The sequence below is a fragment of the Manis pentadactyla genome, chromosome X, assembly GCF_030020395.1.
Source record: "Manis pentadactyla isolate mManPen7 chromosome X, mManPen7.hap1, whole genome shotgun sequence".
NCBI lineage: Eukaryota > Metazoa > Chordata > Mammalia > Pholidota > Manidae > Manis > Manis pentadactyla.
In genome coordinates this window covers 116448286-116592464 of record NC_080038.1, presented here as the reverse complement: position 1 = coordinate 116592464, position 144179 = coordinate 116448286, and the positions used below count along the sequence as shown (strand labels likewise).

General features: G+C 37.5%; 1 protein-coding gene across 1 annotated transcript; it reads right to left on the bottom strand.

Moving 5' to 3' along the window:
- Nucleotides 1–26552: 26552 nt before the first annotated feature.
- On the bottom strand, nt 26553–113473 carry LOC130682052 (kelch-like protein 4). Its single transcript, XM_057496185.1, has 11 exons — nt 113419–113473; nt 59006–59173; nt 58501–58637; nt 55383–55579; nt 51188–51400; nt 44654–44840; nt 41345–41569; nt 39691–39853; nt 31248–31460; nt 27443–27614; nt 26553–26785 (listed from the first exon to the last, which is right to left on the bottom strand). The coding sequence occupies exons 2-11, from the start codon at nt 59146–59148 to the stop codon at nt 26726–26728; spliced, it is 1710 nt and encodes a 569-aa protein (XP_057352168.1). The 5' UTR covers nt 59149–59173; nt 113419–113473; the 3' UTR covers nt 26553–26725.
- Nucleotides 113474–144179: the final 30706 nt, after the last annotated feature.

Here is a 144179-nt window from a genome sequence, read left to right as displayed (position 1 = left end):
TCCCAAATTCTACTACTTAAAAAAAAATTTTTTTTTTACTTCATCTTTGCTTAACCACAAAGCTAAAATAGGTAGTTTTGCCAATCAAAGGGCAATTTTCTCTTAAAGTTGAACTCACAGCTTCATCTCTAATAGAAGTTTCAGATTTTTACTCCCACCCTGTCAAAGACTATGGCGGGTCCAGTCTCAGGTACAGCATCCTGTAAAAGGAGTCATAGGCAATATATTGTTGAAATTACAATAGATGTTGTCATTTCCATTGTTAAAAGAAAACAAAAAGCAGTTGATCCTATCAAATTTTCTAAAAAAGAACAAATACTGATGAGTGTATTTTTCCCAGGATCTTCCTTTCTGGAAAGAAAACTTCTGTGGGAGATCCCTTGAAACAGAACAATGTTTGATTCCTGATGTTATTATGGAATTGTATCAATATGTTAATAAATAATTCAAGAACATAAAGGCACTTCTATTTTTTTCCTAGTGGAAAAATGGAAGCCTACTTTCAATTATTTTTAAACACACAGTGGAAGGTCCTCAGTGCTCCTGCCCACACAGCAGAGGAACTGGGGTTCAGCTGTGTCGCCTCAGTGAAATAGGCATCACTCAAAGCCAAGTTCCCTTGTTTAAAAATTGCCACCTCAAAGCCTTCTTTTGTGACCCATCATCTTCTGACCCCTCTATTAGCCAGAAACCTTTACACTATTAAGTGATTATCTCTGTGCCTCACATTTCTTTTACTTCTTTATGAAATGAGCTTGGAGCTAGGTTTTGCCAATTTCATTCAACATGGCAGTTTATTAAAATGGCCTCTTTGCCGTCTGTAGTAAGTCATTTTCTCACGCTCCTACATTCCGCTTCCCTTTTTGAGAAAGTCAGTTCTTTGTATTTACATGGCTGATTTCACACAAAACCTGGCCTTTCTGTGAAGAGTTTTGAGTCCTGACCTAGTCCCTTACCAAGAGGACGACAGCCCGACTATCCACATGTCACCCTTTCTTTTTGTTTTGAAATCCTTCTACCCTCGCCCTGCTCCCACCACTCATTTTAGCTTTTTGTATAGCTGACAGGGTCAATGTATTGGTCCGAAATTTGTCTATAGCAATACAGCGTCTGTAACCAAGACCCTTTAGCCTTTGGAAGTAATGGGGAGTTTTTACTCTGTTTTGCATGAAAATGCTACAACAAGGCTTCTGCGAGATTTCACTCGATTGCTAACTTAAGACTACAGCTGACTGCATGACCTCATGGGGTTCCTTGAGTTTGCCTATTAAATTCTGCCTTTCTTTTTTAAAACATTACCCTTATTTATATTCAGAATTTCTACTTATCTTGTTGCTGTCTAGGCCTGGAACTTGACTTGAGGGAGAAAATCAGAGTTTAAAATCTACCATTTATCACTCACGTAATAGTGGGTAAATTCTTCAACCTCTAAGCCTGAATTTCCTCATCTTTAAAAGGAAGCCCACCCTGATCTCACACAGATGTTATAAGGATTGAATGAGATCATGAGCCTGGACAAAGTCCTCAGGTCTGTTGATTATCATTAGACCTGAGGACATCCCACATGACGTTAAGAAGATACGTTGAAGCACATTTAGGTAAAAGCTTTAATATGTGTACAAAGTGCCATGCAACCAGGTCATTCTCTTCCCCTGTTATCTCCATCCATTGCATCTGGGGAGGCACTAATACCTCGCATATTTGGATATAACAGCTCCAAAGTTTCTGTAGAAGCAGGAATTAGGGATAGCATTCTAGCATGCTAGAGGGATAAGGAGAGCTCTGTTTGCATAGCACTGGGAAATCTTTGCTCGTATCAAAGAATTGATGAGGCTGGTGAAGTTTAGGAGAGTCTAAAAGTCTCCCACTGTCCACCCCTCACTCCTACTGTCTTCCCTTTGGTGGCACCACTTGTTGGGTACAAAGAGAAGGAACTACCTCTATTTTGTGAAGTCAGCCATTAAACAGACTACTGCAGACAGCCCTTGGGTTGGACGTGGCGGCCACAAGCAGGCATTACGTTTGCACTTTCTAAGTGTACAGGAAAACCTTGTCTGTATGCACAGGGAAATTGAGAAGCCTAGAGAATATTGGGTCGCACCATTTCCCACTTTAAGCCTCACCATCTGAGAATATTCACCCCTAGAGAGCAGCAGCATACTCACTCTCCAGCTTTCTCAGAGTTTGTGACACTCTTCCCATCAAAAAGTCTTAACATACTATTCACAATAGATTTCTCTCTCTCAGCTTGTGCCACAAATTCCAATCATGTTTAGATCCAGAAGGCATCAGCATTACCATAACTTGTGAGAATTATCATTTTATACCCCAACTATGTGTCAAATATGGTGCAAATCCGTATGCAAAACACAAATATTATCTCATACAGTTGGAATCCTCAAGGAGTTTATATTTTAAATGGACAGGTAAGAAAAGTGTAAAAAATAAAGAAGGGAGAATAAATTCAATGTGAGCGGTCAGTACAGAAGAGTAGAGACAGCAGAGATCCTTGTGGGGTTTGTGATTGCAGCACAGGATGGTAATTTCCCTTTGCCTCCCCGACAACACTCTCTGCATCAACCACCCACCAGCATTTCCTTCTTTCTCTTTTATTTTATTTTGTTTTATTTTATTTTTTAATTTTTTAGGATATTTCTTGTTCTGATTTTTTTAAATTGAAGAATAGTTGATACACAATATTACACTGGTTTCAAGTAGGCAACATACTGATTCCACAGTTACATATATTATCAAATGCTCACCCCAACTGGTGTACTTACTATTTGTCAACATAGAAAGATGTTAGAGAATCATTGACTACATTCTCTATACTGTACTTTCATCCCTGTGACTAACTTATATTATGATTGAGGTTTTGTGCCTCATTATCCTCTTCACTTATTTCACCCACCCACCCCAACCCCTGCCCCATGGTACACACCAATCACTTCTCAGTGCCTGTGAGTTTACTGCTATTTTGTTCATTTTATTCCATTTGTTTTTAGATTCCACATATAAGGGGAATCATATGGAATTTGTCTTTCTCCGCCTATCTTATTTCAGTTAGCATAATGCCCTGTAAATCTATCCATGTTGCCACAAATGGCAGGATTTCTTTGTTTTTAAGGCTGAATAATATTCCATTTTCTATATGTACCACCTCTTGTTTATCCATTCATCTATGGATGGACACTTTGGTTGCTTCTATATCCAGGGTATTGTAAATAATGCAGCAATAAATATAGGGGTGCATATATCTTTTCAAATGAGAGATTTTCTTTTCTTAGGGTACATTCCTAGAAGTGCAATTACTGGTTTGTGTGGTATTTCTATTTGTAGTTTCTTGAGAAACCTCCATACTTCCCTCCACAGTGGCTGTACCAGTTTACATTCCCATCAACAGTGTAGGAGGGTTCCCTTTTCTCCACATCCTCACCAACACTTGTTATTTCTTGTTTTTTAAGATGCTGGCCATCCTAACTGGTGTGAGGTGATATCTCATTGTGGTTTTTATTTGCATTTCCCTGAGAATTAGTGATGTGGAGCATCTTTTCGTGTGCCTGTTGGCCATCCGAATTTCTTCTTTGGAGAAGTGTCTGTTCAGACCCTCTGCCAATTTTTCAATTGGATTATTTGCTTTTTGTTTGTTGAGTTGCATGAGCTCTTTATATATTTTGGATGTCAACCCTTTATCAGATATGTCATTTATGAATACATTCTCCCATACTGTAGGATACCTTTTTGTTGTATTGAGGGTGACCTTTGCTGTACAGAAGCTTTTCAGCTTGATATAGTCCCACTTGTTCATTTTTGCTTTTGTTAGTATATAGGAACACAGCAGATTTCTGTATATTAATTTTGTATCCTGAAATTTTGCTGAACCCAATTATTAGTTCTAATAGGTTTTTGGTGGAATCTTTAGGGTATTCTATATAAAATATCATATTCTCTGCAAATAGTGACAGCTTAAATTCTTCCTTACCAATTGGGATGCCTTTATCTCTTTGTCTTGTCTAATTGCCATGGCTAGTACCTCCAGTACTATGTTGAGCAAAAGTGGGGAGAGTGGGTATCCTTGTCTTGTTCTTACCTGAGAGGAAAAGCGATCAGCTTTTTGCTATTGAGTGTGATGTTAGCTGTGGGTTTGTCATCTATGGCCATTATTATGCCAAGGTACGTACCCTATATACCCATTTTGTTGAGAGTTTTTATCACAAATGGATGCTGCATTTTGTCGAATGCTTTTTCAGTGTCTATTGAGATGATCATGTGGATTTTATCCTTTATGTTCATGTGGTGTATTATGTATCATCCTTGCATCCCTGGAATAAATCCCACTTGGTTGTGATGGATGATGCTTTGGATGTATTTTTGAATTCAGTTTGCTGCTAGTTTGTTGAGGAATTTTGCATCTATGTGCATCAGGGATATTGGTCTGTAATTTTCTTGTTTTGTAGTGTCTTTGCCTGGTTTTGGTATTGGTATTAAAGTGATGATGGCCTCATAGAATGAGTTTGGAAGTATTCCTCCCTCTTCTATTTTTTTTAGAATTCCTTAAGAAGGATGGGTATTAGCTCTTCTTTAAATGTTTGGTAGAATTCAGCTGTGAAGGCATCTGGTTATGGAATTTTGTTGGTTGGGAGTTTTTGATTACCAATTCAATTTCGTTACTGGTAAGAGGTCTGTTCATATTTTCTGTTTCTTCCTGAATCAGTCTTACAAGGTTGTACTTTTCTAGGAATTTGTCAATTTCTTCTAGGTTGTCCAATTTATTGGCATATAATTTTTCATAGAATTCTCTAATAATTCTTTGTAATAATACTATTCCTTTTTTGTTTCTGATTTTGTTTATTTGTGTCCTCTCTCTTTTTTTCCTGGTAAGTCTGGCTAGGGTTTTGTCTATTTTGTTTATCTTCTCAAAGAACCAGCTCTTTCTTCATTTCATTGATTTTTCTCTATTGTTTTATCCTTCTCTTTTTTAGTCATTTCTGCTCTGATCTTTATTACATTCTACCTTCTAGTAACTTTGGGTTTCATTTCTTCTTCTACTTTCTTTAGCTGTGAGTTTAGACTGTTTATTTGGGATTGTTCTTGTTTCTTGAGGTAGGCCTGTATTGCTACATACTTTCCTCTCAGAACTGCTTTTGTGGCATCCCACACATTTTGAACTGTTGTGTCTTTGTTTTCATTCATCTCCACGTATTGCTTGATTTATGTTTTGACTTGTTCACTGATCCATTGATTATGTAGAAGCATTTTGTTTAGTCTTCACATGTTTGAGAGGCTTTTTTGTTTTCTTGTGTAATTTATTTCTAGTTTCATACCACTGAGGTCTGAGAAGCTGCTGGATGCAGTTTCAATCTTTTTAAATTTATTGAGGCTCTTTTTGTGGCCTAGTATATGATCTATTCTGGAGAATGTTCCATTTGCACTTGAGAAAAACTTGTATCCTACTAGTTTTGGGTGGAATTTTAGGTCCATATGATCTAATGTATTGTTCAGTGCCTCTGTATTCTTATTTATTTTCTCTCTGGATTATCTGTCCATTGATATCAGTGGTATGTTGAAGTCCCCTAATATGATTGAGTCATTTCTCCCTTTAGTTTTGTTAGTATTTTTTTTTTACATAAGAATTTAGTGTATTTAAATGACATTGTATCAGATTAGGGGAGAAAAGAAGGATATTCAGTACCAATTTTTAAGAACGTGGTTAACAAATTGGAAAAAGGAATGATATCTCTACATCATGTTATACCAAAATAAGTCGCAGCTATATTAAGAGTTAAATGTTGAAATGGAGTTATTAGGCAATCATTGTCAACAGTAGTGATAATCTGATATTAGTAAGTATACAGGCATTTCAAAAAGAAAGTAGAAAATAATTTTTTTTTGTAGATAATCATTTTTTATTAAAGGGTAGTTGACACACAGTATTACATTACATTAGTTTCAGGTGTACAACACAATGATTCAACATTTATATACATGAAAATTCTAGGTACCAGCTATCACCATACCAAGCTGTTACAATATCTTGACTATATTCATTACATCCCGGTTACTTATTACTTTACCATTGGAAGTGTATACTTTTTTTTTTTTTTGTGAGGGCATCTCTCATATTTATTGATCAAATGGTTGTTAACAACAATAAAACTCTGTATAGGGGAGTCAATGCTCAATGCACAATCATTAATCCACCCCAAGCCTAATTCTCGTCAGTCTCCAATCTTCTGAGGCATAACAAACAAGTTCTTACATGGAGAACAAATTCTTACATAGTGAATAAGTTCTTACATGGTGAACAGTACAAGGGCAGTCATCACAGAAACTTTTGGTTTTGATCACGCATTATGAACTATAAACAGTCAGTTCAAATATGAATACTCATTTGGTTTTTATACTTGATTTGTATGTGGATACCACATTTTTCTCTTTATTATTATTATTTTTAATAAAATGCTGAAGTGGTAGGTAGATACAAGATAAAGGTAGAAAACATAGTTTAGTGTTGTAAGAGAGCAAATGTAGATGATCAGGTGTGTGCCTGTAGACTGTGTGTTAATCCAAGCTAGACAAGGGCAATAAAACATCCACGTATGCAGAAGATTTCTGTCAGAACAGGGGGGGTGAGGTTCTAAGCCTCACCTCTGTTTATCCCCAATTTCTCACCTGATGGCCCCCTGCGACTGTGCCTGTCTTAGGTTGTTCCTCCCTTGAGGAATCTTACCCGTCTCTGGCTAACCAGTCATCTTCCGGGGCCATACAGGGAAATGTAAAGTTGGTAAGTGAGAGGGAAGCCTTATTGTTTGAAAAGGTTAGCTTTTTATTTCTTTGCATATTTATGCCCTGTAGCTTCTATGCCCAGCATTTGTCTTGAGGTATCTTTACCACTTGGAAGAATTATGATACTCGGTAAATTTGATATGAGGCACGAATTCTATTTAAGGGTTGTAATTAGGAAGGAAGAAGAAAAGCTATAGAAGTAGCAGGCGGAAGAAAACATGGGAAGATTGATTATTTCTTTGACATATCTTCTTGTAGAGTAACTTCAGCATGTATAGGTTTTAAGCTACTACTTAAATTGCGCACACACATTAACATAATAGGAGTATAGTTACATAACCAAAGCATACCTGTAATTACCAGCCATCTCCAGTGAAACCAAGAAAACCAGTTAGGCACCTTAGGCATTTGTGAAAACTTATCTATGATATGGTGGATATTGTTCAACTGAAGTTGAACAGTCTGAGAGAAATCAGACAAATTAAAACAACCCATTCCTGGGGAATGTTCACATCCCATATGTTCTTTTAACAGTAAATAGTCTGTAGTTGTAAGATTTTGGAGCGCTAAATTTGCACTTCTCCTAATTCTTGATTGAGTTCCAACAGTATATATCCAGTCAAATTTGTTGTTTTACTGTATGCACAGGCCAGCTTAGATATCTCCTTCCTCATTCCCACGGCAAGTCCAGGAACTGGTGGGATGAGTGCATCTACACCTGTGACAGTGCGTGGATCTTTGTTGGAGTTTTTTTTTTTTGCTGATCATCTTCTGGCATGAGTCTTCCAGAGAGTGCAGATGTTGGAAGTTCTTTTTCATATCGTATCTTAGTTGGTTTTCGGGGTAGCCCAATTAGGCTTTGATCCTCTGTATAAACACAAACAGACCCTTTGCCTACACTTTTATATGCCCTTTATACTCTTGTTAGAACTCATTGGAGGTTACCACACAGGAATTGCCCTTTTTTTTTTTTTTTGGTATCACTAATCTACACTTACATGACGAATATTATGTTTACTAGGCTCTCCCCTATACCAGGTCCCCCCTATAAACCCCTTTACAGTCACTGTCCATCAGCATAGCAAAATGTTGTAGAACCACTACTTGCCTTCTCTGTGTTGTACAGCCCTCCCTTTTCTCCCACCCACCCCATGCATGCTAATCTTAATACCCCCCTACTTCTCCCCCCCCATTATCCCTCCCTACCCACCCATCCTCCCCAGTCCCTTTCCCTTTGGTACCTGTTAGTCCATTCTTGAGTTCTGTGATTCTGCTGCTGTTTTGTTCCTTCAGTTTTTCCTTTGTTCTTATATTCCACAGATAAGTGAAATCATTTGGTATTTCTCTTTCTCCGCTTGGCTTGTTTCACTGAGCATAATACCCTCCAGCTCCATCCATGTTGCTACAAATGGTTGGGTTTGCCCTTTTCTTATGGCTGAGTAGTATTCCATTGTGTATATGTACCACATCTTCTTTATCCATTCATCTATCGATGGACATTTAGGTTGCTTCCAATTCTTGGCTATTGTAAATAGTGCTGCGATAAACATAGGGGTGCACTGATCTTTCTCATACTTGATTGCTGCATTCTTAGGGTAAATTCCTAGGAGTGCAATTCCTAAGTCAAATGGTAAGTCTGTTTTGAGCATTTTGATGTACCTCCATACTGCTTTCCACAATGGTTGAACTAACTTACATTCCCACCAGCAGTGTAGGAGGGTTCCCCTTTCTCCACAGCCTCGCCAACATTTGTTGTTGTTTGTCTTTTGGATGGCAGCCATCCTTACTGGTGTGAGGTGATACTTCATTGTAGTTTTAATTTGCATTTCTCTGATAATTAGCAGTGTGGAGCATCTTTTCATGTGTCTGTTGGCCATCTGTATTTCTTTTTTGCAGAACCGTCTGTTCAGTTCCTCTGCCCATTTTTTAATTGGGTTATTTGTTTTTTGTTTGTTGAGGCGTGTGAGCTCTTTATATATTCTGGACGTCAAGCCTTTATTGGATGTGTCATTTTCAAATATATTCTCCCATACTGTAGGGTTCCTTTTTGTTGTATTAATGGTGTCTTTTGCTGTACAGAAGCTTTTCACCTTAGTATAGTCCCACTTATTCATTTTTGCTGTTGTTTTCCTTGCCCGGGGAGATATGTTCAAGAAGAGGTCACTCATGTTTATGTCTAAGAGGGTTTTGCCTATGTTTTCTTCCAAGAGTTTAATGGTTTCATGACTTACATTCAGGTCTTTGATCCATTTTGAGTTTACTTTTGTATATGGGGTTAGACAATGGTCCAGTTTCATTCTCCTACATGTAGCTGTCCAGTTTTGCCAGCACCATCTGTTGAAGAGACTGTCATTTCGCCATTGTATGTCCATGGCTCCTTTATCAAATATTAATTGACCATATATGTCTGGGTTAATGTCTGGATTCTCTAGTCTGTTCCATTGGTCTGTGGCTCTGCTCTTGTGCCAGTACCAAATTGTCTTGATTACTATGGCTTTATAGTAGAACTTGAAGTTGGGGAGTGAGATCCCCCCTACTTTATACTTCTTTCTCAGGATTGCTTTGGCTATTCGGGGTCTTTGGTGTTTCCATATGAATTTTTGAATTATTTGATCCAGTTCATTGAAGAATGTTGCTGGTAGTTTCATAGGGATTGCATCAAATCTGTATATTGCTTTGGGCAGGATGGCCATTTTGACGATATTAATTCTTCCTAGCCACGAGCATGGGATGAGTTTCCATCTGTTAGTGTCCCCTTTAATTTCTCTTAAGAGTGACTTGTAGTTTTCAGAGTATAAGTCTTTCACTTCCTTGGTTAGGTTTATTCCTCGGTATTTTATTTTTTTTGATGCAATTGTGACTGGAGTTGTTTTCCTGATTTCTCTTTCTGTTGGTTCATTGTTAGTGTATATGAAAGCCACAGATTTCTGTGTGTTGATTTTGTATCCTGCAACTTTGCTGTATTCCGATATCAGTTCTAGTAGTTTTGGGGTGGAGTCTTTAGGGTTTTTTATGTACAGTATCATGTCATCTGCAAATAGTGACAGTTTAACTTCTTCTTTACCAATCTGGATTCCATGTATTTCTTTGTTTTGTCTGATTGCCGTGGCTAGGACCTCCAGTACTATGTTAAATAACAGTGGGGATAGTGGGCATCCCTGTCTAGTTCCCGATCTCAGAGGAAATGCTTTCAGCTTCTCGCTGTTCAATATAATGTTGGCTGTGGGTTTATCATAGATGGCCTTTATTATGTTGAGGTACTTGCCCTCTATTCCCATTTTGCTGAGAGTTTTTATCATGAATGGATGTTGAACTTTGTCAAATGCTTTTTCAGCATCTATGGAGATGATCATGTGGTTTTTGTCTTTCTTTTTGTTGATGTGGTGGATGATGTTGATGGACATTCGAATGTTGTACCATCCTTGCATCCCTGGGATGAATCCCACTTGGTCATGGTGTATGATCCTTTTGATGTATTTTTGAATTCGGTTTGCTAATATTTTGTTGAGTATTTCTACATCTACGTTCATCAGGGATATTGGTCTGTAGTTTTCTTTTTTGGTGGGGTCTTTGCCTGGTTTTGGTATTAGGGTGATGTTAGCTTCATAGAATGAGTTTGGGAGTATCCCTATCTCCTCTATTTTTTGCAAAACTTTAAGGAGAATGGGTATTATGTCTTCCCTGTATGTCTGATAAAATTCCGAGGTAAATCCATCTGGCCCGGGGGTTTTGTTCTTGGGTAGTTTTTTGATTACCACTTCAATTTCGTTGCTGGTAATTGGTCTGTTTAGATTTTCTGTTTCTTTCTGCGTCAATCGTGGAAGGTTGTATTTTTCTAGGAAGTTCTCCATCTCTCCTAGGTTTCCCAGCTTGTTAGCATATAGGTTTTCATAGTATTCTCTAATAATTCTTTGTATTTCTGTGGGGTCCGTCGTGATTTTTCCTTTCTCGTTTCTGATACTGTTGATTTGTGTTGACTCTCTTTTCTTCTTAATAAGTCTGGCTAGAGGCTTATCTATTTTGTTTATTTTCTCGAAGAACCAGCTCTTGCTTTCATTGATTTTTGCTATTGCTTTATTCTTCTCAATTTTATTTATTTCTTCTCTGATCTTTATTATGTCCCTCCTTCTGCTGACCTTAGGCCTCATTTGTTCTTCTTTTTCCAATTTCGATAATTGTGACATTAGACCATTCATTTGTGATTGTTCTTCCTTTTTTAAATATGCTTGGATTGCTATATACTTTCCTCTTAAGACTGCTTTTGCTGTGTCCCACAGAAGTTGGGGCTTAGTGTTGTTGTTGTCATTTGTTTCCATATATTGCTGGATCTCCATTTTGATTTGGTCATTGATCCATTGATTATTTAGGAGCGTGTTGTTAAGCCTCCATGTGTTTGTGAGCCTCTTTGCTTTCTTTGAACAGTTTATTTCTAGTTTTATGCCTTTGTGATCTGAAAAGTTGGTTGGTAGGATTTCAATCTTTTGGAATTTTCTGAGGCTCTTTTTGTGGCCTAGTGTGTGGTCTATTCTGGAGAATGTTCCATGTGCACTTCAGAAGAATGTATATCCTGTTCCTTTTGGATGTAGAGTTCTGTAGATGTCTATTAGGTCCATCTGCTCTACTGTGTTGTTCAGTGCTTCCATGTCCTTTCTTATTTTCTGCCCAGTGGATCTATCCTTTGGGGTGAGTGGTGTGTTGAAGTCTCCTAAAATGAATGCATTGCAGTCTATTTACCCCTTTAGTTCTGTTAGTATTTGTTTCACATATGCTGGTGCTCCTGTGTTGGGTGCATATATATTTAGAATGGTTATATCCTCTTGTTGAACTGAGCCCTTTATCATTATGTAGTGTCCTTCTTTATCTCTTGTTACTTTCTTTGTTTTGAAGTCTATTTTGTCTGATATTAGTACTGCAACCCCTGCTTTCTTCTCACTGTTGTTTGCTTGAAATATGTTTTTCCATCCCTTGACTTTTTGTCTGTACATGTCTTTGTGTTTGAGGTGAGTTTCTTGTAAGCAGCATATAGATGGGTCTTGCTTTTTTATCCATTCTATTACTCTATGTCTTTTGATTGGTGCATTTAGCCTATTAACATTTAGGGTGACTATTGAAAGATATGTACTTATTGCCATTGCAGGCTTTAAATTTGTGGTTACCAAAGGTTCAAGGTTAGCCTCTTTAGTATCTTACTGCCTAACTTAGCTCGCTTACTGAGCTGTTATATACACTGTCTGGAGATTCTTTTCTTCTCTCCCTTCTTATTCCTCCTCCTCGATTCTTCATATGTTGGGTGTTTTGTGCTGTGCTCCTTCTAGGAGTGCTCCCATCTAGAGCAGTCCCTGTAAGATGTTCTGTAGAGGTGGTTTGTGGAAAGCAAATTCCCTCAGCTTTTGTTTGTCTGGGAATTGTTTAATCCCACCGTCATATTTGAATGATAGTCGTGCTGGATACAGTATCCTTGGTTCAAGGCCCTTCTGTTTCATTGTATTAAATATATCATGCCATTCTCTTCTGGCCTGTAGGGTTTCTGTCGAGAAGTCTGATGTTAGCCTGATGGGTTTTCCTTTATAGGTGACCTTTTTCTCTCTAGGTACCTTTAAAACTCTTTCGTTGTCCTTGATCTTTGCCATTTTAATTATTATGTGTCTTGGTGTTGTCCTCCTTGGATCCTTTCTGTTGGTGGTTCTGTGTATTTCTGTGGTCTGTTCGATTATTCCCCCCCCCCCCCCCCAGTTTGGGGAAGTTTTCAGCAATTATTTCTTCTAAGATACTTTCCATCTCTTTTCCTCTCTCTTCTTCTTCTGGAACCCCTATAATACGGATATTGTTCGTTTTGGATTGGTCACACAGTTCTCTTAAGATTGTTTCATTCCTGGAGATCCTTTTGTCTCTCTCTATGTCAGCTTCTATGCATTCCTGTTCTCTGATTTCAATTCCATCAATGGCCTCTTGCATCCTATCCATTCTGCTTATAAACCCTTCCAGAGTTTGTTTCATTTCTGCGATCTCCTTTCTGGCATCTGTGATCTCTTTCCGGACTTCATCCCATTTCTCTTGCGTATTTCTCTGCATCTCTGTCAGCATGTTTATGATTCTTATTTTGAATTCTTTTTCAGGAAGACTGGCTAGATCTGTCTCCTTCTCTGGTGTTGTCTCTGTGATCTTTGTCTGCCTGTAGTTTTGTCTTTTCATGGTGATAGGAATAGTTTGCAGAGCTGGGACGTGTGACGGCTGGAAGGACTTCCCTTCTTGTTGGTTTGTGGCCCTCCTCTCCTGGGAGCACAGCGACCTCTAGTGGCTTGTGCTGGGCAGCTGCGCACAGACAGGGTTTCTGCTTCCTGCCCGGCTGCTATGGAGTTTATCTCCGCTGTTGCTGTGGGCGTGGCCTGGTTCAGGCCTCTGCTCCAAAGTGGTGGATTCGCGTTGGAGGGGGAGCAGCCTGGAGGCTATTTATCTCCGTAAGGGGCCTTCCTGCTCCCTGCAGCCCAGGGGTTAGGGTGCCCAGAGATCCCCGGATTCCCTACCTTTGGATTAAGTGTCCCGCCCTGCCCCTTTAAGACTTCCAAAAAGCACCCACCAAAACTAAACAACAACCACAAAAAAACCAAAAAATTTAAGTTAAAAAAAAAAATTTTTTTTAATTAAAAAAAAAAAAAAGGTGGCCACTTGTTTTTCTTTATTCTCCGGCGCCAGCCTCAGGCCTCTGCTCACCGGTCTTGCTGCCCTGTTTCCCTAGTGTTGGGGTCCCTATCCCTTTAAGACTTCCAAAAAGCACTCGCCAAAACAAAACTGCAAGAAAAAAAAAAGAAAAATTGGTCGATCGCTTTTCTTATGTCCTCCGGCGCCAGGCCTCCGGTGCCCGCTCACTGTTCTTGCTGCCCTGTTTCCCTAGTATCCAGGGCCCCCTGTGCACGCACTGTGGCTGCGCTCTGGCCCGGATGGCTGGGGCTGGGTGCTCGGCAGTCCTGGGCTCCGTCTCCCTCCTGCTCTGCCTATTCTTCTCCCGCTGGGAGCTGGGGGGAGGGGCGCTCGGCTCCCGCGGGGCCGGGGCTTGTATCTTACCCCCTTCGCGAGGCGCTGGGTTCTCTCAGGTGCGGATGTGGTCTGGATATTGTCCTGTGTCCTCTGGTCTTTATTCTAGGAAGGGTTGTCTTTGTTATATTTTCATAGATATATGTGGTTTTGGGAGGAGATTTCCACTGCTCTACTCATGCCACCATCTTCCGCCCTCCTCTGTTAGTATTTGTTTTACATATTTAGGTGCTCTTATGTTGGGTACATAAATATTTGTAATTGTTATATCCTCTTTTGGACTGATCCCCATGTCATTATGGAATGTCCTTCTTTGCCTCTTGTTTCCTTCTTTGTTTTTGAAGTCTATTTTGTCTGATAAAAGTACTGCCACTCCTGCTTTTTCCCCCTATTACTTCCATGAAATTTTTTTTTATCCTTTCACTTTCAGACTATGTATGTCTTTAGGTCTGAAATGAGTCTCTTGTAGGCAGAGTATAGATTTATTCATTCTTCCACCCTTTGTTTTTTGATTGGTGCATTCAGATAATTTACATTAAATTAATTATTGCTAGGTATGTACTTACCATTTCATTAGTTGTTTTCTAGTTGCTTTTGTAGTTTCTCTCTTTCTGTCTTCCTCTCTTCTATCCTTCTCTTGTTATTTGATAGTTTTCTTTAGTGTTAAAATTGGACTTTCAAAAAATTTTTGTGTATCTAATATAGGCTTTAGGTTTGTGATTACCATAAGGTTCATAGATAGTTTCCTAAATATATAACAGTTGACTAAGTTGATGGTCACTCTATTTCAAATAAAATCTAAAAGTACTTCTTTTTTCTTCTTCCTCTTCTTCTACCCTTTATGTATTAGATATCATAATCTGCATTTTTCTCTGCATCCCTTGACTGATTTTGTGTATTGTTGATTTTATTACTTTTTTTTAACCTCATACTTGGTCTACTACATTTACCATGGGATTATTTTCACCAGTGAAAACTATTTAGGCTTATGAACATTTCCATCTACAAAAGTCTCTTTAACATATCCTGCAAGCCTGGCTTAGTGATGGCAAATTCCCTCAGCCTTTATTCACCTGGAAAATTTTTAATCTCTCCTTGAAATTTGAATGATAATCTTACTGGGTAAAGTATTCTTAGTTGAAGGTCCTTCTGTTTCAATACACTGAATATTTCATGCCACTCTTTTTTGCCTGTAATGTTTCTGCTGAGAAATCTGCTGATAGACTTACGGGGTTTCCCTGATAGGTAGCAGTCTGCCTTTTGCTTATTGCTTTTAATGCTCTCTCTTTATGTTTAATATTTGCCATTTTAATCATTATATGTCTTAGTGGTGTCTTCTCAGGGTTCCTTTCGTTAAGGTCTCTCTGCCCTTCCAAGACCTGGGTGTCCATTTTCTTCCCCAGATTGGGGAAGTTTTCAATAATTACTTCTTTAGAGAGACTTTCTACTTCTTTGTCTCTCTCTTCTCCTTCTGGGTCCTCTATTATGCAAATATTGTTTTGTTTGGAGTTGTCACATAGCTCTCTTAGCATCTTACTTTTAGAAATTCTTTGTTCTCTCTATTACTCAACTTGGTTATTTTCCTTTTCTCTTTCATCACATTGATTCTTTCCTCTACTTCCAGAAGTCTACTATTCATTCCCTCCATTGCATTTTTCATTTCAGTTGTTGTATTCTTTAGCTCTGAGAAGCTTTTTTTTCATTTTTCTATCTCTTTGTTGAAGTTCTCACTGAGATCATCAATTCTTTTCCCCAGTTCAGTGAGCATCTTTATGACTGTTACTTTGAAATCTTTATTGAGAAGATTGCTAATCTGTTTCATTTGGCCCTTTTTCTGGTGTTTTATCTCATTCTTTTGTTTGAAACATATTCCTTTGTGCATTTTGTCTGGTTCTCTGTGTTTCTTTCTTTGTGTTAGATAAATCAGCTATGTTTGCTGGCATTCCAATTAATGGCTTAATGAAGTAGGTGTCCTGTGGTGCCCCAAAGCTCAAAGACTCTTGGCTCACTGTGACTGGTTTTCCTTTGTAGTGGAGTTTCTGTTGCTTTTGGTGGGCTGTGAGTGAGATCCCCTTCCTGACTGTCTTCCAGAAGTAGCTGATCTCTGTCAGCAGAGGCTGATGGCTGGCCACTGCATGCCCTTTGTGTGATGTGAGGGGCTTCTCCTGGGATTTGTAGTGAGTGGGGCTGCCCACTGACTGCCAGTCAGCAATGGTGGCCACTGCTGGGTCAAGCAGGCAGGGTGCAGCAGGTGCATAGGGATGTGTTGCAGCAGGGCTGAGCTACCAGTGAGGAAGCTGGAGAGTTATAGCTGGTTTCTGCATGTGTCTCATCAGTTGGGCTGAAAGATGGCTGAGAAAGCCTGGAAAGCATTGTCTCTCTACCTGCCAGGAAGCAAGTTGGACTGCTGTTGGGCTGGGTGGAATGGGGTGGGAAAGGGTGAGACAGGTGCACAGGGAAGTGCTTCTAGGCTTAACCTCCTATGAGGGAGGTGGAGCATTTGGGGATGGCTCCCACAAACACACAACCAATTGGCCTGAGGGAAGGCTGGGGAAATGTCCACCTGCCCTTTCTCCTCTGGAGAGAGTTCCTCCAACCTCTGCCCTCTGGCACACTTCTGCTGCTGGTAAATCTTTCAAGTTGCTTGCTTCCTCTGTGTTGAGTCTCAGAAGAACTGATGTAGCATGTCTGTCCTGCACAAGTAACAGGAATCTCAGTCCCCTAGTGTGCTCCAACTCTCCCTAGTGTCCAGCCCTATTAATCACCAAAGTCCATAAAATGTGGACTCATGTTCCCAGAGCAGATCTCCAGGGCCAGGTGTGTAGGATTCCTGTCCACTCATCCCCTCCCTACTCTGTTCCTCTCCCTCTTGCTTGTGGGCTGAGATGAGGAAAGATCTTGGGTCATGATCAATCCTGCCCCTTTGCCCTTCTCACTTGGTCTTCTCTTCTTCGTCAAGTGTAGATGGTCTCATATGAAGTCTTCAGGTCATTTTCAGGCTTAGTTTTATATGCTGTAGTTGCTTCCCTGGTATGTGTACATGGGAGGAGGTTTTTGCCTTGCCTTCATACTCTGCCATCTTTTCCTCTAGAGTCAATCTTTCTTTTTAGTAATGACTTCTTTTAGTAATAAGACTGAATTTTTGGGGGATCAGACTCTTAGAGAGCACAATTCTCAGCCTCTCTTGCAGGTACATGTGGTCATGTGGCTAAGTACTGTCCAATCAGATGTGAATGGTAAATGGTGTGTGCAACTTCCAAGTTATACCTTTCAAAAGAAGCTACCTTATAGTCTCTTTTGCCTTTACTGTAGGCTGGAACGTGGACCTGTGCCTTTTGCCCTTAGTAAAACTAATACTAAATGCCACATGAATCATCCCAGACTAGCCAACCTAGACTTCCTGCCTACCTCTAGGCTATTACATAGGAGAGGAAAGTAAATATCTATCTTATTTGAGTTATTAAATACTTTGGTTTCTTTATTATAGTGGCTTAAACTGTACCTGGTAAAAGGAAAGTTTCATGATGAAATGCCTTGAAGGGCGACTAGGATTTAGATTTTAAAAGAGGGAGTAGAAGTGAGAGATTAAATGGGAAGGAAAATGTGAACCCCCATCTGAAGAAAAAGTAAGGGCAAGATGTGGTCTTTGAGTGACTAAAAGGAAAGAAAAGCATGACATTCTTGGGGAGAGCTGATCAGTCAATTTCGTTGTAGCTAAAGTTATACATACAGGAGGGGTAAAACACAGCGTTTAAGTTGGGTTTGGGCCAAACTGTTGGAGCATTTAAATAAAAGCTAAGTACAGACATACCTCATTTTATTACACTTTGCTTTTGTGTTGTGCTTCACAGTAAGGTTTGTAGCAACCCTGTGTTGAGTGAGTCTATCAACATTTTTCCAACAGCATTTGCTCCTTTGTATTTCTGTGTCACATTTTTGTAATGCTTGCAATATTTTAAACTTTTTCATTATTATTGTATTTGTTATAGTGATTACAAATTGCTGAAAGCTCAGATGATTAGTAGTTTTATCAATAAAGCATTTTAAATTAATGTATGTACATCTTTTAAGACATAATGCTATTACATATTTAATAGACTGCAGTACAAGATAAACAGAAATTTGCATGTGCTGAGAAACCAAAAAATTCATTTTACTCACTTTATTGTGATATTTGATTTATTGTGGTGGTCTGGAACTGAACTAGCACTATCCCTGAGGTAGGCCTGTATAACAAAGTTCTTCACATAAGGAATGGGACCAATGTTTAAATAGAAAACTGTATGAACAGCATTAAATGGCTAGAGGCAGGTGGCAGAGATATCCTAGGAGGGATAAGAAGAAGTGAGTCTGAATCTGGATGGAAAAGAAGAGTAGATTCTTAGGAGATATTTGCTGGCCTTGGTGACTGTTTGGATATGTAGATGTGAGACTTGGAACCTGATGATTGGAAGATAGTGATATGATGGAGAAGGTAGTTTTAAAAAACACACATATAAAGGAAACTTCCATTTTATGTACTCTTAGATGGTAGTAATGCACCTATGAGGAAACATTCAACAGCAAAAATGCAAAATTAAAGCTCTGGGGTTCTGTGCAGGTTGGAGATATATAATTAGAGGCATCCGAAAAAGAGATTAAAGCCATAAGAAAAGGGATTACAGAGAGGTAGATGGAAAACGCTGTTATTGAAGGTCAAGGGAAGATTTTTGATAAAATAGGGTCTAATTAGATGTGGTAGTAGGTGAGAGGGAAGGTAACTATAGCGATTAGACTTGGCTACTGGGTTCATGTACTCTTTATCTTTATATCGTCATGTCTATCTTTACTTAAAATCCTTTTTGTCTGAAATCTGTTATTTCTTTCTGCTGCCAAAACACTCACCACATCCTGCCTTGATTTACACAAACTCCTTCTCATCGGCCCTTTCTCATCAGCTACCTGCTCCCATCTTTGCCAAGTGTTACTGCCAAGTCCATTTTTCTTTCCTGCTGTTCAGACTAAGTTTCTCCCACTCTGCTTTGGCTTCTGTTCACCTTCCAGCATCCCCATGACTCTGCACCTTATTACAACTCTTCCTCATCCTTCCTACACACCCCAACCCCACTCTTTCCTTTGGGCCTGTCCTCAACTCCGGCATCTTAACCTCAGATCCAGGCAGCCATAACTTTAGACCAACACCTTGTCATCCTCCCCCACAGAACTTCAGAACCATTCACATCAACGCAGCTCCTATTTCTGACACAACAAATCCAGCATATCCTCTTCCTTTATGAGGCTTGCTAGATGTAATAACTGTATGCTGTGTGCTGCTTTCCCCCAGAGTATACAAGAGAGTATTGCTTGTACTGTACTCTTTCCTGTCCCTATTACCTCTAGGGCCTTATATTGTTTGTTCTGGAAGAACATGATTTCATTACTGTCAGACGATTTCTGTTCCCTGTAAAGCACTTGTTGGTGTTACCTTGGGACACTGCATAAATAGTACAAATTTCACAATGCCTTTTTCATGAGAGGGCTTAAACCCAACCAGTGTGTCCAAAAGCATCTGGAGTTTTTTCTCAGTAATGCCTGGAAAAAAAACCCATTATCTGTCAAGAAAAGGGAGAAGATTAATGTACAGAAAGGAAGTTGTGATGTGTCTATTGTCCCAACAAATAATTCATACACACAAAAAAATGTCTGAGTGAAAAAGAAATCAGTGGACATTATAAGTAACTAAGCATAAAATCCTCTCAATTATGGCAGCATTTCTCGACATATCTTGCCATCATCATATAAAGCAACAATTTGCATTACTACCTTTGAACACTTGCTCATGTTAGTTTCACTAGGCAGAAATACTAAAGTCCTTCATTTTGGTGGGAAAATACCTACTATAGAGCCTAGAGGATTGATTTCAAATAAGATCTATGTTTATAAACATATAGATAGGTAAGAAAAATAACAAACTAGTATATATGGTACATATGTCTGTAAGAGCATGATTTAAATGATTGTTGCATAATCCTAAAATTTTTCTATCCTAGAAAATAAATTCTTGAATACCTTTCATTTATTTAAATGCACTTGATATTTTCACAAACTGTGGAAGATGACTTCAAAGAAACGTGTTCCTTTTTTGTGTGTTTTATTTCCTTTAAATCATAAAAAAAACCCACACAACCTTGATATTCAACATCCAAGTTCATTTTCAACAAGAATCAGAAAACTGTCAAGGACAAACTATTTTCCATCAGATAAATGACTTGGCCACAGAAAATAATATTATACAAACCTCAGAGCCTGAATGACCACGTAAAATGGGTTCCAAGCTTTCTGATCATAGCAGTGACGGGTTATGAATTGCTAAAGGATTGTCCTCCAGAAGATAACAAAAAAAAAAGACTGGAGAGTAGATTTAAAATAAAGTGAAACTGAAATAGAAAAATCACATCAGTTTTAAGAGATCAAGAAGATAGACACAGGGAGCATATAGATTATATTAGAACCACTCTGGAAAGAAAACCCTTTTGAATTGAAATGTTATGCATATGTTAATAGACGGAAATTGGAATGTATTTCAACAGGATGAGTAATGTTACCTGTTTCATTTCATGTCAAGTCTAGATTGTAGAAAACTATGGCCCACTATGTTTACCACCCACCTTATCACTTGCTGCTGGCCCAGTTATGCCCACAATCCTGGTCACTGCTAGGAACTCTGAAGCTCCTGTGTCTAAGTCTTAGCTGTGTAATATGAGAGTGAATTAGGAACTGTTATGGAAGAGAATTAAAGTCTAATTAATGAGATCTTACATTTCAGTAGGACTCAAGGAAACCCAGATTAAAGTATAGACTACCTCAACTACGTAAGGATCAACAATCGTCGTCTGTAAAAAAGCCAATAATAAATGAACTCCAGGAAGGCATGGACAAATATGGTGTAGACAAGAAATCAGGAGTATGAATTTCAACACTGAATCCTTTGATATGTATTCTCAGGTCAGTTAGCTATTTTATACGTATATGTGAAAACACACACACACACACACACACACACACACACACACACCTCACATGTTCCTGCGTACAATTTCAGCCTCATCTACCACCACTCTTTTCTCATTTCCTTACACTTCAGCCCAGCTAGCCTTCTCTCGGAATGTGTCATGTTCCTTTCTGACTCAGAATCTTCACAAATGCATCCCCTTCTACCTAGGCCCTCCTCCCTGTTAACCAGGGTAGTAACACCTATTCGGGCTTTAAGACTCCTTAAATGTCATTCCCTGCTACAGTTTCACAGAACCCTCAATATATTCAAGCTGGTTGTGGTTAATTGTAATTTCTGTGTCTTGAGTAAATGACATACTCCAAAAGAAGAGGAATATTATATTGGCGATATTCAATGCTGGTTGATATTCTCACAGACAGCCCTACACACACTAGTATAGAGAAGAAAGGGTGAATGGATGAGTGTACACAGAGAGAATCTACTAAGACTAGAATCATACCACATATGCTACTAAAAATGAAAAGTACTAAATATAAAATTTACTTCATTTAACAGAAGAAAAAGAAAGAAAAGAGATAGAAAGAACTGCTGAACCTCAGAAAAGTATTTCTTGACCACAAGAGACATTAGTCTCACAAAATTCCCTTTTCTCCAGGCGCCAGTGAGCTTGTCCCTGAGGCATAAGGTTTCTTAATAGTCTCCCAAGATGCCCACCTATCATTAAAAACAGCTGCAGAAATGTGCCAACAAGTGCAATTAGGTCAAGTGAGGCCTGCTTCATTACCATGGGGCCTCCTGTCTTGGACACTGGTGACGTCCTGGTCCTCACTGGTTAGAAATTGGAGATCAGAACTGGGCAAGCAGAGTGAATCGCTAAAAGAGCCAGAGTATGTGACTCCTTAAGCGAGCTTCTCTCCATTACGCCACATATGCCTCAGGGTATGCGGTGGCGCTAAGATATATATTATGGAGTAATATTTCTGAGGACTTCCTCTGGAGCTAGACATGGTGCTAGGTACTTAACGTATGTCATGTCTTTACTCCTCTCATCAGTTCTACGACATAGGTATTGCTATTATTCCCATCTTGTAGTCTCCACACAGAAGTCCTCCCTAATGTATATATGCATGCATATACATACACACATATTTACTTGTATTACATAGAATATATTTATACATTACTTATATACAATATCCATATATATATATATATATATATATATATATATATATATATACACTTACTTAGTACTTTTTCCTTTATTCCTATATTCACCAGGCATGTTGGCCTGTATTTTTCTTTTCTCTAGTGTTCTTTTATGGCTTTGGATTCAGGGTAATGCTGGAGTCCTTGAGTGCCCTGGTGCTGGGGTGGGTTAAATGCCTGGGACCGGGTCCTGCTGGGTACTGTGTTCACAGGTGCCTTGCTGGAGCCTGGATTACCGGCATCATCTGGGGAAATGAGGCCACAGGAGCCTCCAGGACAGAAGGAGCTGGCGGGTGCTGGGGTGAGCTGGGAGTCTGCATTCATGGGAGCCTGTCAGGAACCTGGTGCCAGGGAAGTCAGCTGGTGCCATGGTGGGCTGGGATCCGGGGATGAGTATAGCAGCCTGGGACTGTGGGAGCTTTCGGGTATCAGAGTGGCCTGGGGGCCTCAGTCCACATAAGTGTTCTAAGAGCCTGGAACTGAGGAAGCTTCCCGGAGCTGTGAAATCACCTGTGGCCACTAGCCACCTGGGGTTGCTGGAGCTGGCCAGTCCCTGGTGGGTGGGAAGCCTGAGTTTTCAGGGGCCCCCTGAGAACCTGGACTTGAGGCAGTTGCCTGGAACCACAGGACCTTCCTAAGGCTGCTGGGGCTAGCAGGCACCAGTGTGGGATGGACCTTAGCTTTGAGGGAGCCTGCTGGAAGCTTAGGGCTACAGAAGCTGCCTGGGTCCATGGGAGCTGCCTGTGACCACTGGAGCCAGCAGGAGCTGTGAGGAGCTGGGGGCCTGGAGTCACCGTGACTTACTGGGAGCCTGCTGCCAGGGAAGCCTTCTGTTGCAGCAGGAGCCACCTTGGGATCACTGGAGCTGGCAGGTGCCAGGGTGAGGGGGGATGTTTGGGTTCCTGGGAGCCCGCTGGGATCCTGGTGCCACCAGGGACCTCCAGAGCTGTCAGAGGCCTGGATTCCCAGTGGCCCACTGGGATCCCTGTGGTTGAAGCCACCTAGAACTATGAGAGGTGTCCAGGGCCACTGGAGTAGGCAGGCACCAGAGGGAGCACGTGGCCTGGGTTTGTGGTAGTCTTCTGGGAGCCCTGTCCTGGAAGCCGCGTGGGACACTGGAGTAGGCAGACATCGGAATGAGCCTAGGACTGGGTTCACAGGAGGCCACCTGGAAGTTTGTGCCAGGGACACCACTTGGGGCCATTGTTGCCAGTAGACAATGGGGTGACATGTATTCCTGGGTTCCTGGGAGCCTTCAGGGAACCTGGATCCATGGGATCCACCTGAGGCTGCTGGGATTGGCAACGGAAGAAGTTAACAGGACATTGGTATGTGATCAGCCACCAGAAGTGCTTCCTTGGAAGCTGCTCGGAGCTATGTGAGCTGCCCAAGGCCACTGAGTAGGCAGGCACTAGAGTGAGCCAGGGTCTAGGCTTAAAGTAGCTCGCTGGGCACCTGGTGCCAAGGATGCCATTTGGGGCTGCTGAGCTGCTTGTGGTTTCTGGAGCCCCCAAGTGCTGGGTGAGAGGCCTGGGTTCACAGGATCCCATAGGGAGCCGTCTAGAGCCACAGGAGTCAGCCTGGTGCTGGGCTGGGTCCTCTGTAGGGCCCGTGGTATCACTGGGTGCTCACTATACTCTCCCTGCCTCAGCAGGAAGGTGTCTCCCCACACTGGGCTGCCTGGGCTTGGTGGGACGGTAAGTGTGAACCGATCTTTTCTCCCTCCCCAATGTGTCCTTCTTACTTCTGTGCTTCACCCACGTGCTGTCATCCCTCACTTGCAGTCTGCTTTTAGGAGGGTGTTTTCATGCATGGATAGTTGTTCAATTTGATGGAGGTTGGGGTGATAGAAACTCCTATGCTGCCATTTTGCTGCCGTCTCTTTCCTTAAAGATGTCCTGATTTTGCATTTTCAGGCCTATTTTTAAATGAGACTGGTTTTGCTCTGATTGCCGGTACCTCTGTGTGCACCGATTCAGGTAAGGTCTAATTAGTTATATCCATACAGGATTATTTAACCACTCAGATACCAAATTTAGCATATGGAACTGGGCTTTTTTTTTTTGTTGAGGCTTTTGATAGTATATTTAAGATCCAAGAGGTAAAAGGAAACCCCAAACCCTGACCATTCATAGCAGTCAGCTGAATAATTGAAGAGTGTGCCTTGATTCACTGAACTCTGTGGCAGGGTTTTCTTTAAGGAACAAAAATCACCTTGATTTGTGTCCGACAGTAGAGTTGTTTCCCAGATCAGGCTGTTTCAAGTAACATGTGAACAGCGTTTGGCTATCCCTGCCATCCCAAAGCAAATGTTTGTTTTGTTGCAGTGATGGAAACATTTCCATTCGTGAAGCAAATACTTCGCGCTGAATGAAGCATTTGGACAGTCAGGATGTGTCAAAATAGAAGACGCCTGCCTTTTAAACGCTCATTTAAAAAAAAAGCCACCTTGTACTTGGCTGCTGTGGTTACAGCCACAATGGGTTAAGCAAGAAATTAGAAATCGTGGATGTCGCTCTGATATCAGCTCCTGGGCATGTCTCTGTACCTTCTTCGGTCTTGTTTTTTCTCTTCCAGAAAATGGGGATAATCACTCCAAGTCATTTTGTTCAGGAGCAAGGGTTATTTTTTACCTCCAAACATTTTCTTTATCCTTAAAAATTGATTGATCATTTTTTTCAACATGGTGAACAAGTTCTTACATAGTGAATAAGTTCTTACATGGTGAACAGTGCAAGGGCAGTCATCACAGAAACTTCCGGTTTTGATCACGCATCATGAACTATAAACAATCAGGTCAATTATGATTACTCGTTTGATTTTTATACTTGATTTATATGTGGGAACTGGGCTTTTCGTATGAGGGTCTGCATGACCTTAGATGGAATGTGAACTTGGAAAATTCAGGTGGCCTTTGTAGAGGAGAGGACATCAAATTGATTCTCCACCGCTTAGAATATAGTATAAATGAATAGACCTGGATTTGGTCGATTTAATAAATTTAGCCCTCATTTTTGTGTTTATTATTAGGGCCTAAGGCATAGTAGATCCTTCATAAGTGTTTATGATACAGGTATACTACACTTTTGAAGACTATTGATGTGCATTTACCTTTTAACCTTTTAACATTTATTCATGTAGGAGAGTCTAATTTTCTAGATGTGCCTATTTTCCTCATTGTGTGTGCTGTGTGTGTGTGTGTGTAACGAGGGGATTAGGATTATAACAGGAATACAAAAAAGAAGAGGATGTCAGTATTAAATTTTCAGCATGTGGAATAAGATTTTTTCCTAGTCTATAGCAGGCAATAATCTTGAAGAGAAAATATTGTCAAGAAAAAAGAACCATAAAAAAAACTTTTCAAGTTTTCTTTGACATATGGAAAGCCAGGTTGGTGAAATAGGAATTTCATGTGGTATCTTGCACAGACTAGAGAGGAGATACCCCTTCCATCATTCAGGTTGGGGCTTAGTGTCCCCAGGAAGCGGAATATGATTTAAAGGAATTCCATTACAAAGAGCAAAGGTGACTGGAACGCCTGTGCCTCCGTCTCAGATGACTGTGATAGGAGAAGGAGCAAAGAATGATGACAGCCGAGGAAACATGTTTTATGATCTTTTCTCTTTTCCTCGGCTAAGATGGCAGGGTAGGAGCCTTGTTAGAGAGCTGAAGGGAAAATCTGAAATCAGAGAAGTATTTGTTCTGTATCCCATTTGTGTCTCCTGGAGGAGACTTTCATTCAGTGTTCCCTCCATATCAAAACAGGTCTGTCAGCAACCACAGCCGAGTCAAGTTGATGGGTGGCATAGTCAGGCAGAGAGACGACCCAAGTTTAGTGCCCCACAGTCTTCTTCAGCTCAGTGTTGTGTAGAAGGTATTTACAAGTCTCTGCATGCCCTGTGGAAATACAGGGAAAGTAGCTGATGGTGTTGTCTGGACAGTCATGATACAAACTGAGGGCTGCAGAGTGGGGGATCCTGAGCAAGGTCATAGTGATTACAGAAAAATCAAGAAGTAACATTTTCTTTCCAATCAGAGCATAGTGTCTAAATGTGCCACTTGTTGAAAGAAGAAATTAATAACTCTCTTATCCTTGTTAGTTAAAACCTGCCTGATAGCTCATCTGCAGTATGCCAAGGTAGCAAGGGGCATGCCTCTGTAACTCCGTTTCCCGACAAGGCTTGACTGAGGCAAGCGCAGGTTTGTTTTAGTGCCTTGAGTCTCTGAAGCTGTCCATGCTGACCGCTCAGATCTGCTCAGATTTTGGAAACCCAGCTAAGCCATAGTGGTTCAAGCACGATTTTAAGTAAAGTACAGCTGTGTAGCAGTAACCCTGGGCAACATCTCTGTCCTACTACTCAATACCTGATCAAAATGAAGCAAGCCCAACTGGACCATTAAGAAGATGGTATTCAATCTCTGCTTGCCTAACTGGCATAACTCTGGACACGATCTACCTGTGGGATGGATTTCCATTTATAGTATGAGGTGTGACAGACAACACATACACTTAACACACTTAGCAGCTATATGTAATTTATTCTTGAAAACTTGTTCTGGCTTCACAAATGAGAGCAATTATAACTACATACTAAAACGACACAATAATTTTCATCTTTGATTACTATATGAAGGAAAGAACATTCTTCTCTTCTTCCTATTCCATTTTTGAAAGTATCCACTTTCCCTTTGATATAGATGGTGTTATGGTACCTTCATCACCACCACACATGCACCCACTCTTCCAATGTTGACAGGAGCTTCCTAACACAGAAAATAAAAACAAGGAAAGAAATGCAGTTTGAATGAAGTCTGTCTTTAACATAATATAGCATGCTAGAGTTGAAAAAGTTCTTAGCTATTCTTTTCCAACCTTCATCTTGCATAAAATTAAGGGGAAATACAGGCCAGATCACAGTCCAGTGTGGTGGAAAGAATGTACTTATCTTTGGAATGATGCAGACCTGAATTTGAGGAGCAGGTGCTATTGAAGAAGTTTCACCTCTCCGATAATTTTCTCCTTTGAGAAATTACAACTCATAATACTCATCCTTCATTTTGTTGTTTTTCTTTAGGGCAACAGCCAAAAAGAGGAGCAGACATTTGTGGATGAGGACATTGCTCTTTGACTCACAAATCATAATAACTACATAGAAATTCAGCCAGACAGTAAGGCTCTTAAATATTGAATATATTGACTTTCCTGTGAAGAGAATGAGTCCATGAAGTCAAAGGAATGTTCTGCCCTCTTCCATGTAAGTGCTATTGGATCCTGCTAATGATCGGCTAGATCAGCTAGTAATTTTCTGTGGCACACATAAAGCATGCACTACAAAATCTAAGAGAATCTGGATAGCCCCTAGAGAAGTAGGTAATCCAATTAATTCCAATCATTCCAATCTTATTACTTTCAGTGAGTACCTCTCTCCATTCATCTTTCTGGGCATCATATGACTCAACAGTATTCAAATAAGTTTGTCCATCATATCCTCCAACCACATAGAGCCTGTCTCCAAGGGGGCATATAGCAATAGCATATCGAGGAACCCTCAGAGGCGCCACAGCTGACCACGAATCAGTTTTTGGATTGTACCTTAAGATGTTTAGGAAGACAACAGAGAAAAGTCCAATAATGTTAAAATTAAAAATATAGACATTAATAAAATGTGTACTTATCTAAGGAGTTAAAAATACCTTATAATGATCAAACGTAGTCTACTAAATGTTAAGGATCAGTACATGATGAAATTCTCTTCTGCCACCAGAGTTCACGTGAAGCATATCAAAAACGTATTTCCTTTGCAAAATACTATGCATTTCTTTGATCTCTACTCAGATTCTCTATGAGCAAATCTCACATATTAGCATCTTAACATTCTATGAAACATGCCCCTTCTCTCCCTCAGTGTACTGATTGGAGAGCTTTTGTTTTTCTATTACCTTATTCGTAATTTACCAAAGTTGTACACGATCCTATTTATACAAGAGCTCACATTTAAGTAAATCTGAATGTAATTGCCTTTTGGTATATATAATGTAGTATCCTGGTTTTCGTACTATTTGTAGTTAGAATGATTATAGTCTTATCCTGTCTTTTCCCCTCTGGGAGTTCCTATTTATCTTTACAGGAGCTTAGGATTATTTTCCATTTATTTTTATCTGAAGTTACTCCGTATCCCCAAGCCTCTTCTGTAAGCAACTAAAAGGCAGTATGGTTACGGTTAGTAATACTAATTAAAAGCTTCTCCAGGCATTTTGTCCTAAAATTTGAAGCCTATTCACAAAATATGCAATACTAAAATCTAAGAGGATTGACTAAAAGAAAACTCATATAATTATACATGGAAATGCTCTCTGATTTTATGTTGGCCTATTTGAAAAACCCAATGAAAAAGATTTATTTTACGAAAGAGATTTTCATGTATTACCTTCTACGAATTTCCTTATAATTCTAATACCTCTCTTAGTTCTGTTTTTATCGCTTTAATCATATTATAAATTATCTGATCCTAGCTTTCCATTTGAACTTGGCCGCACACATTCAGGAATATTTTTAATAATATCCGAAAATCAGCAATAATTAACATGACCTCAATATCCAGTACATACTTCTTAGTGTCACAAAGCATATCACCTTGAGTTCTGATATTATAATAAAACACAGAAACCGAAAATTTCATAGCTGTATGCTTTAGCTAAGCTGAATCTTCAACACAATTACTATTAATTGATGTTTCACTCAGCTAACAGAGTACACACATGTATGAGTGGTGAACCAGAGCCCACAGGATTTCCTTAAAGACTTGCACCCAAACCCAAGACTTTTATACATGTGCATAATAATGCTAAAAAAAATCTGGCTGTTAATATTATCTGGACACTGTTTGGTTAACAAAAGTGTTTTGGGGAATGTTGAATCTTGTGGGGAAAAAACTGGCAATATGGTTACCATCTGTAGCAACACACAGAAGCAGTTATTTAAAAATAATTAGCCACTGTATGACTTTCAAATTAAAATAGCTTTATGCCTCTCCCTTTTTGTTTCTTTTTTGCCTTTCTGTCTCTCCTTAGTTTGGATAAACGTATCTGTATTCTAGTGGAAATAAAAAGAGGCTGTAGCAAAGGGAATTAGTCCTGGACTTTTTCTTCCACTTAGAAGAATAACTGGGGATGATTTGCTTGAGTTTTTTGCCTCAATTTTCTCATCAACATTATAGAAATAGTAATCCCTGAGCCAACCAACATAAGTTTATGTGATAGATTTAGATACCTTTAATTTATATGATTATCTTAAATAACTGGATGAGACTCCCGAGGTACTCTGTAGGCCAACAATTTTTTAGTAAAAAATAGTCTTAGAAAAATTGTCTAGCAGTGATTGCAATGGGGAGTGTGGAGGACTTGATTAAACAGAATATGTACCTTTGATTGACTTTCTATTGACAAAGCTATTTTACAACTCTGTAGATGTGGAGTTTAACTTGCAGAAAATTGAGTTTTCTTGTGATTCTTGTCCATAACAATACAAATGAATTTTGCCTGACACAGAATTAATGTCCACCATGTAGACATGATGATGCTCAAAGATTACATTTTATTTCCTATAGGATATTAACTATGTTCGCCTCTATTAACAATTTGTTTCAGCATTCCTAAATTATCTATATACCTTTTCTTCAAAGACTCTGAACTGGTTGTAGCATCTTACGGGCTTGCTTCATTAATTAATCACATAAAACCCTTGACACATGTAAATTTTATATTTGTATGAAAGTCACAACTTTCTGAAAATTATACTTTAGCACTAGCCATTTTCTCAAGGTTTCTTGAAGGAAAATGCTAATAAGGGGATGATAGTAGTAACAATAATACTGTTCACAAAAATAATACAAACAAAAACAGTATCTATCATGAACTAACTTCTATTGAGTACTTAATGGGTGCCAGGAAATGTACTAAGTACACTAACATTGATTGTCTTGTACCCTAACATTGATTATCTTATCCTCAAGGAGGTTGATACTACCATTATTCCCATTTTTCACATAAAGAAACTGATGTTTAGAGATATAAAGTAACAGCATCAAGTTCCCATAACTTGTAAGTAGTAGTCCTGGGATTGGAACTTAGACTTCCCTTGCTTGGTGCAATTCATTATTTGAAAAGAATAATCTCTTAGTGTTTTCGTAAGAACTGGGTTTTCTCCAGGCTCTATCAGTTGGTTTTCTTCATACTGCACCAACCCCTTCTTCTAAGTCACAAATTGTTTTTCTCGTGCTGTTTTCAAGACTCTCTTTGTTTTTGATGTTCCACAGTTTGCTTACACTGTCTCTGTGTGGGTCTCTCTAGGTTTGTCCTACTTGAAGTTCCAAATGACATTTCAACCTAAAATCTCTGATCTTACCTACAAAGCTTTCCCCTTTATTTCCACAGTTTTGATTGTGCTTTTTCCTCTCCCTGAAATTCCCTCCATTTGTTTGTATACATACAAATCACAAATTTTACCTCTTGCATGAATTTCCCTTGAGGACACCATCCCGCACTGAAGTCTGTCTTCTAAATTTTGATAACCTTACTGACTGTAAATTTCTCATTTAGTCTTAGTTAATATTATTTAAGTATTATATTTGCATATTTTTTCTATCTTGAAAAGGAGTATGAATGGTATAACAGCAAAGTCATAGGATTGACTTATTTTAAACATGTCACACAAATAAGTGTTTCCCATTCAAAAAAGTTACCATTGGAAAATGAAATACTTAACACAACAGAGTCATTGTTCAGAACATAATGCCTCTCTCTGGGAATTCTTTCTGTATATTTTGTGGTGGTAAGTCTTCATCTTTTGAAGGTTGATTTGATTTTTGAAGCAGTAAAGTTATTTTTAATTGACCTGGTGAATGGGCAGTGTGATACAGCTGGGCAAAAAATTTCTTTATCCCTACATCCCTTCTGTCTTATTATTTTAAAAGTTGACTATCAAACAAAACAGCATATTCTTTTAATAAATTTCTTAATGATGGATCTGAAACGCTTAAGGAGGATTTCTCCAAAATATTTTCAGTCTAAGAGAAAGCGTGCAATTTTACAAAGGATTAATCCCCTGAAAGGATTATCACTTATTTGGAAGCCTAAAAATCTTTCTGGTAGCCTGAAAATCTTTTTCATTTCTGAAAAAAGAAAAACAACAAATAAATATGTGCATAAGTAAATAAAAACATTTTACCGTTCCACACAGTTAGAAAAGCTGGTGCATTGGTTAGAAGCAGAGAAATTATGACCCCCAACAACATATAACAATCCACTGTATGTTGCAGCTCCAACATGTCCACATTCATTAGACATAGAAGCACACGGCCTCCATTTGTTAGCGTGTGGATCAAAGCATTCCACTGATTTGAGGCAGGAACGTCCATCATGTCCACCAACAGCATATATCCTAGAAAAAAGACACAAGTGTGTGTATGTGTATACACATACAGAGAGGGAGAGAGATTGTATTTCCAATTTGTGCATAGAATGAAAGTGAAAGAACTTTGCACAAAGCATTTGAAGTTTCTGAATATATATTCTTCTCTGGTAGTATTTTGTAGCTGATGGTCTGACTCTTTGAATGGATACTTATTTGAAGGCCCTTGCTAAGGTCCACCTTAATCCAAACCTCTCTGCTTTATCATTTTTGTGAAAGGTACTTTGACTTGGTAGATTAAAGTATTCCATGGGAAATGAAATACAGAGAAAGAAGGGAGATATCAAAAGCATTGTCAGTGTTTGTCAATTATGGTTTAATAAAGCTGGGAATTTTTAAAAAGTTAGGTGCTGCCAAAGACCAACTCTAGCAACCTTGTAATTTTAGCTAGATTCAACTGCCTGGCACTGGAATTCCTGTCGTCATTTTTTAAATGTTTTGTTATTAAGAAGGTATTATTGATATACAGTCTTACGAATGTTTCACATGAAAAACAATGTGGTTACTACATTCACCCGTATTATCAAGTGTCCACCCATACACCATTGCAGTCACTGTCCATCAGTGTAGTAAGATGCCACAGAGTCACTATTTGCCTTCTCTGTGCTACACTGTCTTCTCCATGAAACCCTCCTACACCATATATACTAAACATAATACACCTCAGTCCCCTTTTCCCTCCCTCCCCACGGGCCCTACCACACCCCTCCCCTTGGTAACCCCTAGTCCCTTCTTGGAGTCTGTGAGTCTGCTGCTGCTTTGTTCATTCAGTTTTACTTTGTTGTTATACTCCACAAATGAGGGAAATCATTTGGTATTTGGCTTTCTCCACCTGGCTTATTTCACTGAGCATAACATCCTCCAGCTCCTTACATGTTGTTGCAAATGGTAGGATTTGTTTCTTTCTTATGGCTGGATAGTATTCCATTGTATATATGTACCACCTCTTCTTTGTCCATTCATCTACAGATGGACACTTAGGTTGCTTCCATATCTTGGCTATTGCAAATAGTGCTGCAATACACATAGGGGTGCATATGTCTTTTTGAATCTGAGAACTTGTATTCTTTGGGTATATTCCAAGGAGTGGGATTCCCGGGTCAAATGGTATTTCTATTTTTAGTTTTTTGAGGCTACATATTGCTTTCCACAATGGTTGAACTAGCTTACATTCCCACCAGCTACGTAGGAGGGTTCCCCTTTCTCCGCATCTTCGCCAGCATTTGTTGTTCTTCATTTTTTCGATACAGGCCATCCTAACTGGTGTGAGGAGATATCTCGCTGTGGTTTTAATTTGTATTTCCCTGATGATTAGTGATGTGGGGCATCTTTTCATGTGTCTGTTGGCCATCTGAATTTCTTCTTTGGAGAATTGTCTCCTCATATCCTCTGCCCATTTTGTAATGGGTTATTTGGTTTTTGGTTGTTGAGGCATGTGAGTTCTTTATATATTTTGGATGTTAACCCCTTGTTGGATATGTCATTTACAAATATATTCTCCCATACTGGAGGATACATTTTTGTTCTGTTGATGGTGTCCTTTGCCGTACAGAAGGCTTTTAGTTTGATGTAGTCCCACATGTTCATTTTTGCTTTTGTTTCCCTTGCTCGAGGAGATGCGTTCAGGAAGAAGTTGCTCATGTTTATACTCAGGAGATTTTTGCCTATGTTGCCTTCTAAGAGTTTTATGGTTTCATGACTTACATTCAGGTCTTTGATTGATTACAAGTTTACTTTTGTGTATGGGGTTAAACAATAATCCAGGTTCACTCTTGTACATGCAGCTGTCCAGTTTTACTAACACCAGTTGTTGAAGAGGCTGTCATTTCCCCATTGTATGACTATAGCTCCTTTATGATACATTAATTGACCATATATGCTAGGGTTTATATCTGGGCTCTCTAGTCTGTTCCATTGGTCTATTGTTCTGTTCTTGTGCAAGTACCAAATTGTCTTGATTACTTGGGCTTTGTAGGAGAGTTTGAAGTTGGGAAATGTAATCTCCACCAATTTATTCTTCCTTCTCAGGGTTGCTTTGGCTACTTGGAGTCTTTACTGGTTCCATATGAATTTTAGAATGATCTTCTCTAGTTCCTTGAAGAATGCTGTTGGTATTTTGATAGGAATTGCATTGAATCTGTAGGTGGCTTTAGGCAGGGTGGCCATTTTAACAATATTGATTCTTCCTATCCACGAGCATGGGAAGTGTTTTCATTCATTGGTATCTTCTTTAATTTCTCAATGAGTGTCTTGTAGTGTTCAGGGTATAGGTCCTTCACTTCCTTGGTTAGGTTTATTCCTAGGTATTTCATTCTTTTTGATGCAATTGTGAATAGAACTGTTTTCCTGATTTCTCTCTCTGCTAGTTTACTGTTAGTGTATAGGCATGCCACAGATTTCTGTGTATTAATTTTGTATCCTGCAGCTTTGCTGAATTCAAATATCAGATGTGATAGTTTTGGAGTGGATTCTTTAGGGTTTTCTATGTGCAATATCATGTCATCTGCAAACAATGACAATTTAACGTCTTCCTTTCCAATCTGGATGTCCTTATTTCGTTGCGTTGTCTAATTGCTGTTGCAAAGACCTCCAGAATTATGTTGAATAAAAGTGGACAGAGTGGGCATTCTTGTCTTGTTCTCAATCTTAAAGGAAAGGCATTCAGATTCTCATTGTTAAATATGATGTTGGCTGTGGGTTTGTCATATATGGCCTTTATTATGTTGAGTTACTTGACCTCTATACACATTTTGTTGAGAGTTTTTATCATTAAGCGATATTGAATTTTGTCAAATGCTTCTTTGGCATCTATGGAGATGTTCATGTGGTTTTTGTCCTTCTTTTTGTTGATGTGGTGGATGATGTTGATGGATTTTCTAGTATTGTACCATCCTTGCGTCCCTGGAATAAATTCTAGTTGGTAATGGTAGATGATCTTTTTCATGTACATTTGAATTTGGTTTGCTAATATTTTGTTGAGTACTTTTGCATCTGTGTTCATCAGGGATATTGGTCTGTCATTTTCTTTTCATGTGGTGTCTTTGCCTAGTTTTGGTATTACAGTGATGCTGGCCTCATAGAGTGAGTTTGAAAGTATTCCATCTTGTCCTACTTTATGGAAAACATTAAAGAGGATGTATATTAGGTCTTCACTAAGTGTTTGATAAAATTCAGCGGTGAAGCCATCTTGTCTAGGGGTCTTGTTCTTAGGTAATTTTCTGATTACCAATTCAATTACATTGCCGGTCTGTTCAGATTTTCTGTTTCTTTCTGGGTCAGCCTTGGAAGTTTGTGTTTTTCTAGAAATTTGGCCATTTCTTCTAGGATATCCTGTTTATTTGCATACAATTTTTCATAGTATTTTCTAATGATTCTTTGTATTTCTGTGGTATCCATAGTGATTTTTCCTTTCTCATTTCTGTTTCTGTTTATGTGTGTAGACTCTCTTTTTTTTCTTGATAAGTCTGGTTAGGGATTTATCTATTTTATTTCCTTCAAGAACCAGCTCTTCCCTTCATTGATTGTTTGTATTGTTTTATTCTTCTCAATGTTATTTATTCCTGCTCTAATCTTTATTGTGTCCCTCCTTGTACTGACTTTGGTCTCATTTGTTCTTCTTCTTCTACTTTCGTTATTTGTGTGTTTAGAGTATTCATATAGGATTGTTCTTCTTTTCAGAAGGAGACCTGAACTGTAATATACCTCCATCTTAGCACGGCCTTTGCTGAGTCCAACAGATAGCGCAGTGTTGAATTATTGTTGTCATTTGTCTCCATATATTGCTTGATCTCTGTTTTTATTTGGTCATTGATCCGTTGGTTATTTAGGAGCATGCTGTGAAGCGTCCATGTGTTTGTGGGATTTTTTTGTTTTCTTTGCATGATTTATTTCTAGTTTCATATCTTTGGGGTCTGAAAAACTGGGTGGTACAATTTCCATCTTTTTGAATTTACTGAGCCTCTTCTTGTGGCCTAATATATGACCTATTCTTGAAAATGTTCCCTGTGGACATGAGAATGTGTTTTCTGCTGCTTTTGGGTGTAGAGTTCTGTAGATGTCTGTTAGGTCCATCTGTTCTAATGTGTTGTTCAGTGCCTCTGTGTCCTTACTTATTTTCTGTCTGGTTGATCTGTCTTTTGGAGTGAGTGGAGTGTTGAAGTCTCCTAGAATGAATGCATTGCATTCTGTTTCCCCTTTCAATTCTGTTAGTATTTGTTTCACATATGTAGGTGCTCCTGTGTTAGTTTTATAGATATTTATAATGGTTATATCTTCTTGTTGGATTGCCCCCTTTATCATTATGCAATGTCAGTCTTTGTCTCTTGTCACTTTCTTTGTTTTGAAGTTTATTTTGTCTGATACAAGTACAGCAACTCATGCCTTTTCCTCCCTATTAGTTGCATAACATATCTTTTTCCATCTCTTCACTTTTAGTCTTTGTATGTCTTTGGGTTTAAAGTGAGTCTCTTGTAGGCAGCAGATAGCTGGATCTTGTATTTTTATCCATTCAGTGACTCTGTGTCTTTTGATTGGTGCATTCAGACCTTTGACATTTAGGGTGATTATTGATAGGTACGTAATTATTGCCATTGCAGACTTTAGATTCGTGGTTACTGAAGGTTCAAGGTTAACTTCCTCACTATCTAAGAGTCTAACATAAGTCAATTAGTATGCTATTACAAACAAAACCTAAAGGTTCTTTTTTTCCTTCTTTATATTCCTCCTACATTCTTCATATATTAGGTATCATATTCTGCACTCTTTGTCTATCCCTTGGTTGACTTTGGGGATAGTTGATTTAATTTTGCATTTGCTTAGTAATTAATGGTTCTTCTTTCTTTACTGTGATTTTATTACATCTGTTGACAGCTATTAAACCTTAGGAACACTTCCATCTATAGAAGTCCCTCCAAAATACACTGTAGATGTGTTTTGTGGGAGGTAAATTCTCTCAGCTTTTGCTTATCTGGATATTGTTTAATCCCTCATTCAAATTTAAATGGTAATCTTGCCAGATAAAGTATTCTTGGCACGAGGTCCTTCTCCTTCATTTCATTAAATATATCATGCCACTCCCTTCTGAACTGTATGTTTTCTGCTGAGAAGTCTGATGATAGCCTGATAGGCTTTTCCTTTGTATATGATCTTATAGTATTTCTCTCTCTGGCTGCTTTTAATAGTCTGTCCTTATCCTTGATCTTTGCAATTTTTATGATTATATTTCTTGGTGTTGTCTTCTTTGGATCCCTTGTGTTGGGAGATCTGTGCACCTCCATGGCTTGAGAGTATTTCCTTCCCCAGACTGGGCAAGTTTTCAGCAATTACCTCCTCAAAGACACGTTCTATCCCTTTCTCTCTCTCTTCTTCTTCTTCTTCTGGTACCACTATAACATGAATACTGTTCCACTTGGATTGGTCACACAGTTGTCTCAATATTCTTTCATTCTTAGAGATCCTTTTTTCATTCTGTGCCTCAGCTTCTTTGTATTCGTGTTCTCTAATTTCTATTTCATTTATCGACTACTCCACTGTATCTAATCTGCTTTTAAAACCTTCCATTGTATGTTTCATTTCTGATACTGTGTTTGGTAATGATTGGATCTCTGACTGGAGTTCATTCCTGAGTTCTTGAATATTTTTCTGTACTTCCATGAGCATGTTTATGATTTTTATTTTGAAATCTCTTTCAGGAATATTGATGAGATCAGTTTCATTTGAATATTTCTCTGGTGTATGTTGGATTTTGCTTTGAACCAGGTTCCTTTGACGTTTTGCATTTGCATGTTGCACCCTCTAGTTTCCAGAAGCTCTTCGCTCTGGAGCTGCTCAGTCCCTGAAGTAATGTTGGGTGTCGCAGGGGAGCGGTGTTGATGCCTGGTGGGTGGAAAGAGTGACCTCCTGCTTCCCGGCTACTATCCCTGTCTCTGCTGCCAGATCCAGTGGGTGGAACACACAGGTATAAGCCTCTATGCTTTGCATTTGTAGCTGTTGTAGGCGGGGCTTCCCTCTGGCTCGCCTGATGCCAGGGCAAGTTTTGCTGGTTTGCGAGCGAGGTGCAAGATGCCCAGAGGAAGGTGCAGCAGGTTACGTATCACGGAGGGGGCCTTGGAGCTGCATATCCAGCCAGGGGTGCTGGAACGCCTGAAGGTTGTGGAAGTTCCCTCTGTGCTAGGTAGACTGCACCTGGACAATTCTGTCTACCTGTCCTTTCTCCTCGGCAGTAATCTCTGTGCAATCGTTGCCCCTCTAGCAGCCCTCTTACCATTAGGATGTCTCTCCTTGTTTTTGTCCCTGAGCAGCTGTATATATATATCCATTTTTCACAAGCATCTGGTATCTCAGTCTCTCCAGATATTCTGCCTGTCTTGGCTTTCCAATCCCCCTAATCACCAGAGCACCATGCAGTGTAGGTTTGTGCTCCCAGATAAAATCTCAGAGCTAGGTGTTCAGCAGTCCCATGCCTCCACTTCCTCCCTGCTCTGTTTCTCTTCCTCGTGCCGGTGAGCTGGAGTTGGGGAAGGGCTTGTGTCCCACCGGGTCATGGATTTGGTTCTTTACCCCGTTCCGTGAAGTCTGTTCTTTTCTCCAGGTGTATGCAGTCTAGCGCAGCCTTCTTTCCTGTTGCTCTTTCAGGATTAGTTGTCTTAATTATATTTTCCTATTATACGCAGTTTTAGGAGGAAGCCTCTGTCCCACCTCTCACGCCACAATATTTAATGCCCCTATCATCTTTATGAACTGCTTTATTTAATATAAAAAAATTGTCACTAACAAAACAGTAACTTAAACAAGTAAAGGAATAGGATAGAACCAAGAAACTGGAATTATTCCTAGGGCGATACATTGTCAATGGCAGTTCTCTGATAAACTTTACAATGCCAATTATTTTTATGAGCAGCATTTTAAATCTAACTTAAATTGAATCCTGCGTCAATAAAGAAGATAAACATTTACTAAACCATATGTCTGTAACTATAGTTCATGCTCAGTTATTTGCCCATTTGTTTTGTGAGTCAGCAAAACAAACTTAAATTAGTCAAATTTATTTCTTTCAGCCTATTTTGCAAGTGTTAGGAGAGGGCCACTGAGTCCCCTGATATCATTCAGGTCAGACCAGGGATAATGACAGTTAGGAGTCTTTTAAGATCTAAGACATGGTAAGCCCGGGTTTTCTCTTAACTATAGACATTTCCTACTTCATACACAGGTGCTAAAACACATCTGTGTTGAAATTTCTACTGAGATCAGTTATATGACCAAGTATTGGCTTTATACATGGTAAATATGGACACAGAAGACTATCTCCTGCCACTGATATATCCTGGTGTCTGAAATTCTTATCATTCAAGTGCTTCCTATATGCTAGTCATTGTCTCCAAAGGTCCCTTGTCTGAAAGTACATAATTACTTGGAAGAAGTAACCATTCAGGCTCTTCGCAACCTCTAATACTATAGGACTTTAATATATTAGCTTTCTCTGATAGGCAAGTGATCACCAGAGGGAAAGATTCAGAAAGACGGTACCAGATGTAATTCTAGAGTTGGGAATCCTGGACTCTCAGGAGAGAGTGAGCAGTAAAGAACAAAAAGACTTCCCTATTACAGAGACCAAAGTTTTGATACTAAAAAATAAGTCATAATGTCAAAAGTGGTAGCTTCTTGAGGGCAAAATTGAAACTGGTTTACCTACAAAAGTGCTTTTCAAGTTTATTTCGCACACAAGTCACTTGAGGATATTGGTAAAACACTGATTCTGATTCAGGAGGTTTACTTAGGGTGGGGCTAGGATTCAGCATTTCTTTTTTGTCATGAGTTTTTATTGAGGGACATACAATGAAATGCACAAATCTTAGTGTATAGCTTGGTGAATTTTGACATGACATGTGTATACACTCATGTAAGCATCACCCAGAATAAGATATCAAACCAGCATATCTAAGTATATCTCAGGTAATGCTAATGCTGCTGGTCCCAGGACCATACTTGAGCGACAAGGGACTACAGAATATTTAATTTAAATGTTCATTTTAGAAAAGTCTTTTCTGTCATAGTGAAGGGAGGGTTCCAACAAAGGCCTTTTATGACTCATAAATAGAATGTATTGGTCACTGGGAATACTTACTCACTGATGGAGCACATCAAGAAAGTGCTGTATCACATGACCTGGGAACAAAGCGCATGCAGATTTGGGTTTACTCACTTGCCATTTAATGCAACAACGCCAACTCTGCCTCTAGGAGTTGACATACTGGCCACATAAGTCCACTGACGTCCCTCCGGGTCCCATCTTTCTACAGTATTTAGAATACTCGACCCATCATGACCACCAACAGCATACATTGGTCCTTCAAGCGTGGCAACACCTTAAAGGATAAAAATAACATTGAGGGCTCACCAAGGTACACCACAGATAAGGGATACTGTTTCATTCTGCAAACAACTGACAGGCTAACAATTTTTGTTTGTTTGTTTCTTAAATGGTTTTGTGTACACATGAATAACTTACTGATCTTGATATGAAAGCAAATATAGTCTATTAATCCTAGGAAACTTTCAGGCCATAGTTACTGTACTGTGAAAGGCCATCACTGTTGTAACCCTGAAGTCAAAGGAGGTAGTGAGAGACACTTTAATAGGGATATCAGTGAAAAGGGAAGCTGATTTTTTCTGGAATAATTTCAAGGCTAGGTTTTGAATGTAAGGGGTAGATGAAATATGATACTGAATCTTAGATAAATTTTAGAATTGTAGGCTACCTGTAGTAGGTCTTTTTAAACCCTGCTCTTTATTATAGGGATTAAAAAAAAAGGAGATTCCCATGGGATAACGAAATAGACAGGGCTTTTTGAGGTTTAGTCAGAAGTGTCTTCCTTTAGATACTATGAATAACCACTTTCTAACTGCTGCTTATCTGTTCTGGGAATTCAAATAATTGGTTTTCTCCCCCACCTTCTTCACCATCTCAGTGTGTCAGTGGTATATCCTCATCACCTCTCCTACCTTTTTAGTGATATCAATGAGATTTTTAAAACTTGCTCTGATTTCTCCACAAGTTATGTTTTCTAAGCTATGTCAAGGAATCACACTGACACACTGAGCTCCATAATTATATAGTCTATCATTTGCATTGACACTGTATTAGGTAATTTGGGGTTAACAATACCAGACCTTGATCTGCCACTTTTTAGCTGTGTATAGGTCAGTTCTTAATTGACTTACTAAGGTAATTTTTCTTCTTTTAAAACAAAGGAGTCTAGCATGCAGAAAGATGTACTCTGTCAAATACTCAGGAGAATCAAAGTTCCTCACTATTCCAGAGGATTTTACTACACCTTTCTTCAATTTCTTGGCAACTTCTGGCTTAAGTATAACCTAGAGCTGCTCTACAATTTCCTCAATATCCCTGCCTTGGAGCTGCATCCTAAGGCCTTTGCTGACATACAAATTTGATGTTCTGGGAAGGGTCACAATTCATGTAACTAGAAACACAATGACTCGCCGTCATCATGTGCTCTTTCCTCTAAACTGAGCTTAGAAAAAAAAATCCAGGTGTAGTTTTATATTCCTTAACAATGTATTCCTTCCAAAAGTTTTTATCTCTCTTAAAGCAGGCCCTGTTAAAATACCAGTACAAGGGAGATAAAATTGACAAGTCTGACATCTGAAACAAGAGAAGAGTTTGACAGGGTTTTACCATTTGCTTAAACTTTCCAGCATGTTGGAGACATTTTGACTAAGGGTTTGGCTAAATCCCAATAATGTGCAGCTGAATTTAATTTAAAAATATCCCTACTAACTCTACATTCTTGAGAAACTAATTATTCTTTAGAAACTATGTAACACTAAGCTCTTACCTAATCCATGCCTCGGTGTTGACATGGGAGGCATCACAGTCCAGATTTTGCTAGCTGGATCAAAACATTCCACAGTATTTAAAGCTTGAAAATCATCTATTCCTCCGAGGACATAGAGCTTATTATCAATAACTGCAACCCCAAAATGAAGCCTAAGGTCACTCATGGTGCTACAATGTTGCCAGGTATTGGTCCTGATGTCATATATTTCAATTGTAGGGGTACCTGTAAAAGGGGATATTGGACAAAGTTAAAAAACACATGGATAAAAGTGTTGAGTTGGCACCATTCACATTTTATTTATGTACCGATAATTTATAGCATAGAATCAGTAATTGCAACTCAAAGTAAAGTAAGTAGACCAGATGATTCTCCAACTTGGCAGGCAAGACCAGAGGAATATTTTACCACTCCTGGATCTAAATACATTTCAGAATGAAATAGTTTATTTACAAATATATGGCTTACATGCTCCTAATGGCTTTTTTGGCTATGCTATGCTACTGGTAGTACTAACACAGGTGGCAAACACAAAAAATCATCTTGGAATCTATCACTGACTCATTTACACATCCACTATGGTTTTAATTACTTATTCATTCAATATATTATACATATAATTGTACCATTCAATATATTAACTTGGACCCTTTTAAATTCAGCTTGGGGTGTGTGTATGCTAATCTAAAGTGCAAATGACTTAAGGTGCAGGAATGAAAATCCGTTTTAAATGGGTCTTTGGTGTTGATTCAAAGAATGTTTCATGATGGTGACTCAAAGGATTATAAGTAAGAATAAAATTAATTATTAGTATTAGTATTAAAATATGACATTGAATTATTGCCTCCTTTATGTGTTAATATTTCATTTTCTATTCAATAACCGAAATTCCAAGTTTACTACCATAGTATGTTGTCACCACTGCCATAAAATTTGTCATTACTTCATAATAAGTTGTCACTTTTGTAGGCAGTACTTTTTCCAGTCATTCACAATGCCTGCTAAATTTTACCAAAACTTGATTTTGTACAACAGGGATGTTTCTAACTAATAACCAAGGTGGAAAATGGAAGTATTATTATTCAAATATAAAGCATACCTAAGACAGCTTAGTGATTTCCTCTATGTTTAAAATGGATCTAAAAATGAATAATTTGTCTCTTGCCATACCATCTCTGAGAGTTCATTGTTTTTAATAAATGAAAAGCTACTGATGACGTTGTATGTACAAAAGCCCAAAGTTTACCATTTGACCATTTACAAATTTTTACTCCGTGATTATGCTTACAGTTTTCTGATGATTATTTTAAACGGTAGGAGTGATAGTTAGCCCCAGCCACTTGTGTGATATCTGTATTTAGCAACTAATTCCAAGTTACTTGCATGAGTCAGAGAGGAAATTGAAGACTGAGGAAGCACTGCCTTTTTCCTAAACATCAAAAGGTGTAAGTTCAAAAAATATCTTAAAAAGAAAGGTAACTGAAACAACACACTAAGAACAGGCATATCTGCAGAAATTCTTATTTAAAGTTTTATGAAGGAGTGAAAATTGGTACATTCTAAAATGTAATACTGATTTTTGTAAATAAATGCTACCTCGGTAATGGTTTTGATATACTTAGGTCTTTTTCCTTCTTCCTTTTTTGTTCCTAAGTGCTCGTGCTGGTTCTTCAGCAGATTCTAAAACCCTCAAAGAGGGGAATCAGTTTTGTTGTTGTTGCTCTCTCTTCAAAAATAGTGGCAATATAGCAAAAAGGAACATAAGATCTGAGTGAGAATTCCATTTCTAGTCTTTCTAGGTATTTGTCCTTGGGTTGGCTATCTAAACTGAAGAACCTTATAGTTTCTTCATCTGCAAAATTAGATAATAAATCTATCTTGTAGCCTTACTGTAAGGATTAGAAATTATGTTTGCAAAACACCAATCAAGGATCAGATACTCAAAAAGAGTAGCTTTACTACTATTTTAGTTGGCTGCAACTTCCCACAGGGCCTTTTATGCCTCCATGCTGTAGGTACGCAAAAAGTTTCAGAATCATGGCCTTCCTTCCTTCCATATAAAACTGCGGTAATAGAGTCAAGGGACTATAGGGTCACATTTGACACATTTTCAGAAACTGATGAGTTGTAAATACTTATTACCATGTTCTGTAACAATAAAAAAAGAAAACAAATGCAAAACCAAACAAACATAAACACTTTCCACTTCTCACGTTGCAAGTTAGGCTCTTTTTTTTTTTAATCTGAAACTAAGAATGACTGTAACTGCATTTTGCATTTAGTAACTCTTTAATTTAAATATCAAACAAGACACCTTTCAACATGCTGTTAATATTCATTCTATTCAATAAAATGCAATAAAATAACAAGTTGTCAGACCTGAAATTAATTATAAGATTTCACTATATTTGTTCTTTTCTGAAGAATACTAGTTTTGTGAGGTTACTCTACTACTTTGGAAACAATTACATTTGTAAGCTCTTGTTTTATAGATTTGTGATTAATTGGCATTACTTCCTGTATCACCTTCAATTTCCATATTAAAATTACAACTACACATATCAAAGGAAAGGATCAGTTTCTAGTAGCACAAAACTTTGAAGTTTGCATCATTTTCTACAAGGTGTCCAATGAAATTTCTACATATGACTTGGCGAGTATTAAGTAGTTTGATTTTATTTCCTGAACAGTCAACTCTTAATCACAAAATCCTCATCCCACTGTTTTGGCAAATATGGTTCTACCGACTTATGTGTAAAAAGGGCAGAACTACAGAGAAATAGGTTCTAAGAACAGTTCAAAGTAAAGATGATGGCTTCAGAAACGTTTCCTTATTCCCTTTGATAAAATTCTTACGTAAAATCATTACTTTATTCCAGGTTTTAACTACTTACTTCAAGATACTTTGTAACTAGGCTTTGAGTATCTAACGGGGAAACTGACATCAAGGAGTTAGAGGCCACTCTTCTATTTCTGACAAAAAGCAAATTTGGAGGACCTTGTCCCTTCCATTTGTGATAAACCTTAAATAAGTTTTCCTTGAAAATACATTACACTGCAGAGCAAATGCTAATATTTAAGAATTGCTGCCACAAAAGTACCTGTTCTGAGTTTAGCCAACACTAATAAAAGGGTTATATTCCATCAGATAAGAAAAAAAGTCACAAAATTACATAAAGAAGCCTAAAATTAGCTTTAGATGCCAATATTTAAATACGGCTTTAATACCACCCTCAGAATTCTGAGGGTGTTAAGAATATATCCTCTCTTTAGAATGATATTTTCCATTAATTAGTTTGTTCCTGCTACCTCTCTTAGCATCCGTGCCTCCCACAGCATAAAGCGCCCCCACGGTAGATTTTCTAGGCTTGGTCCGAGGGCTTTGCAGCATGTGTCTTCTTTCAGGTAAGAGATGATACTTCATAGCTTCTATCAGGAGTTTTTGGCACTCTAGATCAGCAGTGAACATGGGTCTGTCTTCAAGATCCGCCAGTAACTGAAAAGTAATAATTCACGGTATGTGAAACGAGGAGCCCACCATTAGAAAGAACATATTCATTTAGAGAACATTGGAGAAAACTCGAGCTAATTCAACTGTAGAAAGGTTATCATTTAATATTTTCAGTTGCTTAGTGACATACTTTTTGTTCAGTGATGATTTGAAGTGACTAAAGCTCTCCATATAGTAGTTAAAGGACTCTGCAGATTTGATATATTACTCATCTTTGGAATAAGGAGTGAAAGAGAAAAGCACTCAGGAAATGTGTTTCTTAAAGCAGTCAAAGTTAAGGACTGTGTGTATGTACACAAAGCAAGCATCTCCCAGTCTACTGCATGTAGCCGGACAAGCAGCCACCTTTATGCTGGATTTAGAGGAGGGAATACCAACACGCCCAGTGAAACTGAAACAGCATTGCCTGCAGGGTGTCACATCTTTATCATCAAATCACTTTTGTAAGGTATTCTGAAAGCAGGTGCTTTTTATCTGTACACATGTACATGTGTACATCAGTGAAGTACATGTGTTAGCAAGAAGGCAACACATCAGCAAGAGTAAATGACCAGTTCTTTCTGGCCAAACCATCACTGCCTGACAGACAGTAAGACCCTAACAGAATGGGACAAACATTAGGTAGAGTATTTTTCCTGAGATGAGCTTATAAATTACGTTTGTTTCAGAATTTATCAAGCATCATTTAGATTGGGTCCTTGGAGTTTGGGGTCCACAGTATCACAGGATATTGAGAAGAGTATAAGATTGTTGTAATGAAGGTACTAATTTCACTCCTGAAAACTTCCCTGAGGAAATAAAACTACAGTAAATAAAGTAGAACAGCTAATTACTAAGCAAATGCAAAATTAAATTAACTAGCCCCAAGGTCAATCAAAGCATAGACAAAGAATACAGGATATGATACCTAATATACAAAGAATGGAGGAGGAAGAAAAAGGAGGAGAAAAAGAAAAGAACCTTTAGATTGTGTTTGTAACAGCATATTAAGTGAGTTAAGTTAATCTCTTAAATAGTAAGGAAATTAACCTTGAACCTTTGGTAACCACGAATCTAAAGCTTGCAATGGCAATAAGTACACACCTATTGATAATCACCCTAAATGTAAATGGACTGAATGCACCAATCAAAAGACATAGAGTCACTGAGTGGATAAAAAAACAAGACCCATCTATATGCTGCCTGCAGGAGACTCACTTTAAACCCAAAGACATACACGGACTAAAAGTGAAGGGATGGAAAAAGATATTTCATGCAACTAACAGAGAGAAAAAAGCAGGAGTTACAGTACTTGTATCAAGACAAAGTGGACTTCAAAACACAGAAAGTAACAAGAGACAAAGAAGGACATTACATAATGATAAAGGGGTCAATCCAACAAGAACATACAACCATTATAAATATCTATGCTCCCAACACAGGAGCACCCACATATGTGAAACAAATACTAACAGAATTCAAAGGGGAAATAGAAAGCAATGCATTCATTCTAGGAGACTTCAACACTCCACTCACTCTGAAGGACAGTTCAACCAGACAGAAGATAAGTAAGGAGACAGAGGCACTGAACAACACAATAGAACAGATGGAGCTAACAGACATCTACAGGACTCTACACCCAAAAGCAACAGAATACACATTCTTCTCAAGTGCACATGGAACATTTTCAAGAATAGACCATATACTAGGCCAGAAAAAGAGCCTCAGTAAATTCAAAAATATTGAAATTGTACCAACCACTGTCTCAGACCACAAAGCTATGAAACAAGAAATAAATTACGCAAAGAAAATGAAATATCCCACAAACACATGGAGGCTTCACACATGCTCCTAAACAACCAATGGATCAATGACCAAATAAAGACAGATATCGAGCAATATATGGAGACAAATGACAACAATAATTCAACACTGCAAAATCTGTGGGATGCAGCCAAGGCTGTACTGAGAGGAAAGTATATTGCAATACAGGCCTACCTCAAGAAGAAAGAACAATTTCATATAAGCAGTCTAAACTCACAATTAATGAAACTAGAAAAAAGAACTACAAATGAGGCCCAAAGTCAGTAGAAGGAGGGACATAATAAAGATTAGAGCAGGGGAGGGCTGTGCAACACAGTGAAGACAAGTAGTGATTCTACAGCATCTTACTAGGCAGTGACTGTAATGGGGTGGGGGGGGACGTGGTGAAGAGGGGAGCCTAGTAAACATAATGTTCTTCATGTAATTGTAGATTAATGAAAAAAAAAATTGGCTAGTAAATTTCTGCATCTTAAAAAAAATTAGAACAGGAATAAATAACATTGAGAAGAATAAAACAATAGAAAGAATCAATGAAAGCAAGAGCTGGTTCTTCAACAAAATTAAACAAAATAGATAAACCCCTAGCCAGACTTATCAAGAAAAAAAGAGAGTCTACACACATAAACAGAATAAGAAATGAGAAAGGAAAAATCACTATGGACACCACAGAAATACAAAGAATTATTAGAGAATACTATGAAAAATTATATGCTGGCAAACTGGATAACCTAGAAGAAATGGACAACTTTCTAGAAAAATACAACCTTCCAAGGCTGACCCAGAAAGAAACAGAAAATGTGAACAGACCAATTACCAGCAACGAAATTGAACTGGTAATCAAAAACTTACCTAAGAACAAAACTCCTGTACCAGATGGCATCACCACTGAATTTTATCAAACATTTAGTGAAGACCTAATACCCATTCTCTTTAAAGTTTTCCAAAAAATAGAAGAGGAGGGAATACTTCCAAACTCATTCTATGAGGCCAGCATCACTCTAATACCAAAACCAGTCAAAGACACCACAAAAAACGAAAATGACAGGCCAGGCCAATATCCCTGATGAACATAGATGCAAAAATACTCAACAAAATATTAGCAAACCGAATTCAAAAATACATCAAAAAGATCATAGATCATGATCAAGTAGGATTTATGCCACGGATGCAAGGATGGTACAGCATTCGAAAATCCATCAACATCATCCACCACATCAACAAAAAGGACATAAACCACATAATCATCTCCATAGATGCTGAAAAAGCATTTGACAAAATTCAACATCCATTCATGATAAAAACTCTCAAAAAAATGGGTATAGAGGGCAAGAACCTCAACATAATAAAGGCCATATATGACAAACCCACAGCCAACATTATACTTAACAGCGAGAAGCTGAACACTTCTCCTTTAAGACTGGGAACAAGGCAAGGATGCCCACTCTCCCCACTTCTATTCAACATAGTACTGGAGGTCCTAGCCACGGCAATCAGACAAAACAAAGAAATACAAGGCATCCAGATTGGCAAGGAAGAAGTTAAACTGTCCCTGTTTGCAGATGACATGATATTGTACATACAAAACCCTAAAGAATCCTCTCCAAAACTACTAGATCTAATATCTGAATTCAGCAAAGTTGCAGTATACAAAATTAATACACAGAAATATGTGGCATTGCTATACACTAACGATGAACTAACAGAGAGAGAAATCAGGAAAACAATTCCATTCACAATTGCATCAAAAAGAATAAAATGCCTAGGAATAAACCTAACCAAGGAAGTGACAGACCTATACTCTGAAAACTACAAGACACTCATGAGAGAAATTAAAGAAGTTACCAATAAATGGAAACACAGCCCATGCTCATGGATAGGAAGAATTAACATTGTCAAAATGGCCATCCTGCCTAAAGCAATCTACAGATTCAATGCAATTCCTATCAAAATACCAACAGCATTCTTCAACAAACTAGAGAAAATCGTCCTAAAATTCATATGGAACCACAAAAGACCTCAAATAGCCAAAGCAATCCTGAGAAGGAAGAACAAAGCAGGGGGAATTACGCTCCCCAACTTCAAGCTCTACTACACAGCCACAGTAATCAGGACAGTTTGGTACTGGCACAAGAACAGACCCATAGACCAATGGAACAGGCTAGAGAGCTCTGATATAAACCCCACCGTATATGGTCAATTAATATGTGATAAAGGAGCCATGGACATACAATGGGGAAATGACAGCCTCTTCAACAGTTGGTGTTGGCAAAACCGGACAGCTACATGCAAGAGAATGAAACTGGATTATTGCTTCACCCCATACACAAAAGTAAACTCAAAACGGATTAAAGACTTGAATGTAAGTCATGAAAACATAAAACTCTTAGAAGACAACATAGGCAAGCATCTCCTGAATATAAACATGAGCAACTTCTTCCTGAACCCATCTCCTTGAGAAAGGGAAACAAAAGCAAAAATGAACTCAAGGGAATACATCAAACTAAATAGGTTTTGTACGGCAAAGGACATCATCAACAAAACAAAAAGGAATCCTACACTATCGGAGAATATATTTGTAAATGACATACCTGAGAAGGGGTTAACATCCAAAACATACAAAGAACTTACACACCTCAACACCCAGAAAGCAAAAAACCCCATTAACAAATGGGCAGAGGATATGAAGAGACAGTTCTCCAAAGAAGAAATTCGGATGGCCAACAGACACATGAAAAGATGCTCCACATCACTAATCAGGGAAATGCAAATTAAAACCACAATGAGATATCACCTCACACCAGTAAGGATGGCCCGCATCGAAAAGACTTAAGAACAACAAATGTTGGCGAGGATGCGGAGAAAGGGGAACCCTCCTACACTGCTGGTGGGAATGTATGCTAGTTCAACCATTGTGGAAAACAATATGGAGGTTCCTCAAAAAACTAAAAATAGAAATACCATTTGACCTGGGAATCCCACTCCTTGGAATATACCCAAAGAATACAAGTTCTCAGATTAAAAAAGACATATGCACCCTTATGTTTATCACAGCACTTTTTACAATAGCCAAGAAACGGAAGCAACCTAAGTGTCCATCTGTAGATGAACGGATAAAGAAGAGGTGGTACATATATACAATGGAATACTATTCAGCCATAAGAAAGAAACAAATCCTACCATTTGCAGCAACATGGATGGAGCTGGAGGACATTATGCTCAGTGCAATAAGCCAGGAGGAGAAAGACAAATACCAAATGATTTCCCTCGTTTGTGGAGTATAATCATGAGGCAAAACTGAAGGAACAAAACGGCAGCAGACTCACAGACTCCAAGAATGGACTAGTGGTTACCAAAGAGGAGCGTTGTGGGAGGGTGGGTGGGGAGGGAGTGGAAAGGGAACTGAGGGGTATTATGTTTAGTACACATGGTGTGGGGGATCACGGGGAGAACAGTGTAGCACAGAGAAGGGACATAGTGGATCTCTGGCAACTTGCTGCACTGATGGACAGTGACTGTATTGGGGTATGGGTGGGGACTTGATAATATGGGTAAATGTAGTAACCACATTGTTTTTTCAGGTGAAACCTTCATAAGAGTGTATATCGATCATACCTTAATACAAAGTTTTAAAAAAATACATAAACCATCAGGAAATTAGCATTCTGTTTTTCAATATTAACATTTAATTAGTAAATTTGTTGAAAATCAATGAATTTTTTAGTGTCTATGACACCACTCATCCACTAGGTCCAGATAAGATCCCTCCTCCCAATGTGGATGATGTTTCAGGACTTTAGCCACCGGCTCTCTATGAAGTGTGCAATATAGTCACATATATGGTACATAAAGGATATCTACTATTGATCAATTTGCTACAGAGAAAAAAGTGTGGTTTTCACTAATGGTGGAATTACGTAGTGGGACTATATTCTGCCCTCCCTAAACATCACATACTAAAATTCAATATGAGATGGGTCAATCCTGAATCTTATCCAAGGGTGTTTGTTTTTAGAATCATTTTTAGGATAATCCTTCAGCATGCACGATGAAGATGCTGTTATAATGACGGTCTACTGCATCCAACTATTCTAGTATGCTTTCAATCACAGCAGCTAATCACCCATGTCAGTAGTGATTATCCAGAACCTAACTCCTTCCTAGAGTTTCCTCTGACATTATACTGTACCAATTATCATCGCCTTGCCTAGAAGGTGGGCAGAAAAAGACAAAGAGTTAACCTAGTCATTTTCCCTGGTTGTTACAAGCGCCCTTTGGTGAGACAGGAAACGGAAGCTAATGGTTATACTGACGTTCAGAGATTACCAGTAGGGTTTCAAAAGAAATCCTTGTTTTCTCTGCCTTCATCACAAATATTGCTTATTGAAGGCTGCATATGTCCTTCAAAAATCCTGTACACTCCAATTATCAGAAATCCTTTGAATAAAATAAAACTAGGCAACGAAGGAATGGATTAATGCCTAGTGGCAGTTCAGAAGGAGAGTTTGCTCTACCCGGGTAGATGTCCCTACCTGTGGTGGAAGCAAGGGCAGTCTTATGTAAGAAAGCAGCATTGCCAGGTCTTGCTGCCTCGCCTGCACATCATAATCCACCCACTGCATGACAGCATTGAAAATGGTTTCTTCATCAGGCACATTAACGTCATCACTGCACAGAAGTTTGCAGAGCTCACTAGCTGGAAGCAGGAGGAATTCTTCGTTCTTTATTACCTCGATGAAGTGTTCCTAGAAAAGAAAGGTCTTCTACTGAAACCTCGTACTTTGGAAACTTATTAACACAATGAAAATATCAAAACATTTCACTTTGTTAAATTTCAGAAAAGGCCGGAGAGACAGACATATGCATTTATACTGCCTAGGACAGGAGGCGTGGGCGGGGGGGTCCTTGTGAGGCTGAAGAGCCACATGCTTCCACTAGGGATATTTATGGAATACAAGGAAAAACCTAAACTTTTTCACGGGCCACACAGAGAGTAGCCGAGTTGATTTTCTTTCCCAGCTGTTGTGGGTGACAACAGCTTTTGGCTCCAGAACTGATGTTGAGTTGGTCTCTAGTCAAAAACCTTAAGAGAAAGGCTGAAAGTTTTCAAGGTGGGTACTATGTTGAAGGGCTGGGAGGGGTGGCTCTGGCTGTGCATTTGAGGGTTGAACATGCTGAATTCCTCTGAGATGAGAGGAAGAAATTGACGAAAACCTCTTTTCTCTTATAGCTAAAACACGATCTTCTATTAACCAAGGCGTAGGTTTCTTTCATAATGGACAACAATCTCCAGATTCAGGATAATCTAAAAGGGACTCCTGTGGAATTATTTTTGGGGACAGTGGGACTCTCAATTTTTATATATTATATCTCCATTTTTTCCTTCTGTCATGGTGTTATCTTGTATTTTGTCAAGTCCAAATTTCAGGCAGCTGTGTTTCATTTTTTACCTCTCAAAACACAACTCTGTTTTTTCTGATTTATAAGGTCATACATTTTCTGTGACAACACAATTATCATTTCCAACATTTTTCTCAGTAGGGATCTCCTTTTCAATGCAATGAACTATACTTCTGAAGTGGAGATAAACATGTCTAGCTGGCAATTTATGTAGGCCACTAAATAGATATTCTAGAAGAAGCCAGAGACAGCCTCTGAATAACTGGAGGATCTGGATAAATCAAACACTCCCTCAGCTCCACTCTGAGTTTGTCACTGGGCAACTGAGTTAGACTAGTAGAAAAATACATCAAGTTTGATATACCCATCAGGAAGCTCTGATACCATAAAATCTGAGTTAACTTGCTTGTTTAGACCAAGAGCCCTTTTATGAATGAAGCAAACAATTGAGAAAGACCTGACGGTCTTACTGTAGCACATGTCCCCAGAGGAAAACCCTCTCACCTATAGCAAAAGAATAGAACTAGAACTGTTCCTACAACTCATAGTACATCACATTTGTACAGTACGTCACACTTTTCTGGTTTCCGTCATGAACACTGTAGTCAGCAGTCAGATTTTGTGGGAGGTGGAATTCTTCTGAGGAGATAACAGGCTATGTGAACTGTTTGATCTCCTGTGCAGTAAACGGCAAGTATGGATTCAGACCTAAGCCTTCAGGTCTACTTCATTTTGTCTGATACTGAAACTGCTTTTCATAAGTGACATAATTTTTGTAAAAGGGTTAAGAAAAAGATAAAGCACTCCAAAATTTGTTTGCCCATTACTGGTACTACATGTACACTCCGAATAGCATAGTGTCAATACTATAGAAGACTCCATAACTCCTTTTCCTTTCTATCCACTCTCTAATGAAAGAAAAGGAAAAAAAGAAAGTAAATGAGATGTCGGGAGGGAGGGAGTGAAGGAGGAAGGAAGGAAGGGAGGTGGCCTATTTGAGAAAGCTAAGAAATGATTAAAATGCTTTACATTAGGGTCACATTTAGTTATAGCCAGAAATTAGATTTTTTGAATCGATTGTGGCTTCAGAGGCCCTGCCTAATGAGACTGTTGAAAACTGTTTGGCAACACAGTGAATTAATCTAAATAAAAAATAACAGTGTGTTGGTCTAAAGTATCTACATATGGCACTGCCATACCCAATACTGTAGAGAAATATTTAGTGTGTCAAGATTAATTCTAAATTGCCTTATATTAGAATTATCTTGCTCCTAATTTCAAGGTAAACACTCTTCTCCGTGCACCTTCCTAAGAGTCTTCTTTTGTGCCTTTGGTTTCGTATTCATTTTTTTAAATCTACACTTACACACTGTTGTAAAACTTATTGAATGAATATAGCACACTTGCTGAAAGTTTCACTGATGCCGGCTACTGTTTATATGATTATGATGCTTAATTGTATGTCTCACCTTGAGCCGTGGAGTGTACAGACTTTTGGTGAAATCCTATTTTGAGTGTGTCTGTGAGGGTGTTTCTGGATGAAGCTCTCTCACATTAGGGAGGGCAATCTGTTTACTCAGTTTACAAATCAAGGGACTGTAATTAATTCTTGGAGTTTAACATTATCCCAAGACAGTAAACTTATTTGCATTTTATACTATCAATAGTGTATTACAGAAGCATTATTACAACAAGATCTTTACCTATTTTACTAAAAAAACTAAAGAAAGGCGATTTAAGGAGACCGCAGTATTGTGTTTTGATGCACATCCTGCACTAACACTCAGTTTCAGTCACATCACACAACAGGAAAAGGAAGACAAGTTCATTTTGAGCAAAAGAAATAATTCAAGCTGTTTATCAGAATATGTTTTGTCTGCAAGAGTAAGGTACCAGACAGGACACTGTTAATACTTAGTTCAAGAATTTAGGTAATTTAGCAGGGAAGATTTCTTGTTTAGTTTTGTGTAGGATTAGCCTTTGAATTATATAACTGGTGTTCCTATAGATTATATGGCATCTGTATTTAGGACATAGGAATATAAATAGCATAATTAAGAGACATGTCAAAAATGCCAATCCATTATAATACGGCTCTCCACATTTCAGGAATATGTTCGAAACTTCAAATTCTGAACAATAACCAGTGCTGGGAAGAAGAAAGAAGAAGGTTTAGAAGAAATATTTTGAGAATTCCAGTATTAGAAATTTAAACATTTTAAGGACTTCATAGAAACTCTAGAAAATACTCTTTATTTAAATGCATCTCAAACCTAAAACTGTAATGTTAATTTTATTTGTTTCTGTTCATGTGTGATTTCCTACTGTTTTCTTTCTACATTTGTGTTTTATTTTTGAATTTTAAATAACTACCCATTTTCTTAGCTTGAAATATTTATCTTTTGACTGGCTTTCACAGAAAGATCCGTTTCTTCTGTTGTTCGCTACTTCAGAAGTTAAAACATTCATTCTCTTCTTTGTATCAGGGAAATATTACCATTAATGGTAATTTAATATCTTCTGTCTACTTTTTCTTGCCTCCCTACAGAAATCTGTATTTCATGTCACTTCCATCTGACTGAATAAATGTAGCCTTATCCCATGCAACATTCAAAGAATTAACACAAACATGTTCATTTATTACAATTCTACTAATAGAATTGAAAAAGATCTTTAGTTAAGTTAAAGGATTGAACTGAAAATTGTTTATGACCAAAATACATGTTTTCACTAGGTCATAAGAAGTCCATTAAGAAGAATTGGCTTATTTACTAATTTTTTATATTTCTCAAGTTCTTCCAGTTAATATTGGTCCATTAATATTTGTTTTTCCTTATTGAACATTTAACTTTCATTAGAAATAATAATTTGTGTGATTTTATACACTAAAGTTCCAATAGTGTAAAAACATCAGAGAAAGTTTATTTTCCTATCTACTATGGATTCTACTTGAAGTATGTACTTGTTTGGCAGAATTTTTGGCAGAATTTCCATTTCTTTAGCTTTTGACATTTAATTAAACCTTTTGTAATTTCAAAAATGAGAAACTTGAGTACAGTTCAACCAGACAAATACTCTTATATGCTATCCATTAGGTGCAAGTAATTTGCAAATTGTATGTTTATATTGCTTTTTAATTTTATCCCAACATTATAATCTTTACATTGAAAGGGTTTTATATATATACACATATATATTCATAGATGTTTAAATACATACACCCACATATATATATATACACATATACACACATATATGTATATAAGTAAACAAATCCGTAAGTTGCGTATTGTATTATATAAGTTAATTTGAAGCAGATGATTTTACCATTGTGTACTTATGTGCCACTCTCAGGAGCTCTGTGCAGCCACGGGCATCTCCAAATGACAGAATCCCTAAGCAGTTTGAAGGATGGAGCTGCTTTATAAGAAACTTGGAGCAGACTTCAATGACTTGAGTCAGCTGCAGAAGACAAGCTGCACCCAGCAAATTTTCAGTAGTATCTTCTGTCAATCGCAGAACACCTAGATGTTTTGAAAAAATAATGATTGTATGTCCCATGAAATAAGGCACAAATGTGCTAACTGGAAAATTTTCAATTCTCTCATTAGCAGGGCTGCCTTTTCTAAGGTACAACAACCACTCAGGAAATATCTTTTTAGGGAATCTGTATAAACACATTAACAAGATGGACTAAGGGAGCCAGTCTAGATTATCAAAAACAACTGTAGCAAATAAACAGTGAATACTATCATTACAAAGAGCAAATTGTTATTTCTTTACCATCTTAAACCTGCATCTACACCTTATTTAAAAGCATGTCTATATCATGACTCAAGTAGCATTATATCATTATATAAGGATCATAGAATTGGCCAAAGCGGTAGCTGTCATTTGTGTGGAAAAACATCTTGGCAAATAAGAGCATTGAGGTTATACGTCTGTTTTTTAAAATCTCCATTTACTAGCTGATAAGGATGACTTTTCCTAGATAGTTTGCCAGTAATTGACACTTGGACTGTCTCAAAAGAAAGAAAACGCTGCTCAGAGTCTACAGATAAACAACTGCTTATATGGTTACTTTTGTAGGTATAAAAAGCAGGCTCTGTTTGGTAATATTTGTAAAGGCTATCTGTAAATGATTTTAAAAAATGAGATCAGAGCTACTTAAGCTATTTCCTGTGTAGTGATATGCTGCAATAAACACATATTTATTTATATAATAAATAGCTATTTAAGGTATTTCCTGTGTAGTGATATGCTGTATTATTTTTGGAACAACCACTATTGATGAATTATTGAAAATGTTATGTTTTTTGATAAGTTATATTCCTATTCGTTTTGGCCAAGCAATATAGGTAAGTTACAAAGTACGATATTTCAAACGGAGTATATAAATTATAAACTCTTTCTTTCTAAGTTTGCCTTTTAAAATACCTTCATATCGATTCCGTATAAAAGAGTAATACATACTGATAGATTATCTATATTTGGTTCAACCTCTAAAATATGTTGTAAACAAATCCGGTCCATCAGCACCCTTTTCTGTGTCGTTCTTGTCCTGGATTTTGAAGGGAGAGCCCTGCCCATATCTCATGAGACCCAGAGAACTATGAACTATTCTTAAATTCAGATCTAAAGACTCACCTGCTATAGACATTGAAACTTGGCCTGGTTATTAAGAATATTTATTGCTTAATGAATGAATCCATAAAACTACTATAAGAAAACAGCAAAATAAAAGCTCCTTAATCTTGGAATGATTTCTTGGCTAAGCCACCAAAATACAGACAACAAAAGCTAAAATAAACAGGTGAGACAACATTAAACTAAAGAGCTTTTTCATAACACAGGAAATAAAAATAAATTGAATAGAAGAACTATAGAATGAGAAAAATATTTGCAAACTGAATATCTGGTAACAAGTTAATATGCAAAATGTATTAAGGTCTCATACAACTCAATAGCACAAAAGAAAATTATTGATTAAAAAATGGACAAAGAACCTGAATGGACATTTTCCAAAGAAGAGAGACAAATGATCCAATAGGTACATGAAAAGGTGCCGGGCATCACCAGTCATCAGGGAGATGCAAATCAAAACCATGAGATATCTCTCACACCTGTTAGGATGGCTGTTATCAAAAAGAGAAGAGATAACCAATGTTGCTGAAGCTTTGGAGAAAAAGGGAACCCTTGTACAGTTGGTGGGAATGTAAAGTGGCACAACCATTATGGAACACAGTATGGAGGTTCCTGAATAAAATTTTAAAAATAGAACTAACACAAGATCCAGCAATCCCACTCCTGGGTATATATCCAAAGGAAATGAAATCAGGATCTTCAAGAGATATGTGCACTCTGTGTTTATTGCAGCATTACTCACAATAGCCATGATATGGAACCTAAATGTCCTTTGACAGATGAATGGATGACAAAACTGTGGTTTGTATATGTGTGTATGTATGTATGTGTGTGTGTGTGTATGTATGTGTGCACACACGATGGAATGTTATTCAGTGATGAGAATGATGGAAAGCCTGGCATTTGTGACAACATGGATGAACCTGGAGAGCATTATGTTAAGTGAAATAAGCCAGAAAGAGAAAGACAAATAATGTAGGATATCACTTGTATGTGGAATCTAAAAAAAAAAGTGCTGATTTTATAGAAACAAGTAGATTGGTAGTTGTCAGAGGCGGAAAGAGGAAACGAAGAAATACAAAGGGTACAAACTCAGTTACAAGAAGAATAAGTTGTCAGGATCCAATGTACAGCGTGATGTCTACAGATAACAACATGGCATTGGTTACTGTATTCTTGAAAGTTGTGTCAGAGTATAGCTTAAGCATTCTCACCATGGAAAATAGTTCACTGTTTGCCTGCCTTAATTTTCATGACTTTGGTAAGGGTTCCACAATGTATATGAATATCAAATCATTACATTGTATACTTTTCAGTATGTACAATTTTATTCATCAAATATTGCTCAATTAAATTGGCATGAATGAGTGAATAAATAAATACTTGTTGACCCCAAACTCATCTTGGGTATCTTTATTTTATAGTTTGGGTAAATATATGATTATTCCAAGGAAGAGACTGACTAAAAATCTAATGTACAACTGGAATATCCCACTTCCCCTCTCGTTTTTACAAATGAGAATGTACCCAAACCATGAGATAGAGACACATATTCTTGTATATTGGTGTTAAAATAGCTCTATTCTCTCACAGTAAAAAAATTTTATTGCATATTATTTACCTCTTTCTCTTTTGTACTACTGAGTTTAAATCCTGATTCTTCCCCTTACTACCTTAGGATAGTTACTTAACTGGTCTATCCTTCAGTTTTCTCACTGGCAGAGTAGGAATAATAGTACTGTGGGTATATAATCAGGGTTATTGTGAGGAATGAATCAGCTAATACATACCAAGCACTTACCTGTGTAAGCATACTGAACCAAGGAGTTAAGTGCATTAGGATCAATTCCTTCCATCTTGACCTCTTCTTGTGTGGCTTCACACATGTTGGTAGTAAACATCACAGCAAAATAATCTGACATAGCACTGAGAACCAACCTGGAAATAGAAATGTTTCGCAGGAACTTAAATTAGTCCATAATCTCACAGAAAAGCATGAAATGCAGACGGTAAGTTTGTAACACTGGTAACTCTGTTTTCTGCATAAACCTTTCCCAGTTCATTAAAGTGCTATGAATTAGAAAGGTAAAATGAGTTGATTTTCTTTTAGAGGGTTCAATTTCTCCCTAGCTTAACTCTTCTAAGTATCACACAGGGCGATGGATCAAATATGCTACTGCTTTTTCAATACAGGAAGATAAACATCCGTTTTCCTTAGTGTTCCAATTTGTAATCAATGGACTGATTTTTGTTGATTCATACTTGGTTATACTCACCAAATGTTTTGTCTGCATAAGGATACTTACCGATGGGCTGGGATTCGCATGTTTCCAGCAACGAGTATCACATCACACAGTCTTTTCTCTTTCCAGTAGTCCTCTATTTTATGGAGAGTTTTCTCTGCATGGTTTACAGCACGGAACTCCTCCTCAGATCTGCTGACATCCATTTTTTCAGGGTGTTGTGTATCTAATCTAAAAGGGGGTGAGAGTGAGAATATGTGAGTGCAAATGTCCCATGGAAATTTAGACATATCAACTACAAGAAATATATTGTATTAAAGTAAAATTGAAATTTGCCCTCCGATTTTAAATATTTCACTGTGATTACTACCTAACCTTCCATCAAAGTGATGTGTCATGATTAGTATTTATATGTGGCATGGAACCATAAAGGGGTATGGTTTAGCTGCAGGGCTACTGGTAACTGCCATATGAACAATCATAAACTTCAAAATACCACCCTTTCTTTGATTTTTATTGGTATCACAGCTTTGCCATTAGGCATGAAATTGTAGGCATGATTTAAAATATTTTTCAAGTTTGAAAGGTATCAAAGTACTCATAACATATGAGAAATATTTCTTGAAGAATCTCAAGCCTGAGAGTTTGGTTACACTCTACATGTCAATCCCATTAAGAAAATATACAACTTCCATCTTTTATATCTTTTCTCAGATTTAACGGGATACAATTGACGTACAGCATTGAATAATTTTAGGTGTACAATATGATTATTTGAAACTATATATTGTATATGATTACAATAAGTTTAGTTAGAGCACCCACCACTTCACATAGTTACTATCTTTTGTGTGTGTGGCAGGAACATTTAAGATATACTCTCTCAGCAATTTTCAAGTGTGCAATACAGTATTGTTAAGTATAGTTACCATGCTGTACATTAGATCCCCAAAACTTACTCATCTTCTAACTGGAAGTTGTACCTTTTGACTATTTAGGCAAATATGGTAACTGTTGAATTTACAATAAGGGAAGCTGTTTATATGTCCTTTCAACATCACACAACAGCAGAATTTAAATACTAACACAAGTACATAGAGGCTTACAATCAGTAGAAACTTAAAAATTTGACGGTTGGATGAACACACTTAGATACTTTGATTGTTACCTTTCTTGCTTCCAGGCATCATTTTCCAACCACCCAGTTAAGATTAATTTTAAGTTCCCCCACCCCCAATTCAGCCTGTGCTTTTTTAAATACAATTGGTCCAGGGCAACATTACTCTTTGTTTAGTTCAAATAAATGATTCACCTCTGAATCTTCTTTGGGACTTTAAGTTACTCTACTATATGGATCAGCAGGATAGCATGATATGAATATCTTTAAAATTGCCTGCTACAAAATGAGCCTGTTTTCGTCTGTTTGGGAAAGGAACAATCCCTTGTCACCACAGACTGGAAAGCATTTCGGTTTCAGTCAACTCACTTATCTTAATCTTTACTCTGCTCAGGTAATGGTTTGATTGACACTGAATCAATCAAACATCAAATGTCTAATTATCTTAGATATCCTCACATATACTCCACCATGTATTAGAATGGGCATATTGTAAAGGAGGAATATGTTTGGGAAGTTCTGGCCAGGAAATAATTTTATTCTGTGAATGTTCTTCAGCCTAATTTGGTTAAGGATACAAAAGTATCTTTAATTTAATCTTGTTACATAAGGAATGAAGTTAGATTTTTATTTGACATCCTTTTACTTTTTTAATGTAAGCATTTATAACTACAAATTATCTTCTTAGCACTGCTTTTGCTGTATCCTGTATGTTTTGGTATGCTGAGGCTTCATTTCCATTGACTCAAGATATTTTCTAATTACACCTGTGATTTCATCTTTGCCCTATTGATGGTTTAAGCGTGTCTTGAAATGTCCACATATTGGGGGATTTTCTAATTTTCCTTCTATTAATTTTTGTTCATGCCATTGTTATCAGAAAAGTTACTTTGCATCATCTACATTTTTAATGTATTAAATTTTGCAGTCAAAGTACAATCTAATTTTGAGAACGTCCCAATGCACTTGAGAAAAATCTGTATTTTTCTATTATTTGATGGACTGTTCTCTGTAGGTCTGTTAGGTCAATTAATCTATAGTACTGCTGAAGTCCTCCATTTCCTTATTGAAGTCATGTCTGATTGTTCTTTGGATTTTTTATACTGGGGTATCGATATTACTATAGTTCCATCCAATATCATTGTAGCTCCATCTAATTCTCCCTTCAATTCTGTCAGTGTTTGTTTCATATATTTAGGAGATCTGGTGTTTGTTGCTTCTATCTTTATAATTATTATATCTTATTAATAAATAACCCTTTTATCAGTATCATCTCATTTGTTTTTTGTAATAGCTTTTGACTTATCCTATTTTGTTTGATATAATATAGCTACTCCTGCTTTTTTGGTTGCTATTTACATGAAATATATATTGCATCCTTGACTGTTCTTAATCTGAAGTGAATTTCTTCCAGATAGCATAAAAGAATCTATTGAAAAGTCTTTAAAAAATATCTGTTCTGCCAATCCATGTCCTTTGATAGGGAAGCTTAATCCATTGATATTTAAAGTAATTACAGATAGAGGAGGTCTTAAAATTGCCATTACGTTCTTTGTTTTCTATATGTGTTATAATAACTTTTTGTTCCTCATGTACTCCATCACTGCCTTTCTTTCTTGTTTATTTGATTTTTTTGTAGTAAAATGTTTTGATTCTTTCCCCATTTCCATTTGTGGTGTTTTATAGCTGTTTTCTTTGCGGTTACCATGGAGATTACATATGACATTGTAAAGTCATAACAATCTTGTAATCTGATACCAACTTAACTTCAGTCACATAGAGAAACTGTTATGCTCCTCCCTTTCTGTTACAGACACCACAAATTACATTTTAATATACTGCATAGCCATAGATTTATAATTGTGTTTATTTGACTTTCAAATTCTGTAGAAGAATAAATGGTAGAGTTATGAACCAATATTACAATAATACTGGTTTTTATATTTGTCATGCATCTTCCTTTATCTGAGGACATTGCATTTTTGTTTGGCTTCGAGCTACTGTGCAGCATCCTTTCATTTCAACTTGACAGACTCCCCTTAACATTTCTCGTTGGACAAATCTAGTGGTAATAAAGTGTCTCAGTATTTGTTTATCTGGAAGTATCTTAATTTATCACCCACTTTTGAGGGACAGTTTTGCCAGATACACAATTTTTAGCTGATATATTTAAACTGCTGAAAGGAAAAAATGTTATCATCCCAGTGCTTTCTACCCTGCAAAGTTTCTGCTGAGGGAACCACTGATTGATGATTCCTTGTATTGATGAGTTACTTCTTTTTTGCTGCTTTCAAGATGCTCTGTCTTTTACTTTTGATGGTTTGACTACAGTGTGTCTTATCTGAGTCTCTGGGTTTATCTTACTTGGAGTCATTTAGCTACTTGTACTTTAAATCTATATCTTTCCTCAACTTTGGGTAATTCTCTGCCATTATTTTTTCAAAGAAGCTCTCTGATCCTTGTTCTCTCTCTTCTCTGTCTGGGATTTCAGTTATGCATATATTGTTCTGTTTGATGATGCCACACAAGTCTCTAAGGATATATTCATTGTTTTTCATTATTTTTCCTTGGCATGTCTCAGATTTGATAATTTCATATACTCTGTTCAGAGATTCTTTCTTTTGCTGGTTCAAGTCTCTTGTTGAAGCCTTCTAGTGAACTTTTCAATTCAGAATTATATTTTTCAGCTCCGATTTTTCTTTGCCCTTTTTTATAATTTCTATCTCTTTGTTGATATTCTTATTTTGTTTATATACTGTTTCCATGATTTCTTTTAGTTCTTCTGCTATGTTTTTTCCTTTAGCTCTTGGAGGATATTTAAGATAGTTGTTTAAATTCTTCGTCTAAAAAGTCTGAAATCTGTGGTTCTTTAGAGTCAGTTTTTGGATGTTTATTTTGCTCCTTCTTAATGAGCCCTGTTTCCACGTTTCTTTATCTGCCTGGTGATCTCTTGTTAAAATTGGGTTTTGGGAAAACAGGCACCTTTCCTAATCTTTGCATAATGGCTTTGTGTGGGAGATATCTTTCACTAATCAGCCCAACATGAAGGTTTAAGGATTTCTCAGGCCTTTTCTGGGTATGCAATTTTTGTGGGCTTGCATGTGTGTTTTTTACCCCCATCTCTCATGAATATGGCTGCTTACACATGTCTTAATTTATCTAAGTCTCACTCCTGCTTCTTGAGGCCTTAGATATTCTATTTATTCCTTTCTTCATAATCTGTTACCCCCAGTTGTCTGTAGGTCTCCAGGCCCTCTGCAGTTCTCATGTGCTATGGTGTCTGCCACTCTCTCCTGTGTTTTCCAACCTCAGATCCAAACTATGCTGCCATTCTCATCTGAGTTATGATTTAGGCAACACTGAAATCAGTTCTTAGGTAGCCTAGAGACAGGACAGAATATTTCAAACAAGTTCAACTCTTGTCCTTGTATCCTGAAGGGGAAATAAAAAAAATAAGTTGCATTCTTCCAACTATGCCATGCCACCCTGGGAAGGGGGTGGTACAAGAGCAAGCATCAAGGCCATGAAACTTCCTACTGACTTGAAAGTGACTTTTCCTTCATTGGGCATTTGTTTGGTTGCTGCATATCTTTGCCTTGTTTCCAGAGCTCCCATAAAGCTATTTTAATCAGTCTGTAATTATTTACTTCATGTTTCCAGTGGGGAACAAGAGTCTGGACCTCCTTATTCAACCATTGTGCTGTCATAACAGAAGCTTAGATTGTCTGATTTTATTTAATTGCAAAATATTTGAGGCTCCTGTGTTTTCCTGAGTAGCAGTTTTTAAAACAGACATCAGAAAAATTAATCTTTGAGATTCCATTTGCTGTAAAACTATTTTCTAACTATTTTATTTTGAGAAAGAATGGAAGGCTTTATCTTCAAGAAATCAGTGTGAGTGTTAATTTTGGCAGCCTATTTAGAAGGCTACTTGGCAATATAAATTAAAAAAATTAAAACATATGTATTCTGTAAAGAATTCTTGGGGAGCCTCAGAGAAGCCTCCTAGTTCACAGCTTGAAATCTGAATGCAATTATATTAGAGAGTGTGCCTTTTACCACAGTTCAAATGTTGTAAAAGTGCAGAGTGACGAAGTGCTAACAGAGAGTATATAACTTAATATTTATGCATTTCTGTTCTCTAAGAGCTTCGTAACCCTTTTGGATTTTTTTTTTGTCAAAAGTTCATTCTATTTTTCAAGTGAGCCATGGAGGTTAAATGGAAACTCAGCCTTCTAATGGTGATCCATTAGAAGGATATAATATGTTTTCATATAATAAGTTTCAAAACTCATTATAGAAAGGATGATGTTCTTACTGAAGGAATACAAAGCTGCACCCAAAAAATTAATTTCTGTTTTCTTTTTGATACTCAGTGATACTTGACCATCAGAGAAACATTGCTTTCTGAAATCCAGAGGACAACCTTCTTGCTTAAATGAAATGTTTGTACTGACTCTTTCTTGGAGAGCTATTAAAGCTTTATCTATGTGCTTTACCTGGAAAATAGAAGGCACCCAGTAAATGACTGATGAATGCATTAATTTATGTACATTTTAATGCTACTGCAGCTTGAACTTTACTACATGTGGAGTCATGGAAATGGACAAAATGAACCTCAGAAACAAATCACAAACTTAAAGTTTTCTCTTGCTAACATAACTGCGGTACATAATGAGAGGTTTGGCATCATGCAGATTTTTTGATTCTGGGTGGCATAGATTAAGCCAACATTCTAAGCCTAGAGTAGATAGAGAATTTTCTCTTAAGAAATGAGGTATCTATCATTTTGTGTAAAATAAACAGTTTAATAAATCACAGGTTAACATATTTTAAGATACACTGTTTTAAATGAGTGAAATTATTATTTGAAAAGAAATATTATATATGGATAATATAAAGCAAGAGTCTACAAGGATTCCACTAAACCCAAAGCTTATGGCCATCTATGAAGGTGAGATAGGGACCATGGGTTTAGGCAGAGTAGGGTGGCGGCCTCCAGAGAAAAAGCAGAGCAAGACAGTTACAGTCAGAACAATGTAACAATATGCCAAGAAGTCCCTATAGAAACTGTGTTAAGCACTACGCAAAGTCAGAGTCACACTCATTCTCTAGGGTAAAGATACCAGACCAGGAATATAGACATCTTCAGTGAGATCAGTTAAAGCTCAAAAGGCCAGGAGCAACTTGGCCTGGAATGTTTGAGTGTTCTGCAGATAAAGAGAAATGTCTCAGCATAACCCGTGACTTCACTGTATCAATTTAGATCATGACACTGTAAAATTTACCTTAGCCTGCTAAAAGGCCTAGCTTATTTTAACTGTACATATGTGCTGTATTTCCTTCTCTAATGCTAATCAAGTAATCTGCAACCTAGTAAAAAGATGAATTTAGTAAGCAAGCCCAACTATAAAGAGCCCAAGGCGTTAAGAAGTAAGATTCTTAACACACTTTAGCAAACAGGCAAAAACCCAGCCCATCTTCGGCGCAGGACAGGCAGTCTTAATTGACATGCTCCCAGAGGAAAACTGCTATCCTGAGAAAGAATCAGAGCAGCAAATTTCTTCTGTTGCTCATCCAAAATGATGAGCATTCTGGGACCAGTCTGCACCCCTAGCCCTTTACCCCTATTCCTGAAAATCCTCCTTCCCGCATAAAACCCTTAGACAACGAGCCAACCACGGACTCTCTTGCCCCTCCTGATGTGACCCAGGAGTTAGGTCCTCTCACTTTATCTCTAAATAAAAGCCTCTACCCCTGCTCTCCTACCTTGGGTGTTTGCTAAGTTCATTCTTCGACTCTGCAAACAAGAACCCCAGCATCAAAAGCATATTTATTATTGATGTTTAGGATAATATACTTTTAGGACTCTGTACATTATACATTTATATACTATACATTATATATTAAGGACTCTAACATGTATTTGATCTTGGATTTATAGTTTCCAGAATTATTAGAAAATAAATTTATGTTTTTTAAGTCACAACGTCTGTGGTATTTTATTGTGGCAGTCCTAACAAACTAATGCAAACCATATATAAAATCATATATGTTAAATAAGGTCAGATAATTTTTTGCATGACGATGTGAAAATTTGCTGAAAGAAACTGTATGTATTGAATAATAAAATCAAAATAGTTATAGCAGATGTTAAAAATGTATCATTGCATATTACATTAATTGTATTGAAAAAATAAAATTTGAGAGGAGTCAGCATGGTGTAGTCATTAAGAACTTAGGCTTTTTGCTCAGATCAATGGTCAATTTCATTCACAACACTTAAATTTCTTAACAGTTACTTAATAAACTTCCCTACTGCTTAACTCTTTCCATCTGTGAAATAGTACCAAATCCAAATAGGTATTTTAAAATACAATAGGAAATACTCATTAAAGATTAGATGTCATAATCACCACCAGCAGAAGCAGCCCCACGACCACTGTCAACATCACTGTCATAGTCACAGTGAAAGCAACAGGGGCAAAAAACAAAAACCAAGGTAGCCTTAGAAGGATACAGAACGAATATAGGCGAGCTTATTAACCATGAAGTATAGACATGAGCTGGATGAGTAGAAAAGAGTGAGAAAGGCATTTAAGAAATGGAGAACAAGGTGAACAAAAGCTTATAAATGTTTTAGCTGCTGTTACTTGCCCCAGCTAGATTTCCCTAGGATGTTAGAAGGAACACAGGAAGAGCCAAATCAAAAGTAGACTATGAACAGGGGTTAAACACAAGGAAAAGCAAAGGCCATTTACCAAATCTGATATGTGCAATGAAAACTCAGAAAAAGGATATCTGGGGTCAGGAACTGAGTCAATAATTAGAAGCTGCTCGTAATGTGTTAGTTTCAAGGTTCGGTTCTAGATTACAGCTCACAGTGACTTGACAAAGAAACGGGGAGAGTGAAAGTAGTTAGCATCTGGCTGCAGAGAGGCCCCTTATGAAGGTCTTGCCTGAGTAAAAGAATGGCAATTCTGAGCCAGAGGCCTGGCAGCAGAAAAGTGCACAGCATATTCAGCGCCAGTATTTGACTAACTTGACTGGCATATAGAGATTACACAGGAAACAAAAGTGAGAGCAACAAGTAGCAACCGCATGTGAGATTTAGTGAGATACAGTAAAGACTAGAAAGAGAAATACAGAATTGTGTTTTGAACACAAGCAGGATCAAAATAATTTGGTGATCTTTTTTGTTTGTTGTGTTTATTTGGGGGAAGTTATTTAACTAAAGGGAACCTCATGCTTTGTTGTTTTTGTTACATCATGCTAGGCAAAAAGTATCTGAAAAGATGTTAATAAATCCTTAATAATGAGACAGGGAGATGTGAAGACTGGTTATGCAAAGTTGGTTTGAAGCTGGTGAAAGCGTTATTAGGTAGTGATCGCTAAGGCTTTGCGGTTTTCAGTGGGTAAAGTAAGGGAGGTATGACCCTATTCTAAAAAATATCTTTTCGATTTTTCTGATAGGAATTACATTTGTAATTTTACCCAAGATTTTCCCATTACATACAAATCTATTTCTATTCAAATAATAAATTTACGCTACCAATAAAAAAATGAACAATTATGGAGTTCTGACTAATAAGTTATGAGATCTGGTGTAATCATTTCCAAGTAATGGAGCCAGATCACTCCTTGAGTATTGGGTACATGCCGGTACGAGATTCCTTCAGGAGAGATTGTGATGATTAAGGTACACTTTCCACGTTTCCCATAGTATACTGAATCCGCGATGTCAAGTGTTTCATTTAACATAAGTAGAAAAGTTGTTAAGGCTTAAAATAAAACACATTGAAGTATTTCAAATGTGAAGATCTATACTTGTTTCCAATATGTTTGTAAATCACCCAGGAATGCATGCATTTTTTCCCCCTTTTTGGTATCACAGAAGTCTATTTGTTATGTGTAAAAAGACTCATTAGCATCCTCCTTTCTCAAGCTTCCTTGGTATATCCTTAATGTTGTATTAAAAAAAACTGAAGTTAAGGTTGATGTGTATGCAAATATGCATGACACAGTTCTGCTCATCTTAGTGTAAGCATGCTACCAAGTATTTTAAGTCAATATCAGGATCAAGTCCTAGACCTAGATGTATATCTAAAGATGAGAAAGAAAAACATACATTCTCATTTATGCCTCAAAAGACACTGTAAAAGTGATATATATATTGTGAAATACAAAATTAAACTTTACGTATCATCAAATAAAGACAAAAGAATATATTTTTAAAATTCTTCTCAGGAGAGATCTGGAAACTGAAGTGTGGCTACCTAGAGTACCCTGAATTCTAAATAGTTTTTGGTTTTGCTGCCCCTTTTTAGTTTTGAAATAAAATACAATGAAGAGACTAAGCCACAGTACAAAGCAAGCACAACTATGGATAGTGAATTTTACTGACAATTGTTACACAAAAATGTTAGTTCTTAAATAATTGCTTTTGAAGTAGTACTTGTGCCTGCTCTCTCTTCATTGTAAAATACAGTTAAAGATTTTCTACCCATTTTATACATCTAAAGGAACTATGATCAATTAGGTAATAGGAACAGGTTGTGTGTCACGCTAACAAATTTTAATGTGGGTAATGTGCAAATGTCTTCAAAATAGGCATTCTTTAAGCAAAAATAAATACCTGCAAGCTAAGTGAAGAAATTTCTTGATAAAAATAGACTATGCTTTTGTGGATAAAATTGTAACATTTCCAGAATATCTCGCCTGGCTTTAGAACATTTGCATTTTAATACGCGTTCAGTGGTGGAAAGAAGTATGGCTTTAGTGCATTATCATCATTCCTCAGGTATGGACAGAAGTTCATCTCCATATCAATGGGTAACTAACTACCTGGCAAGGAGGACTTATCTGTACCTGAGAGGTGAGGCAGAGGGCCAGTTTTGCTTCTGCTAGAGCAGGAAAGAGAGAATGGCCTGGACTGCAGTTTGTGAGCAATAAACGGATTTTAAACTTTATTTCTACCTTTGACTGATTTCGGTTTTTACAGGTATTTTACCCCAGGATTTCCTCTCCCCAGACTTAGACCTGGTGTAGTCGGCAGGATTTCTCTGAACCCGAAATCTGTTATAATGGGCTCGACCTTTGGGTGGGTCGCCCCAAGAAATAATGGGGAGAAGTGGCGCTCGCGTTGAGGGACATGTGTCTACCCTCGTGTGGTCGTGAAGGCACCACCACCGCTGCTGGCCGCGCCAACCCCAGCCTGTTGCCCGAGCCTAAGGCTACTGCTTCTGCCACCGCTGCTGCTTCTGCTGCTGGCTGGAGCCTGGTCACAACTATGGGAAGGAGCAGAGGTCCGGGTCACCTTGATAGAAGAGCAACTGGCTGCTGTGTACCACACCTTGCTAGCTACAGAGCCCACTGCTGGAGAAGCTCCAACTAAGGTAATAACCTATCCCATCGCGGGGTGGGTGAGCGACTGGACCCAAAGGCCATGGAGTGGCATGGCACAGACACCTATAGTATATCATGTGACTGGCCATTTGCCTTTGGCATCCCCGGGGAATAATGAAGCGGACACACTGGCCCAGGTGCGCTGGCTAGAAGGAAAGCCTGCCTCTGATGTGGCCCAATGGCTACATCAGCGTTTGTTGCACGTGGGGCAAAAGACAATGTGGGCTGTAGCCTGTCGGTGGGGCTTGCCACTGACCTTTGAAGAAGTCAGCCAAGCCTGGAAGGAGTGCCCTGCACATTGTGCAGATGAGCAAACCACCAAGAGGATCCTAGAACGTCTCTTTATAGCCTATGGCTGGTCGCTGCTGATTGAGATCAATCAAGGCACCCACTCTATTGCACATGCGTTGCAAGGATGAGTGCAGCAATTAGGAATAAAATGGACGTGGCCTTGGACATTTCAACACATGGACCAGCGATGGCAAGCTCTTCTGGCACCTTGGAGAAAAGGTCTGGAAGGAGGAATATTCCTCCTGCATATTCCTGGAATAACAGCAAATTGGCCCCCCACAATCATGGTTATTTGCTTCTACAGTCCTTGTGTCCTGGATGCGCTCCTTGGCTGCAGATGCTGCGTGATAGCGGGAATGGATGAGCTTTGACTTAATCTGCATGGGACTTTGAACCTAGCTGAATCCTCTGGCTTGAGAATTATCATGATTGTGTTGCTGTTGTCAAGAAAAAAATGCTTAAAGAGAGGCCTGACTTTGTCTACCGTTTGGTAAAAGTTTTGTGAGCAATCTAGCATGGTTGTTAGGAATGAATAAACAAGTGTAGAAACATATTTTGTGCTTAGTGAGAGACTGTGCTATAAAGTACATTTACTCAATCTGCGTAGGATGAATCCTCTAGCTTGAGGATTATCAAGATTTTATTGCTGTTGTTATTGTACATTATTAGATAGGTAGGAAGAGGGGGAATGAGTAAACTGTAAGGTGAGATATCTGGAGGGGTGGCCTGTGGGTAAAATTGTAACATTTCCAGAATATCTCACCTGCATATCAACAGGTGTTCAGTGGTGGAAAGAAGTATGGCTTTACTGCATCTGCATCATTCCTCAGGGGTAGAGAGAAGTACATCTCCATATCAATGGGTAATTACCTGGACAAGGAGGGCTTATCTGTACCTGAGAGGTGAGGGGGAGGGCTGATTTTGCTTCCGGTAGAGCAGGAAAGAGAGAGGGGACCGGACTGCAGTTTGTGAGCAATAAACGGATTTTAAACTTTATTTCTTCCTTTGACTGGTTTCAGTTTTTAGAGGTATTTTGCCCCAGGATTTCCTTTCCCTGGACTTACAGCTTTTTTACATCCAAAAGAGCTTTTGTCAAAATAACGAAATGAAAATTCCTTCCTGAGGGTGGAGTTGGGGCTGACAGAACTGACACTTGTTTCATTGGGTACCTGTTATGAGTCTATTTCTCTTCAGGGTTGCTATGTATTAGAAGACACTATTTGAACAACATCAGTTGTTCAATCTAAATTCAGTTTATAATGAACTATATACTTCATAATTTCAACTATGGTGAAAGCTCCCATGCAAATAAAAGTGTTTCCTTTCATCTACACTTATTGGAAAAGAAAGACTTATCCTCATACATTACTAATATAGTAATGTGAGGAATAACAATAAACTATTTATTATGTGTCAGTTATGAGCCAGGAAATACACTTGATATTTTCAAATGTATTGACCAATTTAATATGCATAGTCTGTGAGTTTTTATATTCCCATTTTTCACATATGCAAACAGGCCCAGAAAGAGTTAAAAATTGCCCAAAATTACATGGCTAGTAAATGAAGAGTTGGGTTTCAAACCAAGATCTGTCTTATGCTAAGGCTGATTTATTTCTAGTATTCCACAGTACCACTTAAGAACTTATACTGCATTTGACATTTAACTTGTAGGATATTTAGAATGTTTGTATTGTCTTCTAAACAGATGTAATCTAGGCTGGTACAGATAAGGTATATATTTATTCTAAATAAATTCTTAGAAAAGATACATTTGAGAAAGCAGTTAGTTCTATAATTTATGAAGCATAATATCAGAAGTTAACTTCTGAAAGCTTCATAGATCATGTATAATGGTGGTAAAATGTAATGACTACAAATTATTGACCTGGAAATCATGTTTTTAGCTCAAGATATTTTAAGGAAAGGAAGACAGGGTATTTAGGGATTGCTTGGCTTAGAAGTCATTTGAGAAGTGCCTTACTTTCCCGGGTTGACCTACTAATTTTAGCATTTTAGATCCTCTACTTAAAGAACTTGTTTCAGGAAGAGAGGACTCTTGAGGCAATGCCATTTACTGTTGTCTAAAAATGATCTCATCTGTGGATATTTTTAAAGAAAACCAATGCTCTTCACTACCAGATCTCAGAGGAGATGCATGTGAGGAGGGAATGACATTTTTCTTTGAAGCACTACTTTCAGCTTTATGATGAAGTGTTTTGATTTTGATTTCTATCTTTTGGACTCCTGTGCCAAATCATTGATTTGCGGTGAAACAGGAAATACAAGAAGAAACAAAAGCTGAATAATGGGTTTCCTCTTAATCTAATTAAGTTGGATGGCTTTATTGCTATTTGTATATACGCTTTATTCGAATACTGAAGCCATGTGCAGTGTTCTTGGTCCTTGGTCCTTTTCTCAGAAAGTGATGCTATCACCAAACCCAAAGAAGAGCTACTGATGATGTAACGGCAGAAGTAGAAACACTGAAGTGACTGCACCCACTCAGTGACCTGAGAATGCTCTGTTCAAAGCTGCACAGGTGATAACAATCCTCTAGGCCCATGTTTGGCACTCTCTGAACGTAACATCACTGTTTTGTTTGCTACTTACATTTTTCATATTTCTAAGTCATTTATAGAGCATCAAGTGAATCTGATCACATGTGTACTTATGACGATTAAAATATTCAGGGCCCGTGACTGTAGAATAGGATCACAAGCGGTATTTTTCAGAAGGTTATTATATGAAAGAATTGAAAGATAAGTTTCATTCATACATGGCATATAACTTTTTGAAAGAATATAACAATAGATTATTTTAGCTCTCAAAGCTGGATTAATTGGAATCTAAAAGAACAAACTATATTTTTTAGACTGAATTGAATGTTTCTGCGATTTTTTCCCTTTCATAGTCCTTATCAATTTGACACCTAGATATCTAGGCAAGGCAATGTGTCAGGATCCAGTCAGTTAATGGGAACTACAGAAGAGCAAATGAAATGAGTCTCAGAAAGCAAAGAGCCAGCCAACACAGGCAGATGGATGAGGAGGAAGTGGGAAGAGCTTTATGAAACAACAAGGCAGGGAGTCAAAAGTCTGAAGATATACTGAGGAGGAACCAATGGAAAAGAAGAATGTCACAATGAAACCATTATATATTATTTCATATCATATTTAAAATTACATCAATTTCAATAATCCATAGAGCAAATGAAGCACCTAGAACAAAACAACAAAATATGTGTGTCTTACTTCCCATAGTCTAGTGAAAAGATGGTTATTATTTCCAGTTCCCAAAGAAAGTTATAAATATCTCACTGTACATGGATTTTTTGGGAATTTTACTTTTCCATTTTTACTGTGCATCAAATATTCAGGACCCACTACTGGACAACAAGGAACTATGAAGGATCTAGCATTTTACTGGTCTTCAGATGGAAAAAGCATCAAACTTAAAGTATCAGAATCTATTATGTTAGGGTCATATATTTCCTTAATATTTCCATAACAGTGGGAATTTTAATTTTGTCCTCCCTCATTTGATTGGGTTAAAAGCTAAGCTAAGAGTTTAAACAATTATCAAAATAACATGCATTTTTTTTCTAATAAGCTTAGAGATTTTATTCACTTCTATCTCTTCCCTGGATTGGTACATTATCCCCTTTCTGATTATTTTGCAAAAATCGAAGGAGCTGACATTTAAAGAAGTAGATGAGAAAACTATTATCTTCTTTCCATTAAATTATTGGCTAGCTTTTCTTACTTAACCTATTCATTGTTAATTCATGGACCGATTACTTTTTCTTTTACAAAATGGAATGCCAAAATATCAGTATATTTTAATTCACATTAACTAGTATAACTGTCCTGTCAAACTTCATTAATTTGTACTTCACTAATTTAGAATTTGTAGTACTTTAAATAGAGGGTAGAATGATGCTGTTTAAAAGAATTTAGCAAGCCAAGCAAAAGCAAAGGTAAATACCAATTAAATAGAAGATACAGTTTTAAAGTATATTAGAAAAACTCATTTATAATCCAAAAATTTTACCCTAGTATGCACAGAGAAGAACAGTTCAGTTTTCATATACTCATTATAAATTATTCTTGACTAGACACTGAATTCATACTCTTACTTGGCCATATTCATTTTAATGATTTTATTTTTTTCCTAAACACTTAATGGAGGAATCCAAATCCCATTGCTACAATAACATCCTATCATCTAAGACTAGTTTGGGAAAAGAAACCAAATTTGAATGAACAGGCTTTTCCATACAGGAAAAGCATTATAAAGTTAATGTTCTAATCTATGGAATGATTCCTGTACAACAAATACCAAATGATGCGAAGATGACACTTACTCCGTATTTGTAGAAAGTGATATACTAAATGCTGACTCATTTGAACCAGCCAATATTTATTAAGAACCTGTTATATACAAGGCACTGTGCTGGTGTATCATGCACATAATATATGAAATAAGTATCACCTTCTATAGGTCATATAGTCAGATTCTCAAGAAATGTTCACACTCTCCTCTTGTCCTTTGTTTCTACATATATTAAAACAAATCATGAACCGAAAGAGAATACTGTTGCCTTAAGTAACCACTCCTTTACCCCCTCCAGATGTATTCTGTGTGCCTCAAACTTACCATAATTTGTTTTCTTCACTGAATTTCAGTTAAATTAACTTTTTGAATATGGAAAAGAAATTAAAGAGGAATACGGTTATATAAAAGTTAGGCACAGAGGGAAAAAGTTGGCAGCGTGAGAAGTGAGGCAAAAATCTCCACCCAAAAACACATATAATATGAAAATACAGCAAATACAACTAATGCTAAAAGAATGACCAGAAAGAAGATTGCGGCAGCCAGCCTCCATCTGGGAAAAAAGAATATCTCACGGAAAAGGGTAAGGTAACAAAGCTGCAATCCTGAAGAACCCAAGCCCTCCCCCCAGCTCACTGGTGATAAGAAGAGAAACAGAACGGGGAGACAGTAGAAGCCCAGGACTGCTAAATACTCAGCCCTGGAAATCTACTCTGGGAGCACAAACCCACATTGCATGGTGCTCTGGAGATTAGAGGAGTTGGAAAACAAAGACAGAAGGAATACTCAGAGAGACCAAGATTCCAGCTGCTAGTGGAGAACAGGATCCCACAACCGGCTTCTCTGGGTAAAAGAAAGACAGGCACTCTGAGAGACTTCCCAACACTGAGAGGGCTGCTAAGGGACAAGGATTACACAAGAGCTTACTGCTCAGAAGAAGGAACAGGTGGACAAAACTGTCCCAGCAGGTTGGGAACTTTTAGGAGCTTCAGGCATACATCACCCTGGCTGGCAACACAGCCCTGAGCCTCCTCACCATGATAGGCAGCCTTCCACTCCTTCCTCCCAGCCTGGGACTTGTGCACAAACCGGCTGCCTGTGCCATTGCACCAGGCCAGCCAGATGGCAGCCACATCTATGGCAGTCACAGGGTTATATCCCAGAGGCTGTTCCCTGAACTCATGGCTCACTGGCCCTGACAGTACAGACAGGCACTATGGCTTAGAAGCAGGAAAGAGCTCTGTCCTTCTCGCAGACATGGGTACTGATGCCTGTGACCACCCCCATAACACCAGGTACTGGGAAGCTCCAAAGAGTAGAGCTTCTGGGCACTAGAGGGTGTCATTTACACAAACCTAATATTCCACATTATCCAGCAGGGTTATGAAAAGGCAGAAGTACCTTGTTCAAACCAAAATCCCTCAAACACCAGAAAGAGGGCTCGGTGAAATTGAAATCACCAATATTCGTGACAAAGATTTCAAAATAAAAATAATCAATATGCTAATGGAGCTACGGAAAAGCATTTAATATCTCAGGGATGAATTCAAGAAAAAGATAGAAACTTTGAAAAATACAATCTGAAATGAAACACACAATGGAGGCACTTAAAAGCAGACTAGAAGAGGTAGAGGAGACAGTAAATGGAATAAAAATTAGAGAACAGGAATACAAAATAGCTGAGGCAGAGAGAGAAAAAAGGATCTGTAGGAATGAAAGAATAATAAGACAACTCTGTGACCAATCCAAACGGAACAATATTCACATTATAGGGGCACCAGAAGAAGGAGAGAAAAAAGGATAGATACTGCCTTTGAAGAAACAACTGGTGAAAACTTGCCCAATCTACAGAAGGATATAGTGTCTCAGGCCATCGAAGTACAGAGACCTCCCAACACAAGGGACTCAGGGAAGACAACAACAAACCACATAAAAATTAAAATGGAAAAGATCAAGGACAAGAACAATGTATTAAAAGCAGCCAGAGAGAGAAAAAAGATAACCTACACCTCCCAAGAAGTAACTCAGATGGCCAACAGACACATGAAAAGATGCTCATCATCACTAGTCATCAGGGAAATGAAACTAAAACCACAATGAGATATCATCTCACACCAGTAAGGATGGCCAGCATCGAAAAGACTAAGAACAACAGATGCTGGCGAGGATGCGGAGAAAGGGGAACCCCACTACACTGCTGGTGGGAATGTAAGCTAGTTCAACCATTGTGGAAAGCAAAATGGAGTTTCCACAAAAAGCTAAAAATAGAAATATTATTTGACCTGGGAATCCCACTCCTCGAAATTTACCCAAACAATACAACTTCCAGATTCAAAAAGACATATGCACCCCTATGTTTATCGCAGCACTTTTAACAATAGCCAAGATATGGAAGCAAACTAAGTGTCCATCAGTAGAGGAATGGGTAAAGAAAAAGTGGTACATATACACAATGGAATACTATTCAGAGGTAAGAAAGAAACAAATTCTACCATTTACAACAACATGGATGGAGCTGGAGGACATTATGCTCAGTGAAATAATCCAGGCGGAGAAACACAAGTGCCAAAATATTTCCCTCATTTGTGGAGTATAACAGCAAAGTAAAACGGAATGAACAAACAGCAGCAGACTCACAAACTCCAAGGGATTAGGAGTTACCAAATAGGAGGTGTGTGGGAGGGTTGGTGGGGAGGGAGGGAGAAGGGGATTGAGGGGTATTATGTTTAGTACACATTGTGTGGGGGATCATAGGGAGAACAGTAGCAAAGGGAAGGCACATAGTGGATCTGTAGCATCTTACTACACTGATGGACAGTGACTGCATTGGGGTATGGGTGGGGACTGGATAATATGGGTAAATATAGTAAACACATTGTTTCTTCATGTGAAACCTTCATAGGAGTGTATATCAATCATACCTTAATAAAAATTTAATTAATTAATTAATTAAAAAAAAAGATCACCTACAAAAGAAAACCCATCAAGCTATCATCAGACTTCTCAGAAGAAACCTCATAAGCCAGAAAGGAGTGGCCTGATATATTTAATGTGATGAAACAGAAGGGGCTTGAACCAAGAATACTCTTCAGCAGCATTACTATTTAAACTTGAAGGACGGATTAAACAATTTCTAGGTAAGAGAAGTTGAGAGAATGTCCCTCCCACAAACCATATCTACAGTGTATTTTAAAGGGACTGTGGAAGTTCTCTAGATGGAAGTGCTCCTAAGGCTAAACAGCTGTCACCAGAAAAAATAAAACCACAGTAAAGGAAGCAGACCAATTAATTACTAACAAAATGCAAAATTAAATCAGCTGCACACAAAGGCAGTCAAGGGATACACAAACAGTACAGAATATGACACCTAACATATAAAGAGTGGAGGAGGAAGAAAAGGAAAGGAGAAAAAAAGAGTCTTTAGATTGTATTTGTAATAATGTAAAAAGCAAGCTAAGTTAGACTGTTAGATAGTAAAGAACCTGCCATTCAACTTTTGGTAACCATGAATCCAAAACCTTTAATGGCAATAAGTACAGATCTATTGATAATCACCCTTAAAGTAAATGGACTGACTGTACCAATCAAAAGACAAAGAGTTACAGAATGGATAAAAAAGAAAACCCATCTATATACTGCCTGCAAGTGACTCACATCAAAACCAAAGACATACACTGACTAAAAGTGAAGGGGTGCAAAAAGATATTTCATGCAAACGGTATGGAGAAAAAAGCAGGACTTGCAGTACTTCTATCAGATAAAATAGACTTTGAAACAAAGAAAGTAACTTGAATAATATGGACATTATATAATGATAAGGGGGTCAGTCTAACAAGAGGATATAAACATTATAAATATCTATGTACCCAGCATAGGAACACCCAAATATGTGCAAAAAATACTACCAGAATTAAAGGGGGAAATAGAATGCAATAAGTTCATTTCAGGGGAATTTAACACAACACTCAATCCAAAAGGCAGATTAACTAGTCAGAAAAGAAATAAGCAGACATAGGAACTGAAGAACACACTAGAAGCAATGGATCTAACAGACATCTACACGACTCTATGCCCCAAAGCAACAGGATACACATTGCTCTCAAGTGCACCTGGAAAAATTTCCAGAACAGATCACACAGAGGGACAAAAAAGAGCCTCAGTAAATTAAAAAAATTGAATTTGTACCAAGCAACTTCTCAGACCACAAAGGTGTGAAAATAGAAACAAATTGTGCAAAAAAAAAAAAGGCCCAGAATCATGGAGGCATAACAACATGCTCCTAAATAATCAATGGATCAATGACCAGGTGTAAACAGAGATCAAGCAATATATGGAGACAGAGGAAAACAACTCAATGCCCCAACTTCTGTGCGATGCAACAAAGGCAGTTCTAAGAGGAAAGTATACAGCAATACAGGCCTAGCTCAAGAAAGAAGAACAATCCCAAATGAACAGTCTAAACTCAGAATTAATGAAACTAGAAAAAGAAGAACAAATGAGGTCCACGTCAATAGAAGGAGGGACATAAAGAAGATCAGAGAAGAAATAAATAAAAATGAGAAGAATAGGGGGAGGCTCAAGAGGGTGGCGTGAGTAGGCTGGTGGAATACATTTTTGAAACTACAACAAATACAGCTATGCCTAAAAGAGAGATCAGAAGATAAAGTACAACAGCCAGGCAACACCTACATCTGCAAGAGCTAACCATCTCACGAAGAGGGTAAGATACAAATCCACGAACCAGTGGGACCCAAGCACTACCCCCACCCCAGCTCACCAACAGGAGGAAAGGAGTCAGAGTGGGGATGGAGTAGAAGCACAGGGCTGCTAAATAACCAGCCCTAGCAATCTGCACCAGGACCACAGACACACATTGCATGGTGTACTGGATATTAGGGAAACGGAAAAGTAAAATCCGAGATGGAGAGTGTGAGCTGGTCCCCACAGCCGGCTACTCTAGGACAAAAGAAGAGTGGATGCTTTTTAAAAGTCTTAAAGTGACAAGGGATTAACAGCTGGATGGAATCATCCAGGCACTCTCAACCCAGCAGGCTGGGCATCCTAATGAACTACAGGTGCCCCAACGCCCTGGGAGGTAACCCAGCCCTGAAGCCCCTCACAGAGACAAGCAGCCTGCCATTCATTCCCCTGGCTGGCACTACAAGCAATCCGGCTGACCTGCCATAACGGCAGAGTAGCCGGAGAGCGGCCCCATCCACAGCAACCACAGAGAGTCACCTCTCAGTGCGCAGCTAACCGGGACAGACCCAGAGACTGCTGCCAGTGCATAGCTGCTGGGCACAGACAGAGGAAGCTGGGGCAATATCTGGAAGGTATGAAGGGATGCTGTTCTTGCAGGAGAACACACGCTACATGTCTGCCACTCACTGTAGGGCTCTGGGCTATCCCGAGGGCTGCCCAGCCTTTGGCAGCTGAGGAACGTAACCCAGAGACTGCTCCCTGTGTGCGGGTAACTGACACACACAGCGGAGAAGGGCAAGGTGACCAGCAAGCAGGAAGTGACTTTGTTCTCCCAGGTGACATATGTGCCACCTGCCTATTACTACCTCTATTGCCATGAAAAGGCAGAAGAATCTGGTCCAGTCAAGAATCACACAGACAACCCCAGAGAGAGGGCCTGGGAGATAGGTATAACAAATCTTCCTGAAAAAAGAATTCAAAATAAAGGTCATAACCATGCTGATGGACCTGCAGTCAGATATGCAAGAGCTAAGGGATGAACTCATGAGGGAGATAACAGAAATGAAACAATCTTTGGAAGGACTTAAGAGCAGACTGGATGAGGTGCAAGAGACTGTATATGGAATAGAAATCAGAGAGCAGGAATACAGAGAAGCTGAGGCAGAGAGAAATAAAAGGATCTCCAGGAATGAAAGAACATAAAGAGAACTGTGTGACTAATCCAAACGGAATAATACTCACATTATAGGGGTACCAGAAGAAGAAGAGAGAGAAAAGAGGATAGAAAGTGTCTTTGGAGAAATAATTGCTGAACATTTCCCCAATCTGCGGGAGGAAACAGTCTCTCAAACCATGGAAACCCACAGATCTACCAACACAAGGGACCCAAGGAGGACAAGATCAAGACATATAATAACTAAAATGGCAAAGATAAAAGACAAGGACAGAGTATTAAAGGCAGTCAGAGAGAGAAAAAAGATCACCTACAAAGGAAAAGTCATCAGGCTATCATCAGACTTCTCAACAGAAATCTTATAGGCCAGAAGAGAATGGCATGATATATTTAATGCAATGAAACAGAAGGGCCTTGAACCAAGAATACTAAATCCAGCATGATTATCATTTAAATATGAAGGAGGGATTAAACAGTTCCCAGACAAGCAAAAGTTGAGGGAATTTGCCTCCCACAAACGACCTCTATGGGATATTTTATAGGGACTGCTCTAGATGGAATCACTCCTAAGGCTAAATAGATGTCACCAGAGAAAATAAAATCCCAGCAAAGAAAGCAGACCAACCAAATACTAACTAAAGGCAAAAAATAAAATCTACTATTCACAAAATCAGTCAAAGCAAACACCAAAGAGAACAGAATAAAACACCTAACATACAAAAGAATGGAGGAGGAAGAATAAGAAGGGAGAGAAATAAAGAATCATAAGATTGTGTCAGTATAATAGCTTAATAAGAGAATTAAGTTAGATCGTAAAGAAATTACCCTTGAACCTTTGGTAACCACAAATCCAAACACTGCAATGGCAATAAGTACATACCTTTCCATAATCACACTAAATGTAAATGGAATGAATGTAGCAATCAAAAGACACAGAGTAATAGAATGGATAAAAAAGCAAGACCCATCTATATGCTGCTTACAAGAGACTCACCTCAAACACAAAGATATACACAGACTAAAAGTGAAGGGTTGGAAAAAGATATTTCATGCAACTAATAGGGAGAAAAAAGCAGGAGTTGCAGTACATGTATCCCACAAAATACACTTCAAAACAAAGAAAATAACAAGAGATAAAGACAGACATTACATAATGATAAAGGGGGCAGTCTAACAAGAGGATATAAACATCATAAATATATATGCACCCAACAGAGGAGCACTGACATATGTGAAACAAATACTAACAGAATTAAAGAAGGAAATAGAATGCAATGCATTCATTCTGGGAGACTTTAATACACCACTCACTCCAAAGGACAGGTCCACCAGACAGGAAATAAGTAAGGACACAGAGGCACTGAACAACACACTAGAACAGATGGACCTAACAGACATCTACAGAACTCTACACCCAAAAGCAGCAGAATACACATTCTTCTCAAATGCACATGGAATATTTTCCACAATAGAGCACATGCTACGCCACAAAAGGAGCTCCAGTAAATTCAAAAATATTGAAATTCTACCAGCCAACTTCTCAGATCACAAAGGTATAAAACTAGAAATAAGTTGTACAAAGAAAACAAAAAGCTCACAAACACATGGAGGTGTAATAACACGCTCCTAAATAATCAAAGGTTTGATGACCAAATGTAAACAGAGGTCAGGCAATATACAGAGACAAATCACAACAACAGCACAAAACCCCAACTTCTGGGGGATGCAGCAAAGGCAATTTTAAGAGGAAAGTATATAGCAATCCAGGCCTATTTACAGAAGGAAGAACAATTCCAAATGAACAGTCTAAAGTCACAATTATTGAAACTGGAAAAAGAAGAACAAATGAGGCCTGAAGTCAGCAGAAGGAGGGACATAATAAAGATCAGAGAAGATATAAAAAGAATTGAGAAAAACAAAACAATAGAAAAAAATCAATGAAACCAAGAGCTGGTTCTTTGAGAAAATAAACAAAATAGGTAAACCCCTGGCCACACTTAATAAGAGAAAAAGAGAATCTACAAACAGAAACAGAATCAGAAATGAGAAAGGAAAAATCACGACGGACCCCAGAGAATTCCAAAGAATTATTAGAAAATACTATGAAAATGTATATGCTAACAAGCTGGAAAACCTAGAAGAAATGGACAACTTCGTAGAAAAATACAATCTTCCAAGACAGACCCAGGAAGAAATAGAAAATCTAAACAGACCAATTACCAGCAATGAAATTGAATCAGTAATCAAAAAACTACCCAAGAGCAAAATAACCAGACCAGATGGATTCACCGCTGAATTTTATCAGACATATAGAGAAGACATAATACCCATTCTCTTTAAAGTTTTCCAAAAAATAGAAGAGGAGGGCATACCTACAAACTGGTTCTATGCAGACAGTATCACTCTAATAGCAAAACCAGGCAAAGACCCCACCAAAAAAGAAAGTTACAGACCAATATCCCTGATAAACATAGATGCAAAAATACTCAACAAAATATTAGCAAACCGAATTCAAAAATACATCAAGTGGACCATACACAATGATCAAGTGGGATTCATCTCAGGGATGCAAGGATGGCACAACATTCGAATATCCATCAACATCATCCACCACATCAACAAAAAGGACAGAAACCACGTGATCATCTCCATAGATGCTGAAAAGGCATTTCAAAAAATTCAACATCCATTCATGATAAAAACTCTCAACAAAATGGGTATAGAGGGCAAGTACCTCAACATAATAAAGGCCATATATGACAAACCCACAGCCAACATCATACTTAACAGTGGGAAGCTGAAAGCATTCCACCTAAGATCAGGAACAAGACAGGGATGCCCACTCTCCCCACTGCTATTCAACATAGTACTGGAGGTCCTAGCCATGGAAATAAGACAAAACAAAGAAATACAAGGCATCCAGATTGGTAAAGAAGAAGTCAAACTGTCACTATTTGCAGATGACATAATATTGTACATAAAAAACCCTAAAGACTCCTCTCCAAAATTACTAGATCTAATATCTGAATTCAGCAAAGTTGCAGGATACAAAATTAATGCACAGAAATCTGTTGCTTTCCTATACACTAATGATGAACTAGCAGAAAGAGAAATCAGGAAAACAATTCCATTCACAATTGCATCAAAAGGAATAAAATACCCAGGAATAAACCCAACCAAAGAAGTGAAAGACCTATACTCTGAAAACTATAAGACACTCTTAAGAGAAGTTAAAGAGGACACTAACAAATGGAAACTCCTCCCATGCTCTTGGCTAGGAAGATTTAATATTGTCAAAATGGCCATCCTGCCTAAAGCAATCTACAGATTTAATGCAATCCCTATCAAAATACCAACAGCTCATTCTTCAGTGAACTGGAACAAATAGTTCTAAAATTCATATGGAACCACAAAAGACCCCGAGTAGCCAAAGCAATCCTGAGAAGGAAGAATAAAGCAGGGGAGATCTTGCTTCCAAACTTCAAGCTCTACTACAAAGCCACAGTAATCAAGACAATTTGGTACTGGCATAAGAAAAGAGCTACAGGCCAGTGGAACAGAATAGAGAGTTCAGATATTAACCCAAACATATACTGTCAGTTAATATATGATAAAGGAGCCATGGATATACAATGGGGAAATAACAGCCTCTTCAACAGCTGGTGTTGGCAAAACTGGACAGCTACATGTACGAGAATGAAACTGGAAAACCGTCTAACTGCATACACAAAGAAAACTCAAAATGGATAAAAGTCCTGAATGTGAGGCATGACACCATAAACTGTTAGAAGAAAACAGAGGCAAAAATCTCTTGAATATAATCACGAGTAACTTTTTCATGAACACACCTCCTCAAGCAAAGGAATTAAAAGCAAAAATGAAAAAGTGGAACTGTATCAAACTAAGAAGCTTCTTTAGAGCAAAACACATTAGCATAACAGAAAGGCATCCTATGGTATGGGAGAACATATTCATAAACAACATATCCAATAAGGGGTTAACATCCAAAATATATAAAGAGCTCACATGCCTCAACACCCAAAAACCAAATAACTGGATAAAAAATGGTCAGAGGATTTGAGCAGACAGTTCTCCAAAGAAGAAATTGAGATGACCAACAGACACATGTAAAGATGCTTAACATTGCTAATCATCAGGGAAATGAAAATGAAAACCACAATGAGATATCCCCTCACAACAGTTAGGATGGCCAACATCCAACAGACAAGTAACAACAAATGCTGGCTAGGATGTGGGGAAAAAGGAACCCTTCTGTACTGTTGGTGGGAATTTAAATTGCTTCAACCGTTGTGGAAAGCAATATGGAGGTTCCTCAAGAAACAAAAATTGAAATACCATTTGACCCGGTAAATCCACTCATAGGAATTTACCCGAAGAAAACAAGATCACAGATTCAAAAAGACATTTGCACCCCTATGTGTATCACAGCACTATTTACAATAGCCAAGACATGGAAGCAACCTAAGTGTCCACCAGTAGATGCATGGATAAAGAAGGGGTGGTACATATACACAATCGAATATTATTCAGCCGTAGGAAGAAAACCAATCCTACCATTTGTAACAACATGAATAGAGCTACGGGGTATTATGCTCGGTGAAATAAGCCAGGTGAAGAAAAACAAGTACCAAATGATTTCACTCATTTGTGGTGTATAACAACAAAGCAAAAAACTGAAGGAACAAAACAGCAGCAGACTCACAGAACCTAAGAATGGACTAGCAGTTATGAAAGTGATAGGGAGTGGGAAGGGCAGGCAGGCAGGGAGGAAGAAGAGGATTAAGGGGTATTATGATTAGCACACATAATAATATTGGAGAGGGGTCACTGAGAAGGCAGTATAGCAGAAAGAAGACAAGTAGTGACTCTATAGTGTCTTACGCTGATGGACAGTGACTGTAATGGGGGATGTGGTGGGGACTTGATAATAGGGGTGAATGTAGTAACCACAATGTTGCTCATGTGAAACCTTCATAAGATTGTATATCAATGTTACCTTAATAAAGAAAAGATGAAAAGGACAATAAAAAAAAGTTAAGCCCAGAATTTTTATGGCAACTTTGAAGAGGTTTTATACCAAAAAGATCTGTGTTAACACCTGTGCTACTTAGAAATAAAGCACAGACTTAGAGAAATCTTGATTCTATTATTATTCCTTTTCATAGGTGAAAAGAAGGTATCGAATTTCAATTCCTTATGTTAAGGCAATCTTTATGTTCTGGAATGAATTCTAGCTACAGTGTCAGTATCAATAATAATTATAGTTAACACTGAATGATCACTTATTTTGTGACAGGTACTTTTCAAAGTAGTCTAGGTAAAGTAACTCACGTAATCCTTTCAACAATTCTATTCTTATACTAATTTAATTGGTAAGGAAACAAGCTGTGCAGAGTTGTTAAGTAAACTGCTGATCATAAAAGCTGCTAAACAACACAATGAGAATTTGAATCCCGGCAGTCTTCCTCTAGGGAGCCAGAGTCTTAACCATTAAAAAAAACCACTTCTCTTTCTAGAGTATCCAGTCTCATTTGTCGCTTTCTTGATTAATTTTGGAGATTAAATGCAGACTAATAGTGACAAGACTTACATTAAATTTTCTCAGAATCTGGATAATTATAACAGCTGTCATATGTCAGATTGTTTTAGGCATCCCAGAAGTTGGAAGACTGCCCAAGAGACACTTTGTGATTTACATTTTCTTACATATAAATTGAAAGTGATAACCTAGAGGGAAGCAAATCTTTCAAAGTCCCAGTGGGCTCTGCTCTGCCTCCCCACAGCCACATTTTAACTCATACTCTGTGAAGGAACTGGTTGTATCTGTACTATATTTGGAGGTAACTACTCCCTTAACTCTTGCATAATTTAATTCTAAACAACTTTGAGACACTTTAAAAAAAATTCTTTATGGAAGGCTACTTAGTATCTTGCTAACAATAATTTTCTACAAAGAGTATAGGAATTCATTCATCAATTTAACAAATATTTATTGAATGCCTACTCAAAAGGGAAGGAATACACTGTGGGTGATCCCCTCCCCATCCATGCTTTCGTTAAACGAATTGTCCTGTGTAACTAAAATGAGAAAATAAAGCAAAATCCATAATTTTATTACTAACCAGCAATTTTAGTTTCACCACAATAGTTTACATAGCAATATTTTAAAAAGAAAAACACTTTATATTTAATATAATTAGTTTGCATTGCTCTATTTTAATTAGATATTATTCCCCAGCAATCTGATTGGTTATTATTTTGCATCACTTTTTCTAATTTCCAATACAGCAAAAACAGAAGTGAGTATAAAATGACACTATATTAGCCAATGCCACTCAGTTTTCATTTGCAAGTTCTTACTCATATGCCCAAGACATGTAAGGGCTGAAGAATATGTCTGATCCACCCTCATGAATAATGGAATATTCCTCTCCTGCAGTAAGTATCATCTACTGAGGAGCCCAAAGAGAGGAGATGAGGAAGGAAAATGAGTGATAGAATTTTACTGGCTCTCCAGAACAGAGACAGATCTAAAATGATGACAACAGGAGGTTAGTTCTCCTCTATTCCTTCTGAAGAAAACTAGTTGGGAGCCGGGAAAACCCTAAGGAATTTTTGGAAATTTTTTAGACATGAAGCCAACAACATCAGTGTTGGTGGAACAAGAGTTGGTTATGAAATCCAAAATGAAATAAAAATCAAAATAATGGAAAAGCCTATGATTTTAGCCTTGTTATTTAGTGTGGTTAGAGATTCCTGATGCAGCATTCCTTAGGAGCCATTTCTGGATGACACCAGCCCCAGTTGATTCTAGTGAGTCTAAATGCAATAGCAATATGTTGTCTCTGGGAAGAGGAAGTGGGACTGGGGATCACACAGACCTGTTTATGAGAGCCCAAGCTGACAGACACGGAAGACCTTGTTCTTTTTTTCATCTTTATTGAATATGGTTGACAAAAATTACATATTTAGGTTGTACAATTCACTTTTTTAAAGTTTGAAATGTGATGATTTTATACATATATGTATTATGAAACAATTACCACATCCATCACCTCACATAGTTTCTATGCTGTGTGTGTGTCGTGTTGTGAAAATACTTAAGATCTACTCATTTATCAAATTGCAATTATATAATACAGTATTATTAACTGTATATCATGCTATACATTAGCTTTCCATAACTTGCTCAACTTATAACTGAAGGTGTATAACCCTTGGACTAACATCTTCCCATTTACTACATCCTTCAGCCCCTCACATTCACTGTTCTGCCATTTGCTTCTATGAATTTGACATTTTTAGATTCCACATAAGTGAAGTCATGCAGCATTTGTCTTTCTATGTCTGGCTTACTTCACTTAGCATAATGGTAACTTCCCCAGTTCCATCTTGGTTGTAAAAATGAAAGGATTTATTTCTTCTTTATGACTGAATGACATTCCATTGTACACACACATACACATATTCCATTGTGCACAGACACAAACGTGCACACACACACACACGGGAACTTTGGTTGCTTCAATGTGTTGACTATTATGAATCATGCTGCAATGAACATGGGAGCACAGACTTCCCTTTAAGGTAGAGACTTCATTTTCTGTGGGTATATATTCCAGAAGCGGGATTGCTTAATCATATAGTAGTACTTCCCTTAGTATTTTGAGGAACATCTCCACTGCTTTTCACGGTGACTACCAATTTGCCTTCTCACTCACAGTACACAGGTTCCCTTTTGCAGATGACTCTTACCAACACTTGTTATCTCGCATCATTTTGGTAATAGCCAGTCCTAACAGGTGTGAGGTGATAGCTCATTGTGCTTTTTCTTGAAATATAGTTGATATACAACAATGTGTAAGTTTACGGTGTGAAACATATTAATTTGGTACATTTGTATTGCAATATGACTGCTATTGTAGCATGAGATAACATCTCTATCCTGTCGCATAATTGTCATTTCTTCCTGTAGTGGGAACAATTAAGATCTAGTTTCTTAGAAAGTTTAATGCTTATAATACAGTTTGGTTGCCTATAATTATTGTACTATATATTAGATCTCCAGGATTTATTTATCTTCTACTTGCAAGTACGTAGTACCCTGGAACAACATCTCTTCTGTTCCCTCACCCACTAGATCCTGGTCACCACCATTGCACTCCCTGTTTTTGTGAGTTCAGTTTTTGTAGATTCCACATCTAAGAGACATCATATAGCATTTGTCTTTCTCTGTCTAACTTATCTCAGCATAATATCCTCAAGGTCCATCCATGTTATTGCAAATAGCAGGATTTCTTTTTTTCCTAATGACTGATCAGTATTTCATTGTTAAATATACTACATCTTCTTTATTCATTCATCCACGACAGACACCTGGACTGTTTCCATAGCTTCGCCACTGTGAATAATGCTTTAGTGAACAGGGGAGTGCATCTATCTCCTTGATAACCTGAATATGAATGAGAGAGCCAGACACAGATTCCCTGACCTGGGGTGCAAGAAAAAAGCGCTTCAGTTTAAAGTGCATCCAGACCATAGTGAAATCACCCAATTTCCAGAACTAAAGCATCTGCTACATGGCAAGGGAAGTGCTGGAACACACTCTGGGTTCGGAGGTGCTGGCTAGCATGACTGTTTGCATTCGTTCTGCACATCATAAAACTATGAGGAGCGAGATCTGGGCACACACACGAATTTCAGATTCAGTCTAGGCAGCTTCTCAGCCCCCACCCATACACAATTACGTCTATTGTATATCCAATAGTCTCCCTAGCTGCCCACTGCCATTCACCCACTCAACCACCACCAGTGTGACCAGGAACACCCCCAGCCCAACGGGTAGTATGCAAGGGACTACAGCTGCTCCACCAAGAGGACCTGGCCAGTGTTGATGCTGGAATCCCTGGAGCAGATCAGAGCATGCACAGGATAGTAGGTGAGTTCACACGGGACCTGCTGCTGCCCTGCCAGTGGAGACCCAGCAATGAACCCAGAGTTCCACAGAAATCCCCATAGTACACACGGAGCCACTGGGGAGGTTGCACAGGGCTTGTCACCACCTGCTCCCCCAATGTGGCAATGAACCCAGAGTTTCCGAGAGCAGTCCAGAATATGCACCAACCTATGGATGAGGGAGCACAGGGCTTGTCACTACCCTGCCAGTCGGACATGGCTGAAATGACCCTGGGATTCCCTGGAGCAGTCCAGAGGATGTACTGGCCCTTGGGTGGTACAGTGGACTCAGTGGGTGCCAATCTGGGAGTTTCCTGGAGTGCATCTCTGACACACCACTGACTCACCACATCTCCCTCTTCAGGACAGACTCTACCAGTGCCACACTAGCCAGTAGTCCATCCAATTGGGCACCACAGATCATAACCCTGGGACCATGTCTTGGGAGCCCCAGCACCACGACAAACCTATCTCATGTTCAATTGGCCTCCAGCCAGCCAAAACCACCAGGCACATGCATTCTCCCACAGGACCTTCCTACACAACACCAATCCTTCAAGACCGAGAATGCAATCTCTGCCAACTAATTCAGAGAATCAAGTACAGAGAGTCAAACAAAATAAGGAGACAGAAGAATATGTTCCAAACCATAGAACAGGAAAAAACTCCAGGAAACAAAAACTAAAGGAAACAGAGGTAACCAACCTATCTGAAAAAGACTTTAAAACAATGGTTATAAACATGCTTACCAGAATTGAGAGAACAATGGACGAACTCTAAAGAGTTCAAAAAAAAGAGATATAAAATCTAAAAAGAACAAGAATGAAGAATATAATAAATGAAATGAAAAATACACTAGAGGGGGTGAACAGCAGACTAGAAGATGCAGAAGAACAGATCAGCACTTTGGAAGATAGATTAATGGAAAGAACTCATAAACTGAGCAGAAGAAAGAAAAAAGAATGAAATGAAAGGAAGACAGGTTAAGAGAGTTCTGGGATAACATCAGAAGTCCTAACATTCTCATTGTAGGAGTCCAGAAGGAGAAGAGAGAGACAGAAAGGGGTAGAAAAATTATTTGAGGAAATAATAGCTGAAAATTTCTCTAACCTGGGGAAGGAAATAGTCTTTCATGTCCAGGAAGCACAGAGAGCTCCAAACAAGATGAACACAACGAAGTCCATACCAAGACACATAATAATTAAAGCATCCAAGATCAAGAAAAAAGAGAGAACCTTAAAAGTATCAAGAGAAAAACAACAAGTTATACCTACAAGGGAATGCCCATAAGGCTATCAGCTGATTTTTCATCAGGAGCCCTACAGGCTAGGAACTGGTGGCATGATATATTATTCAAAGTGCTAAAAGGAAAAAGAAAAACTGCACCCAAGAATTCTCTAGCCAGCAAGATCATCACTCAGAATTGAAGGAGATGTAAACAGCTTCACAGGTGAATATAAGTTAAACAAGTTTCACCACTACTGATTTGGCCTTACAAGAAATGTTAAAAGGACTTCTCTAAGAGGTAAAGAACCTAACTAGAAGCAAGAAGATTACGAAACAGAAAATTTTCACTGGTTAAAGCAAACGTATGGCCAAGGTACTCTGTAGGACAATTACTTAAAAGTCAGTATGAAGGTCAAAAAGAAAAATGTAGTAAAATCAATTACATGTAAAAATTAGTTAAGGGAATCACTAAATAAAAGGGTGTAAAAGAAGGCGTCACATGCATAAAATGTGGAGGAGGAGGACTAATAAATGTAGTGCTTTTAGAATGCATTCCAACTTAAGTAACCATCAACATAATATAAATTGTTACATTCATAGGATAACAAACAAGAACCCAATGGTAACCACAAATCAAAAAGTTATAACACATACACAAGAAATAGAAGGAAGTCCAAGCATTACAGTAAATAAAATCATGAAACACAAGGAAAGAAAATGAGAGGAAGGAAATATAGGAGAAGAGCAACAAAAACAACGAGGAAACATTTATCCAAATCACAATAAGTACATACCTATCAATAATTACTTTAAATATAAATGGATTAAATGCTCCGTCCAAAAGACACAGGGTGACTGAATGGATTAAGAAGCAAGATTGATGTACTTGCTGCCTATAAGAGAATCACTTCAGACCTAAAGACATACAGCCTGAAACTGAAGGGAAGCAAGACAGTCCATGCAAATAGAAATGGAAAAAAGTTGTAATAGCAATACTTATATTAGATAACACAGACAGTAAAACAAAAACTAAAAATAGACAAAGAAGGATATTATATAATAATTAAGGGTTTAATGCAGCAAGGAGATAAAACAACTGCAAATATTTATGCACCTAATAGAGGAGCACCTAAATATATAAAGCAAATATTAACACATAAAAGGAGCAGTAAGTAGCAATACAAAAATAGTAGCAACCTTGAATGCCTCACTTACATCAGCGGGTAGATCATCCAGACAGAAAATCAACAAGGAAACAGTGGCTTTGAATGACACATTAGACCAAATGGTTTAAGGGATACATAAAAAACATTGTATCAGCAAAAGGTGGCATACACATTCTTTTCAAGTACACATGGAACATTCTCCAGAATAAACCATGTTAGGCCACAAACCCTTCTCAATAAATTGAAGACAATTGAAATAATAAAAGCCATCTTTTCTGACCACAGTGGTATAAAACTGGAAATCAATTATAAGAAAAAACTGGGGAAAAAAGTCCAAAAGCACATGGAGACTAAACACATGCTGCTAAGCAACCAATGAGTCATCAAAGAAATCAGAGGAAATCAAATAGTGGGAAAAAATGAAAAGAGAAATGTAATGGTCCAAAATTTTGGGGACGCAGAAAGAGCAGTCCTAAGAGGAAAGTTTTCAGTGATAAATTCCTACTTTAGGAAGTAAAAAAGACCTCAAAAAGGCAATCTAACCCTATACATAAATGAACTGGAAAAAGAAAAAAAAAGCTAGTAGAAGGAAGGAAACAGTAAACATCAGAGAAGAAATGAATGAAATACCAAATACCCAATAACTGATACCAAAATAAGACAAAGACACTACACAAAAAAAGAGAATTACACGCCAATACCCCTGGTTAACACAGATGCAAAAATCCGCAACAAACTATTTGCAAACCAAATTCAAATTAAAAATGACTCAAAAATATCAATGAAACTAAGAGCTGGTTCTTTGAAAAACAACACAATATTTATAAGACTTTGGCTAGTCTCATTACAGAAAAGAAAGAGGACTCATATAAATAAAATCAGAAATGAATGAGATGTTACAACTGACACCACAGAAATACAATTATGAGAGATACTATGAAAAATTATATGGCAATAAATTGGACAACTTAGAATAAATGGATAAATTTCTAGAAACATATACTCTTCCAAGGCTGAACCAGGAAGAAATAGAAAGTCTGAACAGACTGATCACTATCGTGGAAATTGAATCAATAATCAAAAAATTCCCAAGAAACAAAGTCCAAAACCACATAGTTTCACAGGAGAAGTCTACAAAACATTTAAAGAAGAGTTAGTACCTCTCCTACTCAAATTACTCCAAGAGATTGAAGAGGAAGAAAAGCTTTCACATTCATTCAACATGGCTAGCATCACCCTGATAGGACAATAAGACAAAGACACGACAAAAAAAAAAGAGATAATTACAGGCCAATACCCATGAAGAACACAGATGCAAAAATCCTCAACAAAGTATTTGCAAAGGAAATTCAAAAATATATTAAAAAGATCATTCACCATGACCAAGTAGTAGTTATTCCAAGGATGCAAGCTTCTTCAAAAGTCATAAATCAATGTGACATACCACATGAACAAGAGGATGGATAAAAAACATATGATCCTATCAATATATGTTGAAAAGGAATTTGACAAAATTCAATATCCACTCATGATAAATATGCTCAACAAAGTGGGTATATAGGGAACATATATAAACATAATAAAGGCCATACATGTCAAACCTGTAACTAACATACTCAGTGGTGAAAAACTGAAAGATCAGGAACAAGGCAAAGATGTCCACTCTCACCACTTCTATTCAACATAGTACTAGAAGACCCAGCCACTGAAATCAGACAAGAAAACGAAAAAAAGTCATCCAATTTGTTAAAGAAGCACAACTGTAGTATTTGCGGATGACATGATAGTATATATAGAGAACCCGAAAGACTCCACCAAAAAATTATTAGAATAAATGAATTTAGTACAGTTGCAAGACACAAAAATCAATATGCAGATATTTGTTGTTTTCTATATATAGACAATGAACAGAAAGATAAATTAAGTAATCAATCCCATTCACAATTGTATCAAAAAGAATAGAAAACCTAGGAATAAATTTAACCATCGAATTGAAAGACTTGTTTGTACACCAAAATAACAGGACACTGAATAAAGAAATTGAAGAACATGCAACATGCAAATAAAGAGGGAGCTGTTCCATGCTCATGAATAGGAAGAATTGTTCAAATGGTCATCCTTCTCAATGCAATCTACAGTTTCAATACAATCCCTATCAAAACACCAGTGACATTTTTTACAGAGCTAGAGCAAATAATCCTAAAATTTGTATAGAACCACAAAAGCCCCTGAATAGCCAAAGCTATCTTGAGAAAGAACAAAGCTGGAGGTTTCCTGGTTTAAAACTATAGTACAAATCTGTAGTAATCTAAACAATATGGTAGTGGCACAAAAATACACACATAGATCAACAGAACAGAATAGAGAGCCCAGAAATAAACCCACATTTATATGGTCAACTAATCTACCACAGAGGAGGCAAGAGTATACAGTGGGGAAAAGGCACTCTCTTCAATAAGTACTATTGGGAAAACAATGAAAGCTACATGGAAAAGAATCAATCTGGATCATCATCTTATACCGTGTATAAAAGTAAACTTAAAATGGATTAAAGACATAAATATTTGATCTGAAACCATAAAACTTCTAGAAGAAAGCATAGGTAGTAAACTCTTAAACATCAACATTAGTAAGGAGTATGTCTCCTAAGCAAAGGAAACAAACACAAAAGTAAACCAGTGGGACTACTTTTTGTCCTTTTTGTCTGGCTTATTTCACTTAGCATGTCTTCAAGATTCACACATGTTGCAGCATATGACAGAATTTTAATTCTTTCTCAGGCTGAATAATATTCCATTGTATGTATATAATAGCACATTTTGTTTATCCTTCAATAGTTGGTGGCTATTTGGTTGTTTCTACCTTTTCACTATAGTGAATAATGCTGCCATGAACACTGTTGGACAAATATCTGGACTACAAAAAGTAGTCCCCAAACATAAATACTGTTCATTCATTTGTCAAGCTAAAAAGCTACACAGCAAAGGAAATCATCAACAGAATGAAAAAGCAACCTACTGTATGGGAGAATATACTTGCAAATTATATATCTGGTAAAAGGCTAATATCCAAAATATAAGAAGAACTCATGCAACTCAAAATGGGAAAAACAAATCATTCCATTAAAAAGTGGGCAGAGGACCTAAATATTTTTGCTAAGAAGAAATACAGATGGCCAACAGGCACTTGAAAAAATGCTCTACATTGCTAGTCATCAACAAAATGTAAATCAAAATCACAATGAGACTACCTCACAACAGTTAGAATGGCTACTATCCAAAAGATGGGAAATAACAAGTTTTGGTGAGGATGTTGAGAGAAGGAAACCCTCCTACAGTGTTGGTGGGAATGTAAATTGGTGCAGCCACTAAGGAAAGCAGTGTGGAGGTTCCTCAAAAAAGTAAAAATAGAAATACCATATGACCCAGCAATTCCACTTCTGGGAATTTACCCAAAGAAAACAAAATCACTAACATGAAAAGACATATGCACACCTATGCTTATTGCAATATCATTTATAACAGCCAAGGTATGAAAGCAACCATAATGTCCACTAATAGATGAATGGATAAAGAAGATGTGATGTGATTTACATATATACATATACATATAAAACAAAGCTATAAAAAAAGAATGAATTCTTGTGATTCATGATAATATGGATAGACCTAGAGGGTATTATACTAAATGAAATAAGTTAGACAGAGAAAGACAAAAATGCCATATGATTTCACTTACATGTGGAATCTAAAAATGAAAACAAACAAACAAAAAGAAATAAAAGCATAGTACTAACAACAGACTGGTTGTTACCATAGGGGACGGGGGTGGAGCAATTGATGAAATAGGTAAAGGGGATAAAGAGGTACAAACTTCAAATTATAAAATAAATTAGTCACAGAAATGGGAGTACAACAGATAATATAACCAATTATGTTGTAATATCTTGGTATAGTGACAGAGAATAACTACACTTACCATGGTGAGCATTTAGTAATGTATATCATTCTTAAATTACTGTTTTAATTTCTGAAGCCAATATAATATTGTATGACAACTATATTCCAATTTTAAAAAAACAGGACAAGAAAACCTGAAATGAAATGAACAAACTCAGTCAGAAAATAACAGGTACTGGTGAAGATGTGGAGAAATTGGAACCCTGTACATTGCTGGTGAGTATGCAAAATGATGCCACTGTGAAAGGCATTTCCTCAAAAAGTTTTTCAATACATGAGTACTGTATGTTGCAGTAATTCCAATTATGGGTATATATCCAAAAGAGTGAAAGCAGGGACTCAAGCAGGTGTTTGTACAACAATGTTTATGGCAGCAGTATTCACCATAATCAAGAGGTGTAAACAACCCAAATATCTACCAGCTGATGTGGAAACAACCCAAATATTCACCAACTGATGAATAGATGAACAAAATGTGACATATAAATATACTGGAATATTGTTCAGCCTTACAAAGGATTGAAAATTTGATACATGCCATAACGTGTATGGATCTTGAAGATATTATGCTAAATGAAATAAGCCAGACAAAATGACAAACATTGTGATTCCACTTATGTACCTAGAATAGTGAAATTCATAGACATAGGAAATAAAACAGTAGCTATCAGAGGCTGAGTGGTGGAGATACAGCACTGTTGTTCAGTGGGTACAGAGGCTTCATTTTGAGATGATGAACAGTTCTGGTGATGGATAGAAGTTTCAGTATAAATGTACTAAATATTGTTGAATTATACAGATACAACTTGTTAAGTGGTAAATTTTATGTTACATGTATTTCATCACAATGATAAAAAGTAAGTTTTGTGGAAAGAAATTGAAACAGATATAAATAAATGGAAAGACATCTTGTTTTCATGGATTGAAAGACTTACTATTTTTAGGATGGCAACACTTCCCAAAGCAATCTACAGATTCAGTACCATCTCTATCAAAATCACTACAGCTATATTTTTTTGTAGAAATGGAAAACATGATATTAAAATGTATATATAATAGTTACAGGACTGACTAGCCAAAACAATCTTGTAAAGAAAAATAAAGTTCACAGGCTCAAAATCCTGTTTTCAAATCTTACTACAAAGCTACAGTAATCATGACCGTGTGGTAGGTGCATGAGGAGAGACACATAGACCAATGGAATAGAAGTGAGAGTTCAAAAAAGAAATCTGTACGTCTATAGTCGATTGATTTTTAACAAAGTTGCCAAAACCAATGCGGAAAGAATAGTCTCTTCAACTGGAAAAAATGATTAACTACATGCAAAAGAATGAATTAGGACCCTTACCTTAAACTATGTACAAAAAGAAAAAGGAAACCTCAAAATGAATCAAAGATTTCAAATGTAAGAACTAAAACTATAAAACTCTTAGAAGAAAATATAGGATAAATCTTCATTACCTTGGATTTGATAATGGTTTCCTAGATATGATATCAAAAGTAGGAGTAACAAAAGAAAAAAATAATGAATTGGACATCCTCCAATTAATAAATTGAACTAAACATTTTATCCTCCAGAGGGCACTATGAAGAAAATAAAAGACGACATATAAAATAGAGTATTTCAAGCTATGTACCTGATATGGGACTTGTATCTATAGCATATAGAGAACATTAACAATTAAACACCAAAGGACACACAACACAGTTCATATAAAGCAAAGGATCTGAACAGATAGTTCTCCAGTGAGTACATACCAATGGAAAACAAGCACACAAAAAGATGGTCAACACCATTAGCCTTTAGGTAAATGCTAACCAAAAACACAGTGAGACACCATTTTGTACCTACTAAGATGGCTATAATTTAAAGAAAAGTAAAAGGAATGTAAGTGCTGTCAATGAGGTAGAGAAATTGGAACCCTCACACACTGCTAGTATGAATGTGGAAACGGTGCAGGCACTGGAAAACTGGGAGCTCCTTATGGCACATATTTTATAACCTTTGGCCTCATTTCTCTTGGAAATATATTCTACTTGCCATATATTATGTTTCTGTGAGCTTCAAGGGCTAAGCTGTAGTTATTGAATAAATTTGTAATCCACTATTTGTGCATTTTTATAGTTTCATACTATTTGGCTTGGAGGCAGGGGGCAGGTAGGTGCACTGGCTAAAGAACAAATAGTTGCTAATAGAGCAAAAAATGACAGATAGCTAAGGAATAACTTAAATATCTGTAATTCTGTTTACAAGAATAACAGTTTTAAAGTGTTGATTTATGGTTCTTGGTAAACAAAAATGTACTTGAGTTACCTGTTTCTGCATTGCATACCAGAGAGACAGGTCCTGGAAAAGCTTTCACATAACACACAGTCATAAATAAGGCATAAAATATGAAACAAAGAGCCATTGGAAAGTGAAGAACATACAGAAATAAAATCCACAAATTGTCTACTTGTGCTTCCCCTTCTCAGGTATAAATTGCAATTTGATCATTAGATACATGTAGTCACTCATTTAAAAAAAATAACTACATAACATACACAAGGCTCTTCGCAAAATATTTGATGGCTGTCTCTTTTTCTTCCTACAATACAAGGTTGTTGCTTTTCAGTGAGTTAATACACAGGCACATGTATACATACAAATAGACATAAGAAAATATACCTTCAATGTTTCTATGTCAAAAGTTCTGAATTTATCATTTTTATACTAATTTTTTCCAGAAAGGATTGTGGTGGTGGGAAATGTTAAAACATATACTAAGAACCACTGCAATCAGACTTAAAATTATAAAAGATCTCAAAACAGGCAAAGAAACAACTGAACAGAAAAGAGCAAATTAGCCAGTACCTGGTGTAAATGAGTTACTTTTGTTGAACACTACAATATATTCTAAGCTTGCTGAAGCCAAATCACAGGAAAACATGCTCTGTCATATAATTTTCTAAGAAACGGAGGCATACAAGTTTATTGGGAGAAACAGGCTTTTTCTTGGCATAAAGGTAGAAGAACCTGTTTACTGACTCATTAAATGATGAACATTTCATTACTCAACGGACAATATTTGAGTAATTTTGTAAAAGACAGGAAGATTTCACAAATTAATTTTTGTCTTAACTCTTTTTATAAAAACTGAAGGCATTAAACTGTTAATTCAATTAAGGAATTTGAGTTACCACACCATAAAATTCAGGACTGCTGCTTTTGGATGAACTAACATATACAGAGACAAAGTTTACAGAACCCAGTGAATGAAAAATTAGCATGTACCCTGTACCAGTGATCTTCAAACACCAATCAGATCTATTCAGTGGAGCTATTACAGTATCACTTGGTAAACTTTTCAAAAAGTGTCCATCCCTGGGCAACATCCCTGGAGATTCTGATTCAGTATGCCTAGTGCAAAGCCCAGGAATCCTTTTTTTTTTAAAAAAAAAATGGTTCTTAGGTGATTCTGACACACTTACTCTATATTGTCTATCTCAAATATCACTGGTAAAACATCAAATATATTTAACATTCCTTTTCTTCAGTTTTATTGAGGTAGAATTGACCAAACAGTAGGATATATGAAGTGCACATCATGATGATAGATGTGCACATTCATTGTGAAAGGATTCCCCCATCTAGTTAATTAACACATCCATCACCTCACATATTAATTAATTAATTAATTAATTTTGGTGAGAACTTTTAAGTTCTACTCTTAACAAATTGCAATTATACAATACAGTGTCACCAACTATAGTCTCCATGTTAAATTACATCCTTAGACCATATTTACCTTATAGCTGAAAGTTTGTACCCTTTTACGAACCTCTCCCTATTTCCCCCACACCCTAGCCTTTGTCAACCACTTTTCTACCCTCTGTCTCTATTCTTTTATTTCAAACACGATTCTCAAACTCTAGCTATTTTCAGACAATAGCATCATGTCTTACTCCACTTTATAACTGCCTTCCTCATTTAGCTATACATTATCTCCTTCTTTACCCCTTTTTTCTCTAGCTATTTTGAGAAATAATTAACAAATGACATTGTGTAAGTTAAGGTGTGCATTGTGACTTCATACATACATATATTGCAAAGTGAATCCACAATAGGGTTAGTTAACGCATCCATCACCTCACATAATTAGCATTTATTTTTGTGGTGAGATCATTTAAGATCTACTTTCATATCAACTTTCAAGCATATAACAGAATTATTAACCATAGCACTATGCTGTACATTAGATTCCCAGAAGTTAGTCACCGTATCTCTTAAAATCTGTATCCTCTGTCCAACATCTACCCATTCCTCGTCCCCCAACCTCTCCGCAGCCCCTGGTAACCACCAACTTAACAATCTACTCTTTGTTTCTCTGAGTTTGGCTTTCTTAGATTCTGCATTTGAGATCATACAGTATATGTCTTTCTCAGGCTGACTTATTCCACTTAGTTTACTGCCCTCAAGGTTCATTGACGATGTTACAAATGGCAGGCTTCCTTCTTTTTCTATGACTGAATAATATTCTATTGTGTGTGTGCATATGTGTATATATATGTATACATATACACATTTAGACAGTGTAAAAAATTATACATGTATATATATGTATCACATTATCTTTATTCGTTCATCAATGGACATTTTGGTTATGTCCATGCATTGACTAATGAGAATAATGCTGCAGTGAGCACAGGAATGTGTATCACTTTGAGATACTGATTTCATTTCCTCAACATATATATGCAGAAGAGGGATTGCTAAGTCATATAATAGCTCTATTTTTACTTTCTTGAGGAAGCTCCAAACTGATTTCCATATGAGCTGCTCCATTCTACATTCCCACAAATAGTGGGAATGCACAAGGATTCCCGTTTCTCAATATTCTGACTAACACTTCACAGCTCTTACGTTTTTTATAATAGCCATTCTAGCAGGTGTGAGGTGGTAGCTCATTGGGGTTTTGATTAGCTTTTCCCTGATGATTAGTGATACTGAACATCTTTTCATGTACCTGTTGGCTATTAGTATGTCTTTGGAAAAATGTCTATACAAGTACCCTGCTCATTTAAAAATCAGATTATTATTATTATTTTGCCATTAAGAATTATGAGTTCTTTATATATTTTGGATATTAACCTCTTATCAGGTAAATGATCTGCAAATAGTTTCTCTTATTGTGTAGACTGTCTTTTCATTTTGTTGATTGTTTACATTTGCTGTTTACTGTATTTTCGTCAATGTAAATAAAGATATTTTTCAATTGATGTACAGTTGACACACAGTATCATATTAGTTTCAGGTGTATAACATAGTGGTTCAACATGTATACACATTATGAAATGCTAACCACAATAAGTGAAGCTACTATATGTCACCACAGTTATTACAATAATATTGACTATATTCCCTATGCTGTGCTTTTCTTATGTACTATGACAATTACTTTGAAACTGTAAATTTCTATCTCTTAACCCCCTTCATCTATGTTGTCCATCCTTCCATCCCCCCATCCCTCTTCCCTATGACAGCCATCATTTTGTTCTCTGCCTTTATGAGTCTGTTTCCATTTTCTCCTTTCTTCTTTTCTTTTGTTTTTTTTTAGAATCCACATACAAGTGCAATCATATGGCATTTGTCTTTCTATGACTTCACTTTGCATAATATTTCACTTAGCATAATACATTTTAGGTCCCTCCAAGTTGTCACAAATGGGAAGATTTCATTCTTTCTTATGGCTGAGTAATATTCCATTGTATCTATAAACCACATCTTCTTTATTCACGTATCAATGCACACTTAGGTTGTTTCTTGGCTATTACAAATAACGCTGCAATAAACAGCAGGAGTGCATACATCTTTTTGAATTGGTGCTTTTCTTTTCTTCAGCTAAATACGCAGATATGTTATTACTGGATCATACAGTCTATTTTTAATTTTTAGGGAATCTTCCATAGTGATTTCCATGATGGCTGCATTAGTTTACATTCCTACCAATAGAACATGAGGATTCCCTTTTCTCCAAATCCTCATGGACACTTGCTTGTTGTCTTTCTGATACTAGCCATTGTGTCAGAAGTGAAGTAGTATCTCATTACAGTTTTGATTTGCATTTCCATGATGATTAGATATATTGAGCATGTTTTAATGTGCCTCTTGGCCATCTGGATATCTGAAAAATTTCTGTTCAGGTTTTCTGCCCATTTTTAATTCAATTATTTATTCTTTTGGCATTGAGTTGTATGAGTTGTTTATATATTTTGGATATTAACCCCTTATTTGATATAACATTCACACATATCTTCTCCCATTCAGTAGGTTGCCCTTTTGTTTTGTTGATGGTTCCTTTGCTGTGCAAAAAAAACATTTTAGTCTGATGTAGTCCCGATCATTTATTTTTGCTTCTGTAGACTTTCCTTGAGGACACAGATCCAAAAAAGTACTGCCACGACTGATGTCCAACAGTTTACTGCCCATTATTTGCTTTTAGGAATTTTATGATATCATGCCTTACATATAGGTCTTTAATCCATTTTGAGTTTATTGTTTATAGTGTAAGAAAGTGGTCCCATTTCATTTTTTTACATGAAGCTCTCCAGTTTTCCTAACCCCACTTACTGTAGAGATTATCCTTCCCCCCATTGTATATTCTTGCTTACTTTTCATTAATTAGTAATATGAATGTGGGTTTATTTCTGTGCTCCCGATTCTGTTCCATTGATCTATGTGTCCGTTTTTGTGACAGTACCATACTATTTTGATTACTATTGTTTTGTAGTATAACATCTCCAGCTTTGTGCTTTTTTCTCAAGATTGCTTTAGTTTTTCAGGGTCTTTTGTTGTTCTATACCAATTTAAATAGTATTTATTCTAGTTCTATGAAAAATACTATTGGTATTTGATAGGGACTGCACTGAATATGTAGATTGCTTTGGACAGTACAGACTTTCTAACAATATTAATTCTTCCAATCTATGAGCATGGAATATCTTTCCATTTATTTCTGTCATCTTCAATTTTATCAATGCCTTTACAGGTTTCAAGTTCAGGTCTTTTGACTCCCCTTTGGTTAAATTTATTTGTAGGTATTTCATTTGTTTTGATACCATTGTAAATGGGATTGATTTCTTAATTTCTCTTTCTGGAAGTTTGTTATTAGTGCATAGAATTTTTCAGAACCCTTTGTATTTTTGTGGTGTTGGTTGTAATTTCACTTTCATTTCAGATTTCATTTATGAACTCTTTTGTTCCTGTGAGTCTCGCTAATGATTTATCATGTCTTTATTTCACAGAAATGGCTTTCAGTTTCATTCATCTTTTTAATTTTCTTTTTTAAAATTTCTGTTTCACTTATTTCTGATTTGATCTTGAGTATTTCCTTCCCTTTACCATCTTTGAACTTGGTTTATTCTTTATCTTGTTCCTTTACGTGTAAGGTTAGATTGAATGATGTTTTTCTTATTTCTTGTTGTAGGACTGTATCATTAAAAACATCCCAGTTAAAACTGCTTCTGCAGTTTTAACTTTCATTTCTCTGATGATTAGCGATGTCCAGTTAGGATGTACAACATCCAAAAGACAAACAACAATAAATGTTGGCGAGGATTTGGAGAAAGGGGAACCATCCTACACTTCTGGTGGGAATGTGAACTAGTTCAACCATTGTGGAAAGCAGTACGGAGGTTCCCCAAAAAACTCAACATAGAAATACCATTTAACCCAGCAATTCCACTCCTAGGAATTTACCCTAAGAATGCAGGAGCCCAGTTTGAGAAAGACATATGCACCCCCATGTTTACTGCAGCATCATTTACAAGAGCTAAGATATGGAAGCAAACTAAGTGTCCATCAGTAGATGAATGGATAAAGAAGATGTGGTACATATACACAATGGAATATTATTCAGCCATAAGAAGAAAACAAATCCTACCATTTGCAACAACATGGGTGGAGCTGGAGGGTATTAAGCTCAGTGAAATAAGCAAGGCGGAGAAAGACAAGCACCAAGTGATTTCACTCATATGTGGAACATAAGAACAAAGGAAAAACTGAAGGAACAAACAGCAGCAGAATCACAGAACTCAAGAATGGACTAACAGTTACCAAAGGGAAAGGGACTGGGGAGGATGGGTAGGAAGGGAGGGAGAAGGGGGAGCAAGAAGAAAGGGGGCCTTACGATTAGCATGTATAATGTGGGGGGGCACAGGGAGGGCTGTGCAACACAGAGAAGACAAGTAGTGATTTTACAGCATCTTACTATGCTGATGGACAGTGACTAATGGGGTATGTGGGGGGACTTGGTGAAGGGGGGGGTCTACTAAACATAATGTTCCTCATGTAATTGTAGATTAATGATACCAAAAAAAATGAAATTACCTATTGTCGAATCTGATCAAGAACAAGAAAGATAAAACCACAAATAAGCAACATTAAGAAGAAAACAGTGTCCAAATTTAGAAAGGTTAAATTATTAAAGACTGTTGTATACATCTTCATGCAATATAAATTTAAATAGATATATGAATATAGTAATGGAGATATAGGCCATAGATAATGGTGTAAAAATGTCTGGAAGGCTATACAGCAAAATGTTAACAGGGATTACATAACAGAGGGGAAAGGGAGTTAGAAGGGATGAAAAGGAACCTCTGTGCCTCTGTAGCACTGGCAGAAAACCACACAAACATGTACTCATGTATTACGTATACACACTGATTTTATTAAAATCATGAAGAAAAATGATATGTTGCTTTGGAGACAATAATTGTCAGGTGTTGTTGGTACATAGGTTACTTAGGCAAAACCAAAGAAACTGCTCACACAAGAAAACAAAACAAACACAATTAGTTTTGGTTTCCAGTCCAGTGTAGAAAATGCTTAGGCTAAAGCTGTCACTTCCATTCCCATAAAAAACAAGCAGAGAAACCTGAAAATCAACACCTCTTCTTAGATCCATCATGGAATTGATGTCACAGGGAAAATCATGGCCTCCAAAACTGGAATGCCAGAGAGGTCAATACAGAGAATCACAACTCACAGGAGCAGAACCTGAGGAGCACAAACATCCACGAGAACTAGTACCAAGGCAGGAAAATATAAGCTGTAACTGAGACAGTGTTGGGGCCTTAGTGTGGCCAAGTCTGAGTTAAAACCTGAAGAGGATCCCACGAGTTTGTTAGTTTATCTCGAGGAGTCCTACCAGGTTCTCATAGTGAAGATCAGAGAAAAATCCTCTCCTGCTTCCTTAAGAGACAGGGAAAGTGTACCACTTTTGAAACACACCCAGAGCATTCTGTTCTTAACAAAGCCTGTCCTCAAGGGAAACTATTTTATAAACGCCTAATCTGCTGGGGTTTTACAGAGCCAAACCAATCCAAAGGAGGGAAATACTTGACTCCACAGCATTCCAGCCTTTAGTATGGGAGAAGGGAAATACTCAATTCCAGCCCCGCCTAGCGTTCCCATCTCACCTAAGGGGGGCATTAGTGACTAAGAAGCACCTAGAAGGTCACAGCTCAGGGGCGCCAGTTCACTGAAAAACTGATACCTACTCGTAGGATAATAAAATGCTTCCTCCATTTTCCTCCTCCTTTCCCCATATCTTACCACATCAGCAAGGCTCCTGTATGATAACATAAGAATACAGTTGAAAGAACTGCATGTTTCAGACATTATTTAAAAAGAACTCTTTTGAGAAACTCGACAATAAGAGAAACAAAAACAAGAACATTCGAGGAAGTTTTAGTCTCTGAAACCTACTGCTACAGCAAACAGTGCAAAGATTCTAACTTCTAGCCAGATAAACATAAAACCTCACACTAAGTGGTTTTTTACCCAAGTTATTTTTACCCAGTATACCATGCCCAGCTTTCAACAAAAAATTTCAAGATATACTAAAAGACAAAAAAATCACAGTTTGAAGAGATATAGCAAACATGAGATCCATATTCAAATATGGCTCACGGATTCAGACCAGGGTTTTAAAACAACTATGATTAATATGTTAAAGGCTCTAAAGTAAAAAGTGGAGACAAGTCAGGAAACAGATAGGTAATGCAAGAAGAAGGACCGAAGCTCTGAGAAATAATCAAGAGGAAATTCCAGAAATCAAAAGCACTGTAACAGATGAAGAATGCCTCTGATGACTGATCAATAGACTAGACCACAGACAAGGAAAGAACCCATGAGCCTGAATAAACTTAAATAAAAACTTCCAAAACTGAAATGCAAAGAGAAGAGAAGAACAACAAAGACAGAACAGAATCTCAAAAGACAATTGGAAAAGTTGTAAAGTGGGCATAGTGGGAATGCCTGAAATAGGTGAATGAATGAAAGGAAGGAAGGGAGGAAAGAAGTAAGGAAAAGGGAAAGAGAGAAGGGAAGAGGAAGGAAGGGCAAGCAGACAAAAACACTTGAGGCAATAATCCTACAAGTTTCCAAAATTAAAAATATATATCTAACCACAGATCCAGTAAGCTCCTAAAACGCCAGGCAGGATAAATACCAAAAATATCAGCATCCAGGCATATTATATTCAAACTGGAGAAAATAAAAGACAAAGGGAAAATCCTTAAGGAAGCCAGGGTTGGGGGAAAGCCTTACTTACAGAGAAGCAAGGATAAGAATTACAATGGAGTTATCTTCAGAAACTGTGCAATCAAGAAAAAAGTGGAAAGTGTTGGGAAAAAAAAAGAAAAAACACCATCCACCTAGAATATTGTATCCACAAAAATTTTCCTTCACAATAAAATGGAAATAGACTTTTTCAGGCAAAAACAAAAGAGAGAATTTGTCACCAGTGGACCTGCCTTCCATATAATGTTAAAATAAATTATTCAGGAAGAAGGAAAATAGTATAGGTTAGAAACTCAAATATATAAAGAAATGAAGAGCATTCAAAAATAATAAAGTAAAATAAAATACTTACCTTCCTTGTACTTAATTACTCTAACAGATAGCAGTTTGCTCAAAATAAACACAGCAAAAAACTGTTTAGTAATTAAAGTTTGTGGATACACAAAACGAATGACAGAAATGGCACAAAGGACTGGTGGGAGGAATTAAGAATACTTTCTATAAAGTACTTGCACTAACCAAGAAGTGTACTGTATTTGAAAAAGGACTTTGGTTAGCTGTCAATGTATATTGCAAACTCAAGGGCAGCCTTGAGGTGTAACTAAAAAATGTAAAAAAGGAAAAAAGGAGAGATAACTGGCATGCTGACTAGAGAGAAAATGGGGTGACGTAAAATGCTCAATTAAAAGCAAAGAAGGCAGGAAAAGAGTGAAAAACCAAAAAAGAGAAGAAGAACAAGAACAATGAATAGAAAACAATAAAAAAATGGTGGATAGTAATCCAACTCTCAGGAATCACTTTAAATGTCAGTGGTCTAAAAACATCAAAAGATAAGAGACTGTCAGAATGGATCAAAAAACAAGACCCAACTCTATTTTGTTTATAAGAAACCCACTTTAAATGTAAAAACATATGGCTTAAAAGTAAAGGGAAGAGATATGCTAACACTAATCAAAAGAAAGTTGCTTATATTAATTTCAGACAGCAGACTTCAGAACAAGGAAAATTATCAGGGCTAAAGAGGGGCATTGCATAATTATAAGGGAGTCAATTCACTAATAGGCTATAACAAACCTTGATGCCAATGTGTCTAACAACAGATCATCAAAATTCATGAGGCAAAACCTCACAGAACTGCAATGAAAAAACAGATGAATCCACTATTATAGCTTAAGACTTCTACCCTCCTATATTAATGATTGACAGCTCCAATAGGCAGAAAATCAGTAAAGACAGTTGAACAACTCCATCAATCAACTGGATCTAATTAACACATATAGACTTTCAACTAGCAATAGCAGATACATTCTGTTCACAAGCTCACATGGAATGTCACCAAAATAGATCACAATCTGAGCCATAAAATACACCCGAACAAACTGAAGAGAATAGAAATCATAGAATGTATCCTCTTAAACCACAGTGGAAATAAACTAGAAATCAATAAAAGAATGGTAGCTTGAAAAGCCCTAAAATATACTGAAGTTAAACAACACCATTCTAAATACCACATGGGTCAAAGAAGAAGTCTCAAGGGAAGTTTAAAAAAATTTTTAACTAAATCAACTAAAAACATAACTTACCAAAATTTGTTGCATGCAGTGAAAGCAGTGCTTAGACAGAATCTCGAGCATTAAATGTATATATTAGAAAGGGTGAAAGACCTAAAATCAATAACCTAAGTTTCCACTTCAGGAAACTAGAAAAGAAGCATATGTTAAATAAAAAATAAGCAGCACAAAAGGAAAAATTAGTAAAAATTGGAGAAGACAACAATGAACTTGAAGTGGGAATTCAATAAAGAAAATCAATAAAACCAAAAGCCTGTTCTTAAGAAGACCAATAAAACTGATAAACCTCTAGCCAGGTTAAATAAGAAGAAAGGAGAGAACACATAAATTACTAATGTAAGAAATGAAAGAAGGGCCATCAATAATGATTCTATGGACATTAAAAAGATAATAAAAGAATATTATTAGCACTTATTGGTCATAAAATACGAATTTGACGACTTACATGAAATGACCATTTCTTTGGAAAACGTAATGTGCTGAAACAAACTCATTCAAGGAGAAATAGATACCTGAATAAGTCTATATGTGTCAAAGAAACTGAATGAAAAATGAGTAAACTTTCAAAACAGAAAGGAACAGAACAAGGTGAGGTCACTGGTGAATTCTTCCAAATATTTTTTTAAAAGGAAATTATACCACTTTTCTGCAATCTCTTCCAGAAAATAGAAACAAAGGGAATGCTTTCTTATTTATTTTATGAGGCCAGTATTGCCCTAATATTAAAACCAGATAGATCCATTACAAGAAAGGAAAACTATAAATTAGTATCTCTCATGAACATAGACGTTAAAATCCTTCATGAAACACTACCAAACTGAGTCCAACAATGTATAAAAAGAAATGCACACTACGATCAAGTATGATTTATTCCACATAGGCAAATAAATAATGCAGTCCATCATGACCTGAAGAAGAAAACCATATGATCACAGCTTATCAATAGATGCCTAAAGAGCATTTGACAAAACCTAACACCATTCATTCTGGTAAAAAGAAACTCATCAGAATAAGAATGGGGGAGCATCTTCAACCTGATAAAGAATGTCTACAAGCATAGCCTACATTATTCTTAAGCAAAGCATAACAGCGTACATTATTCTTAATGATGAGAAACTAGGTCTTGTTCCCCTATATTGGGAATAAGGCAAGGAAGAACCACCTCACCACTTCTAGTCCATATTAAATTGAAAATCCTAGCTAGTGCAATAAGACAAGGAAACAGAGGGTATATGTATTGGGAAAAGAGAAATAGAACTGTCTTTTTTCATAGATGACATGTTTGTCTATGCAGAAAAATCCCAAAATATCGACAAAAACATCTCCTGGAACTAGTAAGTGATTACAGCAAGGCTGCAGGATCACAAGGTTAACATACAGAAGTCAATTGCTTTATCATAAGCAAACAATGAGCAATTTGAGTTTAAAATACAGTACTATCGCCATTAGCACCAAAGTACTCAGAAGTACACAGGTATAAATCTAACAAAGTATATACAAGATCTGTATGATGAAGATGACTACATTCTGATGAAGGACATCAAAGAATATCTAAATAAATAGACAGATTCCATATTCCATATAGATAGGAAGACTCAACATTGCAAAGCTATCAGCTCTTCCCAACTTCCTCTATAAATTCAGTGTAACCCCAAGCAAAATCCCAACAAATTGTTTAATGTCTATTGATAAACTAATTCTAAGGTTTATATGAAAAGTGAAAGATCCAAAATACCCAATACAATATGGAAGAAAAACAAATTCACTGGACTGCCTCTAAATTGACTTGAATTCTTACTAGATGTAAAGCTACAGTAATCAAGACTTTGTGGTACTGACGATGGGAACTTTCAATTTTTCTGTAAACCTAAAATCGCTCTGAAAATACTCTATTAATTAGAAAAACACAAACCTCTTCATCATAAATGGACCAATAGTTGCTACTTTTGACGAAAGACTAGTCCAGTGAGGCCATACATTAATTATATTATCCTGACAGAATAACATAACTTTGATGATACCATAAAATAAGCATTAATGTAGTAAGAGATTAATTTATGGACTACCTACATGACTATTAAATTCCATGAGTAATGAATAGCTGAACCACTCTTGAGTGTTGCTTTGGATCAAGTCAGAGGGAATGTGAAGGCCAGCACATACCTGAATACCAGCTTAAAGCCCGCAGGCCTTGTAACCTGACCCTCTTCACCTCAAAACACCTAGGTGTCCATGTGTCTTATTCTAACCTGCTCCCCCTTTAAGATACAGGAAGAATATTAAAAGGCAAGCTCGTTATAAATATGCTTACAGAGTGTGATCCCCTGCTCAGCAGGCTTCAAACAAGTAGTAGATCAAATGCCAGGTAAGCTCTCAGATGGTATATAAATTAGACTCTTTAAATATAAAGTCGTGAGCCTCAGAGTAATTAGTGTCATCGTTGTCCTGGTCTTAAGTTCTTGGTCTCTGCCATGTTTGAATAAAGTGAGCACTGAAGTTCACCCAAGGTATAAGGCAGTTGATTTCCCAGGCATTGTAGTGGCTACCCTTTGGTAACTGAAAGAATCCTTAGCAAACATGGCAGAGTGCCGCCTATCTGCAATATTGGTAGAAACCGCACCTGGAAAGAGTGAAGCAGTGTCATAGGGCACAGGACAAATCACCTTTAATTTTATGCCCATTAACTATACTTTTATATATCCTTCCTTATAACTATTACATTAATATCTGATCCAGTATCCAATTAAGTTACTATAAACCCTGAAAGAGTCATCCGAGGATGTTTTCTGTGGCAGTGGCACGTAGGGTGGGCATGGCTCTCCTTCGGGAGATTAACCTTAAAGGATATGGATGAAAACTAACACCAGATTCACATAATAAACCATTAATAGACATATCAAATGATCTATAAAACTTTTATAGTGTGAATCTGTATAACCTAGTTTGAAGGAAAAATTCTCATCAACTAATACACTCCGAAGCACCAATTAAGATAAAATTGTCCTAAATCATTTAGCACTCTTTTTAGCAAGAAGTAATCTGTCTTTTCTTGCACTTTAATATTTTCAATTGATATGTATTCTCTTTCAAATTTTATTTCGGTAGAGTTAAAATTATCAATTAAAAATTATTTATACAAATAGCTCCCGCATCAATTAACTATTTATATTCATACTTTCTAAACCAATTCCACTCTGCCTTTCCTGAGGCAAAGCAAGCAGATTCACATACTGTTGTAAGGGTACCAATGCACCATGATTTTACACAGAGTGAAAACACTTATGTCTTGCTCCTAATAGCTTGTTGATTCAATAATATTTTATTCTGAAATACCAGTTAAGTATGAATGAGTACATCTATTTATAGTCCAGCACGAAGGGTCTACCAGGTTAGCTTATTCCTAGTTTATTCTAAGTTACTGGACTCATTCCATCAAAAACCCTTTGGGTTTCAGTAGCTATTTCTCTAAAAATGAATTACTCTGGGTAGCTACTATTTCTTAATTATTATACATAGAATTTGTTCATGCAGATGTTGTATTGCCTGATAACATTTAACAATAAAAACAACAGTTTTCTCCAATATGGTGATTTAGGACCTATCAGAGACTTTTTTAAAATTATGATTTGGGAATCCTCTAGCCCACCCAACATAAGACCACTTTAAGTATTGATTGAGCCCAGTGTGCTTTTTGTGGTCTGAATTGCCTAATTTGTATATTTTTCCTCAAGACTTTGTTGTTTGGGGTGTATATTTGCTTTTCTTTTAAATGGCCACACAAAATAAAGTGCTTATTCGTTTGGAAATTAATTAGAGACAGCATCTGAGTAGATAAGTAACATCTGCAAATGGGTAAACCATATTAATATCAAGGAAGACAACCAATGGGCAAATTAGAATAAAATCCCCAAAATTACTCAGAAATAGGATATATTTGAATTTCTTGACAGATGTATACAAAAAGTTAACAATCGACACCTGTGGAGAGAATGACTGGGAATATCCATTTAACTATTTAAAAATAAGAAACGTGGAGTATTTTGATATTTTGAAATGTAAATTCCCATCAATTTATTCTAATTGCAATGGAAAACCACTTGTAGGCAAGGTGGTAACATGGTCCGATTAAAAGATCTCTCTACTGTTTGGACAATGGATCAGCGGAGGTCAGGAGAGGAAGCACAGAAGCAGGGAGACCATATAAAAGACCACTGGGACAATCCAGGCTAGAGATGATAGTGGCTTGGACTATGTTGGTGGCAGCAGAGATGAGAAGAAGAGGCCAGAGTAAAGATAGATGTTTCAGAGGTAAAACCCACAGAATTGGTGATGAATTTGTTATGGGCAATAAAGAACCAAGGGAATCAAGGAAGCCTTCTAGATTTCTGTCTTGATCAACACAGTGGGTGGTATGCCCATGTACTGTAATGAGAAAGAAGTTCAGGGATTGGGGAAACAGCTATTATGGCAGCACGAGTGGCGGAATACTGCAGATGCCCGTCACGCTACCATAACAGATGAACTTGGGTGATTAATTTGGCCAGAAGTTATGGTCAAAATGTTCATAAACAGTCAGGGCTCAGTTTTAAAAATTAAGAAGATTCCCTTAACCAGTTTCATCAATGCAATACCAGTAATAAATAGTAACACATTTCCTTTTGTTTTTGTTTTAGATTTTTAAAATCAACATTTGGTTTTCTTCTTTGACTAGGTCAGTGGTTTTGATGTTCTGCAGTTACATAAACATATATTTTTCTTGTTTATTTGTGCTTACACTTACCTTAGAAACTAAGTTTCAGTAGGTGGGTAAATCGAATATTTTTCAAAAGTTCACACTCTCTTTAATTTACTAATCTGCAAGTCTGACTATAATCCATGAAGTCTCGCATGATTTAAACCTGGACACTTATGGAGAGTCATGATAACTAAGATATGCTCATGTCCTTCCTACAAAAGTCCCAGATTTACACAGCCAACAATGGAAGTCACATATTTCCAGGGAAAGGTCAACATCTTTGGCATTTCCTGCCTGCTATGGTTTGACAGATATTCACTTTGGTTTTTGGTTTAAACAAAGTTTAAAACAAGGACTCTTTTGAAAAACTGGTTTACCTCAGGGAAGTGGCAAGGTGAGTTTTCTTAAGCATGCTTTATTTATTCACCATTTTGACCACTGCACTTTTTCTCATTCTGTAGATGTTTTTAAACTCCTATTACTTTGTCCATCTCAATGAGCTTTAACACAAGTTATGCTCAGCATGGTGTAATGGGAAGCAAGGGCCTTGGACACAGCAGAACTGGTTCCCTATCAGGTACACATGTCATCTCCACTATAAAGATGGGAAACTGAAGGACAAAGAAGTTAAGTAAGTTTTCCAAAGTAACACTATGTGTAATGTAGAGCCAGGATTTCAAGCAGGATTTTCGGCATTTCAAAGTCTGACTTTGGAGTCCATGGTATTTACAGCTATACCCTGCTGCCTCGAATTGACTGTCAACAATTATTTGTGGTAGGCCCTGAAGTAGAGAGCCCTTGCCCAGTCACATAACATCCCAGAACACAAAATCATGACTTGATCCCACGCTCAAAGAAAGCATGACCTCTGGTCTCATTTTACCATATTAATCTGCTTCCCATGGAAGTGGAAACACATATATGCAACATACAATTCTTTAAACCTTTCAGAGTAAAGAAGAGGTTACATTAAATAGTCTAACCATTAGATTGTAATGGAGAGACTTAGATACTTACAGGTGAACAACTTGGCTGACTTAACTGCTCTTCTGAAATGGCCTGAATCAACAACACCAAAGTTAACCGTTCGAGCAATAGCAATATTCAAGGTCAGGCTGCCATGATGGGGCCAGGAACACAGATATCAAGGTGATAATGGATAGAGTCGAGAGGGATCCGAGATGGCAAACAGGAAATAAAGTCTGGATATAAACCTCTAGATGGGAATAGTGCTCTTAAAGGATTCACATACCCGAATTTAGCTGAGTTTTCCACTTCTTCCAGGAACTTAGGTTTCTTTCGTCCTGATTTCTAACAGAGAGAAAAATGACAGCTGAATAACCATCTTTACCTTTATCCTAGCACCGTTTACACACACACACACACACACACACACACACACACACACACACACACACCACCTTTTATAAATGTTAAAGATGTATATAACTCTGAAAAAATTCACAACCACTTCAAAAAACTTTCTAAGAGTCTCAGTGGTTATTTTCATACCTGTGTTTTGAACACTTTTAAAGTCTTTGAGACTTTTTTCACTTAATCTGAGTATTTTTTTACCTTGCCTCATTCATCATGCTAAGATGTAAGCTTCTGATGAACTCAAATACAAATGCCATAATATGCCAAAATGGAAGACAGGGAAACAAGGAAAGAAAAACATAGTTTCCACAAGCCTCACATGATTTGGTGCACATAGGTCAATAAGAAATAACTGAATCTTGAAATTTTCCATGTAAATGCTGAGAAATGTGTGCATTGGGAAAACATTTTAATGTCTAAAAATGTTAATTACTACGACTTACATACCTTACCTACCAGTCTTCAGTGTGGTAATATTACTATTAACTGTTTTTGTAATTCATCTTACAGGTCTTCCTTTTTCTTGATTCTAAACTATATTATAATGCTAAATTTTTGAATTTTAAAAACACTAAATTCTAACCTAATAGTAAAATATAATTCTCCCAATTTCTCGTTTTCTCTACGTGTGTGTGTGTGTGTGTGTGCGCAGTGCATGCGAGTGTTTTCACGAGTTCCTAAATATTGATTTCCATTTTGAATGAAAATTTTTAAGTATTTACAAACATTCATGGAAATACATGGTTTCCCCTTGTTGCAGAGAGTCATTGTCTTGAAAAAGAATGCAGCTTTGGTTGTGAATGGAATTTTTGAAGTCTTGGAGTTGGTGTCCAATTGCTACCTACACTATCCAGGTATTGTCATACTGTCAGGAAGTGAAGATGAGCTTCTTTCACACTTCCATTTGTTGGAAACAGGAAAGGCAAACCATAGTAACAAGTACAAAAAATGACCTACACAAAATAGAGCATTGAAAATATATAGAAATCGCAGAGGAGAGAGACTATGTTTCTTATCTGTTTTTGTCAGGAATGTGTGTAAATTGAGCTGTCAGCTGTACCTTTCTGACAAGGTGACCGACCGCTCACTGCCCAAATCTATGGGATTATAGTTAGTAAATTCCACAGAAATTTTTATCTTGATATGGAAAACATTTCCCTCATGAAAATATATTGTTAATTCCCTTCAATGTGGTTGCACTGTCCAAAACTACAAGAGGCACAATTTGATATTTTTACATCCTCTTGGATTAAGGTTTTATTTTTTATATATATGTAATCTGCAAATGAGAATCAAGAAATCTGCACAACCCCCTGTTATGTCCACTCCCTTCAAAGTGGATTATGAGTACATTAGTTTGAGAAAAGAGAAAGTAATAAAAAATTATTTAGGCATATGATGCTACAAACCACAAACTATTTCTAGACTTCTAAGCAGGGATTGTTAGCAAGAAGTTTCACTGATAATCTTGTAAGTTATGCTTCTCAGAGTACTTTCAGGAACAGCTATTACGTGTGAGGCTTTGAGCAATTTACTTTTCAGAATTTCAGTTTTCCCTTTTATAAAGTGGAGTAAATGACAGAGTTTGTATGAGGTGCAAATGAGAAAATAGATATGAAAACATTTGGTAACTCCAGTGCCCCAAATACAATGGCCTAAGCCCTTCCATTGGTAGGAAGAATTACCACAGAATGCGTAACATATAGGTCGTGGCTAAAATGGAAAAAGAAACCAAGGGTCATTGACCCACATGCCCTGTTTCAATTTTAATTAAGAATGAACTTAAAATTAGAATCTGTTTGCTGTAATTGTTGCTCTTTTATCAGATGATTGGTATACAGGACTATGCCTATCAGGTAGTATTTTACACATCTGAAGAAGGTAAGACAGGATGCTTGAAAGATGTAGAAACAGGCTCAGAAGTCATAAACAGGTCAAAGTTATTGCCAGAGCTATGACTACAATAGTTACATATATTTTATGGCACTAAATGTCTTATAAAACACTAAGATACAATTTGTATTACAGAGGTTCTGTATACCCTTATGACAATTTAAACTTTGTTTCCTTATTCACCTACAAATATTTATTTCCGGGCCCTGAATATACAGCAGTGAATAAGATATATCAGGTCCTGCTCTCACAGAGCTGCCTCTTAAGTCCTAAAAGGCCCGAAATGCCTAAAGTCAAGTCAACAGGTTCCCTGTCATCCTATCATCCCATCCCCCAAGATAACTATTGTCAATAACTTGACACCTCTGCTTTCATACCTTTTCTTTTCCTTATACAAGCATATACGTGTAGATATTTGATTCTGTTTTATACAAATGTGTGATCATACTATATATGTTATTAACACTGGGTTTATTCCCTTCTTAACAAAACGTTGAGGACATTCTTTCAAGTACTTACATATAAATTTACCATATCCTTTTCAGTAGCTTGCTCATATTCCATTGCCACGATACCATATTATTGCCTCATTTCCCTACTGATAGATCTCAAAGGCACTTCAAGTTTTACTATTGCAAGTACATTGAAATAAATACCTTAGTCAAGTCTCCTTCATAGAGAGAATGTATTTGTTCAGGTAAACTCTCCGGAAGGAGACTCAAAGGGGATGTGAGTTTATAGTTTCAGAAACACTGCTGGATTATTTCCCCAAAATGTTAGGTAATATATGTCCTAGTAACATTGATACCAATAATTATAACAATACAAGAATCACAATAGTTAACATTTACTTAAGACTTATCATGCCAGAAACTATGGCACACAGTTTGCATAATCAATTACAAAATAGTTCTTCAATGTGGAAACATTATCATCTTCATATTTATAAATGAAGAAATAGAATCAGAAATGTTTAACCAGCCTAAGATCACACAACTAGCTATTATGTAAACTCATGTAATTTTGCTCGAGTCCGTCTTCTTTCACCAGTTATTTGACATTTTTTATCAATATGATGGAGAAAAAAGTTATTTTACTGGTGTTTTAATTTTCCTGTTTATTATTAGAGGAGTTTAGCATCCTTGGTGTTTTTTATCTTCATTCCCTCTACTATGAACTGCTTGTTTATATTTCCACCCATTTGACATACGATTGGTTGTTTTATCGATAATAATTTGTAGGTGCCTTTTGAATATTTATTATGATAAATATTTACAATGAAAACACTTTGTTTTGTGTTGCAGTCAATTTCTCAAATTCACTTTTTTTTTACTTCAATGATGCTCCTTTTTGCCATATAGATACGTTTTTTAAATAAAATTTTTTTCATTTATGACTTTTGGAATTCTTGTCTTCCCCAAGACAGTCTCCTCTATCTAAAGAGTATGTAAATATTATTCTACATGTCCCTATAATATTTGATTTGATTTTTAAAGTTGTCTTTAATTCACTGCCAATTAGTGCACAAATGGTGTGAGGTTAGGTTCTACTTTTATTTTCTTAAATAATTAGCTGGTTATTCCCAAACAATTGTTTCAATTTACAACCATTTTCTATATGCTCTTTTAATAAATATGTAACTCTCTTCTCTCCTTTTCACCTGTGCTTTGAGATTCTGATATGGCATTGCCCATCCACTCCCACCCTCCCTGGGTCTGGTTGAATATTACTCTTGTAATATAAATAAAGATAACACTATAATGCTTGTAATTTCAAGTGCCATAGACAATGGGGGAGGAAAATGATATTTTAGGTCCAGAGACCACAGTACCTCTTCTTCATCTGTAAGGGAAGAGCTTTCTCTTCGTCGTTTTCTCAAACCTTTAACCTTGCGATTGGTTGAGTTCATTTGGAAGCTCATTCTAATGATACTCCAATGCCAACAGAAGAATATTAAAAATCTGCCTCAAGAAACATAAGAACTGTAAGATATCTTTATTCCACAAATCTCTCTCCTAAAATTTCAAAAGATATCTGTTATAGAAACTAAAAATTACATGTGTGCTAAGTAGACAGACTTGATAAAAAGGACACACTGTAATAGAAGAGGAAGTATTTCACCTTTGTTGGTAAGTTTCTCGCACTGTGTAGTCAAAAACAGTGACGAAAATTTTCTTCACACTATGGCATCTGCAAGTCAACTACATTTGTTTGAAATTCTACTCTCGAGGACTTCTCTTTATCAACCACAAAATGTAGCAATTATTGGCACTTCTGTTTCTTATGGTATAGAGTATAATGCCTCAGGAAAAATATGAAAGTTATTACAAACAGCCCGTGGTCTAAAAAGAAACACCTTATCTATACAGATTTTAAAGAGAGAACCAAACAAACACCTCACAAGAAAGTTATAGAGGCCTACTTACAACTGCATTAGAGAATTTTAGCTATAAGTATTTTAACTGATTTTAAGGAAACCTTTAGACAAACTAAACAATTATGAACTTTATAATTTGACTCATCCATATGTTTCATCTTATACAAACTGAGTTGTAAAATTGATTTAATTTTCTACATTTAGGGGAACAATAAAGGCAATCATTCACCCACCAATGCCACTTACAGCCACATGTTTAAACATATTTTTAAGAATATTATCTTGGCCCAGGAGTTTTTGGTATAGCAATATCATCACATATATAAAGACATTCAGGGTAGAGCAAAGTGATTTTCTTCCCAATCTCATTTTTTCATGCTGGAATTATTACAGGCATTTTAAAAGCTAACTTTAGAGGACATTTTGTGAAATTCGTACGATCAGTATTTTTCTGAGGGAGTTTTTCTAAGATACCGTAGCAAAACAAAAGGTAATAAAAGGAAACAAAGACGCAAAAGTCCAGTCACACATTCATGACATTTATTTTTCTCTCTGAGGAGTATAGCTAAACTTTAATTATGTATTTCTAGGTTGATACAGACAGCTTTTCGGCATCTAGGAGTTTTAATTTTATCTGTAATGAATTCTCCATCTTCTAGGTTTAGTTTCAGGAAAATTCTCCTCAGACATTGGTGTCTGTCTTGACCTGGTGTACTTTATGTGAATTTTTAAAAATTTGATCCCGAAATTCCTCCGTAGGCCGCAAATGTCACAAAAAGGTTTTGCGTGTATTACTTTATCCCTCTATAAAAAGCTTTACGCCCATGAATCTCCTCAGACTGTGGACCAGCACCTTCCTTTCGTCGACTTACTAGGACTTAAACTAAGCAAGTGGTAAAAAATCTGCTCATGTCTTTACTAAGTATCAGTTCATTCACCTGGTATCATCAACTATTGCCAAGAGAGGAAGGATTTTTATCTTAGTTAAACCAATAAATTACAATATTTTTACTTTCCCACTTACCAGTGACAGAGCTGCCTTCCGACCGTTAGGAGCCTGCTAGAAACGCCCCTTAAGCTCATTTCCGGTCCTAGGCTACTCTCATTGGTCAATAAAATGTGATTGGCATACGCTAGGCGCCCATCTATAAAAAGCTAGACGCACATCTATAAAAATCACTACAAAAAGCTTTATGCCCATCAATCTCCTCAGAAACTTAAGTGTGGATTGGCACTTTCCTTTTGTCGACCTACTAGGACTTAAACTAAGCAAGCGGTAAAAAATCTGCTCAAGTCTTTACTAAGTATCAGTTCATTCACCTGGTATCATCAACTATTTATTGCCAAGAGAGGAAGGATTTTTATCTTAGTTAAACCAATAAATTACAATATTTTTACTTTCCCTCTTACCAGTGACAGAGCTGCCTTTCGACCGTTAGGAGCCTGCTAGAAATGCCCCTTAAGCTCGTTTCCGGTCCTAGGCTATTCTCATTGGTCAATAAAATGTGATAAGCTAGGCGCCCATCTATAAAAATCTAGATGCACGTCTATAAAAATCACTACAAAAAGCTTTATGTCCATCAATCAACTCAGAAACAAGTGTGGATCGGCACTTTCCTTTCGTCGACCTACTAGGACTTAAACTAAGCAAGCGGTAAAAAATCTGCTCAAGTCTTTATTAAGTATCAGTTCATTCACCTGGTATCATCAACTATTGCCAAGAGACGAAGCATTTTTATCTTAGTTAAACCAATAAATTACGATATTTTTACTTTCCCACTTACCAGTGACAGAGCTGCCTTTCAGCCGTTAGGAGCCTGCTAGAAACGCCCCTTAAGCTCGTTTCCGGTCCTAGGCCATTCTCATTGGTCAATAAAATGTGATTGGCATAAGCTAGGCGCCCATCTATAAAAAGCTAGATGCACGTCTACAAAAATCACTACAAAAAGCTTTATGCCCATCAATCAACTCAGAAACTTAAGTGTGGATCAGCACTTTCCTTTCGTCGACCAACTAGGACTTAAACTAAGCAAGCGGTAAAAAATCTGCTCAAGTCTTTATTAAGTATCAGTTCATTCACCTGGTATCATCAACTATTGCCAAGAGAGGAAGGATTTTTATCTTAGTTAAAACAATAAATTACAATATTTTTACATTCCCTCTTACCAGTGACAGAGCTGCCTTTCAGCCGTTAGGAGCCTGCTAGAAACGCCCCTTAAGCTCGTTTCCGGTCCTAGGCTATTCTCATTGGTCAGTGAAATGTGATTGGCATAAGCTAGACGCCCATCTATACAAAGCCCTATAAAAAGCTTAACGCCCATCAATCTCCTCAGAAACTTGACTGTGGTTCGGCACTTTGCTTTAGTCGACTTACTAGGACTTAAACTAAGCAATTGGTAAAAAATCTGCTCAAGTCTTTATTAAGTATCAGTTCACCCACTATCATCAACTATGGCCAAGAGCAGAAGGATTTTAATCTTAATTAAACCAATAAATTATAATATTTTTACTTTCCCTCTTACCAGTGACAGAGCCGCTTTTCCGCCGTTATGAGCCTGCTAGAAACGCCCCTTCAACTTGTATCCAGTCCTAGGCTATTCTCACTGGTCAATAAAATGATTGGCATAAGCCAGACCCAGTTATGGCCAAGTCTGGGTTAACAACTTCCCAGTCCGGAAAATTCATTACCTCACTAATTGCAGATAGGGTGACTACAGAAATACTGGACAAGAGATTAAATTTGTACTTTAAACAGTGGATAACTCTTTAGTCATAAGCACATCTCATGAAATATTTTAGGTATGTTAGTTAAAAATATTATGCATTGTTTTTCTGAGATTCAAATTTACTTACCACGTATTGTTATTCACTCTATGAGGTAATGCTGTTTGCACAGAATATGTCTTTATGAAAATCTACACTTCATTTTACAATTTCCTAATGCTTCATTAATGAGTATATATAATCGCAGCCTATATAATGCAGGAAGAGGGACGTTACTCTCTCTTGGTGTGGGTTTACCTACTGTCATAATGATCCTTCCCGCTACCTCCTGGTCAACCTGGCAATTACTTTCATCACAAACAAGAATGAAAAAGCACAGACAGATAAAGGGTGAAGAAGCTCTAAACGTTGTATTCAAATCACCTTCACTAAGCATAGAATATAGCATATTAATATCTCTGAAGATGTTTTAAATGCATTGAGGGATTTTTCTTTTCATTTCTAATAACAAACACCTTAAGGAGGGTAAAAGAGACGCAGACAAAGCCCCATATTTTGAGGGGAAAGGATCCTAAGGCCAAATTACACGACAAAATCCACCCAGGGTCTAGCAAATAGTACACACAAATAAAACTCAAGTTTTATTTCAATTATAGTAAATATAAAAGAGAACTCTTCCATTTGTATATCTCTTTTAAAATAATTTATCAACCTGACCTATTTACTGTAATTGCTTTTATATAGAAACATTTCAGTGACAGATTTGTGGCCACATATATGTGACCTTAAAATAAAGCAGTGGAGGGTGCAAAGGCAAATGAGTCAGTTTTACAGATTCAGGAAGCTACGGATTAGGTTAATCTAACCTAGGTCATAACACTAATAGACTGAAGGCTGAGGCAGAAGGACAAACCAGGTGCTCTTTTTAGTACAGTATTTTTATCTTGAAAACTAACAGGTGTGCCTAATTTGGCTCACTGTAGCCATTACTAAGTAGCATTTCCAAAGACTGGCTTGGGGAGTTCTCCTCACCCCACCAGCCTTCCATAGTTGTTCCAAATAAATAATCTCTATAGAAATAGTTTGCCCTCCAAATGAAGTTTGAAGAAAACTTCCTTAGTCCCCTTCCTGTCAGAGTGTTTCCGACCTACTTAAGCACATCCTACATAGAAATTCCTTCACAGTCCATTATCTTACTTAGATATTCTGTTTTTTCTTCTTCCGAAATATTACCCAGATATATGTCAAAATTACAGTTAGTCACAATTCTGTAATAAATTCTGAACTTGAAGGAACTGTACACAGAGATCTTGAAAACACACTGTGATTAATATAAAATCCAGATGCCAACTTCATGCTCATTTTAACATTTTGGAATTTGGAATGTGTTGGGATGGAGAAGATGACAAGTGAACACCACATAGTCAGAATTTCAAAATGAAAGGAGGATCCACAGAGGACCAGTGCACAACCACTTCTTTAAACCATATGTAAGAGACTAAAAATTATATGTTTCAAAATTTGTTTTGTATATAGTTAGATACATATAAGTTAACTATTAAGTATATTTTATACAGTTTTTGTTCCTCTGTCATAGGCTAATGTATTATTTTATAATTATATTGGAATTTTATATAAACAACAAGCAAAAGAATCCCATCAGTCATTTTAAAATAGATTTCACCACTGAAAGGACACAACTGACAATTACCCTGATGATTCTGATGGAAATAATGGTCAGACCAGGCAAGCAAAACTCTATACAGAATGAAGTATATGTTATACTTTTAAATTCACTGTATTTTACATAGCTGCTAAAGTATATTTGCAGAAATTTGAAAACTTAACTCACAAATATAAAGTGAACATTAGTCAAAAATTGTATTTAATACATTCGTTTATGAAAGGACAAGTAATGTATTCAGACTGGTTCAAAGGAGAACTTAAAGAAAAGAGAGTTGGTAGAAATACTGACATAAATCTGTCAATATATTTAAAATGGGTTTATATCTTGTAAAACAATGGAATGTATTATGTGGGCTTGTTTTTTCCTTCCAAGTGGCAATCAAATGTACTTTTACTGGACAGAATACACTTGGCATAGCTTAAATACAAAAGTATCTGTATTTCTACCAGTTGTCAACAAGGTAAATTCTACCTCTACAAAATAGGAAATAACCTAGTGAATATAAAATCATCAAATTTTAAACTCGTTTTTTTTTCAATTTTTTAGTTGAAATATAGGTTATATGCTATATTTATTGGTTTCAGATATAAAACCTAGTGATTCAACAATTACATACATTAGTAAATGCTCACCATGATAAGTGTAGTTACCATCTGTCAACATACAAAGAAATCACAATATTATGGCTATATTCCCTGTGCTGTAAACTTCCATTCCTGTGAATAATTTATTTTATGATTTCAAGTTTGCACCTCTTTATCCCCTTCACCTATTTTGACCACCCCCCAAACCCCTCCCTATGACACCCAACAGTCTGTTCTCCATGTGTATGAATCTATTTCTGTAAAACTTTTAAATGAAATAATGCCCAGATATTTGCTAGGTAGTGCCTAGGACACCTGGGAATTTATTCTGTCCAGTTTTAAGTATAGGAAAAATTTTTAAAAACTTCATTTGCTTAAATTGTATTAGTCTTTTCTATTTATCTGATTATAATAATTCATTATAAGTGTATCTTATATCTCTGTTAATGCATTGGTAATAATCTTAATTACTATGGAGTGAATGTGTGTGTCCCCTCAAAATTCATGTTGAAGCCCTAATCCTCAAGGTAATGGCATTTAGAGGTGGGACCTTCAGGAGAGAATCAGGTTTAGATGAGGTCATAAGGATGGAACCCCCACAATGGGATTAGTGGCCTTACAAGAAGAGGAAAACACCAGAACCCACTGTCACTCCATTAGGTGAGGATATAGCAAGAATACTATCTGTAAAGCAGGAAGAGGGTTCTTAACAGATATTGAATCTATTGACACTTTGATTGTTGATTTTCCAGCCTCCATAATTGTGAGAAATAAATATTTGTTGTTTAAGCCACCTAGTCTATGGTAATTTGTTGTTGCAGCTTCAGCAGCTGAAAAAAAGTTTCAGCTCAAACAATGCCTAAAATATAAACATTATTTTTGAACTATTTGGATCTGTATTACATAAATCTTTTCATTTTTCTTAGGGGTCAAAAGATGCTTTATTGTGGACTCATCTACTTTGATGGTAATATTGCACAAAAATAGAAATAAACTGAAAAGAAATGAACACATATTCAGTTAGGTTGTTGAACAAAAGCAAACAGCAGCCTTGTCTGCATTCAATATTGCTGGTACACTCGCCAGTGTGGTTTTTCCCTTTTTTAAAAATTTTGTTATCATTAATCTACATCAACATGAAGAATATTATGTTTACTAGGCTCCGCCCTTCACCAAGTCCGCCCCACACACCCCATCACACTCACTGTCCATCAGCATAGTAAGATGCTTGTTCCCTGTCTTCAAAATCACGACTTGCCTTCTCTGTGTTTCACAGCCCACCCCATGCCCCACAGCACATTATACATGCTAATCGTAATACCCCCTTTCTTTTTCCCCACCGTTACCCCTCCCTTCCCTCCCATCCTCTCCAGTCCCTTTCCCTTTGGTAACTGTTAGTCCATTCTTGGGTTCTGGAATTCTGCTGCTGTTTTGTTTCTTCAGTTTTTCTTTATTCTTATACTCCACCTATGAGTGAAATCATTTGATACTTGTCTTTCTCCACCTGGCTTATTTCACAGAGCATAATACCCTCTAGCTCCATCCATGTTATTGCAAATGGTAGGATTTGTTTTCTTCTTATGGCTGAATTATATTCCATTGTGTATATGTACGACATCTTCTTTATCCATTCATCTACTGATGGACATTTAGGTTGCTTCCATTTCTTGGCTATTGTAAATAGTGCTGCAATAAACATAGGGGTGCATCTGTCTTTTTCAAACTGGGCTGCTGCATTCTTAGGGTAAATTCCTAGAAGTGCAATTCCTGGGTCAAATGGTATGTCTATTTTGAGCTTTTTGAGGAACGTCCATACTGCTTTCCACAATGGTTGAACTAATTTACATTCCCACCAACAGTGTAGGAGGGTTCCCCTTTCTCCACAACCTCAACAACATGTGTTGTTGTTTGTCTTTTGGATGGTGGCGATCCTTACTGGTGTGAGGTGATATCTCATTGTGGTGTTATTTTGCATTTCTCTGATGACCAGCGATGTGGAGCATCTTCTCATGTGTCTGTTGGCCATCTGAATTTCTTCTTTGGAGAACTGTCTGTTCAACTCCTCTGCCCATTTTTTAATTGGATTATTTGCTTTTTGTTTGTTGAGGTGCATGAGCTCTTTATATATTTTGGATGTCGACCTTTCTCGGATCTGTCATTTATGAATATATTTTCCCGTACTGTAGGGTACCTTTTTGTTCTATTGTTGGTGTCCTTTGCTGTACAGAAGTTTTTCAGATTGATATAGTCCCACTTGTTCATTTTTGCTTTTGTTTTCCTTGCCCGGGGAGATATGTTCATGGAGAAGTTGCTCATGTTTATGTCCAAGAGATTTTTGCCTATGTTTTTTTCTAGGAGTTTTATGGTTTCATGACTTTCATTCAGGTCTTTGATCCATTTCGAATTTACTTTTGTGTATGGGGTTAGACAGTGATCTAGATTCATTCTCTTACATGTAGCAGTCCAGTTTTGCCAGCACCATCTGTTGAAGAGACTGTCATTTCCCCACTGAATGTCCATGACTCCTTTAATGTATATTAATTGACCATATACATTTGGGTTAATGTTTGGAGTCTCTGTGCTGTTCAACTGATCTGTGGCTCTGTTTTTGTGCCAGTACCAAATTGTCTTGATTACTGTGTCTTTTTAGTAGAGCTTAAAGTTGGGGAGCGAGAACCCCCCAACTTTATTCTTCCTTCTCAGGATTGCTTTGGCTATTCGGGTTTCCCTATGAATTTTTGAACTATTTGTTCCAGTTCGTTGATGAATGTTGTTGGTAATTTGATAGGGATTGCATCAAATCTGTATATTGCTTTGGGCAGGATGGCCATTTTGACGATATTAATTCTTCCTAGCCAAGAGCATGGGATGAGTTTTCGTTTGCTAGTGTCCTCTTTAATTTCTCTTAAGATTGTCTGATAGTTTTCAGGGTATAGGTCTTTCACTTCCTTGGTTAGATTTATTCCTAGATATTTTATTCTTTTTGAAGCAACGGTGAATGTAATTATTTTCCTGATTTCTCTTTCTATTAGTTCATTGTTAGTGTAAAGGAAGCTACAGATTTCTGTCTGTTAATTTTGTATCCTGCAACGTTGCTGAATCCCAATATCAGTTCTGTAGTTTTGGAGTGGACTCTTTAGGTTTTTTTTGTACAGTATCATGTCACCTGCAAATAGTGACAGTTTGACTTCTTCTTTACCAATTTGGATTGGTTGTATTTCTTTGTTTTGTCTAATTGCCATGGCTAGGACCTCCAGTACTGTGTTGAATAACAGTGGGGAGAGTGGGCATCCCTGTCTTGTTCCCAATCTCAGAGGAAAATCTTTCAGCTTCTCGCTGTTCAGTATGATGTTGGCTGTGAGCTTATCATATATGGCCTTTATTATGTTGAGGTACTTTCCCTGTATACCCATTTTGCTGAGAGTTTTTATCATGAATGGATGTTGAATTTTGTCGAATGCTTTTCCAGCTTCTATGGAGATCATGTGGCTTTTGTCTTCCTTTTTGTTTATTTGGTGGATGATGTTAATGGATTTTCGGATGCTGTACTTCCCTGGGATGAATCCCACTTGGTCATGGTGTATGATCCTTTTGATGCATTTTTGAATTCGGTTTGCTAATATTCTGTTGAGTATTTTGCATCTATGTTCATCAGGGATATTGGTCTGTAATTTTCTTCTTTGGTGCGGTCTTTGCCTGGTTTTGGTATTAGGGTGATGTTGGCTTCATAGAATGAGTTTGGGAGTATTCCCTCCTCTTCTATTTTTTGGAAAACTTTAAGGAGAATGGTTATTATGTCTTCTCTGTATGTCTGATAAAATTCCGAGGTAAATCCAACTGGCCCGGGGGTTTTGTTCCTGGGTAGTTTTTTGATTACTGCTTCAATTTCTTTGCTGGTAATTGGTTTGTTTAGATTTTGTGTTTCTTCCTTGGTCATTCTTGAAAGGTTGTATTTTTCTAAGAAGTTGTGCATTTCTCTAGGTTTCCAGCTTGTTAGCATATAAGTTTTCATAGAAGTCTCTAATAATTCTTTGTATTTCTGTGGGGTGCGTAATGATGTTTCCTTCTCATTTCTGATTCTGTTGATGTGTGTTCATTCTCTTTTTCTATTAATAAGTCTGGCTAGAGGCTTATCTGTTTTGTTTATTTTCTCAAAGAACCAGCTCTTGGTTTCATTTAATTTTTTCCCTTGTTTTATTCTTCTCAATTTTATTTATTTCTCCTCTGATCTTTATTATGTCCCTCCTTCTGCTGACTTTAGGCCTCATTTGTTCTTTTTCCAATTTTGATAACTGTGACATTAGACTATTCATTTTGGACTTTTCTTCTTTCTTTAAATATGCCTGGATTGCTATATACTTTCCTCTTAAGACTGCTTTCGCTGTGTCCCACAGAAGTTAGTGCTTTGTGTTGTTGGTGTCATTTGTTTCCATATATTGCTGGATCTCCATTTTTTTATTTTATTTTATTTTTTATTTTGGTATCATTAATCTATAATTACAGAAAGAACATTATGTTTACTTGGTTCCCCCTTCACCAAGTCCCCCCCACATACCCCTTTACAGTCACTGTCCATCTGTATACTAAGATGCTACAAAATCACTATTGTCTTCTCTGTGGTACGCAGCCCTCCCCATGTCCCCCACGCACTATACATGCTAATCATAATGCCCTCTTTCTTTGTCCCTGCCCTTATCCTTCCCTTCCCACCCATCATCCCCAATCCCCTTCCCTTTGGTAACTATTAGTCCATTCTTGGGTTCTGTGATTCTGCTGCTGTTTTGTTCCTTCAGTTTTCCTTTGTTCTTATACTCCACATATGAGTGAAATCATTTGGTACTTGTCCTTCTCTGCTTGGTTTATTTCACTGAGCATAATACCCTCTAGCTCCATCCATGTTATTGCGAATGGTAGGATCTGTTTTTTTCTTATGGCTGAGTAACATTCCATTGTGTATATATACCACATCTTCTTTATCCATTCATCTACTGATGGACATTTAGGTTGCTTCCATATCTTGGCTATTGTAAACAGTGCAGCGATAAACATAGGGATGCATCTGTCTTTTTCAAACTGGAGTGCTGCATTCTTAGGGTAAATTCATAGAAGTGGAATTCCTGGGTCAAATGGTATTTCTATTTTGAGCATCCTGAGGAAACTCCATATTGCTTTCCACAATGGTTGAACTAGTTTACATTCCGACCAGCAGTGTAGGAGGGTTTCCCTTTCTCCACAACCTCACCAACATTTGTTGTTGTTTGTCTTATCAATGATGGCGATCCCTACTGGTGTGAGGTGATATCTCATTGTGGTTTTAATTTGCATTTCACTGATGATTAGTGATGGGGAGCATCTTCTCTTGGGCCTGTTGGCCATCTGTATTTCTTCTTTAGAGAACTGTCTATTCAGCTCCTCTGCCCATTTTTTAATTGGATTATTTGCTTTTTTTGTTGAGGCGTGCGAGCTCTTTATATATTTTGGATGTCAATCCTTTATCGGATCTGTCATTTATGAATATATTCTCCCATACTGTAGGATACCTTTTGGTTCTATTGATGGTTTCCTTTGCTGTACGGAAGCTTTTTAGCGTGATATAGACCCACTTGTTCATTTTTGCATTTGTTTCCCTTGCCCGGGGAGATATGTTTATGAAGAAGTCACTCATGTTTATGTCCATGAGATTTTTCCCTATGTTTTTTTCTAAGAGTTTTATGGTTTCATGACTTACATTCAGGTCTTTGATCCATTTGGAGTTTACTTTTGTGTATGGGGTTAGACAGTGATCCAGTTTCATTCTTTTACATGTAGCTGTCCAGTTTTGCCAGCACCATCTGTTAAAGAGACTGTCATTTCCCCATTGTATGTCCATGGCTCCTTTATCGTATATTAATTGGCCATATATGTTTGGGTTAATGTTTGGAGTCTCTATGCTGTTCCACTGGTCTTTGGCTCTGTTCTTGTGCCATTACCAAATTGTCTTGATTCCTGTGACTTTGTAGTAGAGCTTGAAGTTGGGGAGGGAGATCTCCACCACTTTATTCTTCCTTCTCAGGATTGCGTTGGTTATTCAGGGTCTTTGACGGTTCCATATGAATTTTTGAACTATTTGTTCCAGTTCATTGAAAAATGCTGTTGGTAATTTGATAGGGATTGCATCGAATCTGTATATTGCTTTGGGCAGGATGGCCATTTTGACGATATTAATTCTTCCTAGCCACGGGCATGGGATGAGTTTCCATTTGTTAGTGACCTCTTTAATTTCTCTTAAGAGTGTCTTGTAGTTTTCAGGGTATAGGTCTTTCACTTCCTTGGTTAGGTTTATTCCTAGGTATTTTATTCTTTTTAATGCTATTGTGAATGGAATTGTTTTCCTGATTTCTCTATTAGTTCATTGTTAGTGTATAGGAAAGCTACAGATTTCTGTGTGTTAATTTTGTATCCTACAACTTTGCTGAATATTAGTTCTAGTAGTTTTGCAGTGCAGTCTTTAGGGTTTTTTACGTACAATGTCATGTCATCTGCAAATAGTGACAGTTTAACTTCTTCCTTACCAATCTGGATTCCTTGTATTTCTTTGTTTTGTCTGATTGCCGTGGCTGGGACCTCCAGTACCACGTTGAATAACAGTGGGGAGAGTGGACATCCCTGTCTTGTTCCCGATCTCAGAGGAAAAGCTTTCAGTCTCTCACTGTTCCGTACGATGTTAGCTGTGGGTTTTGTCATATATGGCCTTTATTATGTTGAGGTACTTGACCTCTATGCCCATTTTGTTGAGAGTTGTTATCATGAATGGATGTTGAATTTTGTCGAATGCTTTTTCAGCATCTATGGAGATGATCATGTGGTCTTTTCCTTCTTTTTGTTGATGTGGTGGATGATGTTGATGGATTTTCGAATGTTGTTCCATCCTTGCATCCCTGGGATGAATCCCACATGGTCATAGTGTACAATCCTCTTGATGTACTTTTGAATTCGGTTTGCTAATATTTTGTTGAGTATTTTTGCATGTACGTTCATCAGGGATATTGGTCTGTAGTTTTCTTTTTTGGCGGGGTCTTTGCCTGGTTTTGGTATTAGGGTGATGTTGGCTTCATAGAATGAGTTTGGGAGTATTCCCTCCTCTTCTATTTTTTGGGAAACTTTAAGGAGAATGGGTGTAATGTCTTTTCTGTATGTTTGATAAAATTCCAAGGTAAATCCATCTGGCCTGGCGGTTTTGTTCTTGGATAGTTTTTTGATTACCGATTCAATTTCATTGCTGATAATTGGTCTGTTTAGATTTTCTGTTTCTTTCTGGGTCAGTCTTGGAAGGAACCGAGAGCAAATCCGTGCGCCGCAGGGCTAGCCCGCAGCAGCGTGACCGAAGAGCCGGGGCGCGGATCGCCCGCACCGGCAGCAGTGAAGCCAGAGCCCGGTAGAAGCCTGTGTGGAAAAGCCCCACGTGCACCAGCAGCGGTGCCAGAGGGAGCAGGCGTGCTCCCAGGAGCCGACCGGAATCCTAGTCCATCGCACAGCCACCTGGGACATACCCAAAGGCCACTGCTGTCACACAGCTGTCCAGCAGGGTCGCCGCTAGCACGGAGCAGCGCACCTGGTGTGCCTGCCACTCCCCGCAGGGCTCCGCGCTGTTCTGACAGACACCCCGCCCAAAGCAGCTTAGAAGATTAACCCGGTGGCTGCTCCAGGACTGCAGGTAGCCATCACAGGCAGTGGAGAAGCGCAAGGCATCCAGCAAACAGGAATGGATCTCCATTTTAATTGGGTCGTTAATCCATTGATTATTTAGGAGCATGTTGTTAAGCCTCCATGTGTTTGTCAGTCTTTTTGCTGTCTTTGTACAATGTATTTCTAGATTTATACCTTTGTGGTCTGAAAAGTTGGTTGGTAGGATTTCAATCTTTTGGAATTTACTGAGGCTTTTTTTGTGGCCTAGTATGTGGTCTAGTCTGGAGAATGTTCCATGTGCACTTGAGAAGAATGTGTATCCTGTTGCTTTTGGATATAGAGTTCTATGGATGTCTATTAGGTCTATCTGTTCTAGTGTGTTGTTCAGTGCCTCTGTGTCCTTATTTTCTCTCTGGTCGATGTATCCTTTGGAGTGAGTGGTGTGTTGAAGTCTCCTAAAATGAATGCATTGCATTCTATTTCCTCCTTTAGCTCTGTTAGCATTTGTTTCACATATGCTGGTGCTCCTGTGTTGGGTGCATATATATCTATAATGGTTATATCCTCTTGTTGGACTGAGCCCTTTATCATTATGTAATGTCCTTCTTTATCTCTTATGACTGTATTTCTTTTAAAGTCTACTTTGTCTAATACTAGTACTGCAACACCTGCTTTTTTCTCCCTATTGTTTGCATGGAATATCTTTTTCCATCCCTTGACTTTTAGTCTGTGCATGTCTTTTGGTTTGCAGTGAGTCTCTTCTAAGCATCATATAGATGGGTCTTCCTTTTTCATCCATTCTATTACTCTGTGTCTTTAGATTGGTGCATTCAGTCCATTTACATTTAGGGTGATTATTGAAAGGTATGTACTTATTTCCATTGCTGGCTTTAGATTCGTGGTTACCAAAGGTTCAAGGTTAGCTTCATTAGTATCTTACTACCTAACTTAACTCGCTTATTGAGCTATTATAGACACTGTCTGGTGATTCGTTATTTCTCTCCCTTCTTATTCCTCTTCCTCCATTCTTTATATGTTGGGTGTTTTATTCTGTGCTCTTTTGTGTTTCCTTTAACTGCTTTTGTGGGTAGTTGATTTTATTTTTTGCCTTTAGTTATTATTTGGTTGGTCTGCTTTCTTTGCTGTGATTTTAGTTTCTCTGGTGGCATCTGTTTAGCCTTAGGCGTGCTCCCATCTGGAGCAGTCCCTCTAAAATACCCTGTAGAGGTGGTTTGTGGGAGGCCAATTCCCTCAACTTTTGCTTGTCTGGGAATTGTTTAATCCTTCCTTCATATTTAAATGATAATCGTGTTGGATACAGTATTCTTGGATCAAGGCCCTTCTGTTTCATTGCATTAAATATATCGTGCCATTCTCTTCTGGCCTGTAAGGTTTCTGTTGAGAAATGTGATGACAACCTGATGGGTTTTCCTTTGTAGGTGACCTTTTTCCTCTCTCTAGCTGCCTTTAAAACTCTGTCGTTGTCCTTGATATTTGCCATTTTAATTATTATGTGTCTTGGTGTTGTCCTCCTTGCGTTCCTTCTGTTGGAAGTTCTGTGTACTTCCGTGGTCTGATCGATTATTTCCTCCCCCAGTTTGGAGGAGTTTTCAGCAATTATTTGTTCGTAGACCCTTTTTATCCCTTTTTCTCTCTCTTCTTCTTCTGGTGCCCCTATAATGCAAATATTGTTCCGTTTGGATTGGTCACACAGTTCTCTTAATATTGATTCATTCCTGAAGATCCTTTTATCTCTCTCTGCATCAGCTTCTATGCGTTCCTATTCCCTGGTTTCTATTCTATCAATGGCCTCTTGCATCTTACCCATTCTGCTTACAAATCCTTCCAGAGATTGTTTCATTTCTGTAATCTCCTTCCAGACGTCATCCCTTAGCTCTTGCATATTTTTCTGCAGCTCTGTCAGCATGGTTATGACCTTTATTTTGAATTCTTTTTTAGGGTGATTAGTTAGGTCTATCTCCCCAGATTCCTTCTCAGGGGAGGATGTCTGAGTTAGTCTCATCTGTATCAAACTCTTCTGCCCTTTCATGGTGATAGAGGTAGTTGTGGGGAGCTGGTGCATGTTTCAGCTGGGAGAACATCCCTTCTTGCTAGTAGTGGCCTTCCTCTCCTGGGAGAACGGCGACCCCTAGCTGCTTGTGCTGGGCAGCTGTGCGCAGTCAGGGTTTCTAATTCTTGCCCAGCCTCTGTGAAAGAAGCTCTGCCCTGCTGCCTCAGGCTGCTATTCCACTATGGCAGAGTGGCATTGGAGGGGAATTGGGCGGGAGGCTGTTTATCTTTGTGAGGGGCCTCCAAGCTGCACTGCCGCCCAGGGAGTTAGGGTGCACGGAGTTCCCCGGGATTCCTAGCTTTTCGGCTAAGTGTCCTGGGAAGTTTCCGTCCAGCTGTGGGGTCCCTGTCCCTTTAAGTCTTTCAAAAAGCACTCGCTTTTCTTTGTCCCAGGGGCACCAGCTGCGGGGACCCACTCGCAGGTTTTACTGTCCCATTTCCCTAGTATCCAGCACCCCACGCAGTGTGTGTCTGCGCTCTGGTGCAGATGTCTAGGGCTGGGTGTTTAGCAGTCCTGGGCTCCCTCTCCCTCCCCGCTCCCACTCCTCTCCTCCTGCCGGCAGCTGGTGTGAGGGGTGCTCGGGTCCTGCTGGGCTGCGGCTTGTATCTTACCCCCTTCGCGAGGTGCTGGGTTCTCGCAGGTGTAGACGTAGCCTGGCTGTTGTCCTGTATCTTCTGGTCTCTCTTTTAGGGATAGTTGTATTTGTTGAATTTTCAAAAATATGTATGGTTTTGGGAGGAGATTACTGCTGCTCTACTCATGCCACCATCTTGGCTCCACCCTTGGTTTTTCCCTTTTTTATACTTTGTTTAAGATCAGGTCTTAATAGATGTTTGTGCTTAGGTCTGGAATGTGACAAGACTTCACCCAGGCCATACTATTACTCTTTGGCATACATATAGCATACAGTTAGCCATCATATACACTGTAGCTGAAAATTGCTATCTGTTAATATTTTTCAAATGGTCTTGTCGGAATCGGTGTTGTCCATCAGTTGCCATGACTTCCCATAAAATGGCCACTATAAAAGTTCCCTAATTTAAGAAAACACATCAGAAAGGGAGCTACATTTATGGAAATAAATTAGTATGATAATGACTCCTTTTTAACTTTACTCCATAATGCACACTATGACCTTCACCATAGAGGACTTACAAAATAAGTAAATTAGCAACAAATAGTTGAGACTTTCAAATGCAAGGCATTACACATGATAAGCATGGTCATTGCCCTCTTCTCAAAATAAAATGAGCGCTGCCCCTTGCCCTTAGTAGAGAAGCTGCCATGTCATGATCTGGTAGAACTTCCATGCCAATGGAGCTGAGGTGGTAGAGGAGCATCTCTAGGTTAGAATGCTACGGATTTCCACTGTTGTTTCCCAAAGTTCAGCAGTTTTTCAAGTATAAGTCCATCTCAGATTGCTGCATACTTTTGGTTAATTTCCAGGATGCCAAAATGTTTTTGTCATTTCTCTAGCTTTATGGCTGGCTTTTGGGGAATGAATTTGCCTATCTCTTCATTCAGGCACTGCCTGAAGTCCTCCTCCTGAGAGATGTTAAAATTTCTGCTAGTCAAATGGGTATGTAGTAGTTTTTCATTATGGTTCTCATTTGAGTTTTCCTGATTACTAATCAAGTTGACCCCTTTTTCATGTTCATTCGTGATTTGAATTTCCTCTTATCAAGTGCTCATTCAAGTCCCTTGTTTATTTTTCTATTCGATTGTCTGTCTTTTTCTTACTGGTTTGTAAAACTTCTTTATATATTCTGGACATGAGTCTATTATTGGTTTTATGGTGTTGCAAAATCTTCTTTACCTTTGTGGCTAGTCTTTTAATTCTTTTGTGATGTCTCAATTAAATGTACTTAATTTTTTTTTGTAGTTAATTATTTTTTATTGAAGGATAGTTGACACACAGTATTACATTAGTTTCAGGTGTACAACACAGTGATTCAACATTTACATACATGATAATTCTAGGTACCAGCTATCACCATAACAAGTTGTTACAATATTTTGACTATATTCCTTATGCTACACATTACATCCTGGTTACTTATTTATTTTACAATTGGAAGTGTATACTTTTTTTTTTTTGTGAGGGCATCTCTCATATTTATTGATCAAATGGTTGTTAACAACAATAAAATTCTGTATAGGGGAGTCAATGCTCAATGCATAATCATTAATTCACCCCAAGCCTAATTTTTGTCAGTCTCCAATCTTCTGAAGCATAACGAACTAGTTCTTACATGGAGAACAAATTCTTACATAGTGAATAAGTTACATGGTGAACAGTATAAGGGCAGTCATCACAGAAACTTTTGGTTTTGCTCATGCATTATGAACTATAAACAATGAGTTCAATGAATATATGAATATTCATTTGATTTTTATACTTGATTTATATGTGGATACCACATTTCTCTCTTTATTATTATTATTTTTAATAAAATGCTGAAGTGGTAGGTAGATACAAGATAAAGGTAGAAAACATAGTTTGGTGTTGTAAGAGAGCAAATGTAGATGATCAGGTGTGTGCCTGTAGACTATGTGTTAATCCAAGCTAGACAAGGGCAATAAAACATCCACATATCCACATATCCACATATGCAGAAGATTTCTCTCAAAACAGGGGGGGTGAGGTTCTAAGCCTCACGTCTGTTGATCCCCAATGTCTCACCTGATGGCCCCCCTGCGACTGTGCCTGTCTTAGGTTGTTCCTCCCTTGAGGAATCTTACCCGTCTCTGGCTAACCAGTCATCTTCCGGGGCCATACAGGGAAATGTAGAGTTGGTAAGTGAGAGAGAAGCCTTATTGTTTGAAAAGGTTAGCTTTTTACTTCTTTGCAGATTTATGCCCTGTGGCTTCTATGCCCAGCATTTGTCTTGAGGTGTCTTTACCACTTGGAGGAGTTATGATACTCGGTAAATTTGATATGAGGCACGAATTCTATTTAAGAATTCGTTGTAATTAGGAAGAAAGAAGAAAAGCTATAGAAGTAGCAGGCGGGAGAAAACATGGGAAGATTGATTATTTCTTTGACATATCTTCTTGTAGAGTAACTTCAGCATGTATAGGTTTTAAACTACTAATTAAATTGCGCACACACACTAACATAATAGGAGTACAGTTACATAACCAAAGCATACCTGTAATTACCAGCCATCTCCAGAGAAACCAAGAAAACCAGTTAGGCACCTCAGGCATTTGTGAAAATAAAAGTTCTTAATTTTAATGCATTTGAATTTTTATTAATATTTTCCTGTGCATTTACTCACTTACTACTTCTTTTATTGTTTTATAAAGCCTCCTTACCCTAAGTTTATGAAGGAGCCTCCTGTTATAACTTCTAAAAATATTTATTTCCCATTTAGGTCATTTTTCGTCATTCTTGGATTTTTAGTAAAATTCACTGGTAAAGTCATCTTAACCTGGGGTTTTACTTCACAGGAAGATTGTTAATGACAGATTAATGGTATTTAATGCTTATAAGAAAATTAAGGTTTTCTGTTCCGTCTTGAGTCAATTTTAGTAAGATTTTTTTTACCTCCACTCTAGCTCTCCCAAAACCACCTTCAGTACATCAGCTGATGAAATTGTTTTTCAAAAAGCAAAGTAGATCATATAATTCCTCTACTTAAAATCTTTCAGTGGCTTTTTATTTCATGAATACACAAAACCAAAACTATTTAACTTTGCCTACAATACCTTGCCTGAATTGGTCCCTGCTTAACTCTACAACCTCATTCTGTTCCACTCTTCCCCTTTCTCACTCTTCTCTGGCCACAGTGGCCTTCTTTCTGTTGCACAACACAGAACCCAGCTTGGTCCTACCTCAGGCCTTTGTGTTTGTTGTTTCCTCACTCTAGAATGCTCTGATCTCAAAGGGTAACAATGCTCACTCCTTTTCATTCTTTGCATCTCTCTGCTTAAATGTCATCCTCTCAGAAAGACCTCTCATGACCATCCTGTCTAAAGTAGGCTCCTCTGTCATTGTTTTCCTTCAGAGCACTTAATTATAATTATCTGTCCTAATTTTTTTATATTTAAATTATTTTTATTTTGGAAAAGTAACAATAGAGATGAATGAAGGGACATATTGAGATGTGACCTTTTCTCTTTACCTCAGGCTCCAGGGAAGACTCCCTGGTCCCTTCTCTTTTTTTTTGAGAGGGCATCTCTCATATTTATTGATCAAATGGTTCTTAACAACAATAAAATTCTGTATAGGGGACTCAATGCACAATCATTATTCAACCCCAAGCCTAATTCTCAACAGTCTCCAATCTTCTGAAGCATAACGAACAAGTTCTTACATGGTGAACAAGTTCTTACACAGTGAATAAGTTCTTACAAGGTGAACAGTGCAAGGGCAGGCATATCACAGAAACTTTTGGTTTTGATCACGCATCATGAACTGTCCTAATTTTTAAAAATTAATTTAGCCTCTGTTTCTTGCTCTAGACTGTAAAGTCTTTGAGGCCTGGAATGTTGAATGTCTTATTTACTGTCATATTCTTAGCACTTAGCTGAGTGCATAGAACATAGTAGGCAATCAATAATTTTTATGAATAATTAATGACTTAATCAGAGCTCAAATGTGGATAGAGGGCATAGCATGATTAGAGATGAATCAAGATATAAGCAAACTTGGAGAGGGCGGAGCCAAGATGGCAGCATGAATAGGATAGTGGGAATCTCCTCCCAAAAACATATATGCTTGAAAATACAACAAACACAACTAATCCTAAAAGAGAGACCAGAAGACACAGGACAACAGCCAGACTACATCCACACCTACGAGAACCCAGCAACGGGTGAAAGGGGTAAGATACAAGCCGCAGCCCGGCAGGACCCGAGCGCCCCTCACCCCAGCTCCCGGTGGGAGGAGAGGAGATGGAGCGGGGAGGGAGAGGGAGCCCAGGACTGTTAAACACCCAGCCCTAGCCATCCGCACCAGCGCACAGACACAGTGCATGCGTGGGGTGCTGGAAACTGGGGAAGCAGGACAGTAGGACCTATGAGCGGGTCCCAAAGCCGGCGCCCTTGTGACAAAGAAAAGCGAGTACTTTTTGAAAGTCTTAAAGGGACAGAGACCCCACAACTGGACAGAAGCATCCCAGGTCACAGTCCAGCAGCTGGAAATTCCAGGGAACTCCGGGTGCACTAACCCCTGGGCAACAGCTCTGAGATCCCTCATGGAGGTAAACAGCCAAACAGTCTCCCGTCCATTACCTCTCCGGGGCCCTCCCATAGCAGAGCAGCAGCCTGAGGCTGGCCACGCCCTCAGGAAGGGAGCTTCCTCCATACCGGCCGGGCAAGATAAAAAGACCCAGTCTACACACAATTGCCCAACACAAGCTACTAGGGGTCGCAGTTGTCCCAGTAAAGAAAGGCCAGGAGCCAAGAGGAAAGAGGCTTGACTCTCCCAGCTGATAGACGCGTCAATAGCACTCCACTGCACCTATAAACATAAAAGGGCAAAAAAATTTGATCCAGACAAGACTAACCCAGACAGCTTCGACATCTTCTACATCTTCCCCTGAGAAGGAACCTGGGGAGATAGATTTAACCAGTCTTACTGAAAAAGAATTCAAAACAAAAGTCATAACCATGCTGATGGACTTGCAGAGAAATATGCAAGAACTAAGGAGGGAGAATACAGAAATAAAACAAGCTCTGGAAGGACTTCAAAACAGAATGGACGAGATGCAAGAGACCATTTATGGACTAGAAAACAGAGAACAGGAATGGAGAGAAGCTGATGCAGAGAGAGATAAAAGGATCTCCAGGAATGAAAGAATTTTAAGAGAACTGTGTGACCAATCAAAATGGAACAATATCCACATTATAGGTGTACCAGAAGAAGAAGAAGAGAGAAAAAGGGACAGAAAGTGTCTTTGAAGAAATAATTGCTGAAAACATCCCCAAACTAGGGGAGGAAATGGCCTCTCAGACCACAGAGGTACACAGAACTCCCATAACAAGGGATCCAAGGAGGGCAACACCAAGACACATAATAATTAAAATGGCAAAGATCAAAGACAAGGACAAAGTATTAAAGAGGCAGCCAGAGAGAAAAAAAAAGGTCACCTACAAAGGAAAACCCATCAGGCTATCATCAGACTTCTCAACAGAAATCCTACAGGCCAGAAGAGAATGGCACTATATAATTAATGCAATGAAACAGAAGGGCCTCGAACCAAGAATACTGTTTCCAGCATGATTACCGTTTAAATATGAAGGCGGGATTAAACAATTCCCAGACAAGCAAAAATTGAGGGAATTTGCCTGCCACAAACCACCTCTACAGGGCTTCTTACAGGGACTGCTCTAGATGTGAGCATGCCTAAAAAGAGCACAGAACAAAACACCCAAAATATGAAGAAGGGAGGAGGAGGAATAAGAAGGGAGAGAAATAAAGAATCATCAGACCATGTTTATAATAGCTCAATAAGCGAGTTAAGTTAGACAGTAAGATAGTAAAGAAGCTAACCTTGAACCTTTGGTAACCACAAACTTAAAGCCTGCAATGGCAATAAGTACAAACCTTTCAATAATCACCCTAAATGTAAATGGACTGAATGCACCAATCAAAAGACACAGAGTAATAGAATGGATAAAAAAGCAAGACCCATTCATATGCTTCTTACAAGAGACTCATCTCAGACCCAAAGACATGCACAGACTTAAAGTCAAGGGATGGAAAAAGATATTTCATGCAAACAACAGAGAGAAAAAAGCAGCTGTTGCAATACTAGTATCAGACAAAATAGACTTCAAAATAAAGAAAGTAACAAAAGATAAAGAAGGACATTATGTAATGATAAAGGGCTCAGTCTAACAAGAGGATATTACCATTATAAATATATATGCACCCAATACAGGAGCACCAATATATTTGAAACAAATACTAACAGAATTAAAGGAGGAAATAGAATGCAATGCATTCATTCTGGGAGACTTCAACACACCACTCACTCCAAAGGACAGATCCACCAGACAGAAAATAAGTAAGGACACAGAGGCACTGAACAACACGCTAGAACAGATGGACCTAATAGATATCTACAGAACTCTACATCCAAAAGCAACAAGATACACTTTCTTCTCAAGTGCACATGGAACATTCTTCACAATAGACCACATATTAGGCCACAAAAAGAGCCTCAGTAAAGTCAAAAATACTGAAATCCTACCAACCAACTTTTCACACCACAAAGGCATAAAACTAGAAATAAATGTACAAAGAAAGCAAAAAGGCTCACAAACACATGGAGCCTTAACAACATGCTCCGAAATAATTGATCAATGACCAAATGAAAATGGAGATCCAGCAATACATGGAAACAAACAACAACAACAACACAACGCCCCAACTACTGTGGGATACAGCTAAAGCAGTCTTAAGAGGAGAGTATATAGCAATCCAGGCATATTTAAAGAAGGAAGAACAATCCCAAATGAATGGTCTAATGTCACAATTATCGAAATTAGAAAAAGAAGAACAAATGAGGCCTAAGATCAGCAGAAGGAGGGACATAATAAAGATCAGGAAGAAATAAATAAAATTGAGAAGAATAAAACAAAAGCAAAAATCAATGAAACCAAGAGCTGGTTCTTAGAGAAAATCAACAAAATAGATAAGCCTCTAGCCAGACTTATTAAGAGGAAAAGATAGTCAACACAAATCAACGGAATCAGAAACAAGAAAGGAAAAATCACGATGGACTCCACAGAAATACAAAGAATTATTAGAGAGTACTATGAAAACCTATATGCTAACAAGCTGGGAAACCTAGGAGAGATGGAGAACTTCCTAGAAAAATACAACCTTCCAAGACTGACCCAGAAAGAAACAGAAAATCTAAACAGACCAATTACCAGCAATGAAATTGAAGCAGTAATCAAAAAACTTCAAAAGAACAAAACCCCCAGGCCAGATGGATTTACCTCACAATTTTATCAGACATACAGAGAAGACATAACACCCATTCTCCTTAAAGTTTTCCAAAAAATAGAAGAGGAGGGAATACTCCCAAACTCATTCTATGAAGCCAACATCACCCTAATACCAAAACCAGGCAAAGACCCCACCAAAAAAGAAAACTACAGACCAATATCCCTGATGAACATACATGCAAAAATACTCAACAAAATATTAGCAAACAGAATTCAAAAATACATCAAGAGGATCATACACCATGACCAAGTGGGATTCATCCCAGTGATGCAAGGATGGAACAACATTCGAAAATCCATCAACATCACCCACCATATCAACAAAAACAAGGAAAAAACCACATGATCATCTCCATATATGCTGAAAAAGCATTCGATAAAATTCAACATCCATTCACGATAAAAACTCCCAACAAAATGGGTATAGAGGGCAAGTACCTCAACATAATAAAGGCCATATATGATAAATCCACAGCCAACATCATACTGAACAGCGAGAAGCTGAAAGCTTTTCCTCTGAGATCGGGAACAAGACAGGGATGCCCACTCTCCCCACTGTTATTCAACATAGTACTGGAGGTCCAAGCCATGGCAATGAGACAAAACAAAGAAATACAAGGAATCCAGATTGGTAAAGAAGAAGTCAATCTGTCACTATTTGCAGATGACATGATATTGTACATAAAAAACCCAAAAAACTCCACTCCGAAACTACTAGAGCTAATATCGGAATTCAGCAAAATTGTAGGATACAAGATTAACACACAGAAATCTGTGGCTTTCCTAAACACTAACAATAAACTAATAGAAAGAGAAATCAGGAAGACAATTCCATTCACAATAGCAACAAAAAGAATAAAATACTGAGGAATAAACCTAACCAAGGAAGTGAAAGACCTATACCCTGAAAACTATAAGTCACTCTTAAGAGAAATTAAAAAGGTCAGTAACAAATGTAAACTCATCCCATGCTCCTGGCTAGGAAGAATTAATATTGTCAAAATGGCCATCCTACCCAAAGCAATATACAGATTCGATGCAATCCCTATCAAACTACCAACAGCATTCTTCAATGAACTGGAACAAATAGTTCAAAATTTCATATGGAACACCAAAGACCCCGAATAGCTAAAGCAATTCTGAGAAGGAAGAATAAAGTGAGGGGGATCTCACTCCCCAACTTCAAGTTCTACTACAAAGTCACAGCAATCAAGACAATTTGGTACTGGCACAAGAACAGAGCAACAGACCAATGGAACAGCATAGAGACTCCAAACATTAACCCAAACATATATGGTCAACTAATATTTGATAAAGGGGCCATGGACATACAATGGGGAAATGACAGTCTCTTCAACAGATGGTGCTGGCAAAAGTGGACAGCTACATGTAAGAGAAAAAAACTGGATCACTGTCTAACCCCATACAAAAAAGTAAATTCCAAATGGATGAAAGACTTGAATGTAAGTCATGAAACCATAAAACTCTTAGAAAAAAACATAGGCAAAAATCTCTTAGACATAAACATGAGTGACCTCTTCTTGTACATATCTCCCCGGGCACGGGAAACAAAAGCAAAAATGCACAAGTGGGACTATATCAAGCTGCAAAGCTTCTGTACAGCAAAGGACACCATCAATAGAACAAAAAGGTATTCTACAGTATGGGAGAATATATTTGTAAATGACAGATCCGATAAAGGGTTGACATCCAAAATATATAAAGAGCTCACTCACCTCAACAAACAAAAAGCAAATAACCCAATTAAATATGGGCAGAGGAGCTGAATAGACAGTTCTCTAAAGAAATTCAGATGGCCAACAGACACATGAAAAGATGCTCCACATTGCCTGTCGTCAGAAAAATGCAAATTAAAACCACAATGAGATATCGTCTCACACCAGTAAGGATGGCTACCATCCAAAAGACAAACCACAACAACTGTAAGCGAGGTTGTGGAGAAATGGGAACCCTCCTACACTGCTGGTTGGAATGTAAATTAGTTCAACCATTGTGGAAAGCAGTATGGAGGTTCCTTAGAATGCTCAAAATAGAAATACCATTTGACCCAGGCATTCCACTTCTAGGAATTTACCCCAAGAATGCAGCACTCTAGTTTGAAAAAGACAGATGCACCCCTATGTTTATCACTGCACTATTTAAAATAGCCAAGATATGGAAGCAACCTAAATGTCCATCAGTAGATGAATGGATAAAGAAGATGTGGTACACATACACAATGGAATATTACTCAGCCATAAGAAAAAAAGAAATCCTACCATTCACAACAACATGGATAGAGCTAGAGGGTATTATGCTCAGTGAAATAAGCCAGGCGGAGAAAGACAAGTAGCAAATTATTTCATTCATATGTGGAGTATAAGAACAAAAGAAAACTGAAGGAACAAAACAGCAGCAGAAGCACATAACCCAAGAATGGACTAATAGTTACCAAAGGGAAAGGGACTGGGGAAGACGGGTGGGAAGGGAGGGTTAAGGGTGGGAAAAAAAGAAAGGGGGCATTACGATTAGCATGTATAGTGTGTGGGAGGGCACGGGGAGTGCTGTGTAACACAGAGAAGACAAGTAGTGATTTCACAGCATGTTAATATATTCATGGACAGTGACTGTGAATGGGGATGTGGGGGGGACTTGGTGAAGGGGGGAGCCTAGTAAACATAATGTCCTTCAAAAAAAAAAGATATAAGCAAATTTAACCCAAAAGGGTTAGTAAAGACTTGAAGGTTCAAGTGGATCTGATACTCAAAAAGAGAAACAATAATTGAATCAGGGGCTTGAATGCCAGACTAAGGAACTTTGATTTTTATCCTAAAGGCAACTGAGATCCATTGAAATTGTTGCCAGAAGAGATTAAACAAAGTGCCCAAGCTCTAATGGCTAAGTAATAGCTGAGCCAGAGATAAATTCAAGTTACTTGACTCCAATTCCTCTGTATTGGCTTGCTTCTCTAACAGCACTTGGAAAAGAAATAGAAAAGCAAGTGGATAACAGCAATTGGGCTCTAGATTCAGATTCCCTGTGCTCACATCTCAACTACCCCATCTCTTAATGTGTGACCTTCGACCTCAGTTTCTACATCTGTAAAATGGTTATAATAAGAATACTTATATCATCAGACTGTTTTGAAGATTAAATGAGATAGTACACAGGGACATAGTAAGTACTCAATAAATGGTAGTTGCTATTAACTACATGTGTTCTCCTATTTCTTTTTATTTAGCAGTACTTCCTAATTTTGCTATAATGAGCATATTTTGTGTGAAAACACTACATGGTAGAATTTAGATAGACTACAAAGTGATTTTTAAAACAGTATTCCTTCAGCCTGGAAGGACCATCTCATCCCATTTTTTTGTATCCTCACCTGCATCATCTTCTGAAGAGACTCACATGAATTCCAAGCAACAAAACATCCTCATTACCTCTCCTGAACTGTTTCTGACACAATGTAAGAGAGAGGAACACCAGGTTGGATTTGAAGCCCCCATTTTTCAAAGATTATAATTCATAAGGATCCAAGGTGCAGAAAGGGGAAATTTTAAAGCGGGAGTCTTCATTCATTTTATTCAGAAATACAATGTCTGAATTTCAACTCATTCCCTTGTTGAAAGGAGTAGGAAGGATACAAAGGGAGAGCTCTCCAGCTGAA

Coding starts and splice junctions, on each gene's coding strand:
- LOC130682052 (XM_057496185.1), bottom strand. CDS start 59,148: ATGGATGTCAGCAGATCTGAGGAGGAGTTCCGTGCTGTAAACCATGCA. Junction 55,580..58,500: donor GGTTCAGTATGCTTACACAG/GTAAGTGCTTGG, acceptor CAAAACATCTAG/GTGTTCTGCGATTGACAGAA. Junction 27,615..31,247: donor TTTTCTAACTGTGTGGAACG/GTAAAATGTTTT, acceptor AAACATCTTAAG/GTACAATCCAAAAACTGATT.